At 41.6% G+C, this 135,361-nt stretch overlaps 4 protein-coding genes across 4 annotated transcripts; 2 read left to right on the plus strand and 2 right to left on the minus strand.

The window, feature by feature from the left end:
* Positions 1-21,849: 21,849 nt before the first annotated feature.
* On the plus strand, positions 21,850-46,478 carry COG2 (component of oligomeric golgi complex 2; the record flags this gene model as incomplete). Its single annotated transcript, XM_079532856.1, has 18 exons — positions 21,850-21,924; positions 22,121-22,282; positions 23,055-23,120; positions 23,522-23,602; positions 24,166-24,269; positions 25,211-25,319; positions 27,043-27,222; positions 29,470-29,594; positions 30,912-31,038; positions 34,466-34,605; positions 37,660-37,721; positions 39,662-39,813; positions 40,971-41,171; positions 41,969-42,041; positions 42,941-43,083; positions 44,717-44,856; positions 44,944-45,124; positions 46,377-46,478. Exons 1-18 carry the CDS (start codon positions 21,853-21,855, stop codon positions 46,476-46,478), a joined length of 2,220 nt encoding a protein of 739 aa, XP_079388982.1. The 5' UTR covers positions 21,850-21,852.
* Positions 46,479-50,578: 4,100 nt separating this feature from the next.
* On the minus strand, positions 50,579-55,726 carry AGT (angiotensinogen; the record flags this gene model as incomplete). Its single annotated transcript, XM_079550060.1, has 4 exons — positions 50,579-50,770; positions 51,047-51,191; positions 51,794-52,058; positions 54,934-55,726. 4 exons carry the CDS (start codon positions 55,724-55,726, stop codon positions 50,579-50,581), a joined length of 1,395 nt encoding a protein of 464 aa, XP_079406186.1.
* Positions 55,727-70,907: 15,181 nt separating this feature from the next.
* Positions 70,908-98,548, plus strand: CAPN9 (calpain 9; the record flags this gene model as incomplete). The annotated part of the gene is made up of 20 exons (XM_079550809.1): positions 70,908-71,120; positions 76,821-76,890; positions 77,327-77,445; positions 77,798-77,931; positions 78,516-78,684; positions 79,178-79,261; positions 79,528-79,613; positions 81,652-81,729; positions 85,954-86,114; positions 86,810-86,967; positions 87,627-87,835; positions 88,630-88,666; positions 90,152-90,232; positions 90,768-90,825; positions 91,374-91,438; positions 93,982-94,050; positions 95,431-95,509; positions 96,314-96,430; positions 97,673-97,731; positions 98,522-98,548. The coding sequence occupies 20 exons, from the start codon at positions 70,908-70,910 to the stop codon at positions 98,546-98,548; spliced, it is 2,073 nt and encodes a 690-aa protein (XP_079406935.1).
* Positions 98,549-114,989: 16,441 nt separating this feature from the next.
* On the minus strand, positions 114,990-133,855 carry LOC306944091 (uncharacterized protein C1orf198 homolog; the record flags this gene model as incomplete). Its single annotated transcript, XM_079532532.1, has 4 exons — positions 114,990-115,046; positions 116,988-117,536; positions 125,544-125,594; positions 133,508-133,855. The coding sequence occupies 4 exons, from the start codon at positions 133,853-133,855 to the stop codon at positions 114,990-114,992; spliced, it is 1,005 nt and encodes a 334-aa protein (XP_079388658.1).
* Positions 133,856-135,361: the final 1,506 nt, after the last annotated feature.

The following is a 135,361-nucleotide window of genomic DNA, read 5'->3' on the forward strand; positions in this document are numbered from 1 at the left end:
GCCCTCAGAAACTCATTGACAGTGCAGCCAACTTCATTCACTGATGCATGGGCATAAAATTAAATTGCTTTCTCATCATGAAAATATTGAGGGTTTTTTAATACCTTTCTTCTGGGTTTTCATTCTTTCATTATTCCTCGATAGTCTTTCTGTTTCCCTTTGTCTGAACAATGCTTTTCCTTTTCTCTCTTAGTTCTAGAATTTTTGTTTTTGTCTGTCCACATCTTTCAAGTTTTTAAACGTGTGCTTTTTTTTTTTCCCTTTTAGTAGTCCCACAGATACTCACTGATTCCAGTATTTCAATTTGTCTCTCTCTACACCTACACACACACAAGCACACAGCTATCAGTTTTCCCTTTTTGGCTGACAAGTTAGAGTGAACGAGAAGGCTATAATTAACCAGAATTTTCTTCAGTTTCAGCCACCTTGGAGTGTAGTTCCAAATGAGAAGTGATCAGCAAATGTGTTGCAAGGAAGGCAGAGAAGATGTCAAGAAGGTTTCTGAAGGTTCTTTTACTAATCTGGAAAGTTTGAAAAGACAAAAGTTTTGCCTAGAAATACAACATCTTCAGCTGAAAGCATGTTTAGTACTGACAATCTTGCTTCACTGGAAGGTTTTTTCAACCAACCTGACAGTATGTGGGAAGTCAGAGTACAACTTGTTCCCAGAAATCTGAGATTGATTTGTTTGATCTCCATTCACCCAGCAGGGCAGCCTCTGGCCACACAGCGAGGCAACAAGGAGCTGCTCCTCCTGTCCATCCCACCAAGTCTTAGACTGTGGGAATTTATCTTTGGAAGATGTCTGGTTTTGTCAGTCGTTTTAGCAGTAGTACCGACCAGCTGAGGACTGGGGTATCCAGGAGCTATCTGCAGGCAGTTAATCTGGCGCAAGTGAAGCTGATCAGGTCCCATGGACCAGTAGCTGTCACAAAACTTGATGTTTCCTATCAGGAGTGAGAAAGCATTTGGTGCACGGCTGGAGCAGAGTTTCCAGTTTAGCAAATCTAGTTGCTCTGCACAGACACCACTTGGTGAATCAAACCAGGAGGTGGTAAGTAGAGACAATCAAGGAATTCTCTTTTAAAGACCTCACTACTTGTACAAAGTGAAGGGTCTTTGAGATACAGGTCATAAAGGCAACAGCTGAGAGTCATGGCTTCACGTGTCTAACTTTTCAAACTAATAACCCTCTGGGAGAATTCTCAGTAGTCTGAAAAGAAGAGAGACACACTGTACTATCTGACATGGAAGTTTGTTATATGAAATTTAAATTAAAGTCATTCCAGACTGAAAGAGTTTTTGGCCTTGTGCACTAAAATAGCAAAAGTCAACACTAGCACAGCACAACAATATATCATACTGAACACTCCCTTTTCATACAGTAAAAACATTTCTTCAAAGATAAACCAGGTGCAAGTCTGTGATGAAAAATGAGAAGACTCTACAAAGAAATACTCACTCCTTTCTCTGTTGGTCACATTAAAACAAAGAGGGAAGAAATTTTCTCATATGCAATCAGAACCCTGTCTCAGTCGACTAAAACATATAATTTTATATAAACTAAAATTCCCTCTCAACCATTACTTTGTTTCAAATAGATCATTAGGTATTTTTATTTCCTTGCTTTTTAAAAATACACTCAAGAAATAGCAGTTTGAGTGAATGGAAGTGTAGGAAATGAAAATAAATTCAATCAATTAAACACTGTATTTTTTTTTTTATTAATAGGACAATTTGGTAGCAGCAGAGTTCACTAAGTCTTACAAAGATGGATGGAGCATGCAGCGAATTTGAAAAGCCAAAGCTAGGGAATGAAGAGGAAAGCTCTGAATATTTTCAAAAACAATTTTCAGAATGATGCAACATTTATAAATCAAATAGATCAGAGGTAAGCAATAGCATGAAGAGAAAACAGGATAGATTGAATGAAAGACCTCACCCACCTAGAACTGTATGTCTTCAATCATCAGCCACCTAGAACTGTATGTCTTCAATCATCAGCCATCAGAAATGAACCTGCTTGGAGGTGGAAATATGGTATTTCCTCCAGCCTATTTTGTCAGTCTTTGGCATCTCTGCTGGCACCCTTCATCACTAACAGGCTGATGAGAAACTGAGCTCTTGGCTCCTACCCATCAATATTTGTTGTGAGAGAAACTAAGATATACCCACCTTCACTGTGTCTGAAGAGCTGTACCCACTCTGAATTAATTCCCAGTTTCTAATATGGCATTTCAGGACCAAGGGTCACCCATATATATTAAGAGGTTTGATCGTGAGAACTGGACCAGGGTGGAGCAGACATAGAGGGAAAATTCCTATGTTGTCTCCATTTGAATTACTAGAGGTTGAAGGTATAATCATACTGTACACAGATGGGCCACACGATACTAGTAAGTCTTGAGCAATACAGCTCTGATCTGGATTTAAACTGACAGTCGGAGAGGAATGAGATACAGAGCCTCTACGTCAAGTCATCTAATCCTTTTTCTGTGATGTAATTTTAATATAATTATTTGCATTCATATAGCATAGCTTAATCTGAATTAGCTTTCTGAGCGAGATCTGGCATGAGCTGATCATTTAGCCTCTCCAACCTGTTTTGTCTCAGCCAGTCCTAATTTTAGGTCTCTTCAATGTTTTCTCCAGCTGTTTTGTCGTGACCTTCAGTAGCTCTAGCTTCCCTCTGGCTGACCCAGATGCTTTGCTCTGTAATCTGAATCCTCAGCACTCAAAGGTCAAAACTCCTTTCTAAGCTTTCAGTAAGCTCTTTCACAGTAAGTTTTTAAAGGAATATAGTTATCATGACTTAGGAAAGAAGGAACTTTTGTCATTAAAAACTGCTTAGCATAAGAGGGAGAATAGGAACAAATGATCACTTTTAATAAGGGAAGGGAAATTACTAACAAGAATCCAAAATATTTTAAGCTTGGACTTGAGAAATGTATGACAGGATGATATGAAATATAGATGACAGGAGGGTATGAATGCCTAGATGACAAAGTTTTTGTGGACAATAAAAGATAATTTAGAAAATCAGTTCTAAAGCAATTAAAAAAAAATCTCATATCACCAGCTTCCACAGCTGAGGCAGCAAGAAATGGAAGACAGATTGTTTAATATTTGCCCTTTTTCTTACTTTCTTTTTCTAAGCATCTAGTATCAGAGACAGGATGCTGAGTTGTAGGAGTTGTTGCTCTCACTCAGTATGGGCATCCACTTGCAATGAAGGAGGGCTGGATAAAAACTTTCTACCAGAAGTGCCTTCATGCACCGAATGAAGAGAAGTAAGCACAGAACTGATTATAATAATATTTGGAATGCAGAAAGTTGCTCCCAGTGCAGAATCATCTCAAGAAAATTCTAGCCAAGGAAGACACTTCTTCTTCATATATTGTGTTGACTAGATCTTCGGATGCAGTGTTAACATAGTGCCTGTGCAAGCTATCCTGCTCAGGGGAATTTTGTGAACCACATGATCAATTATTCTGCTGCACAAGGAGCAAGCTGATGATCTCAAACAAGCTATAAATAAAATGGAAATTATTAAATAAACAAGTCACATGATGAATGTCACTGAGATTAGCTATTATGAGGAAAAATAACAACTTCTTGTGGGGAAAAAAAAGAGCATACACACTAATGGCTTTGCTAATAGGCTCAGCTCTGTGTCAGGAGTAGAAAGCAGACAGCAATAGAAGGAAATACGAGCTACATGTATTTGTTGTCACGGGCATGCTCTGAATGCAACAAGCCAAAAGCCAACATAAGGGACAAGCCAAAAACTGTTTACATATCTAGGAAGGGAAGAAAAGGGAAGGAAGAGATGATCCAAACAGGATGCTGTATTTCAGGACATAAGGTGGGAAGTGTTAGTCACAGTATCAGGCATGCACTTCTTTCACCAAGTGTGAGGAACCGTCTGCTTGAAAGCTTTGACTCTACTTTCCAAAGCTATCTGGTACAGTGTGTTTTCAAAGGATGCAGTGAAAGGCCACAGAATGAGGCTTTGAATGGTGGAGCATGTCGTGACAGATGGGAAAGTTAATCTACTCCTTTGTTACTGAATCTCAATTATCAGACTCTCGAAAGTACTGCAAAGAATGGAAATTTCACCAACAACATTCCTATAAAAACAATAATCAATTCACTTCCATCCATCCAAAGAGTTAAGAAGCCACAACTTTTGCTAGGAGCAATGCTGCCAGAAGCTGGAAATGAATGAGGATTCTGAGTTCCTAATAACAAGCAAAGTCTGAGAAAATGCAAAAGTAGGTGAAAAAGTAAATTCAAAAAATCAGGGTGGCAGGTGAATGTTTTTAAGCCGCCTACTTCAAAACTTTCATTTCCCAAAGTTCAGTATCCACTTAAAATTTGAAGGCAAAAGCTACAAAACTATTAAAAAACTGGTAACTCTTTAGACTTCCATCAACTGCAGAAATTTCAGCTCAGGGTGTTTGTGCAGAACCATATTCTTAATCCAGCTCTGACTAGCAAATTTTTCAGCTTTACTTAGCTGACATGGCAGAAGTGATGATGTCATGTACATAAAAGCATATTTTCACAGCTGTGTGTCATGTTAAAAATGTGACATTGATCAGGATATCAGAACTCAAAAAGAAAGTGCTTTTCATAGCTTACAAGGACAGACCAAATATTTCTTGTCTTCCAGTTGTTGCAGAGGAATTCCCCAAGACTGCAGGAAGAAAGAGAGAAAAGTTCAGCACCTCTTTACTTTCAGAAGTCACACCCAGTGAGTTCAATTGTGTCATGATTTATTTCTTCTGCTTTTAACAATATCAAAGTGTGAGCTTCTCTTTTTTCAACACACAAACACTCCAGAGAACTAAAGTCTATTCAGTTCTATCTGTAAGGCTGCTGTGGCTTATCCAGTAGCCACATATATCATAATGAATTGAGGATTCTTTTCTGGATAGGTCTGTTTCAGAGGATTGCAGTCTGGAATTTCTTGTTCCAGATGGTGAATACCATGAAAAGCTTCCCTATGCTTTCTTTTCTGTTATTGAGTATTTAGCTGGCATTAAGAGAACGAATAATAATAATAAAACCCAACAACAATTTATGACAGACACCCAGCAAGGCAAATTCTGTCCTAAGCAGCTATAGATTTTTAAAATTACAGTCAAAGAAAGTAGTTCTACCTGGGAAGTGTCAGGCAGCCTTACCTCCAGGCAGTGATATGAACTTGGTCTGGTTTTTCATGTTTCTTCTCCTTGTTATTGGTTCCTCTGGGTAACTTTGTGCCCTATTTTTCACTGGTTGTATTGGCTCAGTATTAGTCTTCCATAAAATCAATGGGGACAGTAAATTAAAAAATATAGATTAAAACAAAAAAGGAGATTTTTGCCAACCTAATATTAATGACTTGTCAAGACAGCTAAGCTTGGCATATGAAGGCAGCTTTCTTTGGCTATCCAAAATAATTTCTGTCATAATTGGCTCTTTCTCATATTTCTGAAGGATGTGTCTCCAGCACAGTACCATGCAACTGACAATTTATGCTTCACGCAAGGAAACTACAGAAAAAATAGTGCCTAAGCCACAGCAGGGAAACAAGTGGCCATAAGTTTGCTACCAGAACTTTCTTAGCCACTTGATTAATAATTTAGAAGTGAGAATATTGCAAGGAACCGTTTAAATCAGTAAAGCTCGGGGTTGTCACAAACTGCAAAGTCATTGCAATATTCAGTGACTGGAGAAGTTATTTCCCCAGATGATTGTTAAATAACTTCTACAAAACAACCTCCAGCTACTGCAGAGGCAGTGATCCTACCAGTTCTATTGTCCTACAGTGACACCAAGGAGCAGCAGCTCTGGATTTCAGTATGCCACCCAGCTGATTTGGGCCTATGTGTGCATTGACCTGGAATGTGATGTTCTGTCTTTGAGGAGTGGGAAATGGTGACAACAGACAACAGACCCGGGCTGTGGCACTTCATAAGCTCTGTTTGCTGGTGGCTGCAAAGGATTAATCTGTTTGGTAGGGGCAAAGCATTGCTGGTATTTCTGTTACCAGAGAGCTGCCTGTTTTATCTGCAGCCTCTACACACCTTCATTGCCAAATCCTGGGTAATGGAGCATCCCTTCATGGTAGAACCACCTGCGTACTCAAAACCTCAGTGACTATTCTTCCCATGTAAGGAGAAGAACTTTGCAGATACTGGGAAATACAGGGATTATAAAGTGAGAAATCAAATACCCTTCCCTCTCTGTGAAAAAGAATAAGGCTGGACTGTTCTAGTCTGATGGTCAAGGATATTCCTGTAAGGACTGATAGCTAACACAGAGTCTGTGCCTTAGATAAGGAGACATTTTCCATCAGCACCACATTTAATCATTAAAAGAGAACAATAAACCGAAGAAACAGCACTGAGCAGTGACTTCTTGTAGAAACAAAATTATGCTAATGCAATAAATGATAGAGGTGCAAGAATGTGCTGTATTAGCAGTGAAGAAAAGAGTAATTCCCACAGCATTGCCTTCAAAAACTCTCCATCCAGTTTTTCTTACAGAACTGTTTATTAGAATACAGAGATCTGTCCTAGAGTATATACAGATAATACTAAAGTAGTAGAATAGCTTGCAACATTGGCAGGATCAGAAAATACAAAACACCATGATGGTAATATTTCTCTTGTGCCTGCAACAATCTTCTCATGCCAGACCTGATGTGGGCCAGCTCTGCTGAATATCTACCTGCATTATGCCTCACTTCACTGCTCAGAGCTGCAGGCTCCTCAAGCTTTAGCTTAAGGAGAAAGCAGGGAAAGGCTGGAGGTGGGCCATGGACACTCCTAACAGCACTCTTGGTGAAGTCTCCTCATGTTGATAATAAGGTAGAATCTCTATTCCTCTCACTCCTGTGGTGTTACTGTAACTTGTGTTGTTGCCACTGAGTAGAACCCTCTGAGGCTCTGTTGCTGGCAGAATTCTACAGAGTGGATTGAGATCCCCATAGCTTTTTGACTGGCTTCCCCAATTGTGCTCTGTGCAGCTTAATCAAACTCGGCCAGATACTAATGCGGATGCTAATGAACTAATTAACATTTATCAGTAGCTGTGCTTCCTGGGAATGCTATGGGAGTTGCTCTTCACATATGTCACTACAACAGCTCCTGTTCCTAGCTTAATCAGAGATTTCCACCTGTTGTTGTTTTTCTACATTGTTTGGCAAACCTTGATGGAATAGAAGGATAATGTGAACCAAAGATAGGAAGAGTTATACAGCACAGTCATTGTCACCTCACAGATCCCTGGAAGGTGCATCCATCAATGGGAAAGGCAGCGATGGGAAGAGAAATAATGGTTCAGCCACCTGAGAGTGGTCTTGTAAATCTCATAAATCAGCCTAAGAAGCTGGGCTTGATCTTTTTGGTAGCATGCTTTAGAGGAATGTTGTGTTTTCCAGGTCTATTTGATACAGCAAGAATGAGGAATTAAATGCTTGATATATAAATGTGACAGACCAATTAACTGAGCTTAAAAGGATATCTTCAAAAAATGATTCCAGGTTTTAGGCAAGGCAGAGCTTGTCAAAGAAAGTAAAAGAACTGATGTGTATCTTCTTCAAGGAAATACTGATATTGCTACAATATGAAACATTTATAAGGGAGTCTCTGTGTTAAAATTAAAAGAGATGTGGTTAATTCGGACATGGGGAAGCATGCACAAAGCCTACCAAAGGACTGGATCTCCACAAAGGGAAAAAATAACATATGGGATAGATTTGCCAAATTCCAATGCATGATCTGTTCTTCTGAAGAAGACTCCAAATAGGCCAAACTCCAGTTCTTGTTATACTATTTTTTCTATAGCTGAAATAGAGAGATTTCTTTTGGTTAAAATGAATTTTAAATCTGAACCAGTATTCACATGGATCCATCAGAATATCTGGGCTATTCTTGCAGGAAGATCAAAGTGAAGAATTGGAATGAGGGAAAGAGTAAGAGAGCAAAAACTATAACAGATAAGAAGTGGGAGGGAAGAGAGCATGAAGGAATGTCTTTCAGAAAAGTGTATGTAGGTAAGAGAGACACTACAGAAAAAAACAGTGAGAAAGACAACAAAGCACAAAAAACCGAATCTTTCTACCAAATTTCTCCTCTTTCTGAAAATGTCAGAGGGATGAGGCACTAGTGCTGGTAAAACTGTCTTACAACTGTGGAATGGAAGCCTCTTGGTGCATTTAGAACAGTCAAAGGATAACCATATAAGTTTTGGGTGGTTTGAAAGAATGATGGTTTGATAGCAGGTACTGGATACATCCATCCAGCTATGTATTAACTTGCAGGGCACTTCAGACAGAAATAAAGGTGATAAGTTTTGGTGCAGTTGCCACTTCTTTTGAGTGTCATGCAGTTCTGATCCTAAGACAGCGTTGCAATTTGTTAAAAAAAGAGCTTCTGTCTCCTGTGTGGCAGTGTCCTATTAATCATTGAGGCAGTGTTAGGACTTGTGTGTGCAGGTACAATGGTGCCTTGTCATAGGGTGTATGACTTTGAGGAAAGGAGAGTCCCAAAGCAGAGACATTTTTAGGGATTTCATAAATAATCTTCCAGAGCCTTTACCTTAAAATCAACCCTAGTTATTTGCAAAGAAGGGGGGCGAATAAAATGAAAATAATAAAAAAATATTTTAAATAGTGTATTTCAATTTTACTAAATAAAACTCTATTTTTTTTTTTCCCCCCCAGTGAAAAGATTATTTTTTGAGTTCTTTCAAAATTGAAATGAAGCAGGAAGGCAGGAAACTGCAAAAGCTGCATACTGTGAGGGGTCAGTTCTCCACTCTTCCACTTATGCACAGCCATAGACGAATATCATTATTTCCCTATGGGGTAAGGCATTCCTACTAATAACATCACGGTTATTTTGCAGGAATGAGATGAAGGTTAAATAACATCGCTTTTATATCCACCAGTAGAAAATGCTAGAAAAAAAAAAAAATCAAGTGTTGTTGATAACTGAATTTCCACAGAAGACATTGGACAATTGCAGAGAAAATAGTAAATGATAAATCTCTTGAATTATTGACCTGAATTTCCCAGATATGATTCATTTCAAATAAGTTAGGATTGTTTTCTTAATTTCTCTTGAGTTAATATCACTTCTTCTCTTTGCTGGTGTACTTTCTGTGTCCAGACTCTCTTAGCTGAATAGTCAAAAGCTGAATAGTCAAAAGGGTGAGGGGAGTGGAAGGAGCCTCTCACCCCATGTCACACCAGCCAGTGACATGCCAGCTGGTGCTGTGGGGGCAGCTAATATCCCTTCACCTGCACTGATAAATCAATGTTTTATCACTTTGTGTTAGAGCTGTCGAGAGGCGGAAATAGCTGGGGCAAAGTTCTAAGAGCAGATTCTCATAGCTTTTATTCCCTTGATGCATAACATGCTATGTGAGTGTCTGAAACACAAAGTGAAGACTTATCTTGAATTTAATGATGCAATTGCCCCATCCCATAGCAAACTGCAGGAGTCACTAATTACATCTCTTAGAGGCCAAGCTACTAAGCGTACATCAAATGAGAAGCTAGGAAAAAATAATTACTGTTAACAAGTGAACTGCAACTATTATGCAGACTTCCCTGGTGTGCAGAAGCTGCAAGCCATAATCTGAATAAGATGGAGGATAATAAACAGCAAATGTTGTTAGAGCACATGGAATACATTGTGTCCTCTCTTAAAAAAAATTAAAATATAACAATCTAAGAGGTCATCGCAAAAAAAATACCATCACAGATTTCTGCCCTAGGGTCAGAATGACAAATTAAGATGCTGATGAGTCTGCTCTCTGCAGAGCTTTCTGAGCTGAAGCAACAAATTACATTATTGCCACCAACCAGGCCAGTGAAGACCAGTGGAAAGTCCCTCTTCCCTTTCACACTCTCTCTGCTTCCAGCTGGTCCTGTCAGCTCAGATGTCATGAAGAAAACTCTTCTTCCATGGTGAGGAGTGAATATGTGCTGTAAAGATTGGCCTGAAATAAAACTGGGCCAGCAGCCAAGCTCGGATTCAGTAGCTCTAAAATAAGTCAATTTACCTTCTCGCCAGGGATGAGTGCCCACCCTATGGCTGTCCCCACCATTTCTAACTCTCCCACACTCTCTCTGCTCACCTCCATTGCTCACTTCTCTCTGCACCCTACTTTCCAGGTCTCTACAGAGCTTTTGTGGGCAGCACAGTTCCTGGCATCACTCAGTCTGTGCATGGGGTGCTGCAGAAGAGGTCTGGGAGCTGCAAATGCACTGCCTCCCACCAGAATGCATCCACTGCTCCCATCACCATTCCTTGTGCCACAGGGCACATGAAGCTGTTTCTCCTCCTGAGAAAGAGGTATCAAATTATCCTGAATTAAAGCCTGCACTTAAGCAGTTGCTGCAGAGGGTTTGCCTGATAGGATGCAGAATTGGGAAGAGTGACACATGATCATAGCAGTTGATTGGTTCTTACTGTGTATGAACAAGTGTTGGTCTTTTGTTTCAGTAATGGGGACACTGCAATCACTGTTTGTGTCAAAAATGGTTGGTTTTTTTTGTTTTATTTTGCGGGTTTTTTTGACATTCCATGTTATTTTGCTTTGAGGCATCTGAGTGAATTCAAGAATTAGACTGGGAGAAATTTCAGTAGAATATTTTTCAGAGATTCAATAAATATCCTTGTTTTTAGACACCATCAAAGACTGAATGTGGGGCCAGCTGAGCTGTCAGTCAGAGTTTCTGTAGCAACTGCTATCATATATATATATATATATATATATATATATAAATAAATAAAAGAAGAACTGAAAAGCTGAAGTGGAAACATTTTTAATTTACAAATAAGAATAGAGAAAACATTTTAGGAAAGGGATGTTGCAGCATGGGAGAGAGCTGAGAGAACAAAGTGGAACTGAAACCACCCATGCCATACTTTGTGAGACAAGGAGAGAAAATAGCAGTGAGTTATATTCATAGCAAGGTGACCCCATGCGCTTTCACGGCTGAACTCACCACCTGCACAAAATAGTCATGGCTTAGGGCCTGTGAGACAGAAATAAATTTTAAACTTGCATTTTCTACACTGCAAGCAGTATTCTTTTCTTTCTTTTGCATTCTCTTGTCCTTGCTGAGTGTGACAATCAGAACCTGTGATCTTGGGGACTGTTTGAAAAGAAAAGCAGATATGATTATGGTTTTAGTCTACTTACAGCTACTCTAAATGCACCTCAATCTTGAAAATTCCTCCAAGCTTTTCTCTTTTTCAAACAATATTGTCATTGTTTTTATGTGAGTGGTAACATATCCAGCTGGGCATCACTTAGTATACATGTAAAATACAGCTTACGAAGCTTCTGATGAATACAAAAGCAATGGAGATAGATCAAGATAAACTCTACCTGGCCAAGAGGAATCCAGCTGTGATTAGCGAAGAAAAGCATCATTGCATAGCACCACACAGCTCAGCACTACCAAGAATTCTGAAGGCAACAACTTAAAAGTGGGCTTCAGAAAGGCTTAGAATATTATAGACTTATATTATAGACTTGTCTTCACCATGATTCAGACAGGGACTATCCTTTCTCTTGTCTTCAATCCACTTTTTGTTCAGTATTCCCAAATAGCCCATAACTCTTCCATGTTCCTTTCCTGTGGTTTCTTTACTTCAAACAATTTACACAGCACTCTTGGACATCTCAGCAGTATCTGCATATAGGTTTGCTAGGTAAGTTCAGTCTACATCTCCTTCAGTATCATTCTTCCTCTGATTTTGTCCTCTTGCTCTCCTCAGCTGAGATGCAAGGATACTCTGTATGGGCTTCCTCAGTCCTACAGGTTTTTAAACAGTAACTGTGAGTGCCTGTCAAAAGCACCTCTCAGTCCTGCTCTGGGCTGCACCCATGTCTGGGAAGTGTGAAGCTCTGTTTTCAGGCTGAGAAGTGCTCTTAAATTCTCTAATCATCCATTCTGGGCTCCCCAGTACAAAAAAGACAGGGATCTCTTGGAAAGAGTCCAGCGGAGGGCCACAAAGATGGTGAAGGGCCTGGAGCATCTCTCTTATGAGGAAAGGCTGAGTGAACTGGGTCTGTTCAGCCTTGAGAAAAGAAGACTGAGAGGGGACCTGATCCAGGTCTATAAATATCTACGGTGTGGGGGGCAGAATGGCGAGGACGGACTCTTTTCAGTGGTGAATGGAGACAGGACAAGGGGAAACGGATGGAAACTGCAGCATAGGAAGTTCTGCACAAATGTGCACAAGAACTTCTTTACAGTGAGGGTGACGGAGCACTGGAACAGGCTGCCCAGGGAGGTGGTGGAGTCTCCTTCTCTGGAGATGTTCAAGACCTGCCTGGATGCCTACCTGTGCGACCTGCTGTAGGGAACCTGCTTTGGCAGGGGGTTGGACTTGATGATCTCTGGAGATCCCTTCCAACCTCTACAATTCTGTGATTCTGTGATTAAATGCCTTCCCATTGGCCCCTGTACATACCAGCAAGGATTCACCCGCTAATGAAAAGCAGCTGTTGTTCATTCTGTCATCTGGCTGTGGGAAAGTGAAATAGAAATGGAAGCACCAAGGAAACAAGTGGTTTACTGTGAGACTTACAATAAAGATCCTCAGCAAGCAGTGGGAGTGGGAACACTGAGAAGAGCTGTCACGGATGCCTCCCTGCACTTCAGGGTGCCTCAGGTGCAAACACCCTGCTAGTTCAGCAGGTAGGGGTCACAGGCAGTGTCTCTGCACCCCTGCACTCTGCCTTCCACCTTTACATTTCCAGGAGGAGCAAGAACCCCAGCTGAGTACATTCAGTGTCATTCATGCAAGGTCTACATGCAAGGACAATCCATGTGTGCTCCAAAAGTGGAGAATGGCCCTCACTCATCAGTGAGGGAGGAATGGAAGATATTCTTCACAGCAAATGAATATTGAGCATGTCTGTTTCTTATCAGTCTCCATAGCATATTTTTCCCATATCTCACAGGAACCTCATACTCATAGACAGCAGAAAAGACAAAACCATGGCTTTTGCTTTTCAGAGACTATCAAAGGTGGGCATTGTCATCTTGTCACAATGATTTTTTTTATACCAAACATTGACCATTCATCAAAGCAAGTCTCTTTAATTTATAAAAAGAAGTAATATCTTGCTGTGAGCCTTCTGTGCAAGAAATGAAAGCTTATTTGAGCTATTTGTGCACTGCATTGCATAGAAACTATCCTGCTGTAAAGGGATAGACTTAATGACCAAATAGGTCATTTCTATTGCTAATTTCTTTGCTTATATCTCAGGAGATTGCGTGCTAAAAATTCTTCTTCATAAGAAGAGCTTTCTTATCCTAGTGTACATAAATTACACCTCTGGTAAAGCACAGATTTGTTCTACTTTTTTATGACTCATGATTTTTCCTGCCTTGCCTTCAGATACTGAAGGCGATCCATCTTGAAAGGATCTGATTCTTAAGAACCTTCTGAATATGTGGTCTCTTCAAAGTGTTATATCCTATCTAAGCCAAAAGCACTACACAAGTAATTGCTTGAAAATTTCATTACAATATCTTTCCACACTGTAGCTAAGGTCAGGGGAAACTTCTTTCTAAAAAGGTAGTTGGCTGCAGAAGCATCCCATTGAGAGCCATTAATTACATTTATACTGCAGAGGACAAGCTGAAAATGGTGGAATCGAGAGAAAATGTGAAGTCATCTCTGATCACTTATTGCCAGGTGTAAATTAGCTGGTAGCCTAAGTGAGACCTGACAAAGATGGCCTAAGGACAGAATGCGGGCTGCATATCATAACCTTGTTGCTTTGTTTTTTTTCCCAGCTCTAACTGTACAGCATTAGATGACAGTGACTCAGCCTGCATCTCATCTGCCATATGTCTCAAATATGGTCTTTTCCCACTTAAAAAGTTTGCCTGGGCAGAATGAGAGGATTTTTCACATTTGCCTGTGAATTCTGGGCAGATGGCAATATTTCTCACTAGCTCCAGCCATGTATGTCTGGAAAGCAAGGGGTATCTCCTCAAAGCGCCAACAGATCAGCTGTATAGTGCCTGAGATGCAGGAACAACACATGAGCACAAGGCTGTGCCCATAAATCCTGCACTTCTCAGGAGCACCCATTGGTTAGCACACGCAACTGATGTGTCCACAGGCAGATGAGTGCAGCACTGAACAGTCTACATTGCTCACTGCAATCAGCTGAGTCTCACTGTGTGTTGCATGTGTTAATTTGACAAATCCGGGACAGAGATAGTAATATTTTCTGGGCAGATTAGAAAGATTGGTCCCTGGTGATTAATAGTGCCAAGGCCTACCTACCTGTGTGCTGACTGAAAACAATAGCATGACAAATACAAAGAAAGGAATGGCACATACAATATTTCTATGAGGAGTTCTTGAAACTGTCAAGATGGGCACATTTTTTTCCAAAATATTTTTATAAAGATGAGAAAGATCTTTCCTCTGACAGTGAGCCTAATTCAAGGCCTTTATCTACAAGTATATTTTTGGTGATTTCAAAGTAAGGATAAGGTTTCCTTATATAGCTGCATCAGAAGGGTGTTTTAAATGACTGTGAAGACTGTGAATTTATGTCTTCTGAGTGTATGTGTGTGTGATAGGTGCAGAACTTGAACTTACAGCTGCCCAATCCTGGTCAAGATCTCATGGACAGAGTGCTGATCAGGCGCCAGGTGAAACACTGGGGGAGGGGAAAAAAAAGATCATTCTCTTTTTAGATCACCTTACGTGGAGCAGTGCCATGCCAAGTGAATAACAAGTGTCTGTCCATGCATTTGCTGTCCTAAACAACGTGGCATGCTGTAATCATGGAGCCATCTCTAGGTGAAGCAGGGAAGACCAACCAAAGATATTCCATGATTCTTTGATTCTAAGAGAAGACTGATGGCTGATCAGAGAGGCAAACACTGAGGATGGGATGGGATGGGATGGGATGGGATGGGATGGGATGGGATGGGATGGGATGGGATGGGATGGGATGGGATGGGGGAAGCCATATTGCAATCAAGTGCCTTGCTGGCTCTCCCCCCCACCAGCTCTGCCAGTGGCAGGCAGCTTTAAGCTTCTTTCCTGTAAGCAGCCCTTTCCTGCTGATTCTATTTACTTTTGGGGATGGCTCCCAGCATTGAGCAGCTGAGAGGTTGCCAACATTTGATGATATTTCTCTCACCACCCCCAGAGGAGGAAGGTGGGTGAGGAGCAGAGCTCCCCAGCAGTAACATAGCAGGATTGGCAGGAAGGGCAGGATCTCACAGGGAGGAGAGGAAGAAATATTTTTCATTTCTCATTTCCACTTTTTTTCTGATCACTTGCTCTGATACAAGCTGAAGTGCCAGTGCATACTTCGGCATAGAGAAATGAGAGGCTGAGACAGAGCCTGATCACAGTGGTTGCTAAGAGAGTAACCGAATTTACAGCAGATGGTGTTTATTGTTACTTCCCATCTGCATAAGGATTAAGAATTCTTCTCAGAAGAAAACAATGCAGCCTGACAGCATCCTGGTAGGAAGGGGCAAAATTAATTCCAATCAAATACAGCTTTCCTCATAAAAGAGATCTTTTTCCAGACCTTTGGGTAAGCTTAACTTCAATAGAGTTTAGGATCATTATTTTTTCTTTAATATCACTAAGTTTCTAGCTATGCAGTGTCATTTTTAGAAATGTGAAGGAATGGAGTCAAGTAAAGGTTAAGTACATTGCCTCTGATCAGAAAGAAACTCAATGCCAGAGTTAAGATTAAAGTTTCAGCTCCCCAAGGTCTTACAGCAGGATGCTGTTCCACAAAGGAACTGACAAGACTTCTTGCAAGCATCTGTCCTTGGCTCAGGGACTGCCAGAAGAGAGCTGTAGCTATGCTGTCTATGAATGATCAGTCCCTTAAGATTGCAAACGTCTCTCTCACATTCAGATCCCATCGATAAATGTTGACTCAGCATGCCTTTTTGCTTATAGAAAGAAATTAAATTTTTGTTCTGTTGATATAATCCATGTAAAATCATAGTTACAGCAAGATGATTAGTACACTGAGCATCATTATGCTTTGACTGGGTTTTCTTTGTATGCCACACCATAAGATTCATACATTACATACATTAGTGCTGCTGCCACTTTCCTTTGAGTTGGGCCTAGGCTTTAGTAAACAGACAAGAATCAAAATGATGACAATTATGAAATAGCAATAAAACCTTAATCTCGAAATGGAAGGAAAAAGAGCGAACAGTTAACAGACAACAAAACAAATAATAATAATATTCAAAACAAGGATAGCAAAGGAATAAAGAATGAAATGGTAGTTTGAGAAAATTTGAGTTGGAAGAGACCTTAACAGGTCATCTAGTCTAACTAGTCCAACTTCTCTGCAATGAACAGGAACACCTACAGCTGGACAAGTTGCTCGGAGCCCTGTCCAGCCTGACTTGTGTAGCAGGCCATACTGTATATAGTATATAGTATATAGTATATAGTATATAGTATAGTATGGTATATGTATAAAGTGTATCTGTTTTTCTTTTTTTTTGCTCACTATTTCTTGCTTATAGAGTTTTAAGCCTGGCACACCCTCTTTTACTTTCTGCAGTTTTTGTCTTGGAAGAATAAGCAGTCTGGCTATTTTTCTGGGATTTCTAGAAGAAAGACAGACCTTGGCAGATCGCTGGTGGTGCACAAGCAGATTGCCTGGGTACGTCAGGGAATTCATGGCATTCTCAGCAAGGGGATGGCAACTGAGCCTGCTGAATCTGACCAAAGCAGCTGCCTGGATGGCAGCAGACAGCCATCCCTTGCAGAGTGGCTGCACAGTTGATCTCTAAATTCACAGCAAATCTGAAGCAGCTAGGATATGTCTGATATCTGGCATATGCACTGCATAAATAGAAATATCTCTCTGAAATTTCTCGAACAGAAGTCTGGAAATCCTACATACATCTGCAGCAGGTATCCTAGTGGTTGATAATTTAATGCAAAAGTCGTGACAGCATAAGACACTGAGTAAGCTGTCTCTTTGAGAATTGCAGTGAAAGCCATTCAAAAAGGGCACAACAACAGTAGAGGAACCTATGTGGTGATGCCAGCAGAAGATGCTTTGCCATTTTAAATTGCAGTTATTAAAATCCTCAGACGTATTCTTCCTTTCTTCCTCTTAACTTTATACAGTAGTGACATATTTTAGCCTTTTTCATTATTTCCTTTCCTTTCCTGATAATAGATGAAGTCTGTGTGTGCATGTGTGTACACTTACAGTGTAAAATATACATGCATCCCAACTCATATCAGTGCCTTCCCATTTGTAGTTTCTCTAGCAGCTTGGTTGTGCTCATGTTTCTTAACTGACACATGCAAAAAACCTTTGCAGGCTTTGTTTCTCGAAGTCTTACAATAGAAGATCTGCTTACCACTTATAAAGTCATCCAGTTCAACACAACTTGGTGAACCCAACAGGCTCTATGTTTGTTGTACATTGATACAATCTGCTCCCACTCTAACCAGAAATACTTCCCCAGGCCAGCTCCTTAAGTCTTTTTTTTTTACAGCCTGGAAAATATACATGGATTTCTATGTTTGTGTGAAGCATTAGTGACATCCAGTGGTTACCAACACAAATGGTAAGAATGCTTAACCCCTGTTCTCAAGGGACACCTAATATTTCTCCTTCTCCTTCTGTAACAGGCAGCCTGAAAAAGTAGAAAGGCAGAAAAGATGTGTTTCCTGGAACTTTCACAATACATCCTTATCTGGGTTTGATTAAACCTCACTGATCATGCATTATGTAATTGTTCTTTTTCATCTGTATTATGTGTAAGAACCTACAGTGTCCCTTTGAGAAACCGGGTGGCTGAAATCATGCCACCAAAGGCATCTCCCATCAAAACAGATATAGATTACAATGAAAACCAACTAAATAATCAGATATGAGACTACTGGGAAGTATTAGCTGTATACATACAAGGTTTCACTAGATAGTCTTCTATGGAGGTGTGTGAATGACAGCATGAGAAGATGAAGAAAGAACATAGAAAGAAACAAAAGCAACAGCCATAACATTCTTCTGATGAAAAGCATCACAGGCACTTTTGGGCAGAGTGTTGGCTAAGAAAGGCTGGGGACTACAAAAAAAAAAAAAAAAAAAAAAAAAGCTGTTGTTTGAATTCTCTCCTCTTGAAGAAAATGCGCTTTGGTATAAATAATCAGGTTCTCAAAGAAATAAGCAACTCTATCATCTGTTTCCTTTCCCAATGGAAATAAATTGATAGTCTCTGAATTTTGGGCAAGAGTCTGTTGAATCAGCCACAGGCAGTTATCTCAGCTCCAACGCTGCCAATTCTGTGCTGTCTAGGATATTGATCAGTTCCAAGGAGCCAGTTGAGACACCAACAGCCCAGAAGAAATTTTCAGATTAACTCAAAATAATTAAGTTGAATTATGAGAGCTCCCATTACAATCATGGTGAGCATCTCAGAAGGAGTTTTTTTTATGTAAAGTACTGCCTCATACAGAGCACATCGGGGAACAGAGGCTATTCTGCAACATTTTAACATGACATACGTTCAAAACATGTTTTAGGTCAGTTCATTTTCAAACTCCAGTTCTATATTCTACATATATTCACTATAGATCTTACAGTACATATCATACTTAAATCAAAACAAATCAAAACAAAACCAACCCAATAGATCTTAATATAATCACAAAACAATGGCATTACTTCAATTTTATTGTTAGCTTCCAAGTCACATCACCTTAATTTGCCTACTGATAAGATAACACTAGAATTATTTACGTCTTTAGAGCTAGGCAGTGACATGCTGCAATGAGTGACAGTCGTCCAAGAAATCAGCAGCATTCATTCATTGACTTCAGTGTTCAGGACTGGAACAAGGGGCATAAACACTTCTTTCTGTATTCACGTAAGCAAGTTCATTCCTATGTCTTATGCATCAAAAGAAAACAAATAAAAGCTGTAAAACATTAATATTAGGAAAATATCCTTTTTTTTGTTGTGAACTTCTGTGTTTAGCTGGAGTTCTTTGTTTCTAGTATGTATTGAAAGCAGCAAACACCTTTTTTCTCACACTTTTCCCAGAGCCAAGAGATATGTTGATGGAGAAGTCATTTCAGTCAGGCAAGATACTCAAGCTAATGTATCAGTACTGCCATGATAGTTTGTCAAATATTATCTACATTTCCTGAAGGATTTTTGTACCTAGAGCGTTCACCACAAATTACCTATAGTATCTCTGTCCCTGCATGATGCACATTGTCACACTTCTCTCCTTTATCATAAATTGCATGTCAGGCCTTCAGCTTTTTAAAATGATAGAAACAGAGAGAAGTCTTAAGAATGTGGTGGGAGGTAAAAGCAGATGCTTTCTTTTCCAGCTTACTTAATGTATACTGGAATGAAAGTATTTCCAAGATAGTGGATTTGTTACTGGCAGCCTTCAAGAAAATGATTATATAATTATACTAAGCATGATTTGTCATATCATTACACATCCCTCACAATGCTCATTATTTGAGAATAAGAAGGGATGCTGGAATCTTTAAAATTCAGTGCCCACACAAAAGCTAAAAGTAGCTATTCTACTCACTAGCCCCTACAACAACCCTATTCAGGTAGTAACAATAAAGTGAGATAGACTTTCAGATGCTCTCTCCTCATTCATTCAATGAGTTCATTAATCATATGTTATCCAAAACCTGCAGATTATATAGTGATTCCAGCTTTCATAGGAAGTTATTAAGTGTCATGCCTTTGTGTCTTGGGAAGAATGATGAGGAAAAAATTTAAAACCTGTGCTTTGCTAGACCTAGAAATCTTGAAATGAGTGATGAAAGTTGGGAAAGGAAAAACAAGAAAGGCTTCATAATAGAAATGAAATAAATAATCCTAGCACAAAAATAATAGAAGATAGATTCAGGGAGAAGTTTTTTACGGAGAGAGTGGTGAAGTGCTGGAACAGGTTGCCAAGAGTTCTGGATGCCCCATCCCTGGAAGTGTTTAAGGCCAGGTTGGATGGGGCCCTGGGCAACCTGATCTAGTACTCATCTAGTGGCTGGCAACCCTGCCAGTGACAGGGAGGTTGGAACTTGATGATCCTTGGGGTCTTTTCCAACTAAAGCCATTCTATGATTCTATGATTCCTACAGTGCTGTGAAATGGCTCAATTCTCCTCTTGGTTTGATCTGCTGAGTCATGGGGATGCTCCGGTTTGTGCATGGCTGTGCCAGATGAAGGTGGCAGCCTTATTCTGGTTTTACTGCTAATTTACTGAACTTGTTATATTGCAGTTTCCATTGGCAAATGATTACATTCCACTCCATGGTTATTTTACTAGTACAACAACAAATCTGAAGGATATAAACAGTTTCATCAACAAACAGATTCAAGTGGAAGCATACTCCTTTTTCCTCAAAAAACTTTGTAAGCAAACCCACGAATGAGTAGATACTTTTAGAGCAGCATTTGTCTCAGCTAACACGAGATCTTAGCCCCCTTGTAAAGCACATAAATTAAAATGGTTTAGAAGTTTAATTTCCAACATCTTGGAAATTCATTTAAATTGAAAAGATGGGTGAGCAGAAATATGGCTTTGCTCCTGTACCAGCATAAGCTACAGAAAAACAAAAAAAAAACAAAAAAAAAAAGAGGGAAAAAAAAGAAAAGAAAAAAGAAAAAGAAATAAAGTGCCAGCATGGATTTATGTGGTGGATGTATCTTTTGTGCTTTGCAGCTGATGACACGTGACAGGTACTAACCTTGCTTGCCAAACCTGAGATCTCCAACGGGGCTGAGTTGTGTGAAACCTCAGCCTCAACGTACTTTCCAAATGGACATGGTGAGAACGGCTGTTTCACAGGATGCAAATCAGCCTGTCTACCACACAGGGACAACCAGCACGCAGGTGGGGTAAAGTGCACACAATTGTTACTGAACTCTTCAGTTCTTCATCCTGATAAGTCATGGAAATCCTAATTAACTACATGCCGGGAGAGACCAGCTCAACAAGTTAAGCTGGGATGTAGGCTTCCAGCCTGCTAATACCCACGCTGCGCAGATCTGCAGGGCTTCAGCCCTCCCTTACTGACCTCCCTACCAAAACCCACACCTGTTGCACCCAGTGACCCTCTCCCACCACTGTCCATGGACGTGCAAAGAGCACTGCAACAGGGACACCAGTGCAATGGCTCAGTACAGGTCAAAGAGGCAAGGTTAAATAGAAAGTAAAGCACTTATGTGAGGAATGAAGTCATTTATTCTTCCATTCTGAGGCAGCATACAGAAGCACAGGATAGCCAGGCATATTTTTAGATCTGAAGTTACCTTTATTAACATGTGAGAAACTGCGAATGAAAGACTTGAAAGGAAAGAAGATGTTAACAGAGTACACTGGAAGGCAGCAGAATGGAGGAGGTGAATTATGCTCTGATTCATTTCTGATACTCAGGAACACATGAGCACAACCTGAAACACGTGGACAAGGAAAAGCTGGTTTTGCTGTCAGGGGCAGAGGTTACCAAGAAAAGCAGCAGGAACTCTACTCCAAAAGATATCAAACCCCAGGGACCGGGCCTGACACGGCCTGGGGCTGCCAGCTCTGCGCGAGCCAGCTCAAACGACAAGCCCCGCACTTATCCCGGCCCCGCCATTTTGAGCTGCCCGGCCCCGCCCGCAGTGCCGCTCGGAGCGCTGCAGGGGGCGCTGCCATGGCGGCGGGTGGTGCCGCGCCACTATCGCACGCCGGGCCCGCCCCGTCCGGGCCGCGGGGCGGATGAGGCGTTGCGCCGGCAGCTGGTTCCTGTTGTCGTATTGGGCCTGCCGAGCCGGGCTGTCATGGAAGCCAGGAAGATGAACCTGCCGCGAGGCCCCGAGAACCTCTGCTTCGACAAGGACGAGTTCATGAAGGTGCCTGGGGGCCGTGTGTGCCCCGGGGATGAGCGGGGGGGGGGCTGCAGCCTCGGTCGGGCTCTTTGAGCCCGCAGCGGGGAAGCGGTGTGTGTCGCTGGGGTTGATCCAGGGGAGGGGATAGGTGGGATAGGTGTGTGCGTGCTAGGTTTGCACTTCTCCTTCCATCGTTCTCCTTTTCCTGTTTCGTTTCCAGCCGGATTTTGACGTCGATCACTTTGTATCCGAGTGTAGGAAGCGCGTGCAGTTGGAGGAGCTCAGGGAGGATCTGGAGCTCTATTACAAACTCCTTAAGACGGCCATGGTAGAGCTCATAAATAAGGACTATGCGGACTTTGTTAATCTCTCAACGAACCTGGTAAGTGGTGCTGTCGTGTTTATGCTGTGCACTGTAACGTGCTTCTTGTTTTTCCATGTGAAAAGCATATGTTAGATTTAAGGCATGTTAAACAGTGTCTCCTTGCATTGAGAGGGGGTGAAAGACCATTCCTGGAGAATTTAGCTGAAGTAGAGGATTGACCCATCATATATGTTTTAGAATGCACTTTTGTTCTGATTATATTTTATAATATAATATATATATATATATATATGTTCTGATTATATATTATAACTGATGAGGAAAATAGATTCAAGGCAGATGCTTTCTGTTTTCATCTTCTAATACTTGTAAAATTGAATGCTGTTAGTCATTAATATTCAATAGTAAAGTTTCAGACAAGGCCACTCTGCAGGATTCTTCACGAGTCTTCAAACTTACTGCCCATCTTTACAAGTTCCAACTCATTTTACCGAGAGTTTTAATCCCTTCCGTGTTAAAATTACTCGTTCCCTATTTCTCCTACTCTTTTACCTCATTTTACAACATCATACAGGTTCAAAGATTGAGGTTTATCTTTTTTATTGTAAGAAAAGTTGTTACAAATTGTTATTTTCTTTCACTTTTGGCTTTATGTGACAATCTGATATCTGTATACGTGCATTTAAAGTAACATCTTTTTGTACTGCACTTAAAACTGGAGTCTATAGGAGGATATATCTCAGTTCTCCTTCAGTATCTATAGAATAATAGTGATTCACCAACTAACTTACCAAATGAGTTGCAAATGTTTTTATGGTAATTTCTTTAGGTTGGCATGGACAAGGCCCTCAATCAGCTTTCAGTACCCTTGGGACAGTTGAGAGAAGAAGTTATGGTATGCTCAAAAAAGTCATTATAACTTGTGTTCACTTCTGTATGATATGTTAACTATATTTTATTTATGTTAGTCTTTGTTATAATCTTTAAAAATTATATTCCTGGTTGGGTGATAGAGGAGATGTGTTTTCTAGGACTTGCAGAAACTACATTTCCTACATTGTAGTACTGCCTTTCAATCAAGCAATTATGGATTCCTTAAATAACGAACAAGTGAACTCCTGCAAGATAAATCTATACAGAATGTTGGAACTATTTCTGCCTTTTTTTTTTTACTTTGAGAGTAGTTAATCTGTTTCCTATTCTGCATTGTTAGAGTTCGGATTTTTAGTTGTTTTTTTAAACTACTTCTTCATAGTAGCAAGCCAGCTTTTCATGCTGACTTTTTTTCTCTCACAGAGTCTAAGGTCATGTGTCAGTGAGGGAATTCAAGCAATAGATGATCGTCTGTCCAAACAGGAAGATATCAGGAAAAAAAAGGTACGATAGATAAACTGTTATCTTGAAGAGATGTCTATTAGGGCAGCTTCTGACATTAACCCCTAGAAAATTGAATTTATAAAGATCTAGGCCATGTAGATGAATGCTGTGCAGAATTTTGCGGTTGTTAAACTGAGATATTTTGATTGACTTCATTTTTATTACGTCTTCTTGATGATAAATACTTTGTTTGTTGGAAACATTGGCTCAGTTGGCTTTTTGAATTACAGTTGCTCTTACTTTTGTTTGTAGCAGTCTGTAAACTTGTATGTTGTGAAAGTAATTGAAACACAGCAGCTTAATTTTTGTATTGGGGGAAAAGTAACATTTGACTTCTTGCTTGACTTGGAAAAGTTCAGGGGTAAGAACAGCTGTTCTCCTACATTGAGGGATTTTATAGACTCACGTGGTCAGTAACTGATACGCGATTTAAATATTAAGAAGGCAGCGATCTTACATCAGGGGAGAAAAATAATATTTAAAAAAAAAAGTATCCCAGATATCTTCGGAGGTACTGTAGTGGGTTTGAGGTCAGACATTAAGAAGTCTTTCTTTACTTACAGGTGTGTGTCCTGAGGCTTATCCATGTTATTCAATCAGTTGAGAAAATTGAGAAAATTCTACATTCCCAAGGCACTAATGAGTTATCCACTTTAGAAGGAAACAGGTAAAAAATAAGAAAAAGTGCTTGCTTAATTGATGGGACCAACTGAATTTTATGGTATTGTTGTAGATGAATTTATAATCGTGCATTTTTGTAATTCTGGTGGAATATGTGACTATTATTTTAGTTTTGTTTTTTTTAAGCTTAGTCTTCTACAGACTCAAGTTCTGATTTTTAACAGCATTGTGGAAAGTGTCCTTTCCCTCTATCTTGGAGTGATGGAAAATGTCTCTTAGTCAGTTTTGTAACTGATGTACCATCTGGGTGATTGTAATAGTTGGTTGTGATGCAAGTGTTACTTAAAGGCAGAGGAAAAAGACAATTTCATGAATCTGTTTGAATGTGAGATAAGCTCTGGTGTTCTGCTGGATCGTACAGCAGTGAGTGGGTGGAGGTGGACAGAAGACTAACTAGATACACAGAACAAAAAAGCATATGCAGGTGTTTTCTGTCAGGGTCAGAGACTTTGCGGAATCATGTTTGGAAGCAAGACTGCTTCAGTGACTCAAAATTTATTGGCACCGTATAAACTTGAGAAGGATGGTTTCTCTAGAAATAGCTGTTGTTAGTTTTACCATTGGACAGAAGAAGGAAATAAGGAAATTGGGATGGTAAAGAGCACTTACTGCAGTTTTTGAGCTTTGTGAGACTGACGTCTATGACAGCAAGCATCATCACAAAATAAAAAAACACTTGATACTTCTAAGCAGGATCTTGTGTTCCTCAGCTTCTGCTCACAAATCTTGTATCCTCATGGGCCCCAGACAACTGTGATAGTCTATGTGCTATTATCATGTGGTTGTAGCAGTACTAAATTTCAAATATTTATGTCAAATCACAAAAATTGAGGAAGGGAGTCGCCTGTCTGATGCAGATGAAAGTAAGTTGATACAAAAGGATCTGTGTATCTGTGTATGCTCATCTTCTCATTATCTCTTTTCTAGCCCGCTTTTAACTGGACAGGTTTTAGAGAGAATTGCTACAGAATTTAATCAACTACAATTTCATGCAGTACAAAGCAAAGGAATGCCCCTTCTGGACAAAGTGAGACCAGTGAGTATTGCCTAGTATCCGGCTTAACCTTTTGCATGATTGAGCTAAAACAAAAGTCCATTTCCACAGAGGAGAAAATTTTTTTCAGGAGGCCGTTTTATCAGCTGCGGTGAAGTGTAATTTCTTGTGTTTTGTTTGCTAACTTTAGGATAAATTCTTAAAATAATAGTGGGAAATAAGACAGACGCTTTTGTTAGCCTAAATGCATCTTGCAGTTTGTCTGCTTAATAATAGCAAAGCATAGTTCCAGAAATGTACATTGTTTTTGTTAGCTGCAGCATCCAGACCAAAATATAAATTGAATGTGCTTAGAGTGGCTGACTTGAATAAATTCAAATTTGTCTCTTGCTGGTATTTGGTGCCTAACTGTTGTGGTGTCCTGGCTGGTAGGCTGATGTCCCTGATAGCCTGTTTATAGCAACTATCTAGTGTAAAAGATGAACTACTGATTTTTTTTTTTTTTTTTTTTTTCCCTAGTCAGAAGGAACAAAGGCAGGTGCTTAAGAAGTAGATAGTATGAGTTGAGGTAATGCTTCAGGCAGATTAGCATGGAATCTGTCATTCTTAATGGCTTTTGAGCTAGTGAGATGTTTCATCATTACAGCTTCTTGATATTACTTATTCCTGCTGGCCATATGAGCTTGTTTTATATCAAGACTTCAGTGGTACCTTGTTGATTCATGGACTGCTCACAAGACTATTCTGGCTACTGAATATGAAATAACAACAGGATGTAGTAGGAGTAGTATTTATTTACACAACCTTTGTTGTGTAGCTTTCTTAAAAGTGTTTGCCTGGTCTCCTATACTTTTTGTTGATATCCCAGTTTTGGTTGGGTGATCTCTTAATAGAGCCTGTTTGGTGCTTTTTAAAATTTATTTTGGACTGGTGATGAAAAATTTGAACCTACCGATGTTTTGGTTGTCATCAGATAGTGGTTTCCATGACTTGTCAGCAGTTGGGTTATTGGCTTTGTGTATTCAGATCAGATTCTCTGATCATGTAAAAAATAACTTTAAGATGGATGTGTGCAATATAGCATGCAAAGTGCTAGAGAGAGGATCTGACTTGTTCAATTGATAGTTCAACTTTGATTAAATTATTGCATGTTATTGAATTCACTTTCAGTACAGAGCTGCAAGGGACCATCTTGGGCCAACATCATATCTGCAGGTAGTGTAGCAGGGAGTTGGGTCTAATAGAAGAAATGTTGTAGGGGATATACACTGAACAGGAGGATATATGCTAACTGAAGCAGCTGTTTAGCAGAGGTCAGAAGGAATGTACTGGCAGATCGTTTTTTTGCCAGTATAATTCAGTGTCTTTGGTATGTGACAGAGGGATAAATGCTGCAGTTGTTACCCTGGTAACATACTGAAAAAGTTTTGTGTATTATCACACGTAGTTTTTCAGCTGAACAAGGAATAATTATCGACCTATTTCTTCACTATAATGAGTACCTTAGATAAGTTATGATGTCTCTTTCAAAATATACAAGAAAATAATTGCCTTTTAATTTAACATTTATTATAATAAATACTGCGTTGAATAACGTCCGTAACCAAGTAAGCTTGTGTTAATTTTCATTTGATGTTAACATTTATCAGAACTCGTGTGCCTTTCAAATAAAAATTGAAAACTGAACCAAGTATTTCTGGAAGAATTTACTTTAGCAATGATGGCAAGGCTTTTTTTAACTACCATGTTTTGTTTCTCTTCAAAGCGTATAGCTGGAATAACTGCTATGTTGCAGCAGTCTCTGGAAGGACTACTCTTGGAGGGACTTCAGACTTCAAATGTTGACATAATACGTCACTGTCTTCGCACTTATGCAACAATTGACAAAACACGAGATGCAGAGGCATTAGTTGGTCAAGTGCTTGTAAAACCTTACATGGACGAGGTAAGAGAAAATCAAGAATCCTAGGAAAGTGAACTGACTTGCAAGAATACTTATTTTTCCAGCTCTGGTTAGCAGTTTCAAAGTACCTTTGTGGAAGGAGTGAGGGAACTGACCATGTCGTTTTTTGTTTCTTTTATTTAAGGAAAAAAGGTGGAGGAATTCTCTATTCACCTGTCACCAATTTTGGGTATATCCATTCAAGGTTCTTTACCTATGTTTTTCTTGGGCAGGGGAGAGATCCAACTAACAGACTTGAAACTAAGCAAATGACTGTAGTAAAATACAATTTACTCTGGACCAGAGTGCGTTGGATCAGGACTGAAGTGAGCATTTTTCATCAGCAGGCTCAGTACCAAGCAAATGCAGCAAAAGTAGTTCTTAGTGCAATGTCCTTTTCTTCCCATTGCGGGAAGAGGCAACATCTGCAGTTCCCACCAGTGCCAAGAGAAAAGTAGGAGCAAGATCAAGGGTTTGTTTGGGAAGCATTGACTCTTGTATGAGCGGAGTGGCAGTAGATGCTAAGAAAGTTTTCATCAGTGTGTTGGCAGTTATGTCCAGGTCAGGTAGTAATGATGTGTCATTGCAGACAGATAATTTTTTCTCTACTGGGATAGATGTGAATCAATGTCCTTTTACAGTATAAGTTCTAATGCTAACTAATTGCCCTATTCTAGGCAGTTTCCCTGGTTTTCACTAGATTATCAGAACATTTTATAAAACTATTAAATTCACTGGTCTTACAGAAAAAGTTAAGCTGGGCCAGTGCCAGGGCTATAAAGTTGTTCTAAAACTAGCGTTATGCACGGCTCGGCAGTGTTAATTATGATTTCCTACAGGAAAGTTGAGGAGGGAGTTTTTGTAAGGGCGCATAGTGGCAGAACGAGGGGAAATGGCTTTAAACTGGAAGAGGGTAGATTTAGACTAGGTATTAGGAAGAGCTGTGAGGGTGGTGAGACACTGGAACAGGTTGCCCAGAAAGGCAGTGCATACCCCCTCTCTGGAAGCATTCAAGGCCAGGCTGAGATGGGGCCGTGGGCAGCCTGGTCTATAGCAGGGGGTTGTTATTCTTAAAGGTCTTTCCAACCCAGACCATTCTTTGATTCTGTGTTTGGCTCCAAGCATTCACTTTTGTGTCCTTGGGGAGGAAAGGCCTTGAAGTATGAGAGCTGCCTTGGTGATTGTGATTGCTCAAATTGGTGGTATGGTATGCTGATAGGAAACAGAATAGATCTCCTTTCCCTCATCATTGCTTCTAAAAGAGACAACACTTTTCAGTGACTTTAAGTCCCAAGTTACATTACTGTATCTTTCTCTTTGCTGTCTGGATTTTCCTTTATTACCATTACTCTTGAAATTGAAATGTTTTAATGGTGTTCTCCTGGCTCCATAAACCCCTAAGTGAGAGGCATGGGATGATGCAAGGCACTGTTCTGCTTTCAGGATATTTAAAACAATTATTCTCTACTGGTTTTTTTACACTCATATTAAAGAGTTGACATTTCTATTAAGACCCATAAAAGCAATGTGAACATTATTCCTAAAAATGTTGAATGTGTAGCATTAAGCAGTATTAATTGCCTTTTCAAAGGTTAGTATGCCTTCCTACATGTTAATGCAGAAGTGAACGTAAGCTATTTGTTTCCTTCTTTTATTTAGAGGCAGTTTGCCATGCAGTGTTTCTAACCAAGGCAAGCAAAAGCTAATCTGTATAACTTCTGATGAAGGAGTTTTTCTAAATCAAGATAGGGGAAATAAATTACTATTTTTTTTTTTAACACTTAGTAATTCCTTCAGCAGCCAAGATATGAAATTATTTACCTTCCCCGGTGAAAGAATAGTCTATCTGATAAAATGTGAGCTGTTTATCATTGTCAATAGGATGCCTCTTCCCTTCTTTAGCAAAGGAATCATTTAAAATTGTTCTGTTTTTAGTTTGTGTGCACATACTCTTAGAAAACAAAGCTGATGGCTTTTGGATGGTAGAAGAAGTAGAATGTTGGTGACATCCACTTAAGAATGGACTTCCTTTGGGTGCTTTGTAATGCTGTTGGAACTGCTGCAGTGGGAAATGGTCTTCTTTCTCTCAAGCTGATGTGTCCTGCTTGGAAACTGGGAAAGCAAAATACTGAATATTGCAGTATTTTTGGATAAGGTATTGGGAGTTTTGAGTGAATAGACATCTGAATCTTTTACTACTGTATTTCATACTTGCTCTTCTGATGTTCAGCATTGAACTCTTCCTGACAGGTGATTGTGGAGCAGTATGTCCAAGCTCATCCTAATGGCCTTCAGGCCATGTACAATAAACTGCTGGAGTTTGTTCCTCACCACTGCCGTCTCTTGCGTGAAGTTACAGGGGGAGCTATTTCAAGGTAAATGTTTGGGGTTTCTTTCAATCGCTCTAAGCTTTTATGGTTGCTACTGCTTTTATGGTTATCTCAAAGATAATATATTTTTGAAGTATCTTGTGTATTGACCTTCCATGCACAAATGACTTACAGGGTCTTTCCGGAGGATTCATATTCAATTTTGATTTGTATCACATGTGTGTTTTTAAAACAGTGAATAAATTTTCTTGATCTGGGGTCCAAACCTTCACAGGAGGCAAATAAAATCCTGTATTTCAGTAGTAGAATTGAGTACTAATCACAATAAAATGTGCCACAAATCTAAAGTTTTGTTGTGTTTTTGGTTTTTTTCCGCTCAAGTAAACATGATTGAATGTTTCATCCAAGGGCATCATAAAGCTATTAGAAAACAAAAGTTCAAAAGTGACTGGGTTGCTAGGGTGCATCAAAAAAGTGGAGATCCCCAGCAATTTGACAGATTTATTGCATGACAATGTTTAATTGATTTCTATGGTACTTCCACTGTTGTCTTAAAAAGAGCTTAATTCCCTGTGCAGTTAAATTGCCTTTTCTGAAGTTTAAATGTTTTATGTGTACCGAATCGTATCCACTTATCCATCTGCTTGCAGGCTGGTTAATAGAGTGGAATGCTGTAATTAGCAGAACTACAAACACATCCCATAGGGACTGCAGAATTGTTTTTCTGGTCATCATTTGCTCTTAAGTCGTATTACTGTTACAATACCTCTAATCTTTCAGCAAGTTTTTTTATCTGTATTTGTCATAATTGAAGGTTTTGACTTTTGTATACGGAAGTGGAAAGAAATGCTTGCGTCTCTTCTGCTCTTGATTTATAAATTTTCCTAAAGAGGGTGGCTTTCAATCCTTTGGAATCACTGTAACGTGTATAAATACACCTTGGAACAATGACAAAAGAGATTTCTCTTTCTTTCCATTGCATAAGTCACCTTGCACATATTTGCTGTTTCTTTCAAGTTTGGAGCTGTTTAAATCTTGAAAATACATGAGTAAGAGTTAGGAGTTTTCAGCTGAAAAGCAGATGCTTTCCAGACACACTTGCAAAATAGGTAACTGATAAAATTGTAAAACACTTTCAGGGTTATAAAAATACTTGCAATTTGTTGAGATTGTTGGGATCATCCCAATGTGGAAGGAAGAACAGTGTAAAAAAAAAATCAGCATTCCTATGTTTATTAAAAAAAAAAAAAAATAATAATTACATTTTGTCTAATGCAGTGCATATCCTTCTAGTTATCCTTACCTCTAAATAGAAGCCTAGTGGTAAAATACAACCATGGAATCATTTCATTTTTATTTCAGTGAAAAAGCAGATATTGTTCCTGGATATGATTTCTTAGTGAACTCAGTGTGGCCAGAAATAGTACGTGGTTTAGAAGAAAAATTGCCATCACTATTTAACCCTGGAAACCCAGATGTGTTTCATGAGGTAATTAATTTTGTGACTTATTTTCCAATTGTTATTTCTGTGACACACGTGTGAATGAGTGATATGCTCTAGCTTTCTTTTCCTACTGCTTTTATGTAAACTTCTGTTGTGCATGGCTTGGAAGAGAAGACTATCTCACAACAGTTGATTTTTTTCGTAGTAATTTATTCTCCCCTCAGGTTTGTCAGCATCATGGTTTCAGTTTGGTACCTGGTATGGTGCTGTGCTTTGGATTTAGCATGTGAATTGTGTTGATAACAGACTGGTGTTTCTGTTGATGCTGAGTAGTGCTGCACAGAGCCAAAGGCCTTTCAGCTTCTTGTGCTGTGCTGCTGGTGAGGAGCTGGGGATGCATGAGGAGGGGCTGAACCATGATGACTGATCCAAAGTGGCCAGAGGGATGTCTCCTATCTTGTGGGTTCATGTGGAACTATAAGACTGGGGGAGTTAGCTGGAGGGGCTGCCACTGCTTGAGAACCGTCAGGCATTGGCATCAATCTGCAAGTGGTGAGCAATTACATTGTGCACTGCTTGTCTTACGTATTCTATTATTATTATTATTTTCCATCTCTTTCCTGTCCTGTTAAACCAATCTGTCTCAACACAGAAGATTTACCCTTTTTTTTTTTTTTTTTCTTCTTTTTCCCCCCAGTTTTCTCCCACATCTCATGCAAGCAAACATGGGCTGGGGGAACAAACGGCTGTGTGGGGCTTAGCTGCCTGCTGGGTTAAACCACAGCTGTCAGGAAAGCTCTTACAGGGGTTACTGGAAGCCAGTTCGTCATGTGAATTTGGCCTTAAATATTTGTTTTAGGAGTAACTATCCTTTTTTAGTTATAGAATTGCAACATTGATAATGGTGGAGGTGGATGGCTGTGGTGTTTTTGCAAGATCGGGTCTTCTGTATATAAAGGGCTGTTGTCTTAGTTTTTTTATTATACAGCTAGGTTACAGCTTGCCCTAATACCTCTCAGTTTCCCACAAAGCTTCAGTCATCCTTCAGGCTTTCACCTAGCGTTGTGACGTGTGCTGTTTGCTTTATACAAGAATGTATTTTATACTTAGATGGTTTTACTCTTTTAAAAGAATTATTCTTAAAAGCCTTTCATCTTATGTTGAGCTGATATCAACCAATGGTGCTGTTGTGTTTATTTAAAAAAAAAAAACAACCAAGAAACACCCACGATGACTTCCAGTTACTTGATGTAATCAGTCCAAAGTTCTTAAGTTCTTTCAAGACTGCTTTTGTCTACATAAGATAAAACTTGGAGTCTAGGCCATTAATATATTTTATCTAAAAATCACTGAAGTGCCAAGTGTAAAAGTGCTCAGATGTCTGTGGAAGAACTGGTAGGAGTAGTTATAAATGAAGGAGGGAAAAATACCTGTGAAATATTTGCCATGTTGCTGATAATCTATTAGTGCAGACTGTAGTCAGTAGTCTTCCGTTTCCTAGGTTGATAGAACTGCAGAGTAGTCTTTTTCTCCAAGTTGGTTTGGTTATTTTGTATATGTGAGTATAGCTGTAATACTCAGAAGTATTATTTGTTAAAGGGTCTTTACATGTAGAGGGAGTGAATGGAAAAAACATTTCTTTCAGGTCGTGCTGTAAAATCAGACTGGCTTAAACATTAAAGTAACTGTGTCGTCGTGCAGAGTTTTTAAGTTGTTTTAGGTTATTGTGCCTTTCGTTCAAACTCAGATTTGTAGTTTTAGAGGCATTTGAGAATAATGTATCTTCTGTTTCTCAGCATTGATTTGAGTTTAGGTTCCTGTATTTGAAAGCTGCTGCATTTTTTTTTTCACATTTTCATCATTCAATAACTTCGTCAGGTATCCAGTCCCAGAAGCTGAAAGGGAACCAACCTTGCTTGTAGTTCCCTCTCTTAAATATAATATTATCAATAACTAGGTAATGTCTCTGAGTTGTCGTCTGTTTTGAAGGTGTCAGAGATCTTTCCGGAGTGTTCTGTTTATACCTTTGACTAATATGTTAGGCAGTTGAGCATTAATGCCTTGTTTATCTTTTTGAAAGTATTGAGTTTATTATTTAAGAAAGCAGGTAGAAAGAACACTGATCTCTCATTGTTTCTGGATTCAATTCCCACATCTCTTAGAGTTTGTTGTGTTCTAAATACAACTACACTGGGACAAAAGTAGCTAACCTGAAGAGTTTTGTGCGCCACTTCCAGAACACCATCTCCACACCATGCAATTGCCACATCACAAGAAAAGCATACTGTAATTATACATTTGACAGAAGGCTCCAAATGCACTGAGACATGCCATGCAAAAGCTTGTCCATGCCAGTGCATTGCCCAGGATCGTTTCTGGGGGAGGAACCTACCAGCATCAACTCAGGAACTTCTGGGGATGTTTTACTACTTCATAAGAGAATCTGAGTGTGTTGCTCACCGGCTGCTCTGGAGTGGGGTAAAAGTCCTGCTGCTTACAGCCCTGCACTGTCAGAAGCGCTGAGAAGTAAAATCAGTGTACCCCTAGAGAAGTAGAATTAGCATATCCTAAGTTGGAAGGGATCCACAAGGATCATGGAGTCCAATTCCTGGCTCCACACAGCACTACCCAAAGTTCAGACCCTGTGCCTGAGAGTGTTGTCCAACCACTGCTTGAACTGGGTAACCTGGAGATTAATCCAGGCATATTTCATTAATTCAACAGTGGCTTAATGAGCACAATCTAATGTCACAAGACAACATCTGATTTGTTTTCTGGGTGTTTCTTGTTTTGTTTTGGTTAGGGGTGTTTCAGTATTGTTGGGTTTGTCTGGTAGCTGAACTGTGCATGTCACCATGCTATTTTTCATTGCAGAGAGGCAGATTTCAACTGGAGCTATATTACAACTCCTTGATTTACATAGTTTTTGTGCTCTGTTAGCGTGTATTTGTTGTTTCTAAAACTTACATTTGGGGAAACAGTTTTAGAAATTCCTATACTACAGCTCTGTATAACAGAAATAAAATACCATACTTTCATGTGCTTTTGGTGGAGCATATTTCTGGAAGTAACTAAGAACAAAAAATCCATCTGCTGCATCCCTTTATTTCTCATTTACTGGGACCGACTGTTCTTAGTGCTGTGCACCAGTGTTGCTCCACCGTGGTGATTCAGCTCAGAAATACTTACAGGTCTCTCTGATCTGGCTGTTGAGGTAGCTCAGACAATTTAATGCTTTTCAGAAGTGCCATGCACTGGGTTTTCATATTCCAGTGTAACACCTATTAGATAACTGGTTCTGGTTTCACTGCACTCCAGGATTTTGGCATTATATGATTAGGTATCGGTGCTGGCCCATTGTGAGCCTTGAGCTTAACTGTAGGCTGATATGGGAGTTCTTTTCAGAGGGTTGTGGCCTTCATTGCTTAATGGGACCCTGGCAGTGATCAGAATGCTCGTTTTCTTCCTGCAGAAGTACACTACCAGCATGGATTTTGTACGGAAGTTTGAACGGCAGTGTGGCTCACAGGCCAGTGTGAAACGGTTGAGATCTCATCCCTCCTACCACAGCTTTAACAACAAATGGAACTTGCCTGTTTATTTTCAGATAAGGTTGGTAAGCATCTGTTGGTTGCTTCAAAAGTAAAATGTGCTGTGTGTTATCTCTCTCATTCCAGAGTCAAAGAATCACTGAACCATAGGGGTTGGAAGGGACCTCTGGAGATTGTCAAGTCCAACCTCCCAGCTAAAGCAGGTTCCCTACAGTAGGTTGCAAAGGTTGAAAAGCGTTCTGAGAGTCTCTCAACAGCTTCATATGCTATTTGTTGCAGGAGTAGATCTTGTTCCCTTAAGGGTAATGTGGCACTGTTAGTTGGGAATCAGATCATAAGCAGAGGCAGCTAACAGTTTCCTTTCTCAGTTTTCTGTTCCACATGTCTTTTAGTTTGCATACAAACAGTGAGGATGAATGCTTGAGTTTATGGCTTGTTCTTGTTTACAGTCCACGATATTAATGAATTTTTTAATATGCTTTTAGTTGAGAACAAGCTGGCCTAAGAACTGTTCTGGCTGTGTTGTATACACTGTGTTCTACCCTAACTCTGTGTAGCCTCTTGTCCTGCATTCTACTTGAATGTGGTTTGGATAATGTTTTCTATGCTGGCAAATCCAGTCACAAGATTTTCTTGCCTTTGTTTCCCACTATGCTACACATTTACTTGTTCCACCTCAGCTGTTTGTGGGGCTGACCTACATGCTGGATCACTGAAATTATCAGGTTTTTTTAAGAAATAAAAGAGGAGAAGTAGGTAGTGGCAGCAAAGGGAATGATATGCAAAAAAAGAAGGATAAGAAAATGAGGTTTATTTTTTAACCTGGATCACCATGGTGGCTTTCTTTATTGCATGTCTATAAATGATGAGTATGGTACAGCCATAGCCACATTTATACATCATGTTTAAGCCAGTGTAAATCTGATGCTGCTGAAAAATTCCATCTGGGTATCTTACGAGAGCTGGAGCTAATTCAAGACAAGTGTTAGGAACGTGGGGATGGGAGCACGTTTGTTAGTGTTTTCATGATGTGCTACGTTTTGTAAACTGGTGGTCCTGGCCTCCTCTGACATCCTTCTTTATTATTTTTTTTTTCCACTTGCACAACTGTTGTGCAGCTGTGTAGTGAACCAACATGAAGAACTGTTACCTGGGGCAAAAAAAAAGGCTGACTTCCAACTCCAATCAATTTTTCCAAGCCACTTAACTGTACAAATATTGATGCTGGCCCAAGGGAAAGGGCAGGAGTACTCACTACAATAGTGGTGCTGACTATGCAGACTGTAAGTGTCTGTAGAACTACAGCAATTATAAACTTCTTAGCAAAAGGCAGGTATCATTAATGAGTCTGTGAATCCTCCCTTTTGTTTGAAAGCACAGCTTTTCTAACAAGTGACCACTTGATCAAGCTGTAATACTGCTGTTCTAAACATTGAAAACAATCTTCAGTGTATTCTTTTAAAAGAAAATAATAATCTCTTAGGTGTTTTGAGTTCTGGCTAACAAAAAGGAAAAAAATAGTAATTCTCTTTTAAGATTACTGTAAATCCAAACAGTGCACTATTTCAGGAGATGATTGGGCAACAGGAGTTGCTTCATCTTTCATCAGTATCATTCCTATATGTTGGAATGATCTGATAACTTTTGGAATTGCCCATGAATCCTTTAGTACACGAATAATGAAACATATTCATAGCGTGGAAGCTTTGTCTTTGCTGTATGTAACCATCCCCAAGTCACACAGGATTTGTAGTGAAGTGTGTTCTTCCACTATTGCACTTATGGTTAAGATTGCTAGTTTTTTCAATTACAGAAATTGCCCAGAACAAAGAGCCCTCACTAAAGCCTCTACAAAGGAGTCTGTAAGGAATAGACAGACGTAGAGGCATTTCTTCTGTAGCAGTGCAGGTACCAGCTGCCTCAATAACTCTTTTCCTTGCCATTTCTTTCAATTACATCAGTACAACAGATAATGGGACTGTAAGGAACTCACGCTTGTGATTGTTTTCCCGTGTGAGAAATATGCAGCAAAAGCTGAACAATTTAAAAAAAAAAAAAAAAAAAAAAAGTGATTCAGTTCTCTAATTCATTTCAGTGTAAGACCTGAATGTGCTGCTTTGTCAGTGAAAGTGTTGCACAGGCAGGAATTAAGATTTGAAGCCATTTCACGAATTCTTCAAAATCCATGCTAACTCTTGGTAGCAGCTGAACAAGAAACCTCTTGTGGGTTTCTTTCTCCTTAATGTGTCAATTACAGATATTGCTACTTAAATTACTTTAAATATGCATCTGGTACATTAGTAGCTGGAACAGGAAAAGCTGGGCAGGTGCCTGCTCTGATTTGGAAATGACAGCTGAGAAGTTTTAAAATGATCTTTGCAGGTTCATAATTAGGAAGTTTGGTAGGTGTAGAGATTTCTGTGATGAACATAAAAGCAATAAGGAAGAATGACAAAAGCTTTCTATAAAGAAGTTTAAAATATAGTTTTATTTCAGAGTTAGGAATAAAAATGTTACTAATGATTACATTTTTATCCAAGGGAAATGCTGTCTTATTTGCTGTTAAACTTCAGGGGGGGGGGGAAAAAAAGGCAAAAAAGAAAAAGAGGAGAGTAGGGCATCCTGTGAGGAACTATTGATTTTTGTCAGGTACAGAGTTGTTTGCAGAACCTTATGCCACTGTCCATTAACAAACACATAGAAAGCTAGAGACTCCCAGTGCCATGTGACATACCTGAAGGTCAGCTTAAGTAAGTATGTGGTAATGTGTTCACTTCTAGTGTGAAAACACTAACAATTAGGAAAAAGAGCCCACTAACACAGACCTTTCTCCATTAAAAAAAAGATCTAAATACTTGACATGATCTTAATTCTAAGTTGTATATTTACTTGTAATGTGTATGTTTTAAATCTGCCTATATAAAATGAAATGTTGTCTTTCAAGTATCTATTGATTGTTGGCCCTACTTATATGCCGGGTTACGTTGAGGAAAATAATAAATGTATAACCTGTCAGTGTGTATACACTAATGGCATACAGACTGAACATTGAAAAGTATTGGGGCATCAATTTAAGAAATTACTTATTTATAATCAACACTGCTCTGTTTTTCAGATTTAGAGAAATAGCAGGGGCCTTAGAAACTGCACTTTCAGATTCCCTGGAGGAAGCACCAGGTAAACTTCCACTGAAAATTAGTAGTTCTCCCTACTGTGATGGAAGCTGTATTTTAAGTAGCAGTGATTATTTCCTCTTCATCATTTACTGACTTGCATCCTCAATGTTCACGTTTGCTGTTTTGTTGGTTTTTTTATGAACAGATTTAACAGTAGACTACATTTTTATGGGGAAGGCAATATAAAAGCGTTGTTCGGTGATCACTTACTAAAAACACTTCTTATGGTAGCAGTAATTAACATATTTGTGGGTCTATTCCCTTATTTCAAAAAAGGTCTAAATTTCCTCTTGGTAACCTGTGCATGATATCTAAAAGGTTATGCTTTGTTGTTGGGGCACATTTCTTGTTACATGTGGAGAGGAAGATGTCTATCTGTTGGCAGCGTTTAGGCTTTCTGTGGTTTGTATTGTTGTCTTCTACTCAAAACATGTACGTTGATTTATGAGCAGGTGAGAAGGCAAGCATAGAAAAGATTGTAGTGGAAGGACAAACCTAGGGTATTTCTTAGAAGTATATTTTAATTAGACAAGCTTTTACTTCAGTTAATTGTGTAAAATACCTGTGAGGAAGGCAGTGAAAAGTAATGTACGTATATAATGCACACATATGTATACATATCTTTATACACATCTTGTGTGTAATATTTTGAACTTTTAAATATTAAGCTAAAGAGAGCAAGGAGGAAAAAAACTAATGGAGATGAAATGAGTAAATCCTACAACTTCGAGGCATTTATTTGGAATTCACGGTCACATTAATTAGCTTTTGGATTCTATGCTATGAAATCAGAATCATAATAGTCTGGGTTGAAAGGGACTTTAGGATCATCGAGTTCCAAACCCCCTGCCACAGGCAGGTTGTCATCCACTAGGTCAAGTGTTAGATAAGCTTGCCAAAGACCCCATCCAGCTTGGCCTTGAACAGCTCCAAGGACAAGGTATCCATAGCCTCTCTGGGCAGCCTGTTCCAGGACCTCACCACACTCTCAATGAAAAATTTCCTCCTGACATCTAAATCTAACCTCTTTTAATTTAAAACCATTCTCTCTCATCCTACCACTATCTACCCAAGTAAAAAGTTTATATGTAGTTTCCCTTTAAATGTTGGAAGGCCATAATGAGGTCTCTGTGCAGCCTTCTTATCTCCAGTCTAAACAAATCTAGCTCCTTAGCATGTCTTCACAGGAGAGGTGCTTCTGTCCTCTGATCATCTTTGTGGCCCTTTTCGCAGCACTCCAAAAGCTCCACATCTTTCCTGTGCTGGGGGCTCCAGACCTAGATATGGTGTTCCAAATGGAGCCTCACAAGGATAGAGTAGAGAGGGGCAATCACCTCTCATCCAGCTGGTACACACTGGATACCCTTGGCCTTCTGGGCTGCAAGCACACACTACTAGTTTACATTAAGTTTTTCATTTTCTACCATGTTTCTATGATAACAATAAGATCTTAGTTCTTCAATTGCACCACAGTTTCCAACTCCTGCTAATTTCCCACTGCATGCATTGGTATAGAGGCACTTCAGCTGGTCTTTCAGCCACATTATCTTTCAGGAGGAAAAATGTTAGTGCATAAACTGCTTTATAAGTATTTGGTTTCAATATGGGTATTCCCACTGTTTTCAGTACCTGTTTCTAGCATGTTCCTCAGACTTAGATTCTGTGAAAGGAACAGTAGTTCAGTGCTAATACAGTTTTACTCTTGCATAAGGTCCTGCAAAGTATGCTAGTCATTAGGCAATATTCTAAAGGAGCGAGGAACTGGTATTTTCAGAGTTTGTTTTAGTCCGTGTTTAACAAGTCCTCTTTGCTATCCTTGTGGTTGTGTCTCAGGGATATTTTTTTTGTTACATATTGGATAATGCATTTATTAACATCACTAATTAACATCTTTCAAGAGTGTGCTTAGGAACTTAACTTTTGTTGCCTGATTCTTTTTAGAGGGCAGCTCGTATTGCCTTTTGGCTACTCACATGGTCTGGATGAGTCTTTTGAAGTGTTGGTCGGATCAAATGTTTTTACCATTGTTAGCACACCGTCTGTGGAAACTTAGTCTGCAAATTTTGGCACGTTACTCTGTGTTCATTAATGAGGTAAGAGAACAACATAGTTATGGTTCTGAAGATTATGCCCATCAGTAAGAGTCCTCCTTAAAAAAAAAACAACCAAACAAAAAACAACAACAGAAAACCCACACCTGATATTGGGGAATAATTGAAGATAAAAGGGACTTTTGGAAGTCCCGTAGTCCAAATTCCTGCTCAAAACAGGGCCAGAATAGGTAAGGTTATGAAGACCATGTTAGGTTAAATTTTGAATATCCAAAGGTGAAGGCTTCACAGCCTCTTGAGCCTGCTTCCAGTGATTGACCACCTTCACAATCAAATATCCTTGTATTCGATACAGTTGCCTTTGTTGCACTTGTCCATTTCTTCTTACTCTGTCATTTTAACTTAAGGGAAAAGTCTGATTCCATCTCCTCTATGCATTCCCCTTAGGTTGCTAAAGACAACACTCCTTGTGAGACTGAATAGTACAGTTCTTTCAGCTGAATTGTCTCTTGAAAAGTGTTGATAAGTCTCAGAATTAAAACAGATAGCTGAGTGAAACGCATGCATTGCAGTAGAGGGCTTGAGGAAGTGAGAGAAAGGAGATGATTGACAACAGTGAGTTATGTTTCTTGACACCAAGCAAGACCTTGGCTAGCCTTGTACAGATATGAGCAAAAGGGAGGATGAATGACTGGGGAGGGCTCAAACTCCTCCATTTGGTGATTTCATTGGCCTAGAAAATCCTTAAAACTCTTCTAGACGTATGCCTGAGTATTCCTCTCAAAAGTGTGACAGTGGAATAGACTATGTGTTGATTCTTGGCTTTGACTCAAACACTCTAGCAGTGGAATTGGTTGTCTCTGCAGTGGAGAATTACCCATCCCACACAATCCACAGGAACGAACAGTTTCTGTATAGCTGGTGATAATCAGGTCTGTTCATCTGAGCACCACACGGGTGAAAATTACTCCATGACTGTACTGCCTTGTTGTATAGTGACAAAAAAGCTCTAAGTCATCACATTACGTAGTGCACCAAAATCTGCTTTGAAATCATCTGTTTTAATGTAATTGAGGAATACAGTTATCTCTTGCAATTGCAACATTATAATGTGAAAAACTTATTAATCCTTTATATACTGTCTCTATAAATGCAATCTTAACTGCCTTTACTGTTGCTATCTCAATTTGACATTTCAGGTTTCTGTAAGGCCCATTTCCAGTGAGAATACAAAAGAAAGCAAAAAATTAATGCCAGCTGGTAGAAGGGAAACTTCTGTAAACCTCAGCTCTAATGAGGACCAAGGGAATGGATCTTCCCCAGAAAGTCAGCCTTTGCCTTCCATATCAAGTACTCAGTTGGTGCATGTTGCTGCAGATCTGGATAAACTCCAGGAAAAGGTTGGTGCTTGTGACTTCACATACAGAAGTCTTTGTCAATCTATGCCAGTGTTGTTGGTTTTGGATCCTGTTAATTCAAAAATAAATGAAAAAAAGAAAAAAAAGTACTTATTTTTTAAAATGCATCTTGAATACTGAAACTGGAGTAGTCTGACAGAGAAAATATCACCTGGAATAAGGGGTCTATTCTCTACCTAGTTTGAGTTACAAGTTACAAGAAAAACCTGTTTGGATATTTAATCAGTAGCTGATAGACTCTACTCCTAAAATGTTTCTGCTCATTTTTTGGTGCACAGTAGCACTGTTCCCAGAGTCTCACTTTTGCATGTAAGATCTCTGGCCTCAAAGTGTAGTGCAATTTTGGCTTTAATATTATGTTCTCTTTTATAAAAGAACTCTTGAAAAGAGTTGTATCATCATCATATTTTACTAACGATCCAGAAACTTTAAAAGAGCTATATGATATTAATATGCTTTCAGTGGGAACTCTTCTAATGTACTTCAGTCAGGGAGACTGAAATTTCTGTATCCTGTGAAGCTGCATCTGGGTCAATAATGTTTTGTGAATTGTCAGTTATTTTCTCTGAGGACAAAAATGGTAATGCAGGGAATTGAATGAATAGGCCTTAATTCCCATAATATTCTCATTAACACGAGTCTGGGTTTCCATAAACATGACAAAAAAGCAGAGAAGATTGAAAGGGTCTTTTGATACACTGCTAACTTGCGGAGTACAGGAAGAGCTATTGAAATATGTTTATAATAAGATTGTGTCTATTTTATGTTTCACTCTTTAGATTCCTGACATCTTAGAAATGATTAAACCAAAACTTGAGATGATTGGCTTCAAGAATTTGTCTTGTATTGAAGGTAAATCTGAGAGACTGAATTCAGTCTTTCCCCCTTTCCCAAGTCCCTCTGCTAACTGAACCATATCAGCTTTTATGCAGAGTTTTATTGTTTACAATGAAAAGCTTGAAAATAGGAATGTTTTATGTTTGTTTATGTAATGGTGCTTGTTTCTGATCTGAACCATTCTGTGACTCTGAGAAATAGAAACTGCCTTAAATGGAACTGTGAAGACTAGAAAACATTTGATTAAAATTTACTGAGTCTAAAGTAGTTTCTTGGGAGAGAACTTGTCTAGTAATTAAGATGGTTCTCCATGAAGCGAGGAACCTCAGTCTGGAAGATCAGTATCAAATCTTTAAACTCTTGCAGTAAGGAAAATGGAGAACAATAAAGGAGATGGTTTGCAGTATCCAGTTGAAACTAAAATATTACGGGTAGATGTCCAAGTCTTTAAGAGAGGTAGAAGCCTGTGTACGTTGCAACTCAGTAGATGGTCTCCTGACAATTGCGAGTGTGCATTAGGCATGTTCCAGTTACTCCCTGGGGAATTTAGGTACTGTGGAAAACAATTTTACAGTCCCAGTTTCCATGCTGGATCTGAGCTTTTTGATTCAAGCCCCTTGCTACGTTGGTAAACTGCTGGTACATTGCTGAAAAAATAATGTGAACCTGGAGAATGTCACTTTACCTTGTTTGTTTGTTTGCTTCTTCTGTGAACCCATTTTTCTGGCTGAGGAATGGCTGATACTAGTGGAGATGTCTTATAAATGGCTAATATGTATGTATTTATTAACTATCCTGTATTTGACACCAGGAGCAGCCATCTAGGACAGATGAGAGAGATTGGAATGATGCGGATTTGTACTGTGATGGGGCAGGGTAGCTCATCTTAAACTTTAGTATTTTTACTTCAATAGGAGCCTTGGAAGACTCAAAGACTTCCTTATCAGCCTGCATACCTACGTTGAATAGCAGGATTATCCAGGATCTCAGCGAGTCCTCTTTCACTTACCTGAAGAGTGCACTGGAAATTCCAAGATTATATAGGAGAACCAATAAGGTCAGTACTGATTGCAGATTTAAAAATACATCTCGGGGAGTCTGTGTGAAGAATGCTAACTGAGCAGTACGTTTTGCTCCAGGGCTGTCTGTATCTGTTTAGCAGTCAACAGAACTATTTTATAACTTTCGATGACTTAGTGATTGCCATTTACCTCATAGAAAAGAAGGAAGCCAAAGGGAGATGAGGCTGAATGTCTTCCTGAGTACTGAGAGCTCTCTACAGCTACCCAAAAGGAGGCTGTAGTGAGGTGGGAAACGTCTTCTCCCACACAAAGCAGGACAAGAGATGGTGGCCTTACGCTGCAACAGAGGAGAATCAGGTTGGATATTAGGAAGAAATTCTTCTCCGAAAGAGTGTTGAGGCAGTGGAATGGACTGCCAAGGGAGGTGGTGGAATCACTGTCCCTGGAGGTGTTCAGAAAATTTGGAGATGTGGGACTGAGGGATGTGGTTAGTGGGCATGGTGGGGACAGGCTGATGGTTGGATTAGGTGGTTTTAGTGATCTTTTCCAACCATAATGATTCTACAATTTTTTTGAAATTTTAGGTGAGGTAACAATGAGAATACAGGCTTGTGATGGAAGGAAAGGCAAGGAGTAGAACTATTAGGCAAACAAAAAAGGGTTAATAATAAGAATAAATGTTTCCCTTGTGTCATAGCATGTATCAGAAGATGACCTGCTACTGAGCTGCAGGCTTCTTTTAGAGTATGTTCAGGGGGGTGGTTCTTTCTGACTGCTGTGTCAAGAAACTTTTTCCCAGTGAGCTAATTTCTTAGATTTGATTCAGGAAGTGTATTGTACAGAAAGAACAAATGAGAATGGCCAAAAAATTAATATTGTCTTGGTGAGAAGTTAACAAAAGCTAATTCATAAATATGTTACCAAAAAACCCCAAATCAGATATTGCCTTGTTTTGCTACTGTGATTTTGTTTTCACCAGGCTGTACAGTTGTTGCTGTGGCTAGCTTGGTCTGATGTAAGAAAATGGCAATGTAAGAAAACTTGAGTAACAGTTATTTCAGGTGTACCTTGTGTATGTTTGGTTCCTCTGCAATAGTGAGGCTTGTCCAAGCTCTTGGATGGATGATCAGTCCTGGAGAGCTGAAACATTCTGCATCCAAGACTAGCTCAGAAGAAGGTAGTAAAGGGGGTGGATATTGGAGTTATCCCAAAAGCATTCTTCTGGAAAATATGCTGAGGTAATAGGGTGGTATAATAATAGAAGGAGCAGTGTTTTCAGTTTAGTGAAGTATAATACAAGATAGTAGCTATTCTAACAAAAGTGCATCATATATACTGAGTCTTTTCAGCTTTTCTTGAGGCCATTGTGAGTAGGAAGTGCCCTTATGATACGAGTAGCTGGCTGGCACATGCATCCTCAGAAACTTGGGTCATTTTGGATATTGTTCCATAGTATATTCCATAGAATAACACTACTAAATGATGTTGTCATAGTGTCTTTCCTGCATATGAAGACCTCTTTGTTGATTGGGCATGAATAGGTATCTATTTCTTGGCTTACATCCACCCTTAGCATTCTCCATACATGCTGTAATTGGTGTCTGTCTTATCAGTAGATAAATTACAGGTTATTTGTTTTTTCTACCTTCTTTCTCTGTCTGCTCCCAGGAAGTGCCAACTAAAGCTTCATCTTATGTTGATAGTGCTCTTAAGCCCTTCTACCGACTGCAGAATGAGTACAGAAATGTACTGAAACAGCCTATGATCCATCAGTGGTTGGAAGGTGCCCTCTCTGAAAGCACACAAAGGTAAGAGAGCCATACATAACATTCTGTGCAGCAGGTGGGCTTTTTTAACAGTAAAATTTTTGCTCTCATTAATTTTCCTTTTTTTAGGTATTATGAAACTGTATCAGATGTTCTGAGCTCCGTTAAGAAAATGGAAGAGAGCTTAAAAAGGTTGAAGCAGGCCAGGAGGACTGCAGCTTTGAACCCTGTTGGTACAAATGGGGGCATGAGTGATGATGATAAAATCCGACTGCAGCTGGCTCTAGATGTCGAGTATTTTGGAGAGCAAGTAAGTTAAAAGAGGAAACATTTGTTTACTGCTATTACTGGTTTTGGGAAGGGAGGGGGGAGGTACAGGAGGAAAGTTCAGCTTCATTTTTCAAAAGTGAAACTTTGTATACATTTTGTTTGGTTGGCTTTTACAGCTGTGTAATGCAGATGACTTGAAACCTGAGTGATTGTAGAGTCTTCTTGAGTGATACATGCTTTCCTGTGATTTCTTACATAAATGAAAAAGCTTGTATTTCTCAACGTTCTGAATTCACCTATTTCTTAGTACTCAGAAGCTAAAAAGAAATACTAAGTGGACAAATCAGAGGGAATTTTCTTCTCTCCTCCAGTAGAAATGACTCTATGGCTTCAGTTGTTGATTGCCTTTTCTCTGGGTATTTCCAGCCTTGCCTTAATGCATAGTCAAGGGTTTACATCCAAGAGCTTAGAGGATTTCTTATTTGTTGTGTTACGAAATAGTAAGCTCTTTTCAGTGCCAAATATGAAACCTTAATTACCAAAGTAAAAAAAAAGGGGAAGAAGATAGTCCAGGAAATATGTGTAGTAGCTGTATCAAACTGCATAAACATCCTGATTTGCAGTCATCATTTCTATATGTAATATGCAGATATAAACAAATAAGTGTAGTCTACATCATTAGTTGCCAAGCAGTTGTCATCGGTCTTGTTTATGAGCACATGCTGTGGCTGCATTATAACAGGCAGATACATTTGGCCTGTGTGTGAACTGATGCTTTTCTCATTTCTGAGGCTTAACTGAAAGGAAAGTGATTTAAGTGGAGGCATGAAAAGTATTAACAGGAAATACCATTTGGCAGTTTTTAGCTAGGAGCATGAGCTGGGTTCTTGGTTTTTGTGTTCCTATTATGTGCAATAACAATATTGCAATGTGTGAATTTAAGTTGAATTGGGTTAGATTATGAATAATCATTTAGGAGCTGATTTGGTACATTGGGACGAAATTTGGAGTTCCAGCAATGAACACCTTTTCAGGATTATTTCATTACTAGTATATTTAGATTTCATTGCACTTTCAGGTTTATCATTGTTGTGTTTTTCTAACTGTTAGAACAACGGATTTCCTAGGTAAGAAATTTCTTGTAGTAACTTTTCTGTAGAGTTTTCTTTTCTTTTTTTTTTTTTTTTTACCATTCATTAATGTAAGATAAAGCATATGCTTTCCCAGTTGCTTTAACAACATGAGCTTTAGTTGTTTTAAAGCAAATCAACGCTGCTTTTGTTTCTTTTTAGATACGAAAGATGGGACTGGAAACAAACAACATAAAAAGCTTTTCAGCCCTTACAGAGCTTGTTCTAACTGCCAAGGATCAGGCTACAGTGGAACAATCCTAAGTGGTTTTGAAAACATGTAATTGACGATGAAGGAGAACTACTGTTATTTTCCCAAATAAGTAGCAATGAAGTGCTTCCTGCTGCATCTCAAGCAACAAATCAGTGCATCTTCTGTTTGTTTCACCAAAAGATTGAGAGTTTACCAATAGTTTTCCATTATATGGAAAGCAATCATAAGTTCTAAACTTCTTACTGCAGAAGTGGGAAGTGGAAGAAAATGTTTCCATTATTTTTCTTGTAAATTTTATTATGTAGAAGAGTGAACATATATGATGAAAGTAGTATGTAATAAATTGTCTTCCTAACTCTGATGTCCCATTTGTTTTTTGAATCAAATGTATTGCTAGTTGTCTAAATCTTCCTAAGGAACAGCTGTTCTGAAATAATGAAACTGTTCACAGGAATACCTGTCTGCTGTTTATTGCTGTTGCTTTGCATTTATCAGCTTTCCCTCATAATGAGTCATGGTTAGCTCTTGTTAGGATTTCAGATGTTCTTATCTTACAGATTTTTTTAATGCACCTTGTTGGTGAGAAGTGCTCCGTACAGAAAGCTCCTAAGGTACTGTATAATTAAAAAGTCATTTGTAGTGCCGGTACCTAACTTTCTGGCTATTGCTTCCATAATTGTTTCCCTTCAAACTAGAACTTAATATACTAAGCTACCTGTTGTGTACATTATTGCAAGTGTGGTGGAAGAATTTGTTGGGACTGAGGAAACCTAAGTTTCCTAAGTGTTTCCTAAGTTTCAGTGGGATTTTTGCATCCATATTCTGATGGGACAGAAGACTGGGAAGAATATATGTGGCAATAACAGAACAGCTGCTGAGAAGTGGCAGACTGAGAAGCTTTCACTGCTTTTTGGTAGTGTTTAGTACGCAGTTATATAAGATACAGTGTGAATACTGCCAGGAGAAAATCTGTCTTAATATGTTTCATTTTATAAAAAGAGTGAGAGCTTTTTAAACTGTTAGCTTGGCAAACTCCCTCGTGGGTTTGGAACTCTGTCTGAGCTCTTCTAGGAATCTGCTTTGCTGCCTGTACTGAAGTTTTGCAGCTGGAGCTTAAATAGCAAGAAAATTATTAACTGTGGAGGTGAAAAAGAAGAAAACAAAAAATAACACATCCACCTTTCTGTTAGAACTTCATTAGCTATATGGAGTGAAGAGTAATACGTGGTACGTATTTTAGACGTAAAATTGATGTCAGAACAAGTCTCAGTAAAATAATGTTGTTGGGAAAGTGAACAGATGCCATGTTTTTCAGCATTTGAATATTCAGGAAAGCTTATCTTTTTCATACTGTAGCACGGACTCCAGAACTTCTCTCTTCCACATAGAACCCCCTGATCCCTTTCTATGGGGCTGCTCTCCAGCCTCTCTTCCCCAAGGCTGTACATATACCAGGGCTTGCCCAATCCCAGGTGCAGAAGCAGGAGTTCTTGTTAAACTTAATGCAGCTGGTGATTGTCCAGCTCTCTAGTTTTTCAGGATGTCTCTGCAATGCTTTACAGGAGTCAGCAGCTCCTCCCAATTTAGTGTTGTCCTCAGAGTTGCTTACTTTGCCTTCAAGTCCTATGGTCCAAGCAATTGATGAAAATGCGGAAGAGAATTAGACCTAAAACAGAGCCCTGGAGAACCTTAACAGTGACTGGGCACTAGCCTGATGCAACCCCATCTACTATTACCCTTTCAGCCCAACCTGCCAACCAATTGTTCACCCATCATACTATGATGTTTTTGTCTAGCTATGTGCTGTACATCTTTTCCATTTGAAAGCTGTGAGCAACACCATGGAAAGCTCTGCTGGAATACAAAAAGATTAAATCAGGTGGCCTCTTTTGGTCAACTGAGTAGGTAATTGTGTCATAAAAGGAGATATAAGTTCATTAAACAATTTCTCATGATTCTATGTTGATGGTGAACAAAGACTGCATTGTTTTTCAGATGTTTTTCAATAACTCCCAGAGTAATTTTCTGGCTTGTAATTAGCAGGCTCTTCTTTCTTGTAATTCTTGAAACCTGGGACTGCATTTGCCAGCTCCTAATCAGCTGAGACCCCTCCAGATTCACAAGACCGTTGAAAAATAGGTCTTACAATAACATCAGCCAGCTGTGAGTTCCCTAGGATGAATCCATTTGGACTCTCAGACTTAGGCATCCAGCTGGATGCATCTACTTTCTTCCTGTTCGTCCTCAAGGTGTCAATGGACAGCTGCTTTCTACTGCCAGTATTTTCCTTGTTTCTCTTCTCTGTAATACTGAGCAGTGCACGGAGTCCTTTAGTATGTTGTAGTCTCCAACTACAAATAATGGTTTTGTCCTAGAACTTAATGGCATCATTGCCAGGGACTCCCTTACATTACATTCCCATCTTCATGGTAAAAATGGAAACTTTTATGATCTGCAGTTTTATTTGCGGTTGATTGTACCTTCTGGCTTCAATGAATAAGTGGAATAACTTAATCGAGCCTTTATGAATACTTGGAAGCTGTCTGTTTCATGCTTACAGCTATAGTGTTGGCACTAATTTGCAACTTACTGTCTTGTAAAACATAAATCTGATTTAGAGCAAATTTCAAAAGTTGGAACAAGAGATCTAGTTGTTACAGGCATAAACCCAACTGAACTGTGGCAAAGCAATTAGAAGTCGGTTTTATTTGTAGCTTTCTTGTTCTGCAAATTCATAGTTAATTGCTGCTGTGTATATTGCAAGCACAGTATTTATATGTTAAAGCATCAGGAATACATACAGAATAATTAGATAAATGCATGGATATTATAGCATTTGAAATCCTAGTATTCACAAGAGTGAGTTGTGCTATTAATAGTCTTTTTTATTAAGTAGAAGAATCCACTGTGTATCTGTAGCACCAATAGCTAGCTGCTGACATGAGTGGTTTTGGGCAAGATAGAAATCTGTACCGCTGTGGATGACAGTAAGATACTGCTCTCTGTGGAATACATCTGGTATCGTACTGCAGAGGGGTTTGCAGTTACTGTCTGAATGCCATCAGCTCCAAAGGCAAATCTAAAAATGTGCGGTGGAAGTCTGTGTGCCAATAAAATCAAAGGGAAAAGCTCTTGCAGGCTTTTGCAGTACCAACATTTCACTCCCAGTTTCTCCCTTTCTCATTCAGGATTCAAGTCTTAATAATCTGTTGTTCCAGTTTAACGTTCCCAAGTTCTGTGACTGCTGAAATTTGGACTGTTAAAACCATTTTATTAACACATAGCAGCACACCCACCATTAGTATAGACATTAGTATAGATTACTGCCACTAATACTATAATGTTCTTCCCCCCCCCCTCCCCCCTCAGAAAATATAGTTTGGATGTGTTAAGGCTTACAGATCTTACCTCTAACCATAAGACCATAATAAATGCATCTCAGATCAGTAAATATTCTAAGTAATGAAATTGTATTGGAATAGTAAGTGGGCCTCTTTCTTTTTTTCTAAATAATCGGAGAAACTGCTGTCAGGCTATGAGAATTCATCTGCAGCAATTCATTAATGCTAGCAGCCCTATTTTTAGTTTTTCCATGGAGTTGAGAAATAAATGTGTCCATCTAGGCTGCAGAAAGAAGAAACTTCCTACAACCGTGTTTTTGCTTGCAAGGCAAAATCTTGTCTCAGTGGTACAAGTAAAGCCTTCCCATGCTGTTGGCAGCATTTTAAAGGCAAATACTGCTGATCAAGCTAGAAGTCCCTGGGGATAATTTGAAAAATAGGAGAGATGTCTTGCAAAACTGATCCTTTTTCCTACCTTTCTGTAGTAAATGGCATTTGCACTTATAAAATAACAGTGTAAGTTGACTTGCTGATTACTGTTTTATCCCCACTGCCTTGAAAAACGGTGGAGCAGAGGAAGACAAGAGGGGGAGAAGGAAAGAAGGGAACTGGGTGGTTTGTATGAAACAAAAGATGTGATGTTGTAATTTTTTTTTTTAGCTTTTAAAAAGCTGTATTTCAAACCCTTTCCCCTTGACCTACAAGTAGGGTAGAGCACACAACATGATCATAAAAACAGCTTATTAGTACAAAAAGGTGATGGGAAATGTGCATCTTTTTTCTTCTCCCCTCTTCCTTGCTGCTTGCATTTAAACCTCCTGCAGGGGGTTTGTTACTCTACCAAGGAAAAGCATTGCCCTTGACTTTGCTTCAAAGACTGCTAAAAGAAATGGTTTGTTCAGCATTACTTCCTGTGGCACTGAATCTTTTTCCTGTGCTGTGGTGTCTTCTGGTTGATGTGTTCCATCGCTGCTCAGTTTGAAAAAGGCTTTGTTCATTATCTGTAATGCAAAAGGTGAGTCATCAGGATATGATAAGAATTTAAGTAAATAAAAAAGCACATGCAATAATCAGTTACTTGGATCAGCCATAACCACCAGGCTCATGGATGTTAAATAAGCCATTGAAATATTTATTCCATAATGAGAAAAAAGCTTGGGTTGACAGTTGGACTGGATGATTTTAGTGATCTTTCCCAACCTTAATAATTCTATGATTCTGAAGTTATACAGCTATAGGAGGCATATTTTGTTGAACACCAGTGATGTGTACTGTACCTTTCCAACAGTGAGGTGGGTGTTGCTTATTTTACTGAGATCTGCCTCCTTCCCCAACAGTGCAGGCAGTTTCATATCTGCAAGAAATTCTTGTAGATCACAGCTGTCTTCTATTCTTAACTCAGGCAAAGTTAATTTAATTTTTCTGGAGGGGAAAAAAAAAGTAAAAAAAAAAAAAATAAATGAGTGTATCCTGTAGTATCAGAGCAGAGTGTTTGGGTAGTTTTTGGGCAGCTGTAGAGTCAGGACCTGAACCACTGATAGAGCACCTGGAGGATGGACCTGGTCAGCCCTGGAAGCACAGGTGAAGGCACTTCAGCTGTGTGACCAGAAGGTGTGGCTGCACCTCTCTTAGGCCTCATTTAAGGGCTTCCCCCATAGGGGAAAAAATCTCTGGTTGGGGATCCCTCCTTGGTGAAACTTTCCCCTGTGAACCTGGAATCTTCTGATACGGGTCAGCAATCTTCTTCCCTTCCTTTATAGCACCTTTCTATTTTGCCTGTCCTTCTGTCATCACGTATCTGTTGTAACGCATTTCACATTGTATAGATCTGTCAGTTGCCACACAGTGGAAGTTTTTTCTACTAATAGTGTGGCATCCCTGGGTTTCTGTGCATCTCTGCATTAAATGCTACATTCTCAGTGGCAGGATCCAAACCTCGCTGTAGAGCAGGAAGTAGGCAGAGCTGCACTGCACACCCTCACCCATTCATTCTTACAGGAAATCGTATGGTGTCCAAAATATACCTTGGGGACAGATTTTCAAGCCAGGCTGATGACTGCAAGGGAAGCTCAGCCTCTACTTTGTCCAGGTCATTGCCATTGATGGGCTGCAGCAGCACCAGCAGAATGTTCTTGCCAACAGGGACTTCAGTTGCAGAAAAGGTCTCACTGGTGTCGGTCATGTACTTGAACGTCCCAGTTACTGACAGCATGGGGACTGAGACTGCCCTGTTTGAATCAACCCAGAACTCTTGAGGCTCTTTCATCCGAGAGGCTTTCTTAGCATTCACTAAAAAACAAACAAACAAACAAAAAAAAAAACATCAAAAAATTTTAAATTGATTCTTCTTTTTCATTCTCCCCTCTGCCCCTTAACTGGGGTATATGTTTGTTTATAACACACTGTCTATGACAAGGATTGCACATGTACAATTGCATTTAGCTACTGTAAGCTTGTGTAACCTACCTTAATATGCCTTTTGTTAGCATCAGGCAGAGGCTGGGACAGACTCACAGCACAGGTTCTGAAATGCTATCAAGACTGATCAAAACTGCTGTGTCTACACCACTTTTTGCAACCAGAAAGGGCTACAAAGCTGGCTGAGATTTCTGCCTGCTCAGTTGTTTACTTCCTCCCAAGCTGCTAAGCAGTTCTTGAATGGCTTATAGTGAGATGCAGAAGACATGGATTCCTTCTACATCTCCCATGCAGCTGTGATGACTGTGCACAACAGCTGCATATTTTGAACCCATCTGCCAGGGCAGCTCTCATGCAGTGCCCTCTCGCAGCTGAGGCAGCCAGGAAGGCAGATGCAAGGCAGGCAAGGCACTGACACAGCTGCTCAGAAAAGCTGTGGGTGCCCCATCCCTGGAGGCTCTCAGCCAGGTTGGATAGAGCCCTGGGCAGCCTGAGCTGGTGGGTGGCAGCCCTGCCCATGGCAGGGGGCTGAAACTGGGAAGGCTTTAGGCTCTGTTCCAAACTAAGCCATTCTACGAACACAACAAAATAACAGAAGAGAGTTGCTGTGGTTTTTTTTTTTTCCACATCTCAGGAGAAAGAGAAAGCACCCAAAAGCAGTAACGAGCCACTTTCACAGCATCTGTAACCTTGCCAAACTTAGGCCCAGGAGAGCAGAAGCCAAGAACAGAATTAAAAGAGAAATGAATAGAACTGAAATTTCAGGTTAAATGCATTAAATTGGGATAGTAACTGATTTTTAAAAACCTAACCTGGTCTTGAGGAAGGGAAAATAAAGTGATGTTCAACTCTTTGTGAGGCAGCAAGTGATCAGTAGGCTGCCTACTGGTGTTTCTCACTCCTTTCCCCGAAGCAGCACTGCCCTCTGGCAAGGGTGAATGCCTGAGGGCATAGACCTTGGATTAGCTCCAGGCAGTTTCTGCATTCCCATTAAATGAAAGGAGCTTCCAGAAAGGCTTAACACAACATACCAGGAAGCTGATTGCTTCTGGAGCATTTAATGTGACTTTGGATGCAGAAAGTCTGCCCTCTGAAGCAAGGGTGCTGCTTGGGAATATCACCATTTCGTTGTACGCTGTTTTGCTAAATGCCAGTGGGTTTAAAATCAGGTATGCAACTGCAGTGTCTTCACTCACTGGTTGGTAATTATTTTGCAACCTCAAAAAAAAAAAAAAAAGTTGAATCAGTAAGATTTGCACTTAATGTTCCCTGCTGGATTCTGAATAGCAGTTCCTGCTCAGCAGTAAGTCTATAAATGTGAAAACAACTGTGAGAAGTGAGCAGCACTTGAGACTATTTGAGGAAATTTAGCCTTCAGATTTCTGCCACATCATTCTATCAATCCTTTGGCTCTTGGAAGCGTTTCATAAACCTCTATAATATGTGTCAGAGCAAAATATTGGGGTTTATTTATTTATTTTTTTCTTCCTGCAGCTACGAGGCAGAACATGGAACAAGACAGCATAAGCTGTCATGGTTGTCCCTCCATAGTCAAATGGCCAAGCCAAAGCTGCCATCCATTTCCCATGTTTATTAATAAAAAGTTACTTATCTAATTATTTCATCCTTAAGCCAATATTCTCCAGCCCACAGGTGGAGAATGCAGCATCTCAAGTGCATTGTTTTGAAAGAGGAGGCAGAACAGCTGACCTAGTACCATTCAGAGCTTCAAACACGTGCTGCTAAGCGAATAAAATTACAGGTTTCCTATATAGAAGAAGAAAAGTTTCTCTGTTAAAAGAAAATTCTGTTCTTATGACTGTGTGATCTTCAATACAAAAATTATTTTTGTAGTGCTATCTCTATGGTAAACCTCACATTGACTAAAAGGTGATGGTCTGTCACACCTCTTCTACAGAATTTGGGATCAGTTAATGAGCATTACAGAGCATCCTCTGACAGCACTCATGAAAGGCAAAGGAAATCTGAAATCAAGTTTGCAGTTGAGAAGATAAAGGTACAAAAGCATTTTATGAACACCAGAGCTCCAGTGCTAGCAGTAGAAGCCCACTTAGAAACTTATGATTCACTGCAAATTTTCTGAAATACGGTCACTGGTACACAGATTGCCCAAAAATTTGCCATCTCTGATACTGCATTCAGGCATTAGGATGCTGAAAACCAACTACGCTCTTAGATGCAAAACAGAGGGAGTTCTGGCACATCAGCAATGGAATAACACCACATAATTATGAGATTGCCCTATTTCTAGTTTTTGGATATTCTCCCAGCTTCCTTAACTGGTAGCTTACTTTCTGACCTTGATATTTCCTTTAGCCTGTGGAAAGGTATTGTTTTTGTTTGCTTTAAACCTATTTTCCAGATGACTTTTGCCCAAAGCCCCTCAGGACATTTAGATACTTTTTTGTAAGAAATCATGCATAGCACTCTATTATTCACCTTCCCAAGCCCTTCTTCACCTTAGCTGCCTGGTCTAGGAAAAGTCCCCTGATGCCACCCCCTCCACTTCTTCTCCATTGCCCTGGCTATCTTGAGGCTGGCTGAGAGGAGGTGGCATGTGGGCAGAACCCCAGGAACAGGACACTGCATGGAGCAGTGCTCAAGGTTCCTATGCAAGTGAGCTCTTCTCTCTCACCTCTTGGCCTTGTTTCTACCCTGGGAAGCATAGTAGCTAACCTTTCTTCCCCCCAGCCTGCCTCAACATAAGTACTTGCCTCCCTCTCACCTGCCATGCGAACATCCACTGCGAACACTAAGTCAGTAGTCGGGTTGAGGTCTGTCAGTATGTGCTTGCTTTGGCCTTTGCTTTTGGCCTCCACAAAGGCATTTATTTGTTTTGTTGCCTCACTTGGGTTTGTAAAGTCCACAGCTCGTGTGTAAAAAGCATCAGCAAAGCGGAGCAAGTTATGCACAAACTGTTGGGATAAAGGTATGCCAGGGGCAGAGAAGAGGCAGAACATCTTGGAAAAGAGCAGATCCTCATCCTGGGTTTTGACAAGGTTTTCGATAGTCCTCAGGCTTGCAAGGAGCTTGTGCCCATCCACCCTGGAGGTGCAATCGAAGTCTCCAGAGGGGGGAACAAATCCCAGCAAACCCTGCAAATCAGCAGCTGTCTGATTGGATGCACCCAAGTAGAAAGACGCCAAGGAGCCATAGAGACTGGTAGGGGACAACAGGACATTTTGGCCTTGCCGTGCTTCCCTCTGCAAACTGTAAAATCGCATGCCGAGGACATGCACAAAGTCCTTCAGGTAGATCAGTTTCTGCCTTCCACGGACAGTTAGGCTAGGGGAATCTAGCCTGACTTCATTCTTCACATCCTCTTCATAGGCAGGCGTGGTTTGGGATTCAATGGAGGCAGGCACAAATGTTTTCTTTCCTTCCTGGGCCAAGTGTTCCAGCTCCTCACAGGCACTCTCATTGATAGCATTCAAACTGAAAGGGTGGACATAGACCCGATCGCAACCCACTGCAGTGAAGCACAGGAGCAAACAGAGAAGGTCTGCTGCCAGCTTCATGTTGAAAAACCACTTCCACAGCATTTGCTGAAAGAAAAAGCAGGGAGGAAAGAAGACTGATCAGCCTGTTATAAATATTGTTTCCTTTATGGTGAGGTGCTCGCACTTTGTGTGTTACAAAGGCAGGAAGCAGTGTCTAGTGCTGCCTACACTGTCTGCTCAACAAAAAGGCCAGGGTGGAGTGACCACCAGATTCAGTGGCTGCAGATGGGAAAATGCTAAATGTGGATCTGACTACATTACCCACTGTCACAACCTGAAGACTGTGCACTGGAAGAAACAGGGCTGCAGATCTCAATGAGCTAGGCTTGCAAACAAGACTGCTAGTTCTTTCAGAACATTATAACAATGCAGCTATGTTGCTCCTGGGACCTAGTCAAAGATCTGTCTGCATACTGCTGCACTAAATCTTGCTGACAGGAGGACAAGCTAAGCGATTTGCCTGCTGTTACAGGGGAAGTGGGTTTGAAAACCAGTTCTCTTAAGGTCCCACCACTGAGCTCTCCTGCTCTGTATGTCAAGTCAGTGTAGTGCATGGCACTAACAAAGCACTTCATATTTCCACAGCCCAGTGCAAACATTCATTCTAGCTTCTAGACAAACTGCCTCAAGGCTCTCTTACACAAGTGTGTTGCCACTGAAACCAAGTATTTATCTTCATAGCACTTTTGTCACTTAAAAACAGGATTAAGAAAGATAAACTCAGTTTTTCTCTATTGCACAAGTAATCCTTTTCTCCAGTAAAAGGTTTCCTGCCGCTCTTGTTTTTCCTGACTAGAAATGGAGACTTCTCCTGAACATGGACATTACCAGTGTTTTAGCACAAGGGATCAGATGCATATAGGTTACAAGAAAGGCACAACATGTATGCGTGCACATACATATCCACATACACTTGTATACATAAACACACTAACAACTTCTCTGTATTTGTAATTCTCACTTCTCCTGTATCATTTTTTTTAAATAACTAATAACTCTGCTGCACCTTCCTTGGGTTTATACTCTACAACTTCAGATTCACATAGTTGAAATCCAAATGCGTAAGACATTACTCTTCTGTGAGAGTAATGCTTGTTATGGGCCATAATGCTGTTATTCAGGACTACATTTTTACACCACTAGTCATATCTTGTTTGTTTCAACTCTTTTCACCTTCTTATTGCCCTTTCCAGTCTCTGCAGAGTTTGTTGAACAAGCGAAACGCTAACCAAGCTCTGATCTCCACCTTCTTCCTCCAGTTTTTGAGTGGTGCCAGTCTCCAAGTAGTGCCAGCCTGGTAGCTTCACACTTTTAGGAAGACACAGTGCAATGTCTGTCTCACTAACGCTTTAATTTACATAGAGTGGAAGCGCTATGGATTGAATCCAGCCATTCGAGAGCTGACACCCCACCTGATTTACAAGGTATAACAATATTCGTTTTGCTCAGGGATCTCCAGGTGTTTCATGCCTAATAATGCTCGGGTATGCAGTATCACCACCCTCTTGCAAACGCAAAACCTGAGAGGAATAGACACTTGGTAATTAGACAGACACCTCACTAGGTAAGCGCCTGTTAACATGCATTCACATTGCCAGGCTGTAGACACGTCTAACAGGTTGGCTTACAAAAGGAATTTCTGCTGTTGTAGTTAATCCCATCCTATCTTCTAAATCAACACATCGGCAGCAGTAGCTGGTTCTGCTATTCCCTCCACTCTCTGCCTTCATCCTCACAGCAGCTGGTGCTGGCAGATTGCTTCCCCCAGAGCCACCACACCAACTCTCACAGGCAGAAACAGCAGGAGGGCAGTTCTCGCTGCTGCCACTTAAACAACCTGATCTGTGCAAAGCAAACATGCTGTATTTCCCTAAGTAAATCCACACAGAGCCTTTCAGAAAAGGAAGAAAACTTGAGCCGAACAACTGGCATTCAGAGCAAACTCACCGTGTGTGCTTAGTGTCCGTGCTGCTGTCCCCCACAGATGCCCTGCCCTCTGGGGCAGACTCCTTGTGGTTCCTTTTGAGCAGTGTGTGGTGGCTGCAGGGGCATTTATGCCCTTCCCAATTTGGGGGCCTTCCCAAATGTCTCCAGTAGCATTGCACAAAGCTACCTCATGGGTGGGAAGGCTGAAGAAAGTTAAATCAGACCAGAAAGGACCCAATGAAACGAGTGCAATTTAACACTGGACAATGCACAAAAAACCCTAGAGATCAATACACAACCTTTAACCCGACCCAGCTCATTTGTGTAGCCTGCTGTTACACATTGACTAAGATGGACACCGATGTTTTGTTATGCAGGAGAACTGATTATAGGACCTGAAAATAACTCTGCTCATTTTTGTGCTAGACTCAAATAAATGCAGATTTCCTTGTGCCTGCAGTTTTTGTAGTCAGATCAGATATTTTTCTTCTTGGATAAGAATCTCTAACTTGTGGCTTGTCAGTGTGATTGTGACACATCAGTGAGTGGGATATTTCAATTTTTATCCTCTTAATCTATCCATAACATCAACAGTTTATTCATTTTCCTTTTCAAAGCAAACGTGCTGGAAAGAAGAGGATGAAAACTAGAAGGGATTAGGACACCAGATCCAGGTAACAGAATTCACCTCTCCTAGTCTCAACTTCCAACAGTCCTACTTAGAAAAAAAGAGAGGGATTCAGAGATCTTTCTGCTGCTTTGGAAGCAAACCTCCAGCTTTGGCCTAGAGTCATAGTATTGCTAGGGTTGGAAGAGACCTACTCCCCTGTATAGCCCCTCTTCCTCTTTATGCAAGTAAGTGGTAAATTAAACTGGGGGTGACATAGATGGTCTCATTCAGCACCATCATTATAGTCAGCAATTTAAATCCTATGGCCTTAATGGGAATAGAACTGACAACATCCTAGGGTCTCAGTTTTAAAGAGCCAGTCAGGCCCAATTTGTGCTATAGAGTTCAGTCACATGAGGACTTCAAGAAGCAAGCCAAGAAAGACTGAACAAAGTTTTAGATGAGTTTGGGCTGTTGGAAGTGGTGAAACTGAAGGGTCTGTCAGTGACATCTGAGCCCTGATGGAGGGATGGAAAATGTCCATCTCTGCAGCACTGCTTTTCATTTGAACAGTTTCACTACTTAAGCTGTAATGAGGTTTGAAAACAGTCCTGAGCATAGCCACATATGGCATGCTGTCATGCAACAAGGCCTAAACAAACAGCTTGAAATATTTAACGTGTTTTCTCCATCTGAATCGAAGGAGCATCTGGCTGCAGAACAAGCCCTGTGCATCTGCACCATCTCCAAATGGCTATAAGATGCATGGAGCCCAGCCATACATCCAAGCAATGGGAGAAGCAGCTCTTGCATTAAGAATGCATTGTGTTCAGCTAAACGCTGAAGAGACAGAGCTGGGTCTCAGATTGCAATCTCCTTTTTTAGCCTTCCATTCCCCAGGGCCAGTGAAGGTGCATATGTTACCAAAGCAGTCAGGCCTGCAGGAGGCATTGGGCCTAGCAGCATGTTCTGAGCTGGGCTGCACCATGCCCATGGACCACAGCCAGCCTGCTGCATCCTACCGAGTCAGGCCTGCGCACAGAGAAAATGCAAGCTCCATCTGAAGTTCTCAGTATCAAGAACACTGAAGTCTGGGCTGTTTCAGCAAAGGGCACCTTGTGCTCTGTAAAACTGAAAAGTATCCTTAATGAGGGTTGCTCAGTAATAAGCTGCCAGACTTACGTATTTATTGTGGATGTTATGTACTGGATGGGAAATCATCTAACCCTTAGCTACTGTACTTTTTTTTTTTCTTAAGTCATTTTGCCTCACACGTGATACAGAAATGCTGTTGTAGCACCCAGAGGGAGCAGCCTGGGTAATCCCAGCTTCCAGCTGCCCTGTAGGCTGTAACCACATCACATTGCAGCTCCTGCAGTGAATCACACTCTCCTTTTGCTGTCTGTAGGCACAGTTCTCAACAGCATGGTGGGAACTGTGCCTTATGGTGGTAAAGACTTTGATTTCTGCCCATGTTTATGCCCCAGTGCAAAGCTCAGACACAAATCCCACCAAATTTGCCAGTCCCTTATGCTCATTCAATTAGCATTCCCCTACAATTACGCATCATTCAGTAGTGTATTTCTTAGATCTCTGACATTTACTTTTTCATTTTATAGTAAAAGAAGATACTCTAAGATTATAGACAGTATGCATTATCACAACTGGGAACATGTTTTTTCCTAGTATGACTTAATTACAGGTTTTCATTTCACTTCTGAGCTCTTTTTAAGGTAGAGAGCACAAGCATTATCCCAATTACTATACGCAGACGCTTTTGTCAGGCTTAATTTTGTTGAGCTGCCATCATTTTAGGAACGATGCTGTGCTTGAAAAGCTAGACTTCAGCAGGATGACAGTCTCTATCACAGAATCACCACGGTTGAAAAAGACCTCAAAGATTACCCAATTCAACTGTCCACAACTCACCAATATTCTCACTAAACTACATCCCTCAGTACAACACCTAAACATTTCTAGAACACCTTCAAGGACGGTAACTCCACCACCTTCCTGGGCAGCCTGTTCCAACACCTGACCACTCTGCCAGAGAAAAAGTATCCTGCCTGTCAGCTGTGATGACTCTTGTCCCTGAAGAGAACCGTGGCAGAAGAATTGCACTGGGAAAACAATGGTTGAAAAACTTTCATACAATCATAAGGCTGGAAAAGACCGCTTAGGTCATCTCATCCAGCTGTCAAACCATCACCACCATGCCCACCTAGTAAGCCACATCCCTAGGTGCCATACCTGCCTTTTCTTGAAAGCCTCCAAAGACAGCAATTCCACCAGTTCCCCAGGGCTTTCCAGCAGCTAGGGATTCAAGAACATAGAAGCAAGATCCCTCCTAAAATCATTGCCTGTACAAAGAAAGCCCCGATTTTCTGTTGCAGCTCTCATCTTTCAATACCCACAATAAAGGTATAAAGAAGCACAAACCTCTCAAGCTTGCTGTTCAACGAAGAAGTTCCTGCCCTTCTTTTGCTTCACTCCTCCTGATCTCTGGAGGGGGTCTTGGAACTCCCTTTTGTACTCACCCTTACATAAGCAAGCCCAAGCTTCTCATCCCTCCCCTTGCCCTACTTTTATTTAAAAAAAAAAAAACAAAAAAAACCTGCCTCTGTTTTTCCTGTTTGTTATTCATGGTCACAGCTGCCTTCTCCAGAAAGGAAGCAGAGAGTGGCTGAGAATCTGCTCCTGCTGATACTGCAGTCACTGCTCTGATTGCAGCCTTCCTCATCTCCTTTGCTCCATTAAAAAGAAATCCCTTTACCAGCCTTTCTCTTCTGAAGTGCAAATAGCAGATAGTTTTATTGCCCAAGAAAACTTCTGGGGTGTGTTCCTGCCACTGCTTACTTATGTAAAAACTGCCAGATATGGTTCAGAATTTTTAACCCCAGTAGAGTAATACTGATCTTCTAGCCGGAAGTGAGTAATTAGGTCTTCAATAGGAAAAAAATATTTTTGCCCAACACCAAACTTCAATTGATCAGCAAGCCAGCAATTCTTTTGCTGAAGAACACCTTGTCTCCGTTCTGCTGAAGCACCCATTGATCCGAGTTCCGGGAAGGGCCGTATAAAATTCAGCACTTTGTGCAGAGATAGTAGTAAATTTTTTTTTTTTAAATTTTTTTTTTCCCTTTGTTTTCCAGTCTTCCATAATTCACTCTGAGACCTGAACTCAAAGGGGCCAGACATACTACTAGGACAGCATCCCAATAGTCACCTGTGAAGTTAGGATGGGATTTATGGAGAAGTCACTCTGGAGAGAGGATAAGGAATGATGTGCTCAGACTCAGCCCAAAGGCAGTGCTAAGAACATCAATACAAGCTCTTCATAGACTGAGTTGACACTTCTGGCCTGCATTGATTATGAATTCACATAGGGTTAACTCAGAGTGTATGATACGTGACTATGTACACATGTTACTAAATTGTAGAGTATCTTTCTTTAAGACTGATTTACCTTGAATAGAAAGCAGGACCAAAAGAGTTTATCTGTACAACTTGTGGACTTTGGTTGGCAATCACAAATCTCTATTCACCATCAACATTCATAACTCTTCTCTCCCTTTTGTTTTGAAAAAGGAACATCACATCAGGTCTGGACAAGGAGGGGACAAACTACAAAAAAATGACAGGAAAGAGAAAGAGGAAGCCTGTGTGGGAGGACTTGCCAAGAAGCGGACAGGAAATACTGCTTTAAGGATAGGTGTAGTGATTGCTGCGAGATGGCAGGCATGCACGATGCTGGAAGGAAGAGATTTTGTGAAACCCCCAGTATAATCTTTGTAGAGCAACCAAGTGCCTGGGGAGAACATGGCATTTTGGTTTGGAAGAATAACCACTGGGATTGGGAGAGAAAATGCAAAATATTGAAGTCACACACCAAATGTTGACTCCGTTTTGCCATAATTAGCAAGTTCTCAGTAAAATTACAGGCAGAAAATGTAAAAGAAAGGAAGTGTCCTGCTTCATACACAAGCTGCAGAAGACACAGCCACAGGACGCTGTAGAAACTGAAAGTGTTTAACTGAAGCAAAATTTTACATGAAATCACTAAGGGCACAGTTATCAGAAGATGCAGAACATGATAGTTCAGGTGCTAACTCAGGAGATGCCACACAATATGCCGTCACGAGTTTTAGATCCACGTAGCACTTCACAGACTCCTCTCTAAGTGCCTGTCTACTGCCTATGATGGAAATAGAAATTTCTGAGCTAAGGTCAGCTTAACCTGGCTCATTCTGCAGAAATAGAAATACTATTTCAGTGTCACTATGTCAATGAACCATCACACCCAGCAAACCTGACCCCAGCTGGGCAGTGCTCCTTTGTACAGCACATTTAGGAGCACACTGTTGCCTTTTCAAAAAGAAAAAAAAAAAAACACCAATAAGCCCAGGGAAACGTGAACAGTGTGCAAGAACAGTGTCTAGGCTCCTAATATCAGTTAGCCACTTTAAGGGGATTTTTTCTTTTCTTGCTTAGTCAAAGCACTTGTATTAACTACTGGCAGATTCACTGCCATGAGGTCTGAAATTTGATTCTCTATCTCCTGCCAGACTTTCAGGGTCTGTTCTCACTTCCACTGCACACAAAGTACTCATTGAATTTTCCCAGAGTAAATAAGTAGGGAGGAGTCAGGTAGTACAGACCTGCTATAGGCCAGGTAGGTTTCTGCATGACAATAAACCAGCCTTCCCCCATTCTGTGACAACTATGGCAAGTTGCCATTTTTTTGTTTGTTTTTCCTTATCTCTGATAGGGAAAGGCTGTGCAAAGTAATTTTTTTTTGGACTATTTTAATAACACTTTGATAAGGAAAAGCTTTGTATGTAATTTTTATTTTCCCATGTTCTCTCTGTACACCTGACTTCTGCCCTTGTTGGCAGGACACACTTTTCTGTGAAAGCAGCTGGTGAACATGAGGGATGTACTCAGCACTTGCCCAATTTTTTGTGTAAAGAGGATTGCAAAAATGCTTCTCAATAATAGCATTCAAAGTGCAGATGATGAAAGAGATTATCCTGCTGCTGATGCTGATTCTCACAGTGAAGAGAAGCACAACTAAACCCAGGGACCATGTGAGCAAAGGTTAACCCTAATGCCAATTTTTCAGCATGAAAACTGAATCAGTGCTGTGCTCGACTTGGTTATAGAATCATAAAATCATTGAAAGACCAGTAACATCACCTAGTCCAACCATCAACCCACCATGCCTACTACATCCCTCATGCCACATCTACACAGTTCTTCAACACTTCCAGGAACGGTGACACAATGCACTTCCCTGGGCAGCCTGCGTCAGTGCCTCACCACTCTTTCTGAGTCCTAATATCCAATCCAGATCTCCTCTGGTACAACTTGAGGCCATTGCTTCTCATTCTACCAGTCAGACTAGGGGAAGAGACCAACCCCCCAACCTTGCTATGACCTCATTTCAGATAAAGAGCAATAAAGCCTCTGAGTCTCCTCTTCTACAGACTAAATAACCCCAGTTCCTTCTGCTGCTCCCTGTAAGACTTGTTCTCCAGATCCCTCACAGCTTCATTGTCTATACCTGGGCACACGCATTGTGAGTGGGCAGCTGTGGGGCTGACTCAAGTAGCTAAGGTCTCCCCAAAACGATGCATGGGGCACCATGTTCCCAAGGTGCTCTAGCAGTGCCACAAGCCCTGCTGCATGATGGAGGGGGCTGCTCCCAGCAGCACCACCAACTCTGCATCTCCTCTTCTCTTGCAGATGACCTTTCTGCTGGTGCACACCTATCTCCAAAGCTCACTTAACAATACAACACCTGCAAACATATCAACGCCAGCAGGCATTGCTGCAGCTTATAACGACATTCGGTACGATACAGCTTCCGTTGGCAGGCTGTATATGTAGCAAGGCTACATATACAAGCTGCTGCAGTCGCGCCAGCTCCCATTGAGCTGCTTGCATCCACAGTGGGGCTGCCTGGAGCCCAGAAGCTCGCAGGATAGCACAGCACAGGACACAGCAGAGCAGCAGCTCCGGCCGCCGGCCGCCTACCGCCGCTCCTTTCTCCTGAGCCGAAGCTGCCACCGTGTGGAGGACCTCGGTCATGCAGCGCTTGGAAATGTCATTAACCTTTCGCTTTGCCCAGCCGACAGCTCTGGAAGCAAGGGGGATGAAAGTTAAACGTAGGCCCACTGCTGTTTTCTTACAGGAAATAACGAAAGCTCGTGACTGAAGTTTCTGAGGATGCAGTAAGTGGCAAAAAGCAGTCAGAGAGCAGAGTTTCCTACTCTTTTGTTTTTACTGGATGGTTCCTAAGCAAGCACTTAAATGTTTGCTGTGGTTTTGGGTTTATTTTACCTTGCCTTGTTGTTCCACCTTTTCAGTATTAACTGTAGAATAAGATTTCAGCTTACTGCCTGGGGGATGGAACTGAACGAATTCAGTGAATTCGGTCCAGGATGCTCTCAGTGAGAAAACAAGTAGGACTGCCTCTGGTCAGGGTGCTGGAACACACACTAATGGAAGCCTTTGTAAACCCTAAGCTCCCCAAAAGCCCAGTGGATGCTCTGACATCCATTTTCCCAATACAAACCGAGTTTCTGTGCGGCTTTCCTGTGATGAAAGGGTTGAGGAAGTGCAGCAGCTGGCTCCTCTCCTACACTGCCACTTGGTGTTTCACAGCTCAAAAGAAAAGAATAAAAATAAATAATCATAAAAGCACCCTTTTGTTTGTTAAACAACTCCTCTTTCAAAGTAGCGTATGAATGCAGCAGTGCTGGCTCAGCTCAAACAAAACCTGGACCTGCAGCTCAGATAGCTATGCCTGTTTGCCCTGGTAAAGTACTTAGAGAGCTGCCTGATACTGCAGCTGCCAGCACAGATAATGCTGTCATTACTCACCAAAGCATACAGAATGATGTCTTTTGTCTTTCATTCTGGGTGCACAAAGAGAGAAGTAGCAATGCTACTGCCAGGCTTGTGCAGGGAGCGCAGAGAAGGGGCCTGCGTGTAGCAGCAGGGGTCTGCCCTGGGTGTCACCCCTACTCAGGGTAATGACACAGCCCCAGGATACATCTGCTCTGTGTCAGCATCTCCTTGCTAGCAGTCAGGGATGGCAGAGCCGCAGGTGGTGTGAGCATATCTGAGCATTAAGACCGCATTTGGGACAGACTCCTCTTCTGCTACTATTCAACACAGAGAAAGCAACTGCCTAGGGGTATCTAGCATCTCTCTGCTGGGCAAAATGGTATAAGCATATAATTTTGGTCTCCTCCTTTAGATAAGATTCTGATAGCTTTCAGTCCCTCCAAGGGATTTTTTCTTAAAAAAAAAAAAAAAAAAAAAACCAAACAAACATCAGACAGGATTTTCAAAGGGCAGTTATTAAAGCCCCTCCCTGTGGTTTCCAGAACCCTTTTTTCTCATTGCTCTGAAGAATTTTTCCACTAGGCTGGCCATGACATTTAGTAGGGCAGTCTAGATCTCAGGCCTGGCTCTTGCAGTCCCAGCACAGCCCCTAAAACTCTGCATGACCTTCCTGACCTCCCCTTCCTTTACCTCTCTTCTGCCACTGGAAACAAAAGAGAAGGATGTTTTCCCTAGAGAACAGGCCAGAGAAAGCCTGTATTGCCTTACTGCTGAAAACTGAAGGAAAAGTCTTTAAAAACTAACCCCAAGCTGGGCTCAATTTCATCCAGTCTCAGTTTCAGTTGTAACATGCTCCCAGTTAGCAAAGATGTGTGCAGGAGCATGAGCAAACCCTGCCAGGCTGCAAGACACTGGGCAGAAGTCCACACTACAATGGGCCAAAGTAATGGAAAGTATAAGAAACTGTGGTTTCATGTGACTGTGGCTGTGACATTTGGATTCAAATCAATGCAAAGTTCAGAAAAGCACCAAGTAGTTTAAAATGAGACTAATCACAGAGACAGAACAAAGATGTTTTATATAACTTCATGCAAAGTCAGAGGAGGAAGCAAGGACAGAGAGCTGCTCAGTTTCACAGAGGCACCTCAATCTACATAGTAAATTCTATCCATAAATCAGTGCAAATATAGGGAGAGCTATAAAGAGACCCAGACAAACCAATCATGTTTCTCAAGCCCCTGGAGACAGCACAAAATGAAGTCATCTGGCCTAAAAACAGCCCCTTATAGAAGGATAGAGCAATGGAAGGGCTTAGCAGCCAACAAGCACTAGAGAACCTAGGATCAGTCAAGTCAGAGGATAAACCCTGAAACGTTAAACTGACGACAGCACATGAGGTTTAATGACAACAAGGTTATGAAAGACTTAATCAGGTTGCTGTCATTTGAATAACCAACTTTAAATCCTGAGTGACCAGGGTCCACCTGGTGTCGATGGAGAAGGAATTACATAAGCGTGACTAAGAAAAGCTCATACCAGATGTTTTAAAATGAGGGCTGAAATTCAGAGCTGTAGCACAAAGCCCAGCAAGAAGTGGACATAATTGTTTTCTATGTTGGGCTTTTTAGGTTCCATTTATGTCAACTTGACTAACAGCTGAAGAGAGAGGCGCTAAGAGTCTTCCTCACGTGAAAGGCAGTTAAGGCCACAGAAATCCAAATCAAACCTTATGCCTTCTCAATGAAAAGGCAACAAGTCAAGGAAATCTAATCTGACAGCATTAATGATGAAAGAGGAAATGAAGTCTCATCACTCAAAAGCTCTGGAGAACAGAAACAAAAGGTATCACCTCTGCGGTAATAGAAAAAGTGAAATCCTACCTGTCCAAGCTCTCCTGGCTATGGGCTGGTGGTTCCCAGGAGCTGTGCTTCACACAGCCTTTGCCTAAAGGCTCCAATAGCAGCCTACACCCTTGAAGCCTGAATGATGGTCTGTGGGCAGCAGCTATTGAACTAGTGCTCACGTTCTCTGTACGTTTTAGAGCCCTTGGATAGGGCTGAAGGTAACAGATAAAGCTCCATCCATTTTAAGGAATGGGTGTTTAGCCATGGTGTATAGAGAAAAAAAAAAAAATGTTCAGCTTCACTAGACATTGCCAGCCTGTGCATCACATGAACTCTACACTGTTAACTTAACATCCTGCCCAGTCACAACTACAAGAGCCTATTGGTTTTCCAGAGAAGGCCTACTGGGAGCTAATTGCATGCACTCTGACATCTATCTCTCAGATGACCGTGCCTTCGCAGCTATGCAGGCATTCACTCTGCAGGGACAGGACAGACCTGCCCTATCACCCCTGCTGAGAGAGGGGGATGGAAATCTGCTGTGCACTGAGACAATGCAAGCATGGAGGAATTGCACAGGCCTGTCACAAGCCCTCCTCTTTACACTGCTTTAATATGACAGTACATCCATTACAACAGCGTGCCAAGTGAAAGCGTACAAAGCCTGCTGTCACAGCCTCTCACTGTCTGCCTTCACCTCCTTTTCCAGTGTTAAAATCTACTCAGCTTTTTCTCAGAGGACGAGCATGACTAAGGATCAAAGCCTTTTTAAGTTAGTGGATCTAATACTGTCTGTCAGTACCCTGAACTATAACAACATGTTTCTATTGTCTGTCTATAATACTATAATGTGATGGAAAGCAGCACAATAACAGTGGAGCATCACAACCCTAGGCTACAGCAAATGAGAACAAGCCCAGGTGCAGCAGCCATAGATGCAGAAACAAGAGAAGAAAATCTGCTTACCTTTAGAAGATCTCCAGCACACAGAGAACTCCAGCAAGATACCCTCACTTGCACTGCTAATCCTTAAATGAGGTCTCGGAAAGGGTGCATCCTGGCTCCACCTCTTCTGGTCATTCAGGTACATTGCATGCACCTGAGCTTCCCTGGGTTGGCCTTCTCACCAGGTGCTGAATCACTGGGTCCAGCTGCAAGTTAGCATTTCTGCTACACTGTCCGTAGTGGAATACCACAAAAATAATTGCTACTTCTGGTATCCTTGCAGTTATCCGTGGCAAAGTGGCCAGGACAAATAGGTATAATTGCCTTTTTTTTTTTTTTTTTTCTTGTATCAAAGTAATCTCTTCACATTAATCTCCCTTCCACATCCACCTTTCAAAACCACTTTTATAGCCTTTCTCTTTTATCTCCCCATTACCTCATATCTTATACATACAGCATTGTTCCAGCAGGGAACATATCTACACAGCTACAAGCGCAATGCAGAGTTTAATAGTCCCTACTATCCATAAATCTAGCACAAATAATTGCCCCGATGAATGAACAGACCAGCCAATGTCATTCATGGAGAGAGATATTATCAATTTCTTTCATCCACTCTTTTCCTATTAGAAATCCACAATTTACTGCACTATCCTACCTGAAATAAGATGCAAATGTTTCACTTTCCCCCAGCCTATAACCACATCTGAGGGCTTGCGGACAGCACAAAGTGGTAATAATAACAAGAGTTATGTCAGGAGAAAAATGTACTTCTCTGCTTTAAAAGGAGACTTCATGTTAAAGACCAAAACAGCTTGAAGACCCTTTTCTTGTAAAACACTTCAGCATGGCTAGCTAGATACAAAGTGATGTAGAAATCTGGGAACTGAAACATTTTTGGGAGCATTTTCTGCTCATTTGTCTCTTTCACAGAGTCATCATAGAATCACAGAATGGCCTGGGTTGAAAAGAACCCAGAGATCATTTAGTTTCAACCCTCCTGCTGTGGGCAGGGTTGCCAATCACTAGATCAGGCTGCCCAGATCCACATCCAGCCTGGCCCTGAATGCCTCCTGGGATGGGGCTTTCCGTCTGCCTTCCCCAGGCATCATCTCTTTAGGCCGTTTTCAGGCAGACTTGAAGTAAGGCTGAGATCTCAGAGATATGACATTTCATGCAGCATCGTGACTTGAAGCTTCATGCTGGGGGGATGGAGGGGAGGAGGTGGGAAGGACTGTCCATACCCTCTGAGTGAGTTGCTGCAGTATGAAAACATCCCTTATGATGCACCAAAGTATACACATAGGAGATAAACTGTATCAATTCCCCTTCAGCAGCAAGAGCACCCCTCAGAGCTCAGCACATTATAGCTGTGTCCAGGGTGCTGAGCATTTCCTTCTCCAGTCTTCATGTTAGTTTGACATATGAGAGTGACCCTAATCCACAGCATCTCTGTGAGGGCTAAAGAACATTCCCGTTTTAACCACTGTCTGAATATGGTACACTGGGTACATCACATCCGTAAGGCTCATGTTGGCATTCGTGCCCTTTGCCTATCTTAGACTTTTAGTTGAGATTCATCTCACTTGGTACACACATTTAATAGCTTCTGTAAGATAGGCCATGAGGCTTCACCTCTAGGCAGTCAAAAGACACAGTCATTTGCAGAGAGATCTTATGAATGAGGACACAATGAATCACTTGCTGGAGGCACAGCTCTTCTGTGCTAACTGTAGAAAAAGCAGCGATGTGTAGTTTGGGATCTGCTCTGCACACCCAAAGTTTGATCAAATGACTGCCACATTTGGAGTACAAGACCTGGCCCTGCTCACACATTTGGACAGCATCTATATTCTTGGACAACTTGGTCTCAGGAGGGAGCCTGCAGACATCAACAGTGGGTACAATTATGGGGACAAAACATGGGAATATGCACTCTGAGAAAGCTTTGCTCACAGCACTGCTGTGAAAAATAGCAGAACAGAAAGGAATTAATTCTGTTTCACCTAATTGCTCTCCATAAATCATCTTTGACAACAAGCTCTGACTGGTCCACCAAAGGGCCAATTAAAGAAAAGGGAGGCTGTGTAGCGTTTGTACTCAAGGCTGTGTTTTGTGTTACAGGAACTGTAATTTTTTTCTGAGAGGGTGGCATCTCTTTCTTTTCAACACATATAGGAGTATCCATGCCTGTTTGTCTCCGAAATCTTGCCATTATATCTTCAGATCATCCTCAGTACTGGCATCCTCTCTAAGGCAGTGTTTTGCTGTCTAATGTGAGATGTGATGTGGCTGGCAGCAAAAGCACAACAGGAGATGAACAAGGTTGTGAAACCCTGAACTCAGTGGCAGGTAAGCATGTGTTTGGTTTTAAAATCCTGAGTTACAGAGGGCATGGAACTTCTTAAATGCACAGTCCAATAGGATCCCTCCCTTAGTTAAAATCTCCTGCTACCTGCCCAGCTCTGAGCTCTCTGCATCAGCTTCCACCACCTCAAACACGGAGCCAGCCCTTGCAGGTCTCAGCCCTGGTGTCCTTGAACATGGTCAACACCTGGCCGCAGAGACAGCCCCACCATTGGGCATGCCAGGCTTTTCTCTGATGAGGGATGAAAAGGGCGAGCTTGCAGTGTCTGCTGAGGCTACACCCTCCTGCAGCTCCAGTTTCACTCCAGTGGCTCACTGCCACGAGGGCTTTCCTCAGGAGCTGCATACCTTGAAGTCAGCAGCCACCTCCTGCCTGTCCCCACATCCTCATTGGGGCAGCCGGGAGTGGTGCCAGGCCCCGGGTGGGCCCATTGCCACCGGGTGGGCACAGCAGCCCTGCCCCAGGGAGGGTCTGGCACCACCTTCCCACTTCCACCCCAGCAGCTGGTGTGGCCGGGCCAGACGCTTTCCCTCCCTGTTTGCTTTCAGGGTGTTCATCACCTCTCGTGCTGTTCGGAGCTGCTCCCGCTCATTTCTCCCCTTGTGCCCTCTTCTGCTAGACCTCAGCCCACTGCACTTCTCCCTTTTGGGAACCATGCCCTACCTCCTCCACGACTCAAAGCCAAGGCCACCGCCAGTGCCACAGGAGGCACGTGCCATCCACAGCTCAGGGAAGGGCTACCAGGAGCTGAAGCAGGAGTGCCTGCGCAGTGGCTGCCTCTTTGAGGACCCTGACTTCCCCGCCAGTAATGCCTCCCTCTTCTTCAGTGAAAAGCCACCGATTCCTTTCCTCTGGAAGAGGCCTGGGGTGAGTACACAATGTCCACTCAGCCCACTGTTCCGTGGGATCGCTGCTACATCCAGCAGTGAAACGTGATGTCTGCTTGGGGTGCTTCTGTGAGGTCTTGTCCTCTCAGCAAGGAGCAGAGCTGGAAGGTTTTGCCTTCCAGCAAATGCAGATTTGCATGTTGCTGGCTTACAACTGCAGAGAGGGGTGGAAGGGTAGGGATACTGTTGTAAATGCTAAAATCTTTCATAAAACATTGCAAGTGTTTCTGAAGCACATAACTTTTTAGACTATCCTGAAAAATCCTATAATTTGTCCATTTTCCCTTGCTTGTCTGAAGGCCTTCAGTTTTTTCATTTTAAATATTGTATGTAGTTTTTCTTCTGCTCTGCCTCCTGTAGCTTAATGTGCAGGCACACTTAATGTGCACATGTTTATATAAATGCATAAGTAACTTCTAATCAGGCTTTTCTCCTACATTATTGCTAAATAAAAGTAGTGTAAAGATGAAAATGTGAGAGCTTGCAAGGAATGCATCACGGTGATGTGATAACTATCTAAACAACAAGTGTTCTTAATAGAGGAAATTCATAATTAAGGCTAAACAGGAAGAAAAAAAAAACTTTTCACTTTTAAAAATGAGATGCTTCCTTCATGAAGTACATACCACAGTCACTGAGCCATTCCGCAGTAGCCAAGGGCTCGATGAGCATCTCTTAATGCATCTTGCATAACAGTCATTAATAACACAGTGATAGCCTGAAGCTTCACCAGTCACATGCTCTCAGATCACAAACCCATCATCAACCAAGTTTAACTAGTAGCCACAGAAAATTTGTGGCTAATTTCGTTTCTTTGCTAATGCTTGACATTTATTCTCTTTTCCTTCATAGTCTGAAAGCTTCTCACTCAGTAGATAGCTTACTTTTGTCGATAGTGATAATGAGCGACAAAGAACAAAAGAAGCTTAAAGCTGGGTTTATATTTTAGCTTCACTTAATCCATGAGAAGCATTCAAATGCCTTATTGTCTGATAGCTGATGGAGTGCCACTGCGGTGTTATTGAAGCCGTTACTCCTCAACAAGTTTCAGCTATGAAAACCCAAGAGATGGCCCCAATGGCACTGATGCCATCTTGTCTGATATTGCCCTGAAAGACAGGGAGGCTGTGGGCTGCCCCAAGAGCAGGCTGGAGGTGTGAGTTGCCTTCCTCCAAGGTGTGACTGGTAGCAGCTGAGAGCTTCTGTGTCCCTGTATGTGGCACTCCAGGACAGAAGAGGGTGGTCTGCCTGTTGTTCTTACTGTGCTCAGCTTCTGGGTGTTTGTAAGTTGAAGCGGAAATTTTTCTATGATAAATAACTCACCTGATACAGTCTCTGCCTTTACTCTGCTCCAATTTCCACCATGCAAAAAAAAAAAATAAAAAAATAAAAAAATTGAACTTCTGTGAGCAGCACAGCAAGAGATACAGCTCAGGGGAGACTTTGAGGACCCAAAAAACAAGGTTAAACTCTCCTTTAACTCCTCAGCATTTAAGCTGAATTATTTTCATCTCTATTAGCCATCAATATATTTATACACTTACAAGTATAAATATTCACATTATAATTATGTTTATGCTTATATATACTTACAGCAGCGAATACAATCACTGTAACATCATTTTGACTTAGCATTTTGCAGGTGGGGTATGAGCTTGGAGCAGGTGCGAGGTTGATATCACAGCTCAGCTGGCCAAGCTGTGTGCCTTGGCAGTGTGAGCCCAACAGCACCGCCCCTGCATGTGGGTATCAGAGCTCAAATGGCTTCTTGGTGGCTGGTTTTGCCTGCTTTGCCTACCAGTGTTTTACAGTGGCTCCACTGAAGCATAGCGTAGCACAATGCATGCAGGTAATTGCAGGGCAAAATAATGTTAACCCTCAAATTTGCACCCTGATATAGTTCAGAAATGGGAGTAAAGGCTTTCTCCTTGTTTTCATGTGCATAGACCTTTGTACACAATGTGAACCAGACCCTCAGCCACCCTAAGTCTGTAAGTCTTCAACTGCAGTGAACTGCATCAGGGGAACACCTAGATTTCTACATAAATCTTAAGTGCTCGGAGAGTCAGAAAGATATTTAGCAGTTTAGTTTGGTAATCCCTTGTCGTTGCAAATGAAATCTTTGAAATTAGGCCTTAATAAAATTTCAGAATAATGCTAAGAATAAATTACCGTTTTCTTATTGTATTTCTCCTTCTCTTTCCTTGTTAATTTATATCTGAATTCAACTGTTAAACTGGTATATCTGTCACTTATTTCTAATAGCTCAGTGTCTGGAAAAGCTAGAGACTTGTAAGACAAAGAATGAAAAACCAGAAAAGGAAGTCAAATATATTTTACCCGTGGTTTACAGGAAGAATAATAAGGAAATTATCCTAATATAAACAGCCATTGGTCTGACAGGAACTATATACTAGAAACAGACAGAGAAATATAATAACAAAAAATAACACCCCACCAAACAGCCTCAGCTTTTCTTAGATCTCCACATATCTCCCATATGTGACAGATACCCAAGGGATGTCATTTATCTTCTGGTAACTCTAAAGAAACATAGACAGCAGGAGAGGTACAGGTGCCTCCTTTCATCTCCCTGAACATTGCCCTGCCCTGCTTCTAGGCAACACCGTTCTGCAGGTGAAACCTTGAATTGCTATCTGCTGTGCATGAATGCAGGGCCTAATTTTAGGCTTTGTCCTTTAATGTTCTGAATGAACTGATTAAAATTTATATAGTACCCAGACTGAAAATTCCTTTAACAGTATTTTTATAACTTCCACTCATAAATCTGCAGTGCTTGGTTTTCTTTTGCGTAGCAGAGAACGTGACACAAGTCCACTCAAAGTCCTTTAAATTCCTTTTCATTGATTTTCATTTGTGCTTGCTTTAGACACAGAGATTGAAAACATTTTCTCATTTATTAGCTGTAGAGCTGTGTAATAGGCAAAGAGCAATGACTCACAATGCTCAGCAGCATTTATGTCTGTGTCAGTGTATTTCAGTATCTTTGTTAACACAGAGTTTCTTGGTAACTGCTAAATGCAGTGCTTGCTGTGAGAATCACATTCCCCAGAAGCACTGGTGCTAAAATAAGGCATGTTCTTGAAGATCAGCTACATTATCAGCCATCACAGTACTCATGTCTAAAGGCAATGAGCTGTGCTTTTATCACTTCCATCCCATCCACACATGACTGGCTGTATTTAACAAGCAGGTGGGCCAGGTGACAGGGAGGTGCTGTTTGGTTTCCCTGTGCCAGGTACACTGGGGATACAACCTCACCACCACCTCCTCCACAGCAAAGGCAAACAAAATATGAAATCAGCTTCCTGCCCATATGGTGCCTCTGTGGGACTGGCTTCGTAGGTGTTGCTTTCTTTTCTGTGGCTGTGTGCCATTTTCCTCAGCCATCTAAGTGATTCTTTCTTCCCCTCAGCTGTTAGAATTGGCTCATTGGCTCCTGCAGTGTGTGCTTCAGTAGCTAAAACTGGCAGTAGGCAGTGAGGATTGTTGTCCAAATAGAGTGTTAATGACGGGGAGAGTGCTGACTTGCGGCTTTTCTCTAAGGACCGCTCTCTCCAACACTGAAGTCACAGAAAGCCACTTATCAGCTAGCGACAGCCAGGTAAGTTCACACGTAGATATAGTACCTGGATCATTTTCACCCTCATTATAGCACTCTGACAAGGATGGAATAGTGTTGGTGACCTGTCAAGCTCCAGGTGCTATGGGAGAGTCCCTGTTACATGTTCGACAGGGATGTGTATTTTCTCTGAAAGACTGGGTCACTCACTGCTTGTCTTAAATGTGAGCTTTGAAGAGCTTTGAAGAGGATTCAGGATAGCATTGCCTTAGAGCAGCACTGTGGGCTCTGTGGGCACAAAGCAGAAAGCAGAAAGCTGCTATAGCCAGGGCCATTTCAAACACATTCACCAGTAGTCTGCAGATGTTCCTCTCTTCCCTCCTGTTTGTCCAGTCCACAAGAGAGTTTCGAACACCTCAGACCTGTATAAAGGCTTTCAGCAATATGGAGACAGGCTGTGTGGATCAGCACAAGCCACCCATTGGAGGGTGAGTTTGCCAAGAGAAGCTTACTCATCAACAGATAAGTCATGGATAATTTGCTCTTGTAAGCAGGGAGGTGGTTGATGTGATGAGCTGCATGGTTTGCTGTAATGCTGGTCATGTCTGGCACAGCCACCTCACAGGAAGTGGATGAATACAACAAAATTTACTAGGAAGGCGTGAGGAAATGAAAAAGTGGCACTGGCATGCCTTGGCTTGGCTCACTAGACAATGCTTGCGCATTGCCCATCATGGAATGACATACAGCACGATCTTTTCGTACTGCTGCTGCTGCAGTAAACCTGCTCTGACTGTCCAAAAAACACACCTGTGCTTTTTGTTTAAAAACGTTCAGATATGATGCAAGTTGTGTGCATCTTAGCTGAACTCTCAGGCATGATATCTGCAAACAGCCAACTACTCTGTCTAGTACATCCGCTGTTCCCTTCAGCATCAGTACCAGCCCATTGCCATCTGCAAATCCTTACAAAGCATTGCATGACCTGACAGACCAAAAAGTCAGGCTGCACATTTGGGGCATGCCCAGGCTTTGCTGCCAAAAATGAGAACAGCAATAGGGATTTATCTGGTCACAGCCCAAGCTGCAGCAGCAGCCCGTGGCAGATGTTTCATGAGTAAGTGTAGGAAGCTGAACAAAACTAGCTGTATCCTATCCTTATGACCTCCCAAAATGCACTGACATGAACCAAGAGTAACCCAATTTCCTTATGGACAGCTGCACAGGTTAAGTGATTGAATGAACTCTGCTGTTTTTCCTTCTTCTTTAGTTTGCCTTTTTTTGGCAAACTGATGGTTGAATAAAAGAACTTCAGGCAACAGGTCTGCAGTAGGATATCAGGGAAATCTTCCAGTAGAATATTACATATTATCCTCTTCTCTTTCCTACTCAGTTCAATCCAATTTACAGTTCATTGGAAAGGGGAGGAGGGAAGGGGGGTTTTGCCACTTTTGTGGGTTTACCACTTCAATTTTTCTATCCTGCTGAGATACTTGAGAATTACTTTAATGCCATCATGATCACATACTCTCTCCAACTTCGGAGCATACAAGGGTGGGTAGTATTAAAAAACAACTCCTAAAAACCAGCTATATAAAACAAACAAGCCTGGAGTGTACTTTTTTGTTTCCTTATTTGAGAAGGAAATAGAATATACAGTGTTTGACAACCATAAGTCCATATTATGTGCAGGTAAATACAAGACATAATACTGTGTTTGAGGTAAATTGCCAATTCTAGGGTTTCTTTTTCAGCTGTTGAGGAACAAAAAAAAAGCAAGCGTTAGCCAGGCTTGTAGCTTAACTTTGGGATTCTGAACAAGGATGTACTATGTTTTAATAATTGCTTATGGGTGAACAAAGAATGCCAGCCTTTCATTAATAGCCAACTAATTTGGAAGAAATGAGGATAGCTAATTCTTTAATTGCTCTACATTACAATTAATTAGTAGGGATTCCTCATCTAGTTCTTTGTGGTGGCTACGCTGCTCAGGAAAACATGGTTCATATGCAGGGTGCCACACATCTGGGGTCAGAGTGACAGCGGTATTTTCTGGCATGTTTTCAGTCATTCTATGTCTCACTCCCACTCTTCCAGGACATTGTCAAAGATCCCAAGTTTATCCTCGGAGGAGCCACAAGAACTGACATTTGCCAAGGGGATCTTGGTGAGTGATTCCTCTGCAGCTTGTGTAGAGCAGTAGGCATATATTCACAAGTGAGGGGATGTTGTCCCTCCTGAACCGATAGCAGCAGTCAGACTGGAGTCACCTCCCATGCTGACTTTGCCCATAACCACCTTGTTGGTGGCATGCTTCCATGTTTGCCAAGTGTCATTCTGGTGCAGTGGGATTCAAGGCCAAGGAAAGATCACCATGCAAATGTACTGGGAGCCCAAAGGAGCTTTTCATCCCCTAGCACTTCCCAACTGCACTCACTGGTCACGGACACTTCCTGGGGATGTTCTTCCTGGGACACACAGGATAACTTTTCAATGGGAATGGCAGCTGTCTGTGACAACATCTCCCCTCATCCCCACAACACCTTCTTTTCCTCTCAAATGGAAGAAAATGAAGCTTTTTCTTCCCCCTTCTCAATTCACAGGTGACTGCTGGCTATTAGCAGCCATAGCTTCTCTCACACTGAATGAGAAAACACTAGCAAGAGTAGTGCCATTGGAGCAAAATTTTGGGCCAGGTTATGCTGGGATATTTCACTTCCAGGTAAGATGAACATCTGGCACAGCATGATAACATTTCTGGTCAGTTGATTGTTGCACATTGTGTCTTGCTTTGTGGTGGGGCTGTCACTTATTCCAGAGAAAACTTGACAGAAAGTGAGATCCCTCCTAACCTCTCTTAGGAGATAAGATGTTAAAGATGAATCAAGAGTTGAACTGTGTCCTTCCTTCAGACCAACATATCATAGCTTAGTGGGAATAGATGGTTTATCTTTGACTTCTGAGAAAGCCTTTCATTGGCACTAACTTATGCTTAAAAGCACTGGAACACCAAATTCTTATGCTCAGGAAATGACATGCTGGCAACCAATTCACATTCCATCCTTTCTAAATAGTTTTGGCAGCACAATGAGTGGCTGGATGTTGTGATTGATGATCGATTGCCCACCTTCAAAGACCGGTTGGTATTCGTACATTCAGCTGAACACAATGAATTTTGGAGTGCTTTACTAGAGAAAGCCTATGCCAAGTAAGTCTGGTATACCACACTGTACATTCACAGTTCATTATTTGTAAATACATTATACACAATTCAAGCTAACAGCTTCTATCCTGTTTTTCTTATTATTATTATCATTTGCTGCTGCCCTGACCTAAAGATATTATGTCTATCTTTTTTGAGCTCATCCATCTTCCATCAGATCATTAGATACAATCTGACATTACAGCAGTAGAGCTCGATCAAAGCCTGAATCCTGCCATTTGTGTCACTGCTGATACTCAAATGATGGTTCTGGCTAACTCTAGATTTTTAACTGATTTGGGAGGTAGCTAGCCACTGATAATGCAAAGATATCAGCCCTTGCCAACCTGATGACTGGCACGAACAAAAGAAAACCCCCAGGCTTTAAGGTATGGAGGATCAAATGAATTAAAAAGGAAAGAACAAGTAAAACAGAAGGTTCCCAATACACCTCACATATCTCCTGGGTGCGATCTGGGACACCTCTCTTGATCTGAGTGCCCTTGCTGCAATTTTATACCTATGTGAGAAAGCTCTCACACATGGATATCTTCAAAGTTTTGAAAGCATGTCTCACATGTGTTTTCCAGGCTGAATGGCAGCTATGAGGCTCTGAAAGGAGGCAGTACAATAGAAGCCATGGAGGATTTCACTGGTGGAGTGGGAGAAATGTATGAGGTTAAAAAAGCTCCTGACAATTTCTTTGAAATCCTAGAGAAAGCTCTGAAAAGATCATCAATGGTGGGCTGCTCTATTGATGTGAGTAAGAAATGGGGTCTGATTTTCTCAGCTTAGTTTTGTCATTTCTGCATTTAAAAATATGCACTGGACTCTGCAAATAATAGCTATGAAATGATAGATATGTAATATTAATGTAATCCCTAGTTTGAAAGTTGTTTAAAAGAAAAGAAGATTCAGCATATTTCATCAGGTGATGGCTATGGTATTTAAGGTAATGATGACATTAGTATGAGCACATGGGAAGAATGAACTTTATTTCCTGGCTGCAATCACCTTGTTTTCCCTCAGAGCGCACAACGCTCCAAAAAAGAAAATCACACAGCTCTAAGGAGTTCCCTTTCAGAGGAGACCATTGCACTATCACTGCCTGCATGGAGCAGAAAGACAAACTGCCTGTTTACAATGCTGTTTAGCTGCTGGTCTTCCATCTGATTCTTGGAAGGGACCAAGAGGTACTGCTTGCAGCTTCACCATGAAAAGAGATATATTGACATTGTTTTCCATATTTCAGACCAGCAGTGCTGCCGAGTCAGAAGCCAGGACACCCTTTGGCCTCATAAAGGGCCATGCTTACTCTGTAACTGGCATTGATGAGGTATGTTTCCTCTGGCTTTTGTCAGCAGTGCAGGGCAAGGAGAAATATGGTCAAAAGATAAAAGAGTGCCTACTACTCTTAAGAGATGGAAGGAATTATCCTGAGTGAGGGATTCCAATTCCCATCCATCTTTCCCTCCCACGTCTCCTGTAGCAGTGCACCTTTAACCTGCCAGTTACACCAACTTCTCCAACCTATGCATGCTGGAGAAGTCCTGTTCCCTAGCTAATGACACTCAATATTTTCTCTGCTTCCTTCTACTGCAGGTGAGCTATCAGGGCCAGAAAGTGCAGCTCATAAGAATAAGGAACCCCTGGGGAGAAGTGGAGTGGAACGGGCCTTGGAGCGATAAGTGCGTGCACTGTGCCATATACACTCACCATGCAAAAAAATAAATCAATCTGCTGCTCTACATCTAGCTTTCTGTAGATGCAGTAATTTCACAGATAATTAACTTAAGGATTTGCATATGCTTAACAATATTACTGTCACACTGGCTGTCATCCTCAATATTTTCAGGGCTGCTCAATTAATGGGACACTGTCCAGATTGTTTAGCCCTAAAATAGAGTACTAGCAAAAATCATGCATTAATATAAATAAGTGAATTTTAAGACACTCCCTAAAATTATATGTTTGAAGTGATTTTTTTTTTTTTTTTTTAATACAAGCCTGTTCCTGTAGTACTTGTAACACAAAATCCATACTTAATCTTACTATAGATAAAGTTAAAACTGATGTTGTGTCACCCCCTCTAGCTACATTTCTGTTTTGGGTTTCTAAACATTTTAGGAATAGGTCACCTTGAGGTGAGATTTAGATTGGACATAAGAAATTTTTTTTTCATGATAAGGTTGGTAAAGCACTGGGACAGGTCTACCAAAGAGGTGGTGGGTGTCCAGTCCTTGGAGATGTCCAAGGTAAGGCTGGTAGGCAAACCCTGTTCATTGCAGTGGAGTTGAACTAGATGGCCTTTAGAAGTCCCTTCAAACTCAAATGATTCTATGATGATTCTATGATAAGATAGTTAGATGAGACTCTCTCCTTGTGGTGCCATTCAAAGCTGTGGGAAGACACAAAAACACAGTAGGATTGGTCTGAAAAGCAGTCTGCTTCTACTACTAAAAGTAAATGAAGTACAAATAATACAAAAAAGAAAAAGGCGTATAGTAAAAAATAACACATCTCCCCTCCAACAAACAGATTTCCAGTTTATTCGTACACATAGAAATCTCACTTCCTTTTTATTTCTTTTTTTTCTACTGAGTTTTTTCTTGTTCACACAGATGTCACAGAGAGAAGCCATAACCTGGCTGGGCCTTTAAAATTGCTGCGACTTCTAATCCTCTCTAGCACTCCTTTGAATGCAAATCAATGAAATATTTTTGCATAATCTCAAATCCTTTGTTTTATAAAAAAAAAAAATGTGGATAATTTGCACATACAATGAGTGATGAAATCTCAAAAGAACAGAGAGGTTCAGATCAGGACAAGCATCTGACAATTCAGGCTGTATATTGAAAATGCTGTCCCTGTAAAGCAGAGATCTGATTCTGCGCTGTGGAGGATTTCTGGGACTCAGGATACCACAGCAAAGCTTTGCTAAGGCAGAGAACCTCCCTGGTCAATGCAGTAATCTGCATTAACTTTTTGCAATGATTGCTGGAATTGAAAACCTCACAAGAGGTGCTCTATGCATGCTATCAGGGCCTATAAATGCATTAGGGCATTTCCTATTTTTTTTTTTAATAAAAGTTTTAGTAGATTTTTGTTTGGTTTTGATCTGCTGCAGCTGGAGACGTAAAGATAAATAAAAAGGAGGCAAGGATTTTATCTGCAACCCAGCTACTTCAGCAAATCTCTCTGTACAGGGCAAGGAGCCTATTTGGTTTCCTCTACGTCAACTTTGTCGAAATGTTTGTCTACAGATGAAAAACAGATTTTAAGGAGAACTGTGACTTACAAAAATATTGGTGTTAGTGACTACCACATTTTACCTATCTCCAATGCCTGGCAGCAGTCCCAGTGCTGAGTGCAAAGAATAGTTCAGGCAGGATCATATCTTTGTCCCAGTCCTCCTTCCAGGTATGTTAGCTGAGCCTATACCACCAGGCGAAATGGTAGTAGGGTTCAGGAAATCTTTTAAAGGCATCCATCTTTGTGTGTGCTGCTCAAAGAAAACATATCTGCAAGCTGCTGTTCTTCCAGATGTATCCAGCCAATTGTTCTGAGTGAGGAGAAATTAAATGCCATATACTCTGCTGGAGTTGCATTCAATTACTGGAGTTGGACTTAACGACAGAGTTGGATTTGTGATCCATGTGGATCCCCTTGCAACTCAGAATATTCTATTATTCACAGTATATCTTAATTTTTTTTTTTTTCTTGTAGCTCTCTAGAGTGGCGTTTGGTCAGCCCATTGGAGCAGAAGCGCTTGGCTCAGACAGCACTGGATGATGGAGAGTTCTGGTAAGCCACAGGGTTGAAGCATGACTCCGGTCAAAAAAAAAAAAAAAAAAAAAAAAATCAAGGCACAAGTGATCAAAATGAGTGATAAGGAAGAAATGTGAGTGATCAAATGCTCAGTTTCCTCCTAGGAGAGAGAAGGTACTGCATGTTTTCATGTGAGTACATATGTATTTTATTAACAAAAAGTGTTTTAAATATCAGTTTAGTTAATGATATTAGCATATTTCAAATACTATGCGTCTCCCATGGCTGTAATACCCTTTAAATCCCTGACAGGAACTGAAGCACACAAGGGAGCATTGTTCTACACTGTATTAGCTATGAAATGCCTTCAGGGTTGATGTTAGTGATACACTGGTAGAGAAGGAAGTGCTTATAAGCAATGCTATGTTACAGAAAGTACAAGAACACCAGAATGTGTGTGAAATGATGGAAAGATTTAAGAAAAGATGAAAAGAAAGGGGGGGGGGGGGAATTGTAGGAATTTCTTTAGAAGTGTGAAGCGTTCTTCATGCCAAATTCACTACCTCAGACAGAGCAGATGGCTGACTTGCACAAGATTCCCTCTCCCACTCTACCCCATGTCAGCCATGCCATGCTCTACTAACAGTGTGTCTGATCATATTTTCTGGGTCCAGATGCTTATCTCTTTTACACAGAGGTAATTGTAGAGAGGTATTCAGCAGTAGTATTTCTCCCACAAGTTAACTTCAGGCCTGACAAGTGATATAAGAAAGATGACAAAGAGCATTTAGTCACATAAAATCGTTTATCCTACTGTATAATCAAAGAATATTAGGCTATTAATATATAAGAATATTAAACACAAAATAAACAAGAGAGTTAGGCAAAGTAGACTATGATAACAAAAGAGAATAAATGGAAGGCTTATCCTTATACTGGGCTCACCCACAAAACACCAGTAGAGGCAATCTCCAGGAGAGATCCTTCTCTACTGGTAGCCAGGTGAATTGCCTTCACCTGTGCTCCTCTGGCTGACTCATGGCTCGCCTCAGGTGATCAATCAGAGGTTCAGGCTGTGACTCAGCAGTTCCCATACACCTACACTTTAATAGCTCCTGATGGAAGTAGGACCAGTGACTGATACATTACTTAAGCATTTTTACATGTGATGTTTTTTAGTTATTTTGCTACTGATAGCTAAGTACATCCTCAGAAAGTCAGTAAAATGAATGAGATTCACCACGCCCAGGCAAATGTTGATCTTCTTCATACAGCATCTCAGACACTGAGAGCAGAAACAAAAGCCATTGGGACTGAAATTTTCCATGAAGTGGTTAAGTGGACAAAAATCATATGTAAAATATAATAAATTCTTCCAAAACCAGTCAAACAAGTTTGAGACCAGTAAACTTTCCACCTAGTCCATCAGACTTATTTATCCTGATGCCTTTTGACTTTTGTGTATTTCTTTAGGGAGCGTTTGTCTGTTAGCCCTTTCTAAGACACACTTTGATGGCTTCCCCATCAGGACAAGTATACAGACTTTGCATGATCAATGATTGTGGTAAATCCCTAAAGACACTGAAGTGGTCAGAATGAGGAACAAGATGAAGAGAGCTGCTTCTCCCCTGCTTTCAGTTTGTTCCTACTGCTGATGCAGTTTAAATGAAGAGATGTAGCTTTACTGTTACTTCTGTAGCTGGGGACCTTCAGCCAGCCTGTTCACCAGGACTTCTGGTGGTGACTTGGCTTGTCTCCCTGGAAAGCTGCAGTGATCTTTGTGTTTTTAAACCTGCTGCTAGAAACAGTGAGTAGCAAAGTAATTAGGTCTTCAAGAGTTCAAAACATGTTCTCTGTGATGCACATTATCATTGTACTTAGCAAATAACATTAGGTGCACTGCCACTTTTCTTGTTAGTGACAACTAGTTTCTATGAAGTAGACCTAATGTTAGGTAATACAGTCAGAGAGCTCAACAAGTCATTTGTATGTCATTTCTTAATGTGTCTGCAAACTGAGAGGAAGACCAAGAAACATACTGTGCATTCCTGAACGACTTCTGTAATTGTGCTCCAGGTTTTGGACCCAGCTTATTTCATGTGCACAAAAAGCAATGGTCATTTCTCATGCACACACTCATTTTTGTTAAAATGAAACATGGGAAGCAGAAGAGGAAATACTCCTGTTTATTCTCATGTATTGCATTTGGTTTCATGCTAGGTAGAATAGGAAAGTTAGGAAGGGAAAATTGACCAAAAGCTACAGGATGTTTAAAGGAAGATAAGTGTTGTTTCATCACAGTGGCTTCACTCAGTCCAAAAAGGCAGCATGGTTGTGAAACAGTACACAGGATAAGGCAGCCAAGGTGAGCAAAGTCATCTCATAAGTCCTTTTGAACTTTCTGTTCTTTGAGCTGAAGAAAATCTTCATGGTAACATGCTCAGGGTTGCTTACCTCATTAACTGTCCCAAAGGTATTTTGTCAGTATTTTAGCAGTAAAGATCTGTCTTGTCATGGCAGATGAAATGATGATTCTACGAAATAGGAAAAAGATATCCTACTGTTGACTAAGAAATCAGCTTCTAACTTGCCTTAGTCTCTTCCCTTATAAAATCAGAGGCTTGGAATCTTCTCTCGCCTTCACCGGTGGAAATTTAGGACAGCCCTACAGAAGTCAAAATAGATGTTTTATCTCTTAGAAGCCAATTCTGATCCATAAAGTGCAATTTTTTCATCTACTTTGCAGCATGCTTCCAGAGAGCCCCAGATTGCCTAGAATGGCCAGGAAATTAGAGGCAGAGATTTTGCTATACTGCTCCTGCTATAGTCTACTGAGCACCACAGTAAGAATTAACAGAGCCTGTGGCATGCAAGGCCAGCAGTACATATGAGCTGACAAGAAAGAGAAAAAATCCCAGGAACGCAAGTTCTACTGTTTCATCCGTCACTGAAAAAAATATTGTAAAATGGCCCATAGCAGGTGTAAATTATTGACACCATAGACAATCCATTTCTTATACAGCAGAAAAATGGAATATGATCTATCCAGTGAGCTGCACTGATTGCTAGCTGGGTCCTATTTGCCACTAGCACAGATATACATATGGTCTTGAAGAGCTTTCACTTTCCTTCTATTCTATTTTATCTGTTATGCATTAGTCACAGGAGAAAAAGGATAGCTACAGGAATTTGTGTCAGGAGGGAGTAGTTTCTCTGCTTAGTCCCTTTGCCCAGGACTGCACTCTATGCACTATGCCTGCCTCCAGCTGTTCCTTTTCCTGGCTATTTGCTCAGCCCTGAATACTCAGCTCCCCAGCCAGAAAGTTTGTCATTTCTTTTCCAATTTACTTGCTAGCTAAAATCCCATGAATTATCTGCTTCTTAGCATGCTGAGTAGGCTAAGTTTGACCAATCCAACATAGAAACTCAAAAATGGCTGTATTTTGGCATTAACTCTCCCCTTTCAGTGATCATGTGTATGTATCCAGCTTGGGTTTAAAATACATATACTGCAATCTGTATGACACTCCAGCAGTGTCCATATCACTTTCAAGGACAAGCTGGTGTCTTTATTCAAGTCCAAATATACTTTTTGCCCCTCTGCTTGCTGCATGTTTTTGTTAAGACAAAGTCCCAGGCATCCATAATAGAGGAAAGGGTGAGAAACTTGAGCCAAAGAACCTTGCCAGAGGCCCAAACATTACTTTAACTACAGTGCAGACAGGCTAGCTGTACCACAGCCTGGCTAATCCATCACAGTGTGTCACTTGTAGTGCTGCCATGTGGCTGGTGTTGAATGCACAGATGATCTGTAGGCAAACTTGGCTCCTACGTGGATGCCTGCCATCCTTTGGTTGGTTCTCTGTCAGTATGGATGCAACTCAGGATTAGAATCTGGAAGTCCAAACAGAGGGGGACAGAGTTGGTTAAGTATTTCTTTTTGCAGTAGGTTTTATGCCAGTGTCTCTTCACTGTATCTTACACTCAACTGTAAATGAATAAAATTAGTGTAAAAATAAAGGTGTAAGAGATGTCAAAATCAGACTATGACAGTAGGGTTGTTTGTGTTTTACACCACCACAATGAATTAAAGTTATCTTCTTCCTCTGTGGGCATCCAGCTTATCTCCACGGTCACTGGAGCTATTCAAATCCATGTGAACTGGTAGTCTGGCCCTGGGACCCAGGCGTGTAAATTCTTGTCTGGGCATCCTTCACTGAAGTGAATAACTGTCCATTAATTCCCATGTCTTTCACTCAGGATGAAATTTGAAGACTTCAAAGTGCATTTTGATAAAGTTGAGATCTGCAACCTGACTCCAGATGCCCTGGAAGACAGCACTGCCCACAAGTGGGAGGTGACCATCCATGAGGGGAGCTGGGTCCGGGGATCTACTGCAGGAGGATGCAGAAATTTTCTAGGCAAGTAGATACTGCTTTGAAAATGAAAAACAGACACAGAAGCCGTTAACCTCTCTCAGACGCCTCTCCTGTTACCCTAGAGCTACAACTGTGGAAATAGGACAGGCCAGCTGAGTCTCAGCTAGTAGAAGCCAGCCAAAGGTACAAATACAGTCCTACTTGAGACTTGGGGTAAAGGAACTGCTTTCTTTGCTCTCAAGTTTGTTGGATCTGATTTCTCTCTCACTTACATTTGTACAAGCCGTACTAGCTCTAAATAAGTCACTTAAAATGCAGCAGTAAGTGTAAAATGAGACAAAAATCCAGCTCAGCCAGCATGTTTATGTGGCTCTGAAGTAGCACTGTGGATCTGAACTGTGTTACTCCATATTGGCACCAGTAGTATGGAATCATTGTAACTGTGAACAAAATCCCAGCTGACAGCTTTATTTAAACCACAGTAACTTAATAAAATATCAGCCCTAAAATCTTTTCTACACCTAACTCCATGAAGGACTTCAGGATATGGCTAATTTTCTGCAGAGCTGAGTGGAAAGAAGCATGACAACTAATGGAAAAAAATAATTTTGAGCAAAACCTCAGCTTAATTGTCCTCTTTGTTTACTTTTTTATTCTTTTATTCTTTTTTTTTTTTTTTTTGTGGTTGTGGTATTATTCTGAGGCGAGAAATGTTCTGGTGTTCTTTACATTGGCAGACACATTCTGGACCAATCCACAAATCAAGCTGCATTTGACAGAGAAAGACGATGGTCAAAACGACTGCACGTTCATAGCAGCACTGATGCAAAAGGATCGTCGTAAACTCAGGAAGCTTGGTGCTGAAATGCTAAGCATCGGCTACTCCATTTATGAGGTGCTCTATTGCTTTTACAGTGCAGTAGCCGCACCATCAATATTAGCATCTTTCTCCAGATTTGTAATCCTGCCAATCATCAGATATTTTTAGGGCCCTTTCTCCTAAAATACTCTTCTTGGTTACATCAAACCCCATGGAGAATTTTGACTTGGTTAGGATGGAGTCCTTTCAAAGGAGAATTTAGGAGTCCCATGGGTATCCAGGGTAAACTCATCAGCCCTGTAACTGTGTCATCTCCCTGCCTGGCTCCCAGAGAAGGGATGTTGCATCTTGTGAGCCTCTTGGGGCTCACTGTGTATGATGGTTCCTGTCCCTGTGTGAAGTTTGGATTAGAAAATCTTTTGAGGCATGTTCTCCATCCAGAAGAGGACCGTGAAGTCTCACTGCTCTGTGACACCTCTCCTGGAATTGTGATCTTTAATAACAGGAAATGTTTATGCAGGAAGGCAGTGTCCTAGTGTCCCCTTAGATTGTCCTCTGGGTGTCCTCAGGTCCTTGCCAACAAGCATGAGCTAAGTTCTGTGAGTGCTTGGACAAGGGGGGTGACAGTCAGGGTTGCACTGTGTCAGGCAGAGTTTGGTGCATGACTGGGAAGAGGGTGGGGGTAGCCCTCAGTATACCACAACCAATGCAGTGCTGCCTTGAATCCCCTGTAGAGCCCTGGTGGAGAAGAACACTTGAGCAAAGACTTCTTCAGGTACCATGCCTCCAAGGCCAGGAGCAAAACCTACATCAATTTAAGGGAAGTGTCTGACAGATTCAAGCTGCCACCAGGTGACTATATCCTTGTTCCAACCACATTTGAGCCACACCAGGAGGCAGATTGCTGCCTGAGAATCTTTTCAGAGAAGAAGGCCATCACTGAGTAAGTCAGCAGAAAGCACCAGCCCTTTTGGTGCTTTCCTCTGCATGGGGCTGCCAATTCCTGGGAAGGGTCTGGATGCTGGGAGCCCAGTCCTATGACAGAGCCGCATTGTGGGAAGCTCCTGAGGACTTTTTGCTTCTCTGCGATTTTTATTTGCTTAGTAAGGAGAATAAGGAAAGGTCTGAAAATGGGCTTTTGGCCTGCAGCGTGCCCTCCAATGTGAAGCTGAACTTGGTCAAGGCTCATCTGCTTGGTTGCTTTCAAAGTGGTTGGAAAAAATCCATCTGCAGCTGCATTTGCCCATTTTTGCTAAATCTGGCTATTTTGGAGAGGAATGTAGGAGGTGGAAGAAATATGGCTTGCCATGGTGAATCCAATGGAAGCTTGCAGGGAAAAACTGCTAGCTGCCTGCTGCTGTTCAGTAATATGTGGCTGCAATAGTGTTTGGTTCCTCTTTGTTTCCTTACAAAATCTGCCCATGTGACAATTCTGTATGAAAAAAAAATGAGGAAAAAAATACACAATTAATAAGATTAATTCTTTTGCAGACAGCATGCACAGAGGTTCTGCCTTCACTAGGTCCTGCTTAAATTCTGTTATAACGGCTCATGCCAAAATTTGAATTGTGCAAAAATCTCTCTGATTAATTTTGTCTAAACATAAGTAGTTCAGTAAGAAAAAAATGCAGTTTTATCTTTCACCTCTGGAAAATGTAATGAGCAAGCTTGTGCCCTTTCCACCCCAAGCAGACATTGAACATCTTCAGATACTGAATAAGGTTTTGTTTTCTCCAGGGATCTGGATGAAAATGTTGCCATTGATCTCCCTGAGGTAAGTCCACAGAGTTAAAATAGCAAGAGGATAGCTTGGTGTAAGCCAGCTCACACTGCTTTTACTGTCTTTGGCTAAAACACATTCATTTCCCAGGAATGTTCCACAATTGCCAGCTTTGTGTGAGTGACTGAAGCATTCAGTTCTGCTGAATATGGTAAAAGAGCTATAACAATCAAAATCACAGTTGCTGTACTTCTGCAGCTGCTTCAAGGCAGTCAGATAGACCAGAGCTTGCTATTAGCTACCACAGATGCACTGAAAGTGCAAATTTAGTTAGCATGGGGTTGCACGTGACCTTTGATATCTGTTCGAATTCTGTTTATTGTGGAAAAAATAAAAGGCAATAGAATTTCCACAGACCTATGTTTGTTTTGAATACAAACCTACCAGTATCCACAATGCTTGGAAGGAAAGGCTTGGTAAATGCATGTGCCCAGTGAAGCAATGAAATTCTTTTTATTCCTGAATGGCCTGACCTGCCTGCTGAGCACCAATTGCAGGTGAATCCAGGTCAGCTCCTGTTTTAGCGTTTCCCAGCAGCTAATCTGCTCGTTGTGGTGTGAATTCCTACGCAAACAAGCTAAGCCATGATTCTATGTGAATCTCTTTATTAGAAACCTTCTCCAGAGACCAACTAGCAAGTGTACCCCTTCATTTCTAGGGTCTCAGGGCCACGTTCAGGGTCAAAGTAAATCTGCCCAGTATCACTAAAGGAATGCACCCAAACCTGAGCAGTACAAAGTGAAGAATAGGCATTTGGTAAAAAAATATGACCAAGCAGTGTTGAGAGGGTGACAGCATGCTAAATATCACCTATATTTTATCTTCTTTATGTAGAGTAAGTAAAGCTCAATTATTTGCATTGTTTGCAGTGCTGTTGGCTGCCTTCCTTTTCCCCAGTGTTTGGCACAAGAACTGCTCTCTGTTTGCATGATCACCACAGCTGTAGCAATGGCCCGACGCTGTTGCATGTCTCATTGGCAGACTGAATCCGGGGCTCTACACCCTGCAATGATACTGAGGCTCTCGGTTGACTGAAAATGCTTATAGGCATGCAATTGCCCTGGGTAAAGTGCTGAGATGCAGCCACCTCTAGTTGATGCCATTGAGAGGGGCCAGAAGTCCCTGGATGATGCTTCTGGAAAGTGCTTCCTTGAACAAGGTAGTTCAAGGACTGTGGAAGCAGAGTGGTGTAGTGTTGAGACGAGACAAGAGGCATTTTCCAGTGCTGATGGTTGTGGTTTTGAAGTAGCCAAAGCAATGGCACACTATGTAATCATCCGGGGAAAGGCAGTGAGGGATGAGACTCCCCTCAGAAAGCTAGATGCTAGGAAGGCCTAAGTTTTGCCGTCAAAGCAAACAATGCTCAAGAACATGTACCCTTTTGTAAGATACACTGTGGTCCCCTGATGCAAAGAGGGACCGTGTGCAGGAGAAACACCATGTTTCACATACAGTTTCTTACTGTGATTGATACTGCAGCCTTCAAACCCAACCCCAAGTCCACAAGAAACTGAGGAAGAAAAACAGTTCCGGGCACTGTTTGAGCAGATCTCAGGAAAGGTGAGTGCAAAATCTTTGTGTGTGATGACAACAGATAGAAAGGAGGAGAGAGTTCTGCTTCCTCCCAGGGCCAAGAGAGGCAAAAACTGCGTTTTGGGGGCAGTGTGCCTAGCTGTAGTGTGTCATTTAGGCACCAGGTGTCACCATGCCTTATACTTAGATGAAGAAGGACACAGTTCCTACTGAGCAACAGGAGGTTCAGGACTAGAACTCAAGTCCCTAGGGAGCCTATACGGTTCAGTGTCCAGCTGCGTTTTTCTTCCTCTGAATCAATGGTTCCATCTTAAGATTGCTTGCAGACAGCCTCACACACAGTAGCATTTCTATATTTTGCTAGCTCTTTGATTTTTAGCCTTTTCTGGGTTTTGTATGGTTCTCTTTTCCTGAGGTGCAATAAAGTGCAGGTGAATGGGATGATATTTTCTGAGTTTTTTTATATGTCTTATTCTAGAAACATTCAAGCACCAGATGCTTTTTTTTTTTTTTTTTTTTTTTTTTTTTTTGTCTTTTTTTCTTTTTCTTTTTTAAACTTCAGGACATGGAAGTAGCTGCAGAAGAACTTGAATATGTTCTAAATGCAGTATTAAAAAACAGTAAGTACTGATAATCTCTGTTATTGCTTGGTGGCATGCAGTTAAGAGCCATAAAGAACTTTATAAAAGCTGCTCTTAAGCTCCCTTACAGATGGAAAAATAAAGGCTGTGTTACTAGTCTTGCATGGTGTCCTCCAGCCAGGGCAGAGCTGGAAAATCATCTAGTCTGTGAATTAACCACTTGACTGCCCTGCCTCCGACATGACCCATGTCAGTTCAGTGAGGCTAGTTCTACACTGCACTACTCTGCTCTAGAGAGACTGGGAATGGGACTAGTAAGACCTGGACATAGTTCATGGCACTGCCATAGGCCCTTTGTATAACCAGAAACAAAGAGAATATTTTCTTTTATGTCTTCAGTTCATACCTCCTCTGTCTGGATTATGATTTCCATACCGAGTGGGATGTCTTCATGTTCCAGTGCACAAATTCTTCCACATGAGGCCTAAGAGCCAGCTATCAGTGCTTATGAAATTCTGTTTTCTATTATGGAATTATAACAGGCAGATTTGCCCAGTGATTTCTTTCTTATTATTGTCCTTTTTCAGCAAAGGACATCAAATTCAAGAAGTTAAGTCTCATTTCATGCCGAAACATCATTTCTCTTATGGATGTATCCTTTTAAATAAGTGCTCGTGGTGCTGAACAAATACTGAATATAATTGTTCATAGCAGGGCCTGTCATGGATATTGGAAATGAGAAAAAGAGCCATAGTCAAACATAGACCACTTTCTGAGACTTTTCTGTTTTCTCAAGATCTCCACATATAGCTTAAATACATGCTGGCTTTTGTAGCTGCTTGCTTGGTTTCATGAGCTCCACTCACCGGTTTTGGCATGGCTAAGAAAGCTGGCAGAGAACTATGCAGTATGGTTTTGTTACATTATCATGCAGGAAGAAACACAGGTTTTCTGTTTGTGGCTGTTGATCGATAATGTCATGTTCAGAACACTGTCCACTGAAAAGGAAAAGAAAATAAAAGTGAAAGTTGTATCCTGATTTTTGCTTTAGAAATTCAGGGTTAGGAGTTTCAAGACAGACCATTTTCTGCTGCATAATTCAGAGGGAGATGCTTCAAGTCAAACACCTGTACAAGTAAATCTCAAATTCAGAACAGTGGATTTTTCAAGATGCAGGTTATTAAAAAAAGATCTGGAAAAGATTACTGAAGTATTACCCTGGTCTGCTGTCTGTAGAGTGGAATTCACCAGACTGAGGTGTGCATGGAAATTATGGGTCAGAAAATCAGGAGTCAGCAGATTGGTAAAGATTACTGACATCAAGGCAGTGGGTTTTTTGACAGCCAGATGAAAAGCTGGTAAATCTGGTCATTCAGCTGGACTCTGGAACTCCAGCAAACAGACTTGTGGGTAAGATTTTTCTGTCTAAATTTAGGCATTTGTGATGGAAGTGTCTACATCTGTGCTAGCTTTCTAGACTTCTCCTATGGACAGTGAAAAGAATAGTATAATTATGCTTGTTCTGGATGTGCTTGACTGTGATAAATGCTAAATGACGGCATAGATGTTAGATTTGATGAATCACAGCCCTGGCAGTTCTCCACTGGGTTCATCGTTTGCAATATTTTGCTGTCTGTTGAATTTTGTATGGCTTCTCTTCAGGTACACCTATTTTTGGTAGTACGCTTTTCTGATAGTTGGTTTTGTTACAAGAGACAAAACAGATACAGTTCTGACAAGATAACTATCTAATATGTGAGTTTTGTCCTGCTTGTTCAACTAGTAAATTCTTATGTTTTCCTTCAGTTGCTCAAGTCCATGATGGCAGTAGCATGTTCTCAAAGACTTCTAATACAAAACTGAAACAAATAAAACTGTATCCTGTAAAAGCTATGACCATAACATTAAAATCTGGTGGAGATCCGTCACCGTGCACATGCAACAAGAAACAGCAGACCAGTCCTAAATCTCCTCCCTTAGAAACCAAGCTTCAGTAGGGAGCCAGCCATGTTCACCTCTCATCCTTACATGGTTTTAGAGCAGAACAAGAGTCTACACTTGACCCTGGCTCATGGCATTTCCTACTATTTAGGTTATAACCAAATAGTTTCCATGTTTTGTAGTGCTTCCAAGAAAATCTCTACATAGTTTTGAATTAATGGGGAGATATCTCTTCATCTGCTTTGGAAGCAAGAGGAATGCAGGCACAATCATCTCATAATGGTCATGGAATTTAAAGTAAAATGGAGGTGCAAAAGGACACAAATGTAAGCTTGAGTTGATGCTTGCAAGTCCATTCCATGTCACGTGCCACCAAATTCCCTGATTGTCACCATGCAGCAGTGGGGATGGGAGCAAAGTCTTGACATGACACCAGGAAGAAGAACCCGGCTGGGTACAAAGACAGATTTTTCATAGGAATGACAGTGTCCATGGAACCTGTGGGTGCCCTCAGTAATGTCACCAGTACAGAAGCTTAAACAAAAGCATGCTATTTAAATAAGGGTGAGCTAGACCCTGCTTGGCACACACTGGCCATTGTGAACGCTTGCTGAGCTAGCGTCCATCTGAGCAAGGGCTTTGTCTTGAAAAGTAAGATGGGAAGGGGAAGAGGAATACGAGTGAGGTGACCGTCAGTAACTAAGTACAGTAAGTATTAAGAAGACCCTCACATTTCAGGAGCGGTGAAGTCCAGGTACATCTTGTCACCATCTCTCAGCACTAATTTACAGACTATTATTTCAGACCAGATTTTGCCAGCCTCGTCTCACAACTCTCATTTAATCTTTGATGGAGTCACTGCAGTAGAGCATCATCTCTAGATAACAATACTGAATAACACATTGGTTGACTAAATGCTTCAACTACAGTAGCAATTTGTTTTAATCAGGTAATTTCATTCTCTGAATCATCTAGATCACATTTACATTCAAAGCTGTTCTTGCCTCAGAGCGATCTGTCTTTCTTATTCTGTGGAGCCTGCATTGTTCAGCTGTGTTTTTCTATCACATTATGCTCCCTAAGTATCTCAGCCACAGCCATGACTGTAACTGCTTGAGCTGCACCTCATGATAAATCCTGCATCAGATTCAGTGGCACCAGACAATGTAATGTTATATGTTTAAAGAAATAGTAAATTCAGCTGGAATTTGCACCTGTATACAATGTGTTATTTTCCTTAATCCAGATTATTAGACCAGTGGCAACGGGAAACTGGAATTCAGTGAGTTCAAAGTTTTCTGGGAAAAACTGAAGAAATGGATAGTAGGTGACATTATGCATTGTATTTGTTTCTCCATGTTAGTAGCTATTTCCTGCCTAGCTTATTATGCATATGCAGACAAAAATAGAGACAGGAGTGTTTATAAGCCAGAAATTTAAACTCAAAATAAATGTTTTAAAAGTATACTGCTTGTTTTGGATCATTAAAGACATCCTTGGCTTTCCATGATGCTAAACCTTAATGGTTTTCTGGAAATAACAGAGATTTTTATAAGGAAATCAAGTATGTTTGGGACAAAGAATGTAGTGGGTGCTACCAAGGAATCCAATCAAAATGAAAATTAAGGATAACTGATACATAAGTGATGCACAGAAGAAAATGATGATTCATCTCTAGTAGGAAACAATCATCTCATAAGTCACTGCATTTACATTATCGATCTCTCAGTAATCAAAAGCACTGAAGTCTGGGAAAGTTGATTCCAATTTTAAACACATTTCCCTGCTGCTGTATATGGCAGTAAAAAGAAGCAGACTTTCAGAATCAGGGCACAGACTGAATATTCAAATAAAGGCATTATAATTGCTTCCTCATGGTCATTAATAGTTTTTTTTTTCTGAATTCATACTTCACCCAAGCATTCAAAATATGCAGCTCTCTGCTTCTTGTCTGTGCCATCAGAAATGGCAAACACTTATTCTGGGTCCTAATGTCATACCTCTTTTATCAAAAGATGCATTGTTTTTTAATAAGGAAGCTTGAGAAATCCTTTCTTCTGTAAGAAGATTGCACATATATCTGATAGCAAATTTCAAACTGAATGTGAAAACATCTCTATTTAACTCATATTCTAAGGGAGATTTGTGTTTGTCATCTCATTAAAAGGATGGATTTGAACTCCCATTTCATTATTTAATACTTAGGTCAAAATTAAAACCAGTTGCACCAGGTACACCATGAGTATTTAGAACGTTTATATCCACAAGCAAATGAGTAAGGGATAATCTCAATTTCTTGTTAAACAATTAGTTTCTACCTTCAGGATTATAGAGAAACACATGAAAAGAGATTCAGGATTCTGCCTTAGGAGAAAGAAGTTAGAAGACAAATAAAAATACATCCTTCTCAGATAAAATTACTTCTTAAAAATCACAGAATTCTTTTTATGAAGAGCACTTCATCATTTCTGAATGCTTGGGTTTGGCAGTACTTAAGTTTCACAACAGCCTGTCTATATGACAGAGAATTGGGGCCCAGATGTTCTTCTCAGTTACTGCAGATCAAACTAGATCTACTCTAAAGTCTTGTCAACTTTCCTGAGTGCTTATGCCACACAGATAAATACCTTGCCCTTGTATGCCATTTCTGCTCTCCCTTTCATGTGGAAATACTGAACTTTCCATCTGCTCCTTGCATAATAGAATATCTTCCTTCGATTTGACTTGGATAAATCTGGCTCCATGTCCTCCTATGAGCTTCGCAGTGCTCTCAAAGCTGCAGGTAAGACAAGCACTATGAGCACTACAGGTAAGACAAGTCATGCAAATTTGCTGTAGGCAAAGATGGTTGCAACCAATGATGCCCCCTGGGCACTCCATAACTGCAAGAAGCGTTAAGTCCCAGAGAAGGTGTTAGGTATGTAGGAGGGAAATTGAATGGACTTTTAGCATCTAAGTGAAAACCTGCATGTTCCTTTGTGATGACCCTGCAGCCTCTTCCGAAATGTGTACAGAGATGTTGGTAAGATCAGACTTCCCTTTAGTTAGAGCACTTGCTTGGCCAACCTTAGCTTTCCTTGTGCCCACAAGAGTTTGAAGCAGCATGGCCAAGCTGGGGCTGGATGCAGCCAGTAATGGGCCAGTGGCATGCTCCATCCTCTTGCTTGTCAGATAAATGTTTACATTTTTGTTGAGCTCTGTAAAACTCAACACTGCAGGGTTAAACCCTAAAGGAAAACACTTTGGAGCCCATCTCCACCTCAGGTGTGTAGGGGCAGTGAGTAAGCTGTTTGTTATGAAGAGCAATCAGTGGGTTTGCATAACATCAAGAAGTATTTTTATTATTAAAGCACCTAGCTTTGCAGAAATCAGTTTTCAGAGAGACAGAGTTGTCTGTCATATCCAGTGACTGCAAAATTTGTTGTTCAGAGTTAGTTATTCACTTCACAATCAGATCACCTCCTGGGTGGATGTGTGTCATTGCACATCCTCTCATTAATTGGTTTTCAACATTAGTACAGATTTGCAGATTCTTACCTGTTCTATGAGGCTGCTCATTTTTTCCTTTGTGTATGTGTTTGGGAAGGATATCAACTCAACAACTACCTGCTGCAGCTGATCGTCCTCCGATACTCTGATGAGCAGTTCCAGATTGATTTTGATGATTTCCTAAACTGCCTAATTCGCTTAGAGAATGCAAGTCGTGAGTATCTTCTTCCTCTGGAATTTCTTTCCCTTTGAAAAAAAAAAACCCACTTTTGGTTGCTATCAAACATATTGCATAATATCTGAGGTAAAGCGTGTATATTCAATGGCTAACATAAAGTAGCTCTGTTTAGCATTTGTCTTTAGAATAGCTTTTCTCCTGTAAAGAGAAAAATGCTTTGCTGCTGATGGAAAATTTCCCCACATGAATAGAGCCAGCTTCATAAACTCCACAGCAATGCAGAAGGCATGTAAAGAATGCTGGCAAAGTCTGTGTTGTGTCCTTTTCTTGTGTCTCACCCACTGGAATAGGGGGCCAAGCCAGTTTTTAGCCAAATCTCACTCATAAAAATATGGAGCAGTTGTGTGTCCTGTTGGGTTCAGCCCCGATTCTCCCCAGTACTCAGACTCACTGTCACCACTTCCCTCCAGTTTCTTTTCAATTGGCTGAAGATACTGTTGTCTGCTCATCAAGGCACCATAGGTCTTAGTTCATTCGCATGCAGTGTTCCACTTGTTTTGGAACAGAAGCAGTAGAGACAAGTAAAATGGCAGGATAAATACTGAAGTGATCATCAGTGTGGCTCCAAACTCAACTCGAACACAACACATCTCAACTCAATGAGAATCACAATTAACTTTCCTGACTAATATTTTTTGTTTTTTCTTCTCTATACTTCCTGGTTATGTCCGTGGCAATAGAAATGGTGAGGTGCTGGAACAGGCTGCCCAGAGAGGTTGTTGACACCCCATCCCTGGAGGTGTTTAAGGCCAGATTGGATGGGGCCCTGGGCAGCCTGGTCTAGTATTAAATGGGGAGGTTGGTGGCCCTGCATGTGGTAGGGGGGGTTGGAGATTCATGATCCTTGAGGTCCCTTCCATCCTTGGCCATTCTGTGATTCTGTGAGAAGTATGAAGTACTGAGAGAAAAATTAGATGAAGAAAGAAATGCAAATTGCTTGGCTTCATTTCTGATTATCCAAATCTGAGTTCTTAGGCATTCATTTCCTTTTGATTCCTGATGTGAGGCTTTCACAGAGGCCTGAAGTCAGCAAGACTTTTCCCCTTCCAAGGAATTCATTTTTCAGAGCAGTCACCACCACTCAGCAGCCCTAAGCATCCAGCCTTTGTGCCAGGCCCTGCCTGTCCTAGACACAGCCACCCGATATGGGATGGGGAGCTCATGCATGAATATGAATGAAGTATATTTATAGCTCCTGTGTCCTGCTTTTCATTTCAGGAGTATTCCAAGCATTGAGTGTGAAAAACAAGGATTTCATTAACCTGAATATTGGCGAGGTATGAGCACAGCTTCATAAACACCAGCAAAATGATGTGGCTTCTCTAGTGTTTGGTCTTCACATGAGAACTGGAGGTGAAATCTGTGTCCATGAGAGCACAGGACTGTCTGCCATAGATTTCATCAGGGCTGTGATTTTACAGCACACAGACTGATTACATCTCCTTGGTGCTATTTCCTTCCTTGCCCTATTGCACACAGACAGCTTCCCATCCCCCCTTCTGGCTTTTCTGCTTTTACCTTCCTTGGGTGCCAGCTCACAGTGGGGGAAAGGAGAGGCAGCAAACTGGGACGGGATTCTTTCAACTCCCTCAGGAGTTGAAATCAGCATGTCAGTTAATGTGCATCCTCATCTTCTCAGCATAGGCTTGTTGTTTTCTTTGTGCTCACTTTGTCTTCCTGGTGCACACATGGTCTGTCTCTGATTTTACACTTATCCGAAGCTTCCTGGGGCAATGCACATTGAGTTCCCTGGCACAGCAAATGTGAAAGCTCATGTGGCCTGTGGTGAAGGAAATAAACACACTGCTGTTATTGGCATTCAGTACTCAAAGAGCTCTATCCTCTTCCCTCTAAGCACAGAAGTAAATACTGGAAAGTCCTGCTTGCATACTACCTAGGGTCTCCGTGTAGGAGTGGGACATAAAAGCCAGTGAACAAAGATCCCCTTCCCTGTGTGAGGTCAAATCGGAGCAAGGCAGTGCTTTTGAACTTTGCTCTTTCATTTGGGGAGACAGCTGAAGGGCCTGAAATTACTTATTGTAAATTTGATCTTTCTTTCAATATTAGTTCATCAACTTGGCAATGAACATCTGAGGAAGTCAGACTTGGATGCCAGGAGTCTCCTGTGCTGTCATGCCATGACTTCTGCTCCAACAGCTGTGATGCCCTTCTCATGCAGACTTCACCAGCAGCTTTTGTGTGGAGGAAGACTAATGCTGCTCATCTTTCTGGTCTCCAGCCCTGTTGTGTTTAGGAGTTCAACAGACAGATCTCATTTTGTTTCTAATTTTGATAAAACCTGTTGATGTATTTGTTACTGGGAGAGACATTTGGATGGGGTACACGTGCCTCTCAAGCAGACTGAAACTGATGCCCCTGAGTCCTTTATGAAATAGGATTGTATTTAGTTCCAGCATAGCACAGACTACAATGATTAAACATCTTTATTGCTGCTTGGCTACAGATTGCTTTGAGATGCTTTTAAAAATATGAAGTTGCATTAAATTTTGTTTGATTTGGAATTTATTTCCAGGCCTGCTGTGTGGCTACATAACAAGTCTCTTGTTGCAGCCACATGAATTTCAGCCTGCTATTCTGTGAAGGGATGGATGAAAATCCATCCCTGAATATGCACTTAAGACACAGGTCCCTGGTCCAGGCTTCCTTTGAAGGATGTTTATTTAAGCTAAGACCTGATGTTCATCATAGATTTAATTTAGAGAAAAATTTTTGCATCTCACTCCCCTCAGTTCCTCTTCTGTCTGGGCCAAAGTATGTCCCACAAGCCAGAGTCTGCACACAGTTGCACACAGCTTGGCTGCATCTTCAGAGGCACACATGGCTCAGGAGACAGTGAGCTCTTGCTTGGGGACATCTTCCCCCACCCACAGTCAGGGTTTGATCCCACAACAACCATGCCTCCAGAAGAGCAATTACAATCATATTATGGGATCTAAATGCTACCAGTGGTAAGGCTCTGATCTCTGCAGCTATTGCTATTTTGCATTTGTCTCTTGCACTGCATTATTCATGTGATGCTGATAGTCAGTGCTGACTTAAAAAATAACAGTAATAACAGCCAGGAACTTAAGAGGTCTTCAATGGATCTGTTTCTATGAATATCTTCATAACTTATGTCTATTTTATAATGAATCAACTATCTGGATTTGTTTCTGAAAGCCTTTCTTGCAGCAAAACAGATGGCCCTAGAAGAGCTTTGTGTTCTCCGCTGTCCAGGACACTAAGACAGCCAGGGCTCTATTTTCTCTAGATTTAAACCTGAGCAATTCTGGAATGAAAATCGAGCTGCAATAAAGATGAAGCTCAAACTACAGGAAAAAAAAATGACAAGGATCACGATGGTTAAAATATCCATTTCTTTTCCCAACAATCCATATAGTAACAATGGTATCTGTATAGAAAATGCTGTGGAGCTAACTTAAAACTGAGAGAAAGGTAGTGATTGTAGTATGTGACCAACCGAGGTGCTCAACCCAATGGGATGTATTGATTTTCAGATGCGCTGATTGTATGTGCTTTCAACAGCACTGGAGGCAGCTGTCTAAATTTGTGAAAGTTTGCATGGAAATCTAGACTGTCCTATAAATATTTGGCCACACACTTGAAACTAACTTAATAGATTCTTAGCTGGTTCTCTGTATGAGCTTGGACGTTGATACAAATCCGTTGTAATACATTTTCTTTCTGAAGCAATATTCACAAGCTATGCAGAAGAAAAGAGACTTATCCATGTCTGGCTCCTCCACTGTAGCTTTCTGTTTTTCTAGACAGAGCTGATAGTGTCTTGGAAAGATCAGGTTTACTAAAGGAAAGTGATAAATACTGGAGTGGGAGCAAGAGAGCACAAGTAAAAATCTCTGCATTTAAGTGAAAATTCATGCATTTAAGACAAAAACAGTCTGCCTTGTTTTCTGCCCACTCAGAACAGTTACCTGCTGACCGTATCACAAGGAATCTGAGAGTTAACACCCGAATCCTTTGCAAATTAGAATAAGGCCCTGTTCCAAAAGTAAAAAGCAACCTTGGGAGCCAGGGCATCTGAAAGTGGAGGACTGTATAATCTCTCCTGTAGGTATGGGCTTTTATTCTGCTGTTACACTGCTTGTGCAAGTGAATGGGTGGGCGAGTGAAAGACATTTGACTTCACAGCTCCGTCAGAATGCAATAGTTCCTTTCAGCGCTTGGTTCTCAGGAGGGCAGTCCAATGCCCAGAAGCAGAGCTCTGGGCTTGCTGGCTCCCTTTTAATTCAGCCAAGGAGTTTGAAGTCAGATCCTTCTGCCTTCTGTGACATGAGGTATGGACATGTTTGGCTCTGCATCATTACAAGAGCTACGGCAAATCACTTAGGGTGGTCTGAAAGCCATGAGAGCTATACATTCCCTCATGTGGTGCATGCAGATCTTGTCAGCAAGTACTGGCTCATTCTGGGAGCCTTGCCTCTATGTTAGTGGTTGCTTTAATGGGAAACATTAGATGCATTTTTCAGACATATTTCTGGTGGAAAAAAAATCACTTAGCCACAAGGTTGCAATTTGAATGTCCTCTCCTGCTCCTCTCGGAACAAAAACTGCCTCCCTAAAACCTGCTGCTGAAACCTCAAGCCAGATGTTGGCCAGAGCTGGCCCACCCACCTCCACCACCAGTTTCTAATGCAGATTTTGCAATGGATTTTCCAGTCTCAGAGGTTTCCTGCCCTAGTCACAAGAGATACAGAATCGTAGAATCATTAAGTTTGGAAAAGATCTCTCAGATCATCAAGTCCAACATTCAGCCCACCCCCACCATGCCTACTAACCACTTCCCTCAGTGCCACATCCAGACAGTTCTTGAATACCTCCAGGGACAGTGACAACCCCGCCACCTCCATGTGCAGCCTATTCCAGTGCCTCACCGTTATTTTGGAGAATATCCAACCTGGCACAGAGCACCATGAGGAACTGCCATCAAAACGTAAAGAAACTGAGAAATAGCAAAACTGAATTCTGTTCTTTCACCACACAGAGATGAAAGAGCCAAAATTTTGGGCACCTGTGTGGACAGAATTTACCTCATGCTTCTTTGAAAAGCTCAGTAACGCCAAATTTTTGGCAGTGCCACCCACCTCCAAAACGTCCTATTTCTGTCATAGGTATATTCCAACCCCCATGAGGTGTGACGCTGGTCCCCAGACTCTTGATCCATCAGCACAGTGGTGCCTGAGGCACAGCAGGGCCAGGAGGTGTGGGAGAGAATAAAAACCAAAGCATGGGTCTACTGCTAGCACCAGCTCCTTGTAGTGCCGTGGCGTCAGGCAGGAGAGATGCTCAGAGCGATGGAGCCTTCTCCCCATTTGTAATAGTTGTGGTTGCTTCCAGCCATGAAAATTAAATATTTGTATAGAGATAGATGAGTTATCTCCACCATTTTCATTTTATCTGCATCATCTCCCTGTCTCTCCCCAGAAACATCTGAGTCTTCGTGCTTTTCAACTCATGGCAGCGCATGTTTTGGAAGCACATCAGAGCGCTGAGGGTCATTTGTAATGTCCCCAGCATGTCTAGAGCTTCATCATTTTGGAAATGAATCACAAATACTTGCAGATCGAGGTAAACACAAGCTGTCAACTCTCGCAAACAACTATCTTTTGCACGTCAGCCACTTAGAAGGACAAGTGATATTATAAACTGCCCTCCCAACAACTCTGTTTTCATCTATTGCCCTTTGCATGGCCCTGGAAGGGGGGTCAGAACTACTGAGCAGGGCCACCCGGCAGGGAGAAGGCCTGACTTCTCCCAGAGCATTGTCAGACTGGGCGAGGGCTGGAGCCTGGGCACAGCCACAGACAGCAGGACCTGCTCACTCTTCTGGCAGACAGTCCCACGGGATGCAGCCCTGCCCCTGCCCTGGCAGGGAGGGCACCGCCAGCATTTTGTGACAGTTTAATCCCGTTGCTAAGCAGCTGGGGACACAAATATAGCGGAGACAAGCTGCCTAGATGGAAAACTGCTGCATTGTTCTGGAAGTCTCTGGGTCTCCCCTGCCCTCCTGGCCTGATGGGAATCCCAGCACAGCTCTCTTTTCTGCTGGGGTGCACAGATCTGACTCCCCAGCTGTCCAGCTGCTGCTGTGCCAGATCTGCAGCCCAGCACTGGGCACCCAGCCCAAGGAGAGAACAGCTGGGATGCAGCTTCTGCTCCTCTTCATGGTTAAGTGTTTCTTGACAAGCATTCTGGGGTGCATTAAAAAGAGCTTGGCCAGCAGGTCGAGGGAGGTGATCCTCCCCCTCTACTCTGCCCTGGTAAGACCTCATCTGGAGTACTGCGTCCAGTTCTGGGCTCCCCAGTACAAAATAGACAGGGATCTCTTGGAAAGAGTCCAGCGGAGGGCCACGAAGGTGGTGAAGGGCCTGGAGCATCTCTCCTATGAGGAAAGGCTGAGTGAACTGGGTCTGTTCAGCCTTGGGAAGAGAAGACTGAGAGGGGACCTGATCCAGGTCTATAAATATCTAAGGTGTGGGGGGCAGAGTGGCGAGGCCAGACCCTTTTCAGCAGTGTGTGGAGACAGGACAAGGGGAAATGGCCAGAAACTGCAGCATAGGAAGTTCCACACAAATGTGCACAAGAACTTCTTTATGGTGAGGGTGATGGAGCACTGGAACAGGCTGCACAGGGAGGTCGTGGAATCTCCTTCTCTGGAGACATTCAAGACCCGCCTGGGCACCTACTTGTACAACCTGGTGTAAGGAACCTGCTTTGGCAGGGGGGTTGGACTTGATGATCTCTGGAGGTCCTTTGCAACCCCTATGATTCTGCGCTTCTGTGATTCACTTTGTCTGACCATCAGGATGGTCAAATCACTTTTAAATCCCGGTGTACACCTTCCACCATTACTGATATTTTGAAAGCTGCCTTGTTCCAGGGCAAAGCAGAGCATTTGCAGCACTGCAAGCTGCAAAAATCCCTACCACTAAGGCACAGTGTCTCACATCATAGTGCCTAGAGGAGAAACAGGAGATCTGGGCTCAAAACCACTGAGCAATTTGAATCACATGTATCTTTCTCCAGTCTCCTGCAGTCAGTAGACATGTGGCCTTTCTGCATGAATTTAATACCCAAAAGAAAGGCTGTAAGCAATTCAGGAATTAATCAGTTGCACCTTTAGAGAGATGCATTCCTACGGTACATCATGCAAGAGTGGCATATGCCATACCTCAGCAGGACACTCTAGGACACAGTGCCATGAACCAAACCAACTTACTGTACACAGGAGCAGTGACACAAGTCTTCTGGGCTGCAGCCACATTGCCCTGCAGTTCCTTGGCTGTCCTGCAGCCAGCTGTCAGGACAGACAGTTCAGCACCCACTCCAGCTTGAAAACAGATTATCTGGGACCACAGAGATTGGATTTATCATGACTGATCCCATCTGTTTCCTAGAGGATGTGCTAAGTGACCAAAATAGAAACGGGGTCAGCAATTAATAGGGTAGCTCTCAGTTACTGTCACCATCTGTTGATGGGATGGATGGCCCTTTTGCATATTACCTGGCAAATAACTCACAGAAAGTTTTAGCAAGACATAGATCAAGGAGAGCAGAGGCAGAAATACTCTAAGTCCCTAAGAACTGGAGAAACCATTGTACAGAAAGTGCCATCCTCACAGATTTCTTCTGCAGTGTGAAAGCATGAATAGATCTCCTCCCATTTTAGTGAGGGCTTTCTAGGCACTGCAGAAAAGATGGTGGGTGGGTGGTAGTTACAGCCTCAGTTCAGCTTTGTGCCCCACCAGGCTCAGCTGAAGTTCCTGATATTATCCCCAAGAAGAATATCATATATACCATTTTGTCTCAAACTGGGGTAAGCAGATGTTCGAGCACAAGAAGCAGAGATTGAAAAGTGCCCTTTATGAGGGCATTGCAATGGCAGCAACCCAAGCCATGTCCTGTGCTGGTGCCAAAAGCCCTCTTAAAGTCAGGAGCTTTGGAACGTCTTTAGCACCACGATGGCTGATTCAGTTTCTGATCCTTTTAGCGAGTGCAGCTTTCTCTGCTCAGGGTAACATCTCTCCAGAAGAACCCACTGCACTGTTAAAGAGATGTTGTTCTTTCCAGGGGCAGGAAACCTCATGCTTGTCAAAACACTTTTCTGAGCCAGCAAGAGCTACAGTAAGAAATTTTAATTGAAAACAGGTGTGTGGCTGGCTAGTTGCTGAAAAAGGGTCATGGTGCAGTTTGAATAAGCCCTGGGGGAAAGATGTGCATTCAGTGAGAGGAAAAGAATGTGGGCATGAGGTTTGGTTTAGCAAGGAGGACAAAGGGAGAGAAAGCAGGGGCAGCAAGAGCAGTCTTCAGTGCTTTAATGTAATTATGAAAGTCTATTACTTTTAGCCTTAAGAAAACAAATTCCTGTGGGTGACTAGCAAATCTTCAGGCCAACAGGGCAGAACTTCGTACAGGGGAAAAACATGAGCACCATTCACTCCTCCCCTCCTTCCTGTTCCTGCAATTTCTCCTGCTGGCATTGATCCCCCTGCCGAAGCTTGTTCCACTGCTGCTTCTCTGAGTACAGCGTGGGCAGAGCAAGCACTTAGCACTCTGAGTGCCCCATTTGCCTGTGCTGATGTACCCGAGGCTCACTCTTCTGCCAGGTTTTTCTATTTAGTAAACAAGGTGCCTGCTGGGTGAGCAGTTATGCTGCTGGGATGCAGCATCCTGGGTCTTGGGCATGGTCCCATGCTCATGGGCAACCTTGCTGAGCGGAGATTTGGACCAGGTGACCTCCAGAGGTCCTTGCTAACATCAATCATTCTGCATTGTAGCCATCTTGTACTCCAAATGCCTTGGTGAGAATGGATTGATTGAGGGAGCAAGGGTCTGGCAGGACAATGGGGGGACCACTCTCCTGTGGAGAGATGCAGAGATGTACCCACAAGAGCCATGGCAAAAGGGCAAGACATGTACTTAATGCAAACGTGGCACTATCCTTATTTCCCTCCATAGACCAGAGAAAAATTCTCCAGCAAGGTGCCATTATCACTCAACTCTTGGACTTAGGACATCCCAGAAGGCACCAGACAAGAAAGACACAGCCCATGGTCTGGGCTCACTTTTCGGGGAAAACAATTCCACTACTCAAAATTTTGATCTTTATTAGAAGGCGTGCTCCTTGTTGGCAGCTTTACAACTACACTGTCAGTGTCACAGGATTTCGTGTTCTCCATAGAATCTGATTCCCAGAGGTCTATGAGAAAGTGAGAATTGGCAGAATTTCTACAGTAAGTTCCAGCTTTAATGACAGAGAAAATCTAGAAAATGGCATTTTGTGCAGGTTAAAGAGGCCAGAATACAATGATCGATGCTGTTTTAGTTCTTTTTGAAGTTCAAACCACGTTGATAATTTTAGTGGCCTTAACTCACGACTTGTGACTGATTTGATGAGTTGTTACTGCTCCTGGCTTGAAATAACCCTTTGCTGGCTCTATTTACAGGTAGGAATTTCCTTCCCTAATAAATAATTGAAAGTGTTCTGACAATTAAGTCTCCAGAGCTGTTAATTTAGTAGCTTCTCTGATCACTAACATCCAGCTCTTGACAAACATTAACATCAAACTGCCGCAAGAGTGAGAACTGGTGATTTAAAGATGTTTGGAGGTCTAATATTAATGTTATAACACTGCAGTACTCATCTAAGCAGAACAGTGCTCCTCCTTGCAGTCTGACTACTCCTGTGCATCACTCAGATGCACAGAAAAAGGGAAAAGCAGAACACCAGCCCTTCAGTGTGTATTAATGTATACATCAATTTCTGTGTATATACTTTAAACAAAATCTGTAACATAAATAATGATTTATGTATATATATATGCACACACGCATATATATATGTGTGTTCCATATACATGTAGGACAGCTTGTGTAAAATTCTTCAGTAATTACCCCAAATAGGGAGGTGGTTTGTACCCTACACTGACAGCCAACTTTTGACTCACCACACATGGATCGCTCAGCTTCAAAACTGACTGGATACAAAAAAACCCCAAGCTTGCTCTGCAGAGGCAATTGCCTGCAGTCACAGACCCATCTCTGTCCCAAGGGAAAAATGTAGTTTCTCAGCTGAATTCAGCATCATTCAAAATTAGATTTAAAATTTAGCACTCGGCCTTTCCCATTTGAAAGCCAGCTTTAGGCTAAGCAGCCTTGATTTAGATGATTTATCAATGTATGCTGCAACTCAAGAGGGCTTTCACTGCTCCTGGGGCTAAAATTAGAGGTGATACCTGTGCACTGATTGCATTGGCAGACCATGGTGCCCAGCTTCTCCCATAGTCACAGGAGACACTGCCTGCCAGCAGGATTTTGCAGGAATTTGGGGGAATTTGTAGGAATCTATTCAGGAATTTCCACCCAGTTGAATTTCTGTCCCTGTGTAGTACTGCAGAATTTCTGTGCAGGACCCAGCGTGAAGCCTATCAAAGCATGGGGACATTTCACCTTCAGCTACCCGATGGTTTCAGCTAGTGTTCACAACGGTGTCTTTCCCATCATCTCAAGTGGCTTACAGATGTCAATTCCTTGCACTTCCTACCATGTGATCCCTTCCAAGTGACTTCAGCTGATGCTTTTTGCTTCCTTTAGGGAGGTCAAGATGATGCCTTGAGCTGCATGCAGGCTTTCAGCCTGAGGTGAGTGTTGTCATTTGATATCAAGATCAGAGCCGGTGGCTTTCATTAGATGTCTCTGAAGAAGAATCTCTGTGTACTTTCTGCTATCAGTGAATATCTGAAGGAGTTCAGCATAGAATAACCTCAGTGATGGAACAAGAAAATGCTCTGTAATTATAAAATTTGCAGCTTCACTCATCGGGCTATGATTCATGTAGTTCAAAAATTCAACAGAGGAAGATGTATCCTCTTTGGCTCTTAACAGCAAAGAGCAGAGTGCTGTGAGTAATTTGTAAAGGGAAATACCACAGCCAATAGTGTCAGGTAGAGAATGGCCACAAGTGGTCTTCACCATCATTATTTATGACCACTTTAGCAACAAACTGTGGCATCTGTCCGTGAGACACAGAATTCCATGGTCTTTATCTCACCAGTCCTCTAAAGATAACAACAACTATCAGCATTGTTGTTGATAGACAGAGGACGTTCCCACCCCACAGGAAATCTCATGAGAGCATCTCAAGGTGGGCTGTGGTGCTAAGCCTCAGAGTGTCACTAGTAGAGGAAACACCAGTAGATCTTCAGTATTTCAATTCCTATTAGCAAGAGCTAGCATTTTTGTGCTCCAATTTCCTGAATTTGAAAAAATATATACGTGTGTGTTTGCATCCAGTCGATATTTGGCATCAACTACCCCATCCCTACAGCTACCACTAAGTGCTGCCTCTTACAAGAGCTGTGCAAGGAACATAAACGTAGAATGAGGAGCCCAGCTCTGGGCGAGAAGTTCTGAAACAGGAACACTTTGCAGGTAGCTGGCTGTGGGTGCTGAGGCTGTTGAAGTAAAAAACAACTTTAAATATGGCAGAAATAATAGAAACTGAGGAATTTTTGATCAGTGGAGCTCTGCATAATTCAAAATATTATCCTCCACCTCTCTAGCTACAAACTACTTATGTGTTGCAGGTTTTACCTCTCTAATTAGATTGTAATTACTCTGTTTACATCGTTGTTCATGGCAAATATACACGCATGCCTTGCCTGCACCTCTGGAGCCAATCAACCACTTGGATCTTTCTCGAATGAGAATGGGGGTCTTTCAAGGCAGGGAAGAGGCTGCGCCTCCCTAGCCCCAGCAGGGGGGATGAAAGCATATGCAATTTGGCTTTGCAAGGGAAAACTAACCCTGCACTGCAACATTACCTCCCGTAGCCCTCCTCCACTCTCGGAAGGCAGAGGCCCTGCACACAAGGCACCCAGGAAGGGTCTGCCCCTGGGTGCTGTCATGGCCTTGGACACCAGCAGCTCCATCTGAGCTTTCATGTAGAGTGATTGCTTTTGGAGCAGAGCTGACAGAGCAGGCCTGAGGAAACCTCAGCAAGGTGAAGAGTTACATGGAGACTGAATGCGGTTTTACCCATGCCAGGATGGAAGTAGGGTGGTGGGGTTGGCAGGTCAGTGGGCTGGAGGTCTGGGGATGGCAGCCTTACAGAGACAGGGATGAACTCCAATTCATCCAGTTCACAACAGCACAGATGGGCACTGCTGAACATGCACAAACTCCCATGTGGTGGATGCAGTGAAGGGAGCATATTTGAAAAGCAATGTGTCCTGTGATGTTTTTAATTGGAAGTTCGATAATTTCTTCCCCAAGTAATTGCATTGCCTTGCTAAATATGGTATCTAAAATTAGCTTCCCCAGATAAAGACATTTTTGCCATATTTACTACATTCCTATACAGGCACTGAAAGCCAGCTGTTTGGGCTGGGTAATGGAGACAAATCCGTTTGTAACTGTAATGATGTGGCATTATTAGTGCTGGAATTAATAGGTTTTTTTATCTGTCTACATCCTATGCTCATTTTTTCCATACTGAGATAGTGCCAGAGGAAGCATTACAGTATATAATTAAAACCAGAAATGCCTTGCAGTAAATTTAACAGTAAACACCAATGGAATGGAATTTCTAGCAAAAAGTAGTGCCCTGGGGGCTAGTTGGAAATGACCTAAGAAGGACTTGGTGTTGTTGCTATTATGGATTTCAGCTGAATCTGTACAGTAGAAAGGATTCGCAACTGCTGTTTACTCATGCAAGCTAAAGTTCTCTGTAGGTGCAGTCCCTTACTACCAGATGAAGTCCATGAGGCTGGGGGCACGCTTGCCAGCTCCTGGTTCCTGCTCCATCCATCAAAACCAAAATTCCCTGAGCTGTGACAGGACTGGATAGCCCAAATGGGACAATGCTGTCTGCTAGCAGTGACCTAGCAAACATAGCGCTCCTAGCAGTGGCGCGTAGCTGTAGGCTTCAAGGGACTGGCCTGGCAACTCTTGGGGCATATGCAGGTTTGCTGTGGCCTTGGCCAGATGCAGTCTGTAGAGCCAGCTGGGTGGCTGTGGGTGAAGCGTTTTGCTGACAGGCAGGGGTGGCTGAGAGGCCTTGCGGAGCTCACCCAGGTTGGCTGCAACCCTGCTCCTCCAGCCAGCCGGGCTGCTGGAGCTCCCAGGGGCCCTGGATCACTGGCTGCAGCTCAGTTTCTTCACGATGGAGAAGTGAAAATAATCTGCAATTAGTGGCCACAAGTATTTGCCATCATTCTCTGCTCTGGAGGAATGGAGCTGCTGCCAAGTGAGAGTGGAAGCCAAAGGGTTTGGTACAATGCAGGGGCCAGAGCAGAGTTTCTTAAACATAGTCTTAGAGGCACACAGCACTAGTTTCCTTTTTGGCAGATATCAGTCCTGAAAAATGTGGCAAGGAGAGCAGGATATTCAGTCAGTCCTTTAATAACAAACAGCTGTAATAAAGTCCAGGCTTCCTGCAAGTCCCAGTAAATTTTGCCACCAAGCTAACTGGAGCCAGTGCTCCAGATCCTGTGGCTGGGAAATGTCACAGTGGAGAAAACCCAGTACGGTGAATTTTCTACTCCCATTTGACCTTTTCTCCTTCTTCTCTCACCTTTCTTTCTTCTCTCATCTCCACGAGGACACTGTATGTCACTGCAGCTTTTCATAGCAGCTGGCACTTTACAGCAACAAAAGCAGTCCCAATAAAACACTTTGTACCTAGCAGTAAGGGGGGAATCTTCAAAGGCTGCCTTCTCTCTGGCTATTTGATTTCAGAGCATGTACCCAGGAGACAAACAGCCAGCTTGAGGGTCACTGGCACTCTTGCCACTTTTGGTAAGAAGGGAAGCTAAGGCTGAGGGCAGGCCTCTGTGCAAACCTCTGGTTGGTTACTGAAATTGTTGAACCATCCAAAATACACAGAATACTTCCCCTCCCCCCTCTTCCATCTTTTTTTTTTTTTTTCATTCCTTCATTCTTTTTAGAGACAAGCATTAAAAGAAAATTGCAGTCTGCTATTTTCAGAGCAGCTACATGTTTTTTGATTCATTGGCATCCCAGTAAAACACTGACCTGCCAAGGGCATTTATCCCTGTATCTGTACTCTGAAATGAGGTCCAAGTTTCACAGCCATTAGGCAGCAGAGCCGATAAATGCTGTGATTTAGAGGTTCCCTAATGGAATCTTTTTCCCCAGAAGAAATTCGGAGTAAAATCTGGAGAAAAAGCAATAAGCTTTAAAAACAATGTGCCAGGCTGAAGGTGAGCAGAGACGCAGCTGCCAGGCTTTCAGCCAAGCCTGCCTTAGAGAGGGATAATGGGCAGCTGGCCAGGCCAGCAGCCTGCTGCCCTGTGTGAGTGGGTACCTGTACTGTGCTGGACACATGCACTCGTTCAGGCAGGAAAATCAGCTGCTGGTAAGAGGTGGGGGAACTGTGGCCTCTCTTTCCCCTCGAAACTTTGCCTTGAACAGCAGGAAGGAGGACGGGAAGGAGCAATGCCTCTGGGAAGAGGATCCTAGAAGGGAAAGGGCTGAAGGAGAGTGTTGAATTGTGAGATTTCCTTCCCTGCTCCACTAAGACAGAATATATCTGATCTCAGATCAGCAGCTCTTGGGAAACGGAGAACTGGACCAAGGCTGCAAGCATATCTTGGGACCTTCTCTCACCATGCACTCAATGACTCTAGAGAGCGCTGTCAGAGCCCCTCAGGTGGTGGAAGGTCAGAGAGAGATGCAGATCCTCACTGTGAACTACTTGGCTGCAGTGTGCGTTGAGGTGTAAATCACACGTGTGAAAAGGGACAGTAACAGATTTTCAACAGCAATAAGAATCCTGTTGCAAAGAATCGGGCACACTGTGATTATGTGCTCTGTAAAGGCTTTCACTTGCATTATTAACTCATAAATGTTTGACAGCCAAATTATGGGCTTATCTCAGATAGCCAATAATTACTGCTTGATTCTGCCACGTCTGTACCTCACAGTAACAAGAACAAAAGTAGGTCATGGCAAACTTGGGCAGCAAATTCCAGCAGCCTGCCTGTGAATAACACTTACAAAGTTGGGTTTCGTACCTCTCATGACTTGCAAGCTCTCGGGGAATGCTGAAGAGTGAACAGGACTCTGCCTGCTGGGTGCCACCACAATGGTGGCCACACAGCCAGTTTCTCATTCCCTCAGCAACCATGGCAGAAGCCACCAGTGACAAACTCGATCTACCACTCTGTTGCCCTTAGGCAGACAGCCAAAGCTTGTTTTCTATGCTGCCTGTATCCGGTTATGAGACCTGCTGACTCTAACTGCCCAGACAGCTCCCAGAAGCTGTGGATTTGCCTTTATTAGAATGGACTTTTAAAAGTTAAGATAAAGCTTAAACAAGACTGAAGAAAACAATGTGTAAGCCAGATCCTAATTATACTTGGAATACCACCCCTTAATTGGCTGTCGAGGCTTTCCAAACCAAATTCTTCTTCAAATGTCCTTTCAATTGTTGGTAGAAATTCAGCTCAAGGATCAAACAAATCTGAGCTGCTTTTCAAAATACATTTTTAGAAAAGAGCAGATGTGGGTATGCAGAAAAAGAAACATGCTTGTAGCAGTAAATTTGATTCTCTCGTGCAGCAAGCTTTCAAGTGCTGGACAGAAAGCACAAAGCGAGACTATGCAGTGGCCTCTGCCAGCATCTTCTTTTGACTTGCTTTTAAAACCTGTAGGTAGCCATCCACAGTGAGCATAATTGTGTCAAACTTTGTCACTGCTAGTTCTGGTCATTTGCACTAAGCATGGCTCTCAGAATCCTCCTGCAGTATTGCTCCTGATACCGATGTGTGTGTTACATTTCAAGTCCATTACAGTGAAGTCTTCACAGAAGCCTCAAGTCCTCTCCTGTCCCCACCTGTCAGACAAAGCAACAAAGCACAGAAACTTCCCCAAACAGCCTCACTCTCAGTTTGAAATCCAGCTGCAGTGTGGAGAATTGATTTTTTTTTTCCCCTCTGATCTGAAGAACTCCATTTCTAAATTCTAGACCAGACTGTTCTTCACTGCCTTTCAGGCAAATTCAATATGAACAAAAAACTCAAATGGCACTGATGAAGCAAGGGCGTAAAAGACAAAGCACAAACTAGTACAAAAGCCTTGAATGTTCTATTTAAAGTGAATTTATTAAAACATTGTTAATATAAAATGTGACCAAGTACATTTTTTTTTGTAAGAATGTTTAATAAAAACATATGAAAGAAAGAAGGAGCATCAACTCTTGTCAAAGCACAGGAAAGAGCTACCAGGATAAGTATAAAGTTCTGCAGCATGTTCTACCAGCTGGTCCCAATGTGTATCAGGGTAGTGTTAGCCAATGGAGGAGACAGACAGCCCAGGTTTTGCTTTAAGAAGTTTCAATGCAGTTAGCAGAGATATGAAATAACACCTCTCAACAGTATGAGAGTTTGCTTTAAGATCTGCCCATTTCTAAGTAAGATTAGAATACACATCTTAACATTGGATTTGAAACTTTTCAGCAGCTAAATGCATAGAAAATTGGAGTCAACGAAAGGAGTAACACCCAGGATTAGTGTTTGTCAGCTTTGAAAAGGAGGTGTAAGTCAGCACTAATTACACACCTAAACGTTTTTTTGCTGAAGTTGTTCTAAGCTATATTAATGCTTGTAAGATTACTTGTAAGAAATCCTAAAAACAGACAGCTAAGAAAAAGCAAGCTGTAAAGCCTAGGCCAACAGAAACAATTACAGTATTTTGTGAACTGCTGAATGCGGAGACAATATCTGTGAATTAGGGAATGTGTGCATCTCAGGAGGGATATTTAGAAGCCTCTGAATTCTATACATAAGGCCATGCAATGGCTTATACTCTGTGGCAATCTGCCCCTTTAGCTAAGAAACCTTTTAAGAAAACTCTAGAAAAGCTGGAGGTTTGGGGCTCTGTTTTTCAGAGGGCAGCTTACAGCATTTTCCTTGATCAGCAAGTAAGTTTTAATGCTCTATCAGCACACAATGCTTGTTCGGAGCAAGCAGTACAGCAATTAGAGGCAAGGACTCCTCCAGTACATTTCAAAGGCTTCCTGTAACAGACTTGGAGTAGGCAGAAGAAAACCCTGCAGCAGCCAGTTCTGTGCATGTCACTGCCTCTGGCATTTAACCAAATGCTAATCCATGAGAAGCCCAGCACTGTCAAGGTCTAGGAGATGGCGACCTTCTTACAGATTTGGCAGGGACCTACAAGAGCCATCAGAGTCCCATGCTTTGCCTTCTACCCCAAACAAACGCTATGGGACTACTGCTGAGGTAAAGGGAAGGTCAGACCTTTGGCATTGGAGCAGACCACCCACTGGTTGTGCGTTGGGGGAATTAAGGCTTCAAGGTGAGGTAAACACAGTGAGAGTCAGTGTGTAAATCATGCTGCATTTCGGAGACAACAGACTCAAATGACAGCTAACCTTGTTCTCTACATTTAAAACACCAAAGATCATTCGAACGCAGAACTGCTGAGGGCCACCTTGAGATGCTACTTTGCATCTTGGGAATAAATGTAACCCAGATGTTGAATGCTGAAGAGAGAAAATACCCACCAAGAGGAAAAAGCACCAAAGTTTATAAGTCTTTGAGACTGTAAGTTGCTTATAAATACAAAGAAGCCTCATACTGCTAGGACCTCCCATAAACATAGTGGTTTCCTGACACAAAGGTAATTCACACTGCAGCAATTACCAGTGCTGTGCTTCCAGCACCACTGTTAAGAAGAGTTATGCTCTAACAAGGAGGCAGTGAATCGTTAGGCTTGTATTCCCTGAAGACTGTTTCTCCCATTCATAAGGTGTTGTCCTATTTCCCTTCCCCAATTCAAGTCTTTAATCCAAAGATCAGAAACATCAATTCTTTCCTCAGGACATTTCTCTAACACTCTTCTGGTTATTTTAGCAGATTTATAGGGTAGAAGAAGTGCTTCTTTGGATCCATCATTTTGGCAATACCTCTGCCCTCTTCAAAAGAAAAGTATTTTCAAATAAGTAATACAAAAGTTACTTCCAGACTACATGAGATACAGAAATCAACGCACTCTGTATGCTTATTTTTCATACTGCTTTTGCTAGTTATCTGAAGTACAGAATCATTTGGTTTATTTTTTGGAACCACTGCATGTGCTATGCTATTACTTACAGGCCATGCTAGCAAGGTTTCAATTGAAAATAACAACCTGCTCCTGTAGGTTCCACTTCTCAGATGCACAGACACTCATTTGTTTTCCTTTAACATCTGTTTGGTAACTTCTCCCATCCTCTCAAAACAGTAGCTACTAAAAATTTAACAGATTTTAAAAATAAATCAAAATGAAACCACACATCTAACACTGTTTAAAAACCAAAAATGCATCTGGTATTACAAAAGTTTATACAAAGGCAACATTTAAGAATTTGAAAGTTACTTCTAGAAAAAGACACAAATACTAGTAAATTAACACATGAAGAGAAAGATGTCTCACTCCTTCCCCAAAATTGGTTCGGACTATTTTGATGCACCTTTTACCAGTTGTCTAGAAAATCAAAGCCAGTCTTCAAGATAACATTGCTTGTACTAGTCTGCAAGAGGAAAAAAGAAAAGATGTGACTGTTAATTATGGAATTACAAGCCCAGTACTTGACTGCTTATCTACAGAAGAAACTTTAAACTGTTGTCTGCCAGTATTTCAAGTCCTTCATCTTGCTTAGGATGCCTAAGAATCTACACTAAATAATACCAGACATGAAGACAAACAAGAACAAAAATGCAAGGAAATCCAAGAAATGGATTGAAAAAATGCAAGAAAAATCCAAGGAAGCAAATAATCCTACTGATCTGCAGGCAAAAGGTAATTTTGTGCCCATGGAAAAACTCATGAAGATCAACTTTCAGAGTAGGGTAAGCACTGCAGAGAATGAAAAAAACCAAAAGCCAACAACACAGGCATTACTCATCCAAATGGATTGCCTGTTGCAGTGACAGCCAGTTGTTTTTAGAAAAGTATGTGCTTTAGACTCTGTTGACAAGCCATTTTACTTGGCTATCAAGAACATGCTGCTCCTGCAGTACTGCACTGTCAGCTGTGACATATGCAGTGATTTCAGTGTTCAGGAAGACTGTTCAGGAGACACGTGAGTCTCTAGAGTCTCTATTCCTACAGTGTGACTTTTCTTCATTTCCTCTTTCTGCAATCTCTTCCCTATTCTGGGGAAAGAATCCAGAAAGAGGGAATGAAGAAAATTCTTTCATGCAACCCTGTCTTCTCACTTTCTGATATGGCAGGTTTGCTTCCGCATGGATAGAAAAACCAGGCTTTTCAAACCACTCCAGTGAGCCAGAAAACATTCCAAGGAATTAATACTGAACAAACCATTATGATGTAGGAAATCATGACAGAGTTTTTATCTAAAATTAAAGAACTACTGCAGTCACAATTTGTAGTAGAACAGCTCAAGAATAATGTTTTCACTTTGGGAAAAAAAACACACTACAACCTAAACTAAATGTGGCACTCCAAGCACTGATGTGGCTTAAGTAAAGTTCTCTCAAGTACTGCCACTCTCTTCACTTTCAAGCATTTACCTCAGCCTGCATCTTTCTGACCTTACATCATCTTGTTTGGAATTTAAACAATCACCAGTGTGAAAACCAGTGGTAAGAGAAAGCTTTGTGACATGCTTAAGGTGTACAGTAATACATTAGGCTTGAGTGCAGTGCTGCATTTCAAACAGAACTGCATGGCTTTGTTTCAAGAACAGTTCTTCACAGCTTTTAGGCTTTGTGTCTCTTTCTTCTCTTTCCCTCACCACGTCATATCCTGTTGTTCCTTCCCTTTTCTCACAGATCAGCATCTGCTTTTTAAATAGATCCATCGGGTTATTGAGCTGCCTAAGGTTCTTTTTTGTTGTTATTTGTTTTTCTTTAAGAAAAAAAAAAGCCACATTCAGAAGGCTATTCTGGGAGCCCATTCCATTTCCATTTTGGACTTTAAGAGAAAATACATTTAAAGCTGTCCAGCTGCCTGGGACAAAACACTGCGACACGGCTGCTGGGCTTAGAACAGCTGAGAAACAAGCTCACCATTCACTGTTATGCTGTGTATACCAAGAAAGAATCCTAGATTTTAATTTTCCTACTATTCAAGTTAAGCTTTTTATAAGAAGCATTCAGCTGTTTCAAGAAAAAAAAAGTTTTTTAATTTCATATAGTAAGCTCCCTACCCTAAATGTAGGTAGCTTGCTCTCAAGTCAGCCAATGGATGCCATGTCAGTGTTTTAGTTGTTATATTTAAATGATGCCCTTATCCTATGAACTTTACTACATTAAAAAATACTATATTGAAACAAACAGCAGCAGTTGACACATTGGTTAAATAGACTTCCCTAAATTTGCAGGATAAAAAGACAACAAGCTTATCTACGTTTTAATACTTCATTTCTAATCTTTCAGAATGACTTTGTCATATTTTAATATGTTATATGGTTTTTACATTCAAGGAAAATGGATACAGAAGTCTTTACCTGTCCAGGCTTTTGTGGATCTGTAAGTATAGTACCATCAGTATCTTCCTTGTTTGTCCTAGAAGATGCCAGGTCCTGTGGTGGGTCATGAAGAAAGAAATCATCTAGAGAACTAGAAGGGAGTTGAGTGGGTCGAGGTTTCTCCCATTCAAGAGATACAGAAGGTAGACTGGGGGTAACAGACTTCTCAGGTTTAGTTACGCTGGACTTGTCAGCTTTTGCCACCTCCTTTGGAGCAGACTCTTGTCTGTAAAAAGAGGGAAGGGGTTTCTCTCCTTTCTCCATGGACTTGATCTGGCTGGGGGTCAAGGACTGGAACTCAGACTTGTCTCCTTCAAACTTGGAGCGTTCTGCATTTATCTTCCAGAAAGAGGACTCCTCATCCTTTCTGGGTGCTATTAACCCATCAGAGCCAGGGGTCTTAGCCTGAGAAGATTTAGGGACTTGGACACCAGGTGCTGCTTTAAGTGGTTGCCTCTGTTCATTTTGTGACTGGGCACCACTCTGTTCTTGTATGGACAGAGATGCAATGCTGAACTCCATCTGACTCTGTTTGGGAATAAAGGAAAGAAAAAAAAAAGTATTTCAGAGCCCTTCACAAAGACACGGTAATGAAATTCTCAGCTTGATGCATATAGATAATATTTTTACCAATATCTAGGCAATTCTCATGCAGCAGATATCACAGAAAAGCCATTCATTTTTTCCATAAATGTCTAAAATAATTATTAACAAAAGTCTGCAATGCAGGCACATGTAAAAGTCCCAGACCTGCTGAAAAGGAGTCAGAGGGAAAACAGATTGATTATATGAATGTGGTTGAAAATATGATTTGAGTTACCATCCAAGTCCCATCCAAGATAGCTTATACAATCATAGAATCACCAAGGTTGGAAAAGACCTCTGAGATCATTCAGTCCAACCATCCACCTATCACCAATATTTCCCACTAGACCACATCCCTCAGAACAGCACTAAAACATTAGAATAGATGTGGATGCTTTCTGAAAGCTATACGTGTTTTACACAAGAAGATTAAGCAAATGAAAGCACAACATGCTGAAAAGGCAGTCTTCCTGTATAGTCTTCGATACAGTTGGCAATATGTTTTAATTCCATCTACTTCCAAGACAGAGTACTAGATGTAATGAGTATGTGTAAATCAGTAGTTTTGCAATTCTAATGCCACTCTGGAGTAAGAAACAACTCCAGCAGGGCCTGTTTAACACTCACCCCAGAGCTGTGTTTTGGTTTTACTTGCAATTAGGATAGCTGCACTCATTTATGAGAAATCACACTGAGTCAATGAAGACAGAAGCTAAGGCATGAAACAGATCCTGCAAAAGCCACCCAAGGGTGAACAGTGCAATGAAACGTTCATTTTGCTTACCACCACTTCAGCACTCTTGGCTGCCAGCTTTATAGTCTTTAGGCCAGTAAAAGTTAAGCCTTAGTTCCTCCTAAGGAACATTCAGGTGTTACTGTATATGGAACGTTATGGAAAAAAAAAACCAAACAAAAACCAGTGCATTTTCAGCTACTGCTACACTCTTGTTACAGACTTGACTAGTTTGCAAAAAGCATACAGGACATTTAAAACAGTAGATTTTGCCTAAAGTTGTTGATACATCTGAAGTCCATTACTACTTTGCTAAGTTTTTCCAATTCTAACTCATTTTGGGACCTTCCTGAACCAAACTGCAACAGCATCTCTAGAATTAATGTTAAAAAAAGTCCAAATTGCATGCTGTTTTTAATAGCAGTCTTTGATGTCAAGTTCTGTGCTATTGTACGCGTTCAGTTCAAAGGGACTCCAGATTTAGGATTTGCACACCTCATATTTCACATTCAGTATTTCTCATCAAAATGCAAATGTTAACACAGCCCCTGATTATTTAAAATCCAGATTTGTTTTGGCTTACGTGACCAATTTGTTTTGGACTGGCCAGCAGCTGGCTACACATAATTGATTCATGAATCAACATCTGTACTTTCTAAAGAATTATATAATATTAGGTATCTTTCTGAAATTATAGGCAGGGAAGCATTAGATTGCGTGTTTCCATTAAGAATATGCTGTGTCACCAGATAATGAAGGATATTAAACACACTGCTTTATTTTAAACCCAATTTTCCACTTGATGAATTTTGTGTAAACACAACGGTGTTGAGGATTATTCAGTGACTGCTATTCTCTGTATTAATTTATAGGATTTGTTCCCCTAAGCTCACTTGACAATACTATTGAATAGAGATTTACCATCCTGAAGTTAAGATGCTTTAAGACTTCAAAAATGACAAAATCCCACCTTAAAAAATCCTCAAGCCACAATATGAAGTGAACACGCATTTCCCTAATATCCAAAGGGAAAAAGATAATCTTGCTTTGTTTTTATTGCACCTTGGAAAACTTAATTCCTGCATGAGAAGGTACTTGAAACAGGGCTATTTCCTATCCTTCTGCAGTCTCCTTTCTTCTCAGCCTGCTCCAGAGCTTACACTAGAGATGACACTGGTAAAAGGCCATTGCAGGAGCACTTTCAGTAAAATGATCCTTTCCTACCTCAGTTCAAGCGAGAAAGAGGGTCAGTGCCCAGAGCAGAGAGAGGCCATCCCAGCCCTGTTTCCTCTAGATAGATGCTGGAAACAAAATCTGGCCAAAACACTGACAGAAGAGAAGCTGGAGAACAAAAATTAGAAAGAAGAAAGAAGATGACTTCACATTTCCGTAGCACCAAGACACACAAAATAATGTCAGGTTTCCTTAAAAATTCTTATGTTGTGGACCAAAAGCCACTTCCTGTGGTCACACTTCATTTTCTTTCAGAAAGGCCCAAATGTCAACCTAGAGCTCTGGTTTGGAAGGAGCAGGCTCCTGCTGGTGCTGGGAAGAGTGTGACCTACAGAACTTCAGACACTTTTAACCTTTCCAACCCAGAGAGGACACAGTCTTTGTCCTTTTACAATGGAGAACACGGGGCAGGGAAAGGAGTTGCACACATTTTTGTATTTTCATAAGGCTGTGAACGAAGCAGTCCTGATGCCCAAGTAATCCTGGGGAATAATGTACCAAAACAAGACTACAATTTGAGTAGCTGAAGTGTTGAGATTAAAATCTAACAAAAACTAGAATCTTGATTTGAGAAGGAAAAACACCAGCTCCTCAGTTTGGATGCAACTCTTTAAAGTTTGCTCTCAATTCTTGGACTTTTTCACCTTTTAAGTGGTAAAGAAAGTTTCTGAATATTGATTAAATCAGCTCACTCTATAGATGCCCTGTCTAATTTAAGCTTAATCTAGTTTATCTAGCTTTGAAATACATAAGAGCTAAGCTCATCTTTCTTGGTCAGTCTCTAAAACTCCATTCAGTGCACTGCTGAGGGTGACCACACCTTTCAACTTTACAAGGAAAACCCACTCAATGTTTAGGTTTGCATATGTGCATCAAGATATGCTCTGGAGATGAAGCAGATCATAACGTGATGCTTCATATGGAAAAATCTGATTGAAAACACTTCTTCAAGAGTTTCTCTTTGTCTTTACAACAAGAACAGACCACACCAATACATTCTGAAAGCACGGAGCTTGGGCATTCTCTAAGAACAGCCCCAGATGGTCAGAAGTACAATTCTGCTTCCCAGGAATTTCTGTGGACAAGTTGCAAGCCTATTTTTCTTGAAGCACTTCTTGCTTCTATTTGACTTTAAAGGTTATTTAAGGTGTCTGAAGCTCTGAGAAATGTTGCTGAAGAAAGAAAGTGATTAATATGTGATATCTTCACATATTTTGATCTTCTATCAAAAGTCACAAAAGTGGAATATAACACTAAAAGAAACAAAAAATCACGCACCAGAGCAGCAGATAAATTCATATGGAGACAGAGAAGGGCCATGTGAGAACCCTCAATGTAGAAAGCTAAAATGCAATTTCTATGTTATCAAATTCCTTTGCGAGGGTTAGAGCAAAGGATGCCTATATCTCGGATCACTTTTCTGCCCAACAGATAAAAGAGAAAAAATAGGCAAAACAGAAGTTTTTAGGAAGCTATGTCTCCCTCTTTTTTTAAAAAGGCCATATTAGGATATTTATCACTTTGATCCATTCAATTTATTTAGACCTTACAGGCAGAGATAACCTACCAAATCATACTCCTATCTGTAGGTGCTCATGGGAAACAATGTATTCTATACGACAGGCACCACACACTTTAAGGGCCTAATGATTAATGGAATCGGGTTTGAAGTCGTAAATCTATCTTAAAAACAAATGACCACAAAAACTCAGGAACTATTTTTTTTAAGCATCTTATTCACTCATCAGGAATGTGTAGTATTTTACTCAACAGACACGCAAACACAGCCAAAACAAATTGTTTTGCTTGGCAGCCTGAAAAATCTAAATTGTTGAGACAAAGACTGCAGAAACACTGTCAAAAGCAACTTGTTTAAAGCAAAGCTTGATATATATGCAGAGATAAGAAAGCCAAGTTGAGAAGGATTTAGAAAATGACTTTGCTTTGCTGAACGGACAGAATCAGAATAAACATGGGCACAAACTTGTTGCCATTTTTTCCTTTGTTTCCTGTGGGCGTTTTCAGGATCTTTTCAGGACCCTTTCAGAAAGAAATCCTTAGGTCAGCAGAGACCAATCACAATGGTAAAAATAGAGCATACAAAAACAGTCTGTGTGATTTTAGCGCATACCAAAAGATAACATGAAAGAGGCACAGCGTGTAGCTTCAGAGGAAATTTCATTATCTACTATTTGGTGATTTGAACGGTAGTCTGGCTCTGGCCACAAGTTTGTCTCCTCTACTGCTGAGTCTGAGCAAACTCACTGTATCAGTGTTTGGCACGTGCCTGGTTTTACGCTCAAAAGCAGCTGTCCAAAGATTGATGCAGGTAACTGAATCCTTAGCCAACAACACCAGGCCATCAGATTAAAACAAATCTTGAACACAGCTCCTGTTATCACAGTTTATTTCTTTTGCTCAAGAACTAATATTCAGCAGTAGTCTTACGGCACTGATTTTTAAATCTCTGTAATCTAGACTGAAAATGGGAAGAAAAAAGCCAAAATCTCAGGCATCCCTCTTCTTTCCTTCCAATAAAGTATTGCCACTTATGCCAAATCAATAATTATAAGATGAAAAAATGGTTCTAATATCAGGCTATAATGGAAGGAGGGGAAAAAAAAATCCTTTCCTGATACTTTTTTTTTTTCTTTTTAAAGAAAAAAAAAAAACAACACATAGGAGTTGCACAAATCAGGATATTGAAGATTGTCTTTTAGTTTTAGCCCTTCAATACAGGAAACAGTTTGCATATTATGTTTGTTTTGTTTTGTTTTTTATAAGTAGCGTAAAAAGTAGCACAGAGGAGAGCTGAAGGAGGAATAAGTGAACCCCTACAGAAAGGACTCTCTAAAGCTGCCTTCACAGCTATTCTAGCTGTAGCAAGACCAACAGATTTTTTTTGATGTGTGAGTGTTTGTTTTAAATATCTGGAATTAAAGTTATTTTAGTTAGCAGCATGATTTAGAAATAGGTTCCAATTTGTCCCCGTGCTGCTCTGTGCATTCAATGAGTTAACCAAGGTGGCAGGCAAATTATATATTCTGCTCACTATTACATTCATTAGAAACAAAACAAAATTTTATTTCCAAAACCAGGCATGATTCCTGTTTTCCATTTATATCTTGAAATCCGTGCTGTTTCACTCAATTTTTACATCAAACAGACCAAGAAACCTCAAAGGCTAAACTCAGCCAAAATGTCAGCTTTCATCACACTTAAACCTTTAGCCATAAATAGAATGCCCTAAATTCACAAACCTGGCTTTGGCCCCACTTAAAAAAAGAGTAACCCACATTTCCTGTGTTATTCATAAGGGCTCCACCCATGAACCAAATCACTCCATCCAAGTCAGCCTCTCATTCTAAAATGTCAGTTTATTTGCAGTGCCATGAGAACGTGTTCCTTCTCCAGTAATTATCCTTCTGAGAAGTGCTATGGTTTTCCACTAAAAACATTAGATCATTCAAATGATGCCTAACTGCTAGCTCAAACATTTACATCGTGTTCCTGCTTTGTTTGCAGCTTCAATGGCGGAAACATTCATGGGAATATTTGACACGTTATGAGCAACTTAACCCTTATCTCATACCTGTGTTTAAAATGAGAACACAGAAAATTTACTTCTGACAGAAGGGAAGTTATCAAATCCTTCTACTACATTCTGTTCAAAATGAAAGCAATTTATTACAGTATTTTAATGGTAAGTGTAACAGCCATGAAATCAGGGGATTCATTCCATCAGCTACTGTAAGAAAAATGTGTCCATGCCTAATCAGCTGGAAGCAATATTGTCACCACTGCAACACTTCCAACTTGCAGAAAACACAACCTTGCCATTTCTCTGCTGTTCCCTCCACCTCCTCAGTTGTCCAAAAACAGTGTCCTACAAACAACTACTGATTTTGCTATTTCGTATTTTTTCTTACAGTGTTAAAATAGAAGAAAAAGCCTATTGGCTTTACTGATTTAAATCTCTACTTCCTCCTTCTCTGCAGAGGTCGGTTGTCACGTTTTTCTTCTACAGGTATGCCAAAGCTCATTCATACAAAGCTACAGAAGAATGAAGGTACTCTGTTGTAACAGCACTGATATGTAAAAAAAAAAAAAACAAAAACAACACCAAAACAACACAAAAGGAAACAAAAAACTCTTCATGAACAGGAGGTAAGGAAAAAAAAAAGGTACAGAAAGAATAGCCCCCCGTGAGGGAGAGCTAATGAAACGGAAAGAGCCTGACAGCCTAAAATAAGAGTGGGAACAGATGTGGCACACAAGACACCAAACATGCTTTACAACATTGCAACCTTATTAAATGGCCCATTCAGGTTTCTTCACTGTTTCCCCAGGCTGGACTGATTGGGCAAGGGTATTTTCTATTCAGCCAGTTACTCATGGAGAAATTGCATTCCAACATTTTCTTGTTGAAGTACTGGTTAGGGAAGAGATCAAAGAGTAAGCATGAAGCAAGACATCGGCCTTTAGAACTAGACGACTCAGCAGCTGAAGGGCTGGGCTGGAAGGCTGACACAAAATGATGAGGCACTGGGAAGAAAACAAAAGGAAGAACCCACACAAAGCAACCAACCCGCATGCCATGAAGTGGGACAAAATGGATTCCCTAGAGTTTTGCTCGAGGAAAAATGTCATTCAGCTTTTCATCCTGCAGCTGAAGCACAGCTAGGAAGGAGGGGGAATCAGAAGCACAGTTTGATTAGCTGAGACAAATTCCTAATGCAACTTCCCCTGTTTCACTTTTCTTCAGCAGTCACAGGAGTGTTTCCATAACATCCTGCAATTCTCCACACGTTGCAGAAAAGCATGAACCTGGACCACTGAAGACCTTTATTCTGAGACACCAGAGGGACAGCACAAAGTGTCTTAAGCAGCAAAGGAAAAGCCATAACTTGGGTTAAAAAAAAATACTTCATTAGCCATGCAAGCACTTAAAAGACAACTGCCCATTAAAGAGGAAACCCATCTGACTGCAGATCATCACGGATCACTGGTCAGCGTATTATAGGCAGCACCATCTCCAGGAAGTTAAAATATTCAGAAGTTATAAAATTTTACCAAGACAGAGCTTCAAAATATGATGACAGCTGACATGGTCCTAAGACTGAGTTTTCGGGTTTGTATCAAAAAATAATGGGAGAGACAACATAACTGTCCCCAGTATACTATTTATTTCACGTTACGGTCAATGAGTATCAGCTCCATCCAAGTGCACTCATACTACAAGCCTTTCTAGTATTATCCTAAAAGTCAGTGGCTTCTTTTTCGAAGGGCCTTGAAAGACAGGAGGGCATGACTGAGCTAGCTGGATCCTGCTGCCAAAAATCCTCCTGAACACCATAGCTTATAACAGAGTTTTAAGGTAAGAGAAGATCCACAACGCTTTCTGCTAAACTGCAGCACTGTATGCTGCAGGGATCCAGGAGCCACATCAAGTTATAGGTTAATCTACATCTGCTGAGCACAGATGGGCTGCTAGCTAGAGGCAGTGACCTTGAGCAAGGAAGGCTGACAACAACTATAGGGTTAGGTCAGCTGGATTAATTTAGTATCCACTGGCATTTCCAGATAATTACTCTGCATTAGGCTAAGATTATATCCATAAGCTCATGCATGATATCTACATAGTTCAAGGGCAAAAAAAAAAAAAAACAAAAGTGGGTGAAAAGCAGCTTTCTCTGGCAGATAAATCCATAAAACAAAAAGTCTGAAATATGATTAAATGAGCATGCTTGTCATACACCCGCACTTGAAGTACGAGCGTTGGTTCACAAAGCACACTTGGTGTTTCTGTTGATGTAAACCAAAGTATACCAGCTCTGTTTCATCTGCAGTATGGTCACTGTACACCGCTTTCATAGAACAAAGGCAATACTGCCTATCAAATGTCAAAATATAATAGAAAAGCAGAAGGAACAGCAGCATCAAATGACAAACCAACATTTTAAGTAAAAGTGACTCATATTTACCTTCGTTTCCCAGGAGAATGGAGCTGAGTGCTCATCTTGCCAAGTTATATCCTGAAATAAAATTCAAGAATGATTAAAAATCAGAAGGGCAACTTTACCTGCTTAGAGTATCATTCAGATAACATTATGGTGCACTGCTGGAAGTATAACCACTATCAAAAAAGTAGCTAAAAAGCAAGAGCTCTGCTTCCACATATAACTGATTACATATTAAGACTGACTGAAAGCAAATTCTTTGAGGGAAGGATTACCAAATAGTATTCCTATTTAACCTATAAGGTATATAAAGATTTAACTTGGCCTAAACTTTTTGAAACTGCTCTGCAAATTGCTTTAAAATCTCCAGTTTTCTACTGCACATATTGCTTGGTAGCTGGTAGCAACACACAAGAATATAACCAGAGGAGCTGTGGCCTTAGGGAAATAAAGTTCCATTTCTTCCTCCCCACAGGCTGAAGAGCATGTGTGCAACCAGGCAGCAAAAAGGCTGCATATCCATCAGCACAAGCCACAGCTGGATCCAGCCCCAACAAGACTCAGCACTATGCACTTTGAGGATGATCAGCCTGAAATAAGTATTTGGTGCTGTTTATGCAAGACTAAAATCCCAATCTGAATCCAAGCAGTACCATTCTGGGAATGCGGTGTGTAGTAGGCGCTGCAACAGCGTTGCGAGGTTTCACAACTATCAGAGGCTCTGGTCATATGTCATGCAGAAAGAATGGTTCACAGTATATCAACTGCTGTGCACGGTCATGTTCTGAGTGAACTCGCTCAGTTTTCAACTAGTTTTATATAGTTTTAAATAGTTTTCATCTATTACTACATTTCACCTTCATGACTAGCGAAAGGCCAGTATCAATAATGGAAAAAAAAAAAAGAAAATAATCCCAATGAGAAATTTAGGTAATCTCTTCATGCACAGCTTGGCCTCCAGAATACAATCCACACTGAGAAAGAAGGGGTGACAAATAAATAAATCAATTCTGTTGTTCATGTCTCTTCACAACCTGCAATAAAATCACTGCACTTCTAGTTCTTATTTTTACCTTGGATGCTCTTATTTTTACATTTTACCAACTCATGCTGGTAAAGGTAATGAGTTGCACCCTCTATACCAAGTATAATGTTGCTTTGCCACCATAGTAACTCAGAGGAAGAACAGGAGTAGGAATGACTGGTGGATGGATGCATGGATGGATGGATGGATGGGTAAAGGCCCGGAGAAACTATGCATTGAGAAAGAGATGACAGGACAATACCTGAAGTGCTTGCATCACAGTTTTGCTTCTAAAGTAATAACAGAACTGAAATATGATTTAAGCTAACTACTGCATAGGAATCCTCCGTCTTACATGACTGCCCTTTTTTTCATATTTTTGATCTTTGTCTTTATGGAAATGCATTTCTCAAAGACATCTGACAGCATTCTCTTGCTCTGCCATCTCTAATTTCACTCTAGTGAAATTCTATTGACCAATGGCTATGAAAATTACAATTAGAAATGTCTATCCAACTCCTTAACATGAAAACATGTCAGTCTCCAACTGGTTCTCACCTGTGAAATGTATGGTTTCTAAAAGTAAAGTGTTTGAGATATATGAAAGTTATCCCACATTCTCTATGGGGATATAAAAGCAAGATTCACCTGACTAATTCTTTACTGGCTAAGACCTAAGTATCTAAGGTGAGGATGGATGAAAATAATTTTGGATGGATGAAAATACTTTTGAAAATTAAACAACCTAAAGATTTCCTTTACCTGAAAGGAAAAGCCTGGGCTCTACTGGAGCACATATTCTGGCCAAAGCTAGCTTAGCACAGGAAGTTATTGCTAAGAACACAAATGTAATACTAGAACCTCTTGTTCTGGGAAATGGATACTTCTATTTATTAACATTTAAGGGAAACAGAGTAAAAGTCTGTTATTACTATCTGTTTTGACTTCTATCAGTATTTGAACTGTGAGGTGCTGCTGACCACACTGGAATGCCATACGAGGCATGAGATGGATGCCTTGAAGCTGGTGAGCTGTCAGATTATTTCAAAAGCATTTTCAGACTGCACCTTTTCACTTGAAAATGACAGAGTTGGAACCCCATTTCTGAAGGAAGCACAACAGGTATCACAGTCCAGGAGGCAACAGAGGTTGGAAAGCGCCCTCTGTGAGCCCAGCCACTGCATTAAGTCACATAGTGTAGGCAGGACTAGAGTTCTGTCTGCACAGGGTCTGCACAAACTAGTACTGGATGTCAGCCACAGCACTAAAAGACAGAAGCGAAGTCCAGCAAACTCCCACGTGGTGTCAGAGAGCCTTAAAGCTCCAGGCATGTAAGCAGAGTTGTCAGTGGATTTTACCTCAGGAGTTTAAGGGAAGCTCTTGCTGATTTAAGTGACTTCTTGTCAGAAGGCTCCGGCTAACTCATTTGCTACGGCAGCTGAGACAGTCCCACATAGCTCACAAGGATTACTTGCTGGAGAATCGGGCATAAAAAACTTAATACAAGATCCCAACCATAAGACAGGTTACAGGTCAGCCATCTGTACAGGTGATTTAAATAAACTATTAACTATCTGACATTTCCAGTGGAAAACAGCAAAAGAAAAACTTGCACTGGTAGCACACAGGGCACAGAAAGTTAAGCTATTCCTTGTAAAGGACTATCATACATTAACAGAACATGCAAAACAGCTATGAACCACTTTTGAAGTTGGCAGCAAGCCATAATCACATTCGTTCTGGATCCAAGAAAGTTTGTAACTCTCCTGTATCTGGGACTAGTATAGACAACGTCAGGAGGAAACACACCCTTCAGCCCAGCAAAGATACTGCTGCAGCTAGTAAGGCCTGCTGATAAAAGGCTGCCTGAGGAATGACAGGAAAATAGCACAGGGAAGACGGAGTGAAGGTCTGAGGTTGCCATACGCAAAGGCAGATCATTCCCTACAGAATGGAGCGCATCAGGTTTCCATTTCATAGAATTTGTTGTTTTCAACTGCCATTGAACTTGCTGGCATACAATGTCAATCTCCAGCTTAGATAGACAAAAAGCTCCCAAAACAAGTTAACAGCATTTTGATATTGGTTGTTAAAAAATTCTTATTGGAGAAACAATCTAACATTGGGTAATTGCAGAAGATGGAAATAGTACATATTTGCTTGAATCATAGAATCTTTGGAGTTGAAAAGGACCTTTAAAGGCCATCTATTCCAACACCCCTGCAATGAACAGGGACATGCACAACTAGATCGTATTGCCCAGGGCCTGATCCAGCCTTGGAAAGTCTCCAGGGATAAGAGATCCACCACATCTCTGGGCAACCTGTTCCAATGCCTCATCACCCTCACTGTAAAATACTTTTTCCTTATATTCAACTAATTCTACCATCTTTAAGCTTGAAGCTATTTCCTCTTGTTCTATCACAACAGATCCTGCTACAGAGTTTGTCCTCTTCTTTCCTGGAGGAGTTCCCTGAAAGAAAAGGAGGAGATTTTTCATCTTTTTTCTTTTTCTCCTCAGGCTGCTCATCCCTGCACACTACAGAGCCAGTAAATCTGAAGAACCACATTCAAGAGCCCTTCCACTGGATCTAGCAATCTAACATATGATTCAAAGACAGAGTTTCAAGGAATTGACATCTGCAGTTAGTTGAAGAGTACTTGAAGGTAGGATAAAACAGACAGTTACCAAGTTCTGTCCATTGTCACAGAAGGGAATTCTGTGGCTTTCACTTCTTGGTTCTCAGAGGACGTGGAGAGGAACAAGGGAGCAGCAGGAGAATAACACAGATCAACTGTTTTCTGCCTGATGTGCTTGACTCATGTTTGTCACCAACAAAACCTGAGAAAAGAACTTTGTTTTCCCTAAAATATACAAGTTCTTGCACGTTTGAAGAAAACAGAAGGAAAACCATAAAAAATTTAAAGATTCACAAAAGTAAATGATGAGTGAAACTTAAAAAAGAAAACAGCTTGGAGGCTATTTATTATCAACACAGATTAGAAGAGATCCATATCTGATAAGCTTTTGTTTTCACCACACAACAAACCTTTCTTCCAGAAAGAAGTCAAATAAACTTTTGTTCAACAACCTATTTGTAAGAAAGTGAGTCTCATAAAACATATTACATGTTTAAAAAAAAAAAAAAAAAAAAAAAAAAAAGAGGTGTTGGAGAGAGCGACACAAAAATCCAGTCATACACTTCACTTCAAGAACCAGCTAGAGAACATATTAATCATAGAATCATAAAATCCTTAGATTCTATTAAAAAGAACCACAAACTATGCCTGCTACACGTAGGCAGCTTGTTGCCAAACAGCATCAGAATTTCAAAAAGGAAGCCACTGGGAGAAAGGTGCCAGCCTATCTGACAGAAGCATTGCTCAGAGCAGCTGACAGCGACTGTGCCATCGCAAAACTACCAACAAATGGGTTTCTGTGCTGGCAGATGCATTTCAGAAGCACTGACAGAACAGGACTTGCTGGTTATTGTGGTTTAGCTGCGCTCCAAACCACACTGCTTTTCTTATTTTTTAAAAGCACAAATCTATAACAGGCCTGACATTAGAGCTGTTGATATATTAAATATTTGCTGCTTCAAAGCATTTTTAAGTAGGAGACAAAAGAGTCGATTCTTTGGCTTGGCAACAAAGTTCTTAATGCAAAGCAAAATAAACACTGTGTCCACCCTCAGGTAGCTTCCCTATCAAAAGATGATGGATGAAGGTAAAAAAATTCCCTTACGTGTCTTTCCTCCACATAAACTGTTTAATATTTTCTAAATCACATTGCACTTTATTCAATGAAAATTCTCATTACTGTGATTGCCTGTCAAATACTCCTATACTTTTTGATATCTCAAAAAAAACCCCAATTCTCTCAGCCTTTTTTCACAGGAGAGGTGCTCCAGCTCTCTGAGCATTTTCAGGGCCTCTGGACTTCTCCAAAAGCTCTACATCTTTCCTATGCTGGGTGCCCCAAACCTGGACACAGTATTCCAGCTGGGGGCACACAAGGGCAGAGCAGAGTATTCCCGCTGGCCCCCTTTCTTATAATGCAGCCCAGGATACTGTTGACCTTCCAGGCTGCAAGAGCACACTGCTGACTTATGTTTGGCTTTTTGTCCACTAGGACCAAGTCTTTCTCTGCAGGACTGCTCTGTGAGTTCTTCTCCCTGTCTGTACTCCTACCTGGAGCATTGTTAAGAAACACAAAACTCTTCTTGAAGGTTGCAGAGTCCAAAAGCCCTTGGCTAATGGCACTCAGGTGACTCGAGACATTTGCCAGGAGTCGCACGTGGTGCTGCAACACTCTGGCACTATGATATGACCAGATCGTGGCTGCAGCATACTGTGGTCCTATTACTGCACATCTATTTTCTGTCACAGTCTTCCCACGCAGGTAACATTCTGAAAAATGTTTTGAGAAGTGCTTATGCTTTGAGAACTTCCCAGTCCTGCACAAAAAGTTCAGCAAATCAGTTTGGCATTAGAAGATACATGGGAAAAAAGTGGGAGGAGAGAGAACCACCTGTCCAGAGATGAAAGACTACTAAATATAAGCTCTGTACCAGCTTATCAAAACAGCCACACACACTGAAGTGAAAGGAAGTGGTGAGGGCTCTGGATGGGTGAACCAGTATGTTCAGCATTCACCCTTATTCTGCCTTCTCCCCGATCCTCCACAGAACATGAAGAGAAAGACACGAACTTTCTGTGCTTAAGTAAGCACAGGTAGATGGCTACATATTTCAGTGTCAGCTAACATGGAAGCTGTGCTATGCTTCTCTAGCTGCAAATGTGATGCTTAAGTAGCTGGTATCAACAAGTACACTGTCAGGACAGCACGCTCATGCTGTAAGGGCTGCAGTATCAATTAGAGATATGTGAGCTTATGCAGGCTGTTCTCAGCATCCATGCCAGGACCAACCTAATAATGCCAGGTAACTGCGCTAAGTGGAGCAGCTACATCTTACACAGGCAGCAGCGGTACAGCTCAATAAGCTGCCGGTTCTGAAGGTAGCACGGTAGCAAAGCTCTGTAGGTAAAGCATTTGCAAGCCTGGAAAGTTGAACCGAAATGGCAAGAGTGGCTGCAGTGGCTCTGTAATGGCAGGACAAGGAGGGAGAGATTAGTGAGCCAGGGCAGATGTCCAAGAATCAGGCTGAATGCCAGAGAGGGAGCAGAGGGAGAGGAAGCTATCAGATGAGGTGCCAGGAAAAGCTCCAAGGCTCAACAGTGCAGTCAGAAGAATTAAAATGGAAATGCAGAGTGCCAAAACAAGTGGAACCTCTTTTCTTCAAAAAGCATTTTACATTACTTCAGCTTGAAAGTCAAGGAGGAAGTCAGCTGAGGCATATGCTTCCAAAATTAAAGTTTGTATTTTGATGGACCATGCTTTTGTTGGTTAGTGGCTGCACAACAACTAAGAACAACATTGTTTGTATTACAGCTGCATTTTGGGGGAGAAGGAAAAAGACAACGGCGTGCAAAAGTTTCAGATGGATGCTCTAGCTGTAATTCGGATGAACAGAAAATATTGTTTCCATATGGTGCAGCACAACCACCTACGACATGCCTTCGTCCCTTCTGGATCCACATAATTCAAAGCAGAAAGCCCAGCAGAGCTGTCTGAGACCAGGAACGCTGAACACAGTTTCCAGTCATTCACTTAAATCCTTTCAAAAATAACTTCAAGTTTAGGTTTCAAGGACTGCTCATACAATAAGATTTCTGTCTGTGTCTTTACACTCCTTTTTACCAGTAGTGACGGCCTATTAACAGAAAACACACAGAACTCCTGGTATCACTGACTACATAAAACTAAGCTTGAGCATACCTTGCATGACTGTGTGTGCAGCATGGTGCCATACCTTTCTGCCACAGGAAGCAAAGCAGCAGCCTTCTGCCACAAAGCCAAGCAGGTACAAATCCCACTGCAGGGATTCTGGCGAGCCAGCTTCAAGAAGCACTGCTCAATTTAAACTAGATTGATGGCTAGAAGCACAGAAGCAGATTGTTTTGTTCTGGTGATAGTCACTTAAGTTAATTAACAACGAGTCGCTTTAAGAAATTAAATTAAGAGAATGAAAGATATTGGCTCTGAAATCACGCTTAAAAAAAACAGCAACAAAAAACCACCACTCAAAACAAGCACACTAAGCAAAATGAAACAAAGGAAATCTCACACATGGAAAGAGGGAGTCAGGAACACTGTCAGATCTCCTCACTCACAGGAGCTCTGGCAATGGGATGATTCCACGCAGGCACCCTCGCACTTATGTTCTCCTGGAATGACTGCTGCCCTTCTCCACTAGACAAGGGACCCTCAGAAGCTCTAACATCTATATATTTTTTGTTATCTACTCCTTCCACGCCCTTGTTATTCTTGGCAGGTAACATGGGAAAGACAGCGCTTATTTATTTATTTACTTTAAGGCGTCAAAAATACCAACAGCTGGAACGTCTTCAATGTTTTATTTTTAGCAGAGCCTGAAATTAGGAGCAGAAAGGAAGAGGTTTAACTCAGGGTAAACATTCCGAGCCGCCGCCTTCAGCTCTGGAGAACTTCTGGGAGAGCTGACAGCGGCCTCTCACTGAGCCTCTGCTTTAGGAAACCCACACCGGTATCCCTCCTGCTTCTCCCAGGCACGCCTCAGTACGCTGCCTTTCCTGTTTCTACGGTTTCACCGAAGGCAGTGCAACATCCCGCCCTCCCGCAGACGCTCTCCATCCATCACCGGGGCAACCCCCGGTCGTCAGGAACCACAAGGTTCCTCCGCGCAACCGAGACACGCTACCGAGCCCCGTTTGCCGACCAGCAGGACCCACCGCCCGCTCGCCCCCGCCGCTCGCCCTCCCCTCCCGCAGGCCCCGGCCATGGCGGACCCCCTCAGGGAACCGACGTGCCGCGCCCACTCAGCGCGGTCGGACGACGCGCGCGGGGTGCGGCTTCGCTCGGTACCTCGTCGCCGAAGCGCACCACCTTCTGGCCCGTGTTGAGGCGCAGGCTGGGGTAGGAGGCGGGCGCCGCGGGCGGGCGGGCGGTGCCGCGGTGCGCGGCGTAGCGGGCCTGGACGTGCGGTTCCACCAGGCACTTGTCGATGATCTCGTCCTGCTGGCGGGGCGGCAGCCGCTCCCACTCGGGCCCGTAGCGCTCGCGGATCCGCTCCTTCTCCGCCATGATCTTGCGCGCCATGGGGCTGAGCGAGGAGAAGTAGCTGAACCGCTTGCGCTCCCGCTCATCCAGCGGCCGGTTGCCGTTCATCACCGCCGTGCGGGAGGCGGCGATCGCCGCCGCCATCGAGGCCATGGCCGCCCCGCCGGCGCCGGCCCCGCGCGCACCGAACCGGCCGCGCTGTACGGCGGAGCGGGATCGGGATCGGGATCGGGATCCGCCTCCTCCTCCTCCTCCCGTCCCTTCCCCGCTCCGCTGCTGCAGACGCCGCCTCTCCTCGCTCTCTATAAGCGCGGCCGCCGCCCCCTCCCCGCCTCCCGCACGCCCAGCGCCCGCGGCAGCCCCTCCCGGCGCCCTCCTCGCTGCCCCTCGCGGCCGCTCCCTGCCGGGCTCCTCCCGGCCGGCCGAGGGGCGACCTGCGGGCGCTCCTTCCGTGCGCTCGGAGCTGCGCTCTTCCCCTCACAGCTATACTCGTTACCCCGGGCAGCTCCTCGTGGAGGAGAGGAAGGAAGCCAGGAATTGTCACTTGCCATCCGAGTTCCCGCACCCCGCCGGCCTCTTCCTTAACATTAAGAGTGGTTTCTGACAACTACGGCTCCTGAGTTTATAAGTCAGAACAAGAGTGCAGTGCAAAACCGGCATCTTGAAAACGTTCATTACCCAACTGCCGCGATCTCCTGAAAGCTGTTCCCAGCACTACGATGAACTTGCAGCATGAGCACGGTTCTCTGCAACCTTAGTTCTTTTCTCTGAATCTGTTTTTCCTAGTACTGTAATTACAGACAGATCTTGCGTTGCATTTGCCTGCGGCTAAATTGGTTTTATCTTTCGTCCTTAGCAGTTGCACCAAGCCCTTTCATGATTTTCCCCACTATATTCTGAAATCTCACAAATATTAGGAGATCAATAGGAGTTAATTACTTAGTCTATTTTTTCCCTTTGCACTTTCTCTAGTATGAATAGATAAACGGCTGGGCCTACAGCCTACACTTAAGAGCTCAAATGAAATGGCTGGACCAGTTGCCTGATGACACAGAAGGGGATGGAAAACGATAATTACATTTCTCCACATCTCTAGTTCTTAGGAGGTAATTACAGCTCTCCCAGTCACCACATACCAGTCCAGTTATATAATCCTGCTCTGTTTGTTAAACTTGTTTGAGAGCATTGTTTGACTCGAGCTCACTTTCTTAGTCACACATAGTGCCCAGAGAACCACCCCTTCGGAACACCTCTACGCACACATGCAGGTGCAGCAGGCACCGTACCCACACCAGACAGCTCTCCTACAACGCTGTCACTCTGTTAGGACCAAACACCACCACCAGCAGAAAAGAAAACCTCACATACTGTTGTGCTTCTGACATTTACTACTGAGAAACTGACCCTGGACATGTCATTTCTTTGGTTTTATTTCCAAATTATCTTCTCATGATCGCTGTTCTTTTAAGCTGACATCTGTTCCTTCCCTGGATTACAGTACATGAAGTGTCTGCATATTTAGCAATTACTCACACACGTATGGCTTGAAGTTTTCCATTCAGAAGGCAGAGGCTTTGGAAAAAAGAATAAATGGAAGTTGCATCATTGGGACTTTCAATGCACTTTAATCTTTTCTTTTTTTTAAAGTAAAATCTTCAC

Source organism: Tetrao urogallus (genome assembly GCF_951394365.1).
Source record: "Tetrao urogallus genome assembly, chromosome: 2".
Taxonomy (NCBI): domain Eukaryota; kingdom Metazoa; phylum Chordata; class Aves; order Galliformes; family Phasianidae; genus Tetrao; species Tetrao urogallus.